General features: G+C 42.1%; 3 protein-coding genes across 4 annotated transcripts; all 3 read right to left on the reverse strand.

Annotated features, from left to right (window-relative positions):
* Positions 1 to 13,273: 13,273 nt before the first annotated feature.
* Positions 13,274 to 28,845, reverse strand: LOC308297356 (rho GTPase-activating protein 19-like; the record flags this gene model as incomplete). The annotated part of the gene is made up of 10 exons (XM_080740768.1): positions 28,779 to 28,845; positions 25,461 to 25,566; positions 24,024 to 24,168; positions 21,003 to 21,083; positions 19,593 to 19,802; positions 19,097 to 19,323; positions 18,155 to 18,241; positions 16,961 to 17,026; positions 15,993 to 16,202; positions 13,274 to 13,387 (listed from the first exon to the last, which is right to left on the reverse strand). The coding sequence occupies exons 1-10, from the start codon at positions 28,832 to 28,834 to the stop codon at positions 13,274 to 13,276; spliced, it is 1,302 nt and encodes a 433-aa protein (XP_080596894.1). The 5' UTR covers positions 28,835 to 28,845.
* Positions 28,846 to 30,182: 1,337 nt separating this feature from the next.
* On the reverse strand, positions 30,183 to 34,530 carry LOC308297357 (pyrokinin-1 receptor-like; the record flags this gene model as incomplete). The annotated part of the gene is made up of 6 exons (XM_080740769.1): positions 30,183 to 30,499; positions 31,010 to 31,187; positions 31,721 to 31,942; positions 32,560 to 32,765; positions 33,824 to 33,920; positions 34,372 to 34,530. 6 exons carry the CDS (start codon positions 34,528 to 34,530, stop codon positions 30,183 to 30,185), a joined length of 1,179 nt encoding a protein of 392 aa, XP_080596895.1.
* A 3,948-nt stretch (positions 34,531 to 38,478) lies between these two features.
* On the reverse strand, positions 38,479 to 92,184 carry abcc2 (ATP binding cassette subfamily C member 2). Of its 2 annotated transcripts, XM_080740981.1 has the most exons (33): positions 91,886 to 92,184; positions 91,641 to 91,781; positions 85,223 to 85,393; positions 84,201 to 84,347; positions 83,129 to 83,269; positions 82,679 to 82,804; positions 81,555 to 81,610; positions 80,504 to 80,750; positions 79,604 to 79,791; positions 77,796 to 77,973; positions 74,346 to 74,600; positions 73,881 to 73,946; positions 72,684 to 72,821; positions 71,567 to 71,713; positions 70,973 to 71,057; positions 70,282 to 70,348; positions 70,040 to 70,166; positions 68,580 to 68,756; positions 68,168 to 68,335; positions 67,523 to 67,706; positions 66,182 to 66,320; positions 65,497 to 65,596; positions 65,102 to 65,321; positions 64,329 to 64,483; positions 62,899 to 63,054; positions 61,262 to 61,461; positions 56,873 to 56,999; positions 56,200 to 56,301; positions 53,003 to 53,146; positions 52,300 to 52,458; positions 51,209 to 51,375; positions 42,035 to 42,229; positions 38,479 to 40,117 (listed from the first exon to the last, which is right to left on the reverse strand). In XM_080740981.1, the coding sequence occupies exons 2-33, from the start codon at positions 91,683 to 91,685 to the stop codon at positions 39,982 to 39,984; spliced, it is 4,713 nt and encodes a 1,570-aa protein (XP_080597107.1). In that variant the 5' UTR covers positions 91,686 to 91,781; positions 91,886 to 92,184; the 3' UTR covers positions 38,479 to 39,981. The 2 variants fall into 2 exon arrangements, with proteins under 2 accessions (XP_080597107.1, XP_080597108.1); XM_080740982.1 differs by having other exon boundaries at positions 66,182 to 66,315; positions 67,527 to 67,706; positions 91,641 to 92,184.
* Positions 92,185 to 108,832: the final 16,648 nt, after the last annotated feature.

The raw sequence follows: 108,832 nt of genomic DNA on the forward strand, positions 1-108,832 counted from the left end.
ACACACGCACACACCAATGTGAGAGACCTAAACCTGCATGCATGACACCGCATAACCTCAGCCTAAAGGGAGAAACTGTGGTGTGTGTGTGTGTGTGTGTGTGTGTGTGTGTGCGTGCGCGTGTGTGCGTGCATGGGCGCACACACGGGCGTGCACGCGAGGAAGGAGGCTCCGCTGGGAGGGAGCGGAATCAACACCTCGGTCCTCGGAGGCAAAAAGCTGGAATAAATAATGGCTGTGAGAGCAGCAGAGCGACGGCCACACAGAGTCACAGACGCTGTAGCGGGGAGATGGGGAGATGAGCCACACAAGTGGCATCCTCACAGTTCAGATCTAACCCAGGGAGGTGTGTGCAAATGCAACCAAGTGGACCCCGTGACGTTGCATTTGCACACTTGAGCTTTAAAGTTACATGTCGTCGTTGTCGGGTGAAAACCTTGTATGTCCGAAAGTTAAACGTTCGTTTTTTATTTATCATTTTAAAAATGATTTAAACTAGTGAAAACAGTGCGAGGCGTTGTGTGCTTGTAGATCGGCTGTTTTCACTACTTTTGTGCGACGGCCTTGTCTGATGAAGCAGGGCTTTACTTCACGAAAAAAACGTACAAATATGAAACTTGGAGATACGAGGTTTCTGCCCGACAGTGACGATATGGTTCCATTTGTTACAGTCCTCAGAATTACAGAACTTTTACAGGTCCATTTGGTTCCATGTGTACAATATCAGAGTTATTGTACAAATGGATTTTATGGTTACACAAGACAGCCAGCCAAAGGTTCAACAGCATCTCTGACAAACAGACTACCACAACGAGAAATATATGAATCAGGTTCGACCGTGGGAGGAAAACTAATCTAATGCTGCGGCACCAAGTGGAACTCGGTCTTCATGTTGGCCACAGCCTGTGACTGGGCAAGGTTTCAGCCCGATCAGAGCCCTATCGACTTCCATTTCCATATTAAAGGTAGATCTTTCATGAAGAATGAAACGTCGTTGGAGGTACTGGTACTAGTGAGCTAAAGAAATTTGACGCTGTGGTGTTTAGATTAGCTCCGTACACACACACAAAAACACACAGATATAGCCATCTTATAGACGGCGCTCCTGCATACTCACATTGTAATAAATATTTTAGTACACATGTACTGTACATAAACACACAAAAATGGCAGTGAGCAATGACAGCATCTAGCGAGCCATTAGAGCTCTATGATTTCATTGCACCTAAAATGATCAAGAGGCCAAGATCAATACCCAGATCAATCAAGTGCATGGTTCACGTGTCTTGATCACTCCATTCCAGAGAACATTCACTGCAAAAGTGTTTAACTCTGAGAGAAGTAAAAGAATCCCACCCAGTGGGGAGTGAGCGGTGCATGCCTTAGGCTGCTCAACAGCGGACAGACTCACACACTCGGTCAAATGTTGGAGCTGTAGGCCTACATTCTGTTGCTTTTCTCCCACTGCAATAAACAACAGTGTTCAGTGTGTGGAATCGCAGTTAAAGCTGCAATTTGGATCTTATTTAATGATAAATAAAATTGGTAGTTTACTTTAACCGCTGTGTGTGGGACAGAATGTTAATACAACATAACATGTGCAGTGGTTGGAGGTGGTCTCCCTACTCTTCCATTGAGACTTTTAGACCCTGGTGACCGGTAGGACATCTACTGGTTGACAAGTAGTACTGCCTGAAGCGACATCCTCCCCTGTGTCACACGCTGAGTGCCGCGCTATGAGCTTATGGTTCTGCTACTTTTGTGTGATGCTGTAGTGCAGGGGTCTTCAATGTTTTCAGGCCAAGGACCCCTTAGTTGAGAGAGAGATGAAGCAGGGACCCCCACAACCTTTTCATAGATTCCATATAGTTTCATCGTTTGACAGCACGATCATCAGTGTATTTTGGATTTCTCAATTTGTGTTTTCAGATATTTAACCACTTGAACTGTCAATACTTAATAAACTTCACCTTTCACACTGTACAGTACTTAGTATACTCTTTTCCCCCTCTACACCAAACCTCTTTGCCAAAAAATAGCAGATCTACAAGCTCACAACGCCTAGCAGCGCGAGGCGTTTTGAGCTTGTAGATCTGCTATTTTTGGCTTAAGTTCTCAGAATATGGACGCTATAGGGTTCAAGTGGTTAATATAAAAACATAGAAAAAAGGTTTCTATCACACAAAGATTTGGAGGACCCCCTGTAGTAAATCTGAGGACCCCCTAGGGCAGGGGTTTTCAAAGTGGGTGACGGGGCACCCTGGGGTGCCGCGACGGCAGTCCAGGGGTGCCGCGAGATCATTTGATAATATATGGAATTTATTTGGACACACAAAAATATTTAGTATTATTTTAAACTTTAAGTAAAAAGTTGTTTTCAGTCAGTTCTAACCAAAGTGGCTATTATCTCAACGTTTTCCTCGCAACATAATCACTAAAATATCGTCACTGTCAGGCAGAAACCTTGTATCTCCAAGTTTCAAAAGTGTACGTCTTTTGGTAAAGCAAAGCCCTGCTTCATCATACAAGACTGTCGCACAAAACTAGTGAAAACAGCCAATCTACAAGCACACGCTTGTAGATCTGCTGTTTTCACTAGTTTAGTACATTTTATAGATGATAAATACAAAACGAACAGTTTTGGACATACAACATTTCCACCCGACATCGACAATATGCTATAAATATAAGGTGCTGGGAGTGAAAATTATAATGTAGGGGTGCCTCGGATTAAAACAAATATTTATGGGGTGCCCTGAGACAAAAAAGTTTGGGAACCCCTGCCCTAGGGGTCCCGGACCCCCTGTTGAAGACCCCTGCTGTAGTGTATGACAGTAGGGCATGCATTTACGAAAAAACACAAAAGCTTAAAATGTGGAGAGATAAGAGGTTTCTGCCCGACAGCAACGATATAGGATTTAAGTTGTTAAATTAATAAGGACTCCACGGTGTGTGGATGGTGTGTGGATGTGTACTTATGTGCTAAGGCAGCGGTTCTTAACTTTTTCTGGCCGCAACCCCCAAAATAATCATATTTCAACTGGACACCCCCCCATTACATTTTGTATGACACAGTTCTATTGTGAAAATAGCAGATCTACATGCTCACAAGAACAGATCGGTGTGTAGATCGGCTATTTTCACAATTTCTGCCTCTATATTTGACAATTTGGCCAATATTTAATTTGTCATTTTAGATGTATTAAAACGTCCTTAAATTGTCACTTTAGAAATGTGCAGATACCCTCTATACACTTAAACTTTGTTGAGAGAGAAAACAATGTTGCACATTAAGTTAATCATCTGGGGACCCCACAAAATAATTTGGAGACCCCACTTGGGGCCCCGACCCCCAGTTTGAGAACCACTGTGCTAAGGCAAGGTAGCAATGGGAAACTTTTCCTTTCTCTTTGTATGTGTGTGTGTGTGTGTGCACTTTTATGAGTGGAGCTCTAGCTAGCAGCGTGCCATGTTCACAGTTCTATGCAAACAATGAAATAAACACCTCTGGTTTTATTCAGCCAGCAGCAGCAGGGCTGCACCGACTCCTTCTGGCTCCGGCCACGGGGTCTCCTGTCGGGGGACTCTGCAGCGGGGTGGACGCCTCCCAACATAAACACCACAGCACAATCACACAAGGACCCTGGAACCCCAATGTCTCTGGCTGCATGGATGAGGGAGAGAGAGAGAGAGAGAGAGAGAGAGAGAGAGAGAGGAGGGGAAATATAGTCTGTAAAGGAGAACAGAATTGGAATCCATTAACCCATTAAGACCTGAGGCCGATTCTACAAATTAATTACCTCCAAATCCTAACAGTTTTCTGAAAAATCCTATGTTGCTATATATCATTGTTGTCGGGCAGAAACCTCTTATCTCCATATTTTAACTCTAGAAAACAGGGAGTGCTGCACAAAGCAACCTGTTTGGAGCTTGTGGATCTACAACTTTTGCTACTTTTGACCTGAAAAGTAACAGTTTCGACCACCCTAAAAACCTTTAAGGTAGCTGCAGCTGCTACAGGAGGGGCTTATTTTAACTTGGGCAGCTTGTGACTATAACACAATCTATATGAATAACTAGTAAGACGCCTCAGGTCAACAAGCCCTGAGGTGTCTTGGCCATCTGGCCAGTGATGTACAGTATGTCGGACCAGTTACCCATATATGGAGACCCCTGGTATGAAGATCCATGTACTGTGTATGGGATATGTTGTGAGACCCCAAAGATGCTTACTCAGTTATTTGGTATGTGAATATCCTATGACGTCTATCACATCTGACATCATACATACAATCCCTTTTATGCCCATATATGGAGATCCCTATCTGAACCAGCCACACAGATACAGTATGGGCTGTATGGGCATTCCCATATGAAGTCCTGTTAGATATGGGCTTAATATCGATGACATGAGGGATCTCCATATGGGCATAAAAGTAAATACTGTTAGAGTGGTTCCCATGCCATCACAGTCATAGCGTGATGTCAGAGCGGCAAACCCATAGACCGTAAAAATGTGTACACGTCCAGACAGTGCCGTTTCACATGCTAAACTGTGACCTTTGGTCTCAATAATACAGTACATCTGAATTTAATTTCACAATTTATATTTTGTTTAGTAACTAAAATGATCAAACAACTCTAATGGAGTAAAAAATACAAATGCTTGCCTTCAAAGTAAAATGGAGTGGAACTATAAAGTAGCAGAAAATGTCATACAATTACTTGAGTATAAGCACCTCAGAACTGTACTCAAGTAAATGTATTTAGCTACTTTACAGCACTGAAGATACAAATGGACTACTGATCACTGAGGATTCTAATGCGTACAATTCAGAGACAAGAATGAGCATGTGTACTCTGTCCTTGTGCTGAGGCGTGCCCGGCTGTATCCAAAACATGCGCGCGTGCTCGCACGCACATGCTCACCGTAGGCGCCCGCGCATGCATGCGCGCACACAGACACCTACAGCACCTCAGCGAGAGCCCCATCTGGCCCTGTAAAAGTGTCAGTGTATTGTAGATCTTCCCTTCATGAATGGCTAATTAAAGAGGAGACAGTGGCGTTTAGTGGTAATAGGGGTGGTGGTGATGGCCCCTCCGCTCGCACAGAGCCGTGATAGGAATGCAACACGCAAAAATACACTGCAGGAATTATTCTGCCGCTGTCGAAAGATGTGGGAGGACATGTTAGCCAATTTATTACAATTAGTCTGGGAGGGGAGAGCTCGTTAAACAATAGGCCTTATTATAAGATGTCGTTGGATTTAGGAAGTAACCAGACTTGAGAATTCCTGCAGCCTAAAGAAGGTCTATCTCTGTGTGTGAGTGTGTCTATGTGAGTGTTCTCTTCCAAAGCGGGAGCAGGAAAGCAATCTTGAAATCCGTGGTGCTAATTTCTGAGATGTAAAAGCAGGAGCTACCAATGGAAGCTTTTGTGAAATTGTGCAGAGTAGGCTAGTGTGATATAGTGCAGTTCAGTGCCTTTCGGTGTAGAACAGTACAGTACAGTACAGTACAGTACAGTACAGTACAGTACAGTACAGTGTGGTGTGAACACAGTGTGGTTTGATTCAATGTACCCAAATCCCATTCATTGTATGCCAATGCTGAAGTTCAGAGCCAGCTATCTATATTAATAGTAAATAATTCCATTGGGAGATCTACTCTCAAAATCACCCTTGTATACAACATAAAAGGTTAAAAATAGGCACCTCCAGCTTGGACGTAGACAAATCAACATTTAAATGCTAAACCCCAAGATTATTTTCGACTCCCTAAAAACAAACTTAACTATATGAAGGAACTTTAGTCTTGAATGATGATTAAAAAAAGAACACACACACACACACACACACACACACACACACACACACACACACACACACACACACACACACACACACACACACACACACACACACACACACACACACACACACACACACAGAGGGCTATAGGTTCCTGCATGTATACTGACCGAGTATTTATGCTTGTGGCTTTGCAAGCGACCGAGATAATGCACAGTTGATTATAGTATGTCTGGGTCATTTCTACAGTCATAATGCCCCTTCTGGAGAAAGAATGCTAAATAAAAACCGCTTCGACTGGCGCGTTCGCCGGAGAACAATACTATTTCTATCAGGGTTAGCTGTCTGTTGGGTATTTAGAGAACAGGGAGAAAGAGCAGGACCCCGGCGGAGGTCTGTAACAGATGTGTACCAACATATACTTACAATACCAAGCATGCATTGACATGGACGACATAATGACACACTGGGACATTCTTGCTATTGTGGAGAACTTGCCCTCTTCTTTATTGACTCTAACTCTCTCTACCCACTCTCCCTATACGCGAATATGGCATGCTTTATTTGTGGCTTTTACTGTGAACATTGCAACATTCATTTAGCGTTTTCTTCATCCTCCACCTTTTGTGTGTGCTGTAGACCAGTGGTTCTCAACCTTTTTACACCAAGTACCACCTCAGAAAATATCTCTCTCCAAGTACCACCATTATAACTGATGTTAAAATATAGGTTCGTAGGCCTACCCCATCCTATTCAGCTATGCGCTGTGTGCACAGTTAACACAGGAGGCCAATTTATTCCTTGTTTTAGTTGCATTCCAAAGCCAATAATTCGATGAACTGGTCAGCGGACAGATTTAGCTACCACATTTGTGAACTTCTCTTGTAAACTGATGATATACTGATGTGATTGACCCATTCTTCATTCATGCTCATTTCAGCACGGCTGGAGAGCCAATTTCAATCAATTGCTTGTCAGAAGAACTGCCTGTAGTTTAATATACCGGTACATATTTCACTCACTCATTTTTGGGAAACTCCTCTTACCACCAGAGGGGGGGCCAATGTACCAGTATACGTACCACAGGTTGAGAACCACTGCTGTAGACCTTTGGCGGAACACAGAAATGTTTGTTATTTTTTTGTCATTGTGATTTCATTCATTTCAAAGAGGACCTTCACCCCATTTTCACCCCATCTTCATGCAATTGGTCCTCACTAATATGCTCATCCCGGGTCAAATCCGGCGACCTCAAAGCGGTCGCCAATCAGGTATTCCTAATCCTAAACGTAACCTCATAAAACTATGCCTAAACATAACCTAATTTCTAACCTACCTCACTAAAATTATGACTAAAACTAAACGTATTCCTAAACTTAACCCCAGTAGTAAAACTATGACCCTAAGCTTATTCCTAACCTCTATATGCCTACTTATACTCCAACCTTAACCTCTATAAAAAAAAACATATTCAATGCAAGAATAATAGTTTGCTTGGAATCCCCAGTGGTGATGTCATTGGTAGGCAGGTTTCTGTACATGTACTCAAGTAGGCTATGTAGGCCTACTTTCTTTTTTAGGTAGGCCTATTTTCTTTCTTCAGTATTTACAAATTTCAATACTTTTACCCCTTTACATCTCAGAGGAAAATATTGTAGGCCTACTTTTACTCCACTACAATTATATGAAAACTTTAGCTACTAGCCTACTTACTTTATTAGGCCTACAAAACATACATTAACCACTTCAGTCCTATACATTTCAGCCAAACAGCTGATGTGCTATACATTTTGACTTGCCTTGTTATTCTGCATGCAAATAGGTTTAATATTGTTTTACTTTAAGGTTGAATGTGACAGCCAGGCCCAGTTAGCTAACATTTTTAAAAGTCCTTCCTTTAAATCCACTGCTTGTAGCCCTCTAGGCCTAATGATTATATTATAATTGTTTTACATTACAAAACATTGTTCGTTTTCAGAACGATCTCTGTGCTCAGAGATGTCAGGCTACTACGTATTTGACTGTAACTACAAAGAGTAGACATGGACCAATGACACAGAAAATCTATGTTCCAATCGAATAATAGCCTATGTTGACACATATTTGAATGAAAATGTTAAATCACTTTAATTTAACACAAATGTGTCATCTCCTTTGTTTTACACAAGAGAGGTTGTTTTCGGGTTTTACAGATTCTTACCTTGAGACCAGGAAGACACTGATGTAGTGATGTTGGCTCGGTCACGGTCACTGGATGCAGGCAGGGGCGTAACCCATATAGGATGATATTGTAGTTCGTTTTCCACTTCAGGTTACTTGAACTACAGCAGGGTGAAAACATAGCAGGCTATACTCAGGCTGAAGGGCGTGGTCCTCAAGGGGGGGTCCGGGGACCCCCAGGGGTCCTTGAGAGAGTTCCAGGGGGTCCCCATATAAATGATAGTTAGTTAGGGACCAAATGGACCCTTATGTGTCTGTACACTCAGAGTTAAATTAATATTGATTTTACAATTCAATTAAAATGGTTGAAAGTCACTCTCAAGCCGTAAAACTTGAGGGTCCCTGACATATCTGTCCAAATGGGGGTCCGCGGGATAATAAGTGTCAATTTTGGGGTCCTTGACATGAAAACATTTGAACACTTATGGTAGGCCTAGCCCTAGGCAGTGATGTAAGAAACACAGCTGCAGCTAATCAAATTGATAATGGTTGCGAGGTGTGTCAAGTTGGTAATTTGTTTGGTGCAGCTGTGTTCTTACTGACATGTTTTTAATCTGCTGTAGTGTTTTAATGTGAACTGGAAAGCAAACTACAAAAGCTGCATCTGGCCCCAATATCAGTGATGGAAAGTAACTATAAGTAGGCTACATTTACTTACATAAGTACAACTTTGAGGTAGCCTACTTTTACTTTACTGAAGCGTTTCCAATTTTCTGTACTTTTACTTTTTTACATTTCAGAGGCAAATAGCCCATTATACTTTTAATCCATTACAATCATTTGAAAACGTTACTAGTTACTTTGCAAATATACATTATTAGATTATGAATTTGAAAATGGCAGATGACAAGCTCACAGCGCCTCGATTCAAAGCAGGACAATGGGGACTTGTCGCTGGCCATTTGCTTCTAGACAGAACCACCTTGTGGTGGTGAAAAAGAACTGCAGGCTCATGCTGCAAACGGCCAGACCACAGCAACCACAAACGAGGGCAAATTATGAATGAATTACATGTACAGACTTGGTCCTCCAGAATCCTTCGTTTTTTCCAGATAAGAATTCAGAATTTCATTTTTAAAAGACACACAGTTATTCTACTATAATTGCATGCATGCATGCTCTTATTCAGATACAATTACAACCACAAAGCCAGCTTCAGTCTTTTAATTAAAGGTATATTGCAGGGATTCACATTAACAACAGCCTACGTCAAGTGTAAATCTGGCAATGGTGCCTTTAACACATTTTTTTTATCAAATGTAACAGAAAGCTCATACTAAACCTCAACATGTTTTGTTAGAGCCAAAATAAAACTGCATCAATAAATAAGGTGCTTGGAGAGCTATTATTGTGCATGTGGGCATAATATCCGTATGCATGTGTACTGCACTCCTAATGGCACCTGATTTGACAGATAAGCCTTTTTTGTTGTTTTATAAATGTAACAGTGGTGTATTCTTTTCCCCTGCAATAAAAGACCAGCGTGAAATACCAACAGCAGATTAACCTTCCGTCACAGTTGACATTAAGAAAAAGAGAACAAGCCCAAGATATAGCACAATTAAATTAACTTCTTGGTCAATATTGCATAGCTGAGCATTTTGCTTAAAAATAAGCAATTAAACTGTTCATTAAAATGAAATGCATAGAAAGTATAAAAACAACACTATAAAAAAACACACAGTAGTTTAACAATCACATCACAGCATTGGATAAAGTGAGAGAAGAAAAACCTTAAACGAAAATGATCACCACTTGCACAAAGAGGGTATTACCAGTACTTTGTTCTCTTCAGTCTTCAACTCTTCAGTCTGTAATTTGAAATTTGACTAATTAGCTGATCTCAGAACTGCCTTAATGCCTTGTTTACGCTCCACCATACAATGGTGTTGTGCGCTAAAGATTGGCGTCCTAAGTCGCATCCGCAGTTGTGTGCTTGTATTATCCGCATAAGTCAGTCGCACAACTAAGTATAAATTGGGCTTAAGGCTACAGGTACACACTGTACTTATATACACAGATACACTATATAAAAGCAAAGTCAAGCTACATAAAAGGAGCTAAATACAGATGCCGCATTCAATATTATATAGTAATGAGGCATTTAAGGCACTTGAAATGACTGAATACACCGCCAATTCTATGGCAATAGTCTGTCAGTCTATCAGCAGTATGTCTCGCAGGAAATTAAACGGTCCATGTAAACTATGTTCATATAACAAAAGCCACTATAAAGCATTTCAACAAGCAAAACTCAATTAACTTATTATCTATATGACTGCAAAGTCTTTTTACCAGCTCATTAAATTAACTTTTCTATCAATACATTGCATGCATTAAGACTACAGAACTCTGAGCTCATGAGACAATGAATGCTTATAAAGCAAGTGTTCCACCCCTTTATACAGATTTCTTGTATCTCTTCATTTTGTTGAGGAGGATATCAAATCAAATCTGGGGATAAGTTATGCTTAATTTATACCCATACGACTGTGTCGCGTGCCGAATAAAGCCGATCTGCAAGCTCACGAGGCATCACACTGTGATGTGAGCTTGTAGATTGGCCGTTTCCAGCGTGCAACTCCTGTGTGCATTGAGGTATAAATCAGGCTTTACAGTAAAGTGGACATTGACATTATTTCTGCTCAAATATAAAACATCCTCTATGAATCAAATCTCCCATATAAAAGTAATCTCTGTAGGGAATTAAATTAGTATTAATTAATAATTAGTACTGAACTCAAACAGATTGTTGTTTTCTCGCAACAAGTAGATTCTAGTTTCAGAAATGCCTGACTTCTCTAGGAATCTCTAAATCGAGCACCAGTCTACCCAGTGGAAAACACATCTAAGTTTTTGTACAAACTCAGTCACACAGTAAACAAACAACAAACTCTGCTGAAAACAATGTTAAATTCACAGTGTGTGCTCTAGAAAAGAACAGCTAAATGTGTCTTCTTGCTGACCTAATAGTATATCACATTTAAAAACCCTTACGCTAAATGCTAGAAAGAAAATAAAGCAGTCCTTGGATGTTGAAAGGGACATCCTTTAAGACCAGAAGAATCCTATGGAAAATGGAAAGAAAGAAGAAAAATGTAATTAGTTGTTTGAGGTTAGAAATTAGAAGTTAAAATCGTATTGAGAACACAGTCTTTCACTTAACCCTAACCCTGTCTAACTGATGTATCCACTTGGCCGATACGTATCAGTCATTATTTGACTTTTTTCCAACATCAATATCTGCAATTATGTAAGCAATTTGTCCAGATCTCTAACCTTCACAGCGCGTAGGACAAAACCTTAGCCTCGGGTTGCCAGACTATCACACAATATACGCCGGCAGGGGGCAGATTCGTACAACGCGAGGCAAAAAAAACCTCACCAACTATTAAGTCCTGTGTTAGTCTAAACAAAAGCCAGCAATATCCTTTATCTAATAAATATTACGTTAAAATACAGTATATTATCTTTAGACTTGACCTTGTTTGTGTTTGTATTACATCCAGTATTAGTACTAGTAAGACGCCTCAGGGCGACAAGCGACCTCGCCCAGTGATGTGGAGATCAGGGATCTCCATATATGGGCATAAAAGGGATTTGACCGCCTGGCATCACAGGGATCTCCATATCTCCATATATGGGCATAAAAGGGATTTGTTCCCCCTGGCATCACAGGGATCTCTCTAACAAGGCATCAATACTATTGATGACATCAGGGAACTCCATATATGGGCATAAAAGGGATTCTGTTAGTGTGACATCACAGTGAAGCCGGAGCGTGATTTTAGAGCGGCAAACCCATTCTGGTAGAGTGGTTCCCCTGACATCACAGTGACATCAGAGCATGATATCCAAGCGGCAAACCCATAGACCGTAAACCGTAAAAATGTGTACACGTCCACACGGATGGACGCGGACAAGCTGTGACGTTTCTCGTATAGTTGTACATTCTTGTGGAACATGTCCCACCAACATTTCGCTGCTTGTACCTGTAGAAATGAGTGACAAATACGCCCTCTTGAACCTAACTGTCGGGTCGGTTTAATATTGTAAATTCAAATACAGCAACATGTTTAAAGGAGTAGTTCACCCCCAAAATGACTTTTTTTCTATTGATTACGCATGCCATGCAGACTTGAGTTCAATAATATTTTTTGTTTTTTGTCACATTCCTAAGACAATAATTTGATTACAATAAATGTACCCCCATTGATTCCGGATGGGGACCCAAATAGATTCGGGTCCCCATCCGGAATCAATGGGGGTAAATGTAATAAAATAAATGTTTTGTCTTAGGAATGCGACAAATACGAAAAACTATTATTGAACTCAAGTCTCCATGGCGTGAGTAATCAATAAAAAAAATGTTATTTTGGGGGTGAACTACTCCTTTAAGGTGTTGTGAAGATGTCATACTCACTCAGCTGTCAAAGCTGACATTCTCTTTTCCCTGGCTCTCCGGTGAACCATGGGGCCCAGGAAACACATCTCTGACATGTCTTTTGTCCACCGACGTCTGGCTTCCCAGCACTCTCCTCTGGCGTGCACACACACACACACACACACACACAGACAAACGTTGTTAGCTTGCAGATCAGCCATGTTCGCTATTCATCATAGGACACGTTGTTAGCTTGCAGATAACCTATGTTCACTATTCATCACAGGACAAAGTCTATAGGCCTCAGATTTAAACTTTTTGCAAAGGTTTCATGTCATGGACCTCTGGTTTAACTTTGATGGGACCGTGGACCCCCATTTCAAATGATTATGTCCTAGAGACCCTGTTAGGAAACAATAGTTGGGTTTAAATTATATATAATTGTCTAAATGTTATAATTGTGCATGAGAAAACGGCTCATAGTGATTACATTATTGAAAGAATAGTCCATCATACTTTTTTATTGCAATAATGTAACAAATTATGGTGGAATAAAATTGGATAAACTACTCGTTTGAGTGGAAAGCATGTGGTTTGAATATATATATATATATATATATATATATATATATATATATATATAAAGCAAACATTTTAACAAATCAAATCTTTGCTTCTGTGGGGTCCCTGGAACAAAATGTTTTCATGTGTGTGTCGGTGGTCAAATACATATAAATTTTGGGGGTTCTTGACATGAAAATATCTGAGAACCACCGATATAGCAACATTAGTTTATCAGAGAGAGAGAGAAAAAAAAAATTAGACGGCATTTTAGAATGGGGCTATGGTCTTAGTGGGTTCAAATGAGTCGAGTCACCTTCATAATTCCGCCGAAGGAGCGTGCGCGCCGATGGTTCCTGCTGAAGGGCGACTCAGGGTCAGGTACAGGTGTCCCGAAGCCCTGCTTTTCAAACTGCAAAATACAAAGACATGGAGGCAACCCTCAAACACACATTCAAGAAGGTTCATGTGTCTCTCTTATGTGCCGTGAGTGACATCTTGGTGTGACATCCCTGCAGACTGTAACATGAATATATATATAAACCAAATATATATAAAACAAAACGACATAAGAACGTAAAATATAGCTGCAGGCAAAAATAAAGTGGCCAAGCAGGAAAAAGCAAAAGAAAGAAGCAAGGAAAAAAGCAGGAAAAGCAGGGAAAAAGAAATCTAAGAAAAACTATAAGCAGTGCTCTTCTGAGCACAGGTCTCCGCCAGGTCAGGTAGGTTCTTGTGGCCTTCTGGTGGCGCTATAATAGGCCAATGTGAAAAGGGTGCCATGTGTTCTTAAAATCGGACGCTGCATGCATGATTTGAGGCATTTTGGTCCAAAGTTCAGGTATAAAAAGTCTGTGCACATTGCGCGGAAATATATGTACGGGGAATTCGTGATGTCTGATTGGCTGAAGGGTTACATGAGATGATGAGTAAAAACACTTCAATGGGAAAACCCTTTGAGAAAAAGGTTACATGAGATGATGAGTAAAAACGCCAAGAACAATAGTCTGGAACTTGGATTTGCATCTTATGGAGGTGAAAATATCCTCTAAAGTGGCAAATTGTTTAATCAAAACCTGAAACCTCTAAAAATATAAATATATTAAAAGGAACATAATTCAAAACATTCAAACCTCAAAACTAGGGAGAAGCACAAAAAGCAAGAACAGCCTAACTTATTAACCTGCTGTATTGCAGGCTATTATATTGGGTCTGCATGTTTTTACAGTGTGTGCAAGTCTGCACGTGTTGCGAACGTGCATGTTTATGTGTGTGTGCATGTCAATGTGTGTGCATGTGCGTTATGGGGTGCTCCCCCACTTCTAGAAGTAGCACTACACGTTAACAACAACTGATTGTAACGGTTACAATTGTTCTTTTCTGGGTGAATGAAGAAAAGATCGTCAGACGTAACAGATAGCTTGCGTTTACATTATGGTCACATGGGGTGTTCCATGGCCCGTGGGTCAGCAAAATAAGACAACAAAAAACCCTGGCACAGGCGGATGAATTAATGAATACCTGGCAGGCGATGTGTTAACACATTGGATGTCCACGACACGACCACACGTCAAACTCTTTGACGTCTCCCAGTGCCCACGACGCATTTGACGCGTCAGTTATCGTTTTATATTAAAACTGTAGCTTACTGCATGGGCCAGCCGCGGCTGAATAGAAACACTCCAATTCCCGAAACATTTCAGATTTTCTTTTGAAATCATAAAATAACTAGAAGCAGTGCTCTTCCGAGCACAGGTCTCCACCAGGCTGTGCATCCTGGTGGTGCTACTGTATAATAGGCCAATGTAAAAAGGGTGGCATATGTTCTTCACCTTAGATCTTTCATGGCAATCGGACGCTGCATGCATGATTTGAAGCATTGTGTTCCAAAAATGTGTTTTGCTAAAGTCTACCTGCTGGTGGCGCTATAACAGGCCAATGTGAAAAAGGTAGCATTTGTTCCTTGACCTAGTGGGAATATGTGTGGCAAATTTCACGGTAATCGCAAGCTGCGTTGATGATTTGAGGCATTTTGTTCAAAAACTGAGCAATCCTGCAAACTTTGGAAGCCAATATTAGCCAATCAGGATGGAATATGAAATATCAGACGGATCGTACTTGATCACATGACTATAGAGATACTGTGTACCGATTTGCATGATTTTTGGATAAAATCTCAAGGAATAATAGGAAAAATTGTGTTTTACTTAAGTCGGCCTCCTGGTGGCGCTATAAAAGTCTGATGTGAAAAATGCAGGGAAAGGGTTTTTCCTTGGCCTCTAGGGAATGCGCTTACAAAGTTTGAAACTGATCGATGGAGTTATAGGTAAAACCTCAAATCGGCCTGTTATAGCGCCACCATGAGGCTGCTTTCAAAAATTTTAAGTGGCATTTCTTCTTCGACCTAGTGGGAACGTGTGTGCGCGATTTCATGATAATTGCACTTTGCGTTTGGGATTTGAGGCATTTTGTTCCAAACGGCTCAATCCCACAAACTTTGGAAGCCAATCTTAGCCAATCAGGATGGAATATGAAAAATCGGACAGATCCGTGTCGATCACATGACTGTCGAGATACTGCCTACCGATTTGTAGGATTTTTGGACAAAATCTGTAAGAGTAGTGCACAGAAATGTGTCTTGCGAACATCGGCCACTAGGTGGCGCTAGAAAAAGCCCATTTGAAAGATTTAGGGCAGAGGTTCTAGATTGGGATCCAGGGAATGTGTGTGCTCACTTTGGCAGCGACCGGGCCAACGGCGACTGAGATTAGCTGCACACAAACTGCGAGGACACACGGACGGACACACGGACGGACGGACACACGGACGGACGCACGGACGGACGGACGGAGGGGAAAACATACTCTCCCTCAGCCTTCGGCTGGTGGAGACAATAAAGGTTGGTTTGAAAGGAAATAAAGAAAATGGAGTTATTCACTTGTGCATGGAAACGTGTCGACCCCAGTGCTGCTCTATGCTCTTCAGTTAATGACCTCACCCGTGCGAGCGTGACCCACCTGTCTGATGAGTTTCTTCTTCTTGGCAGACTCGGGCATGCTGCTGACCTGCTGGTACAGCTCCCTGAGGGCGGCGGCAGTGTGGTTCTGAGCCACAGCGCCTCCCGCTGACCCGACGGAGGTGGAGGAGGAGGCGGCGGCGCTCTCCGGCACCACGTCCTCAACAGACTGTGACCTGCCTCCGGTCCCAGTACACAGTGCCAGGTCGTCCTAGGAGGGCGACACCATGAGGAATACGTCACAAATAATTCATGGGTTGCATTTGTAGTCCTACACCAGCCATTTTGAGGACCAACACAGGTGTTTTGATTAACGTAGAACATTGGTTCTATGCCAATCAGACAAATTGAACACCTGTGTTGGTCCTCAATATGGCCGGCTTAGGACTACAAATGCAACCCATGAATAAAGGAGAGAAAGAAATCAAGTCCACTGTAAGAATCAAACCAGTTGAACATAATATCGCAGCTGTCAGGTGGAAACAAACTGTGCATGTCCAAATCAGTTACTTTCCAGGAAATGGAGGGAAAGAAACTGTTTTACACGTGTGGTTATTTAGTCATACTTTCGAAATGTTCAAGTGGGCCCCGATCCAGAATAAGGTTGAGAACCAAAGGTTCTGAGTGAAAGTGTTAGACTATCATGTTCAGTCATATCTGACAAAATTGCCCAGGGTGGTTTATTTCTGGAACGTGGTTCTTATATGATGTGATCTATGGTGTGATTTCCAATTCAAATTATCCTCTTTCAGATAGAGGGTCATTGCTTATCTTTTTGGTTGGTATAACACAGCTTGACCGTATCATATGTCATTGTGTCATTATCATATCAAATGAAACCACTTAGTAACACGCATAGTAACCTACACACAGTCACGCTAAGGAGACGGTGTGACCAACACTCAAAAACACGAGAGAGACACTAGGAGAAGCGAGAAAGAGAGAGCAAGGTAGGGGAGAGAGACTGACCTGTGACTGTTTGTTTCTGGACCCGGTGAAGACTAATTGGGAGTATTCTTTAATATAGACGGGTGCCTTTGAAAGAACAGAACAATCAAAAAAATATATCACTTTTAAAGGCTGAGCCATCTACACCCTACATCAGGCACAGGGGCCAACATTGGCACAAGGGAGGGTTATTACTGGCACAAACACTGACATGACACAGTTACAGAGAATTGTGAAGAGAGCTGCCAAAATCATTGGCACAGAATTACCACAGCTACACACAATCTATAACACACGCTGTAAGAAAAAGACAGAGAACATCTTAAAGGACAGCAGTCATCCCGCCCATTCCCTGTTCTATCTCCTCCCATCCAAAAAACGTTACCAGAGCATCTCATCGCACACCACCCGTCTCAGTAATAGTTTTTATGCTCAAGCAATCAGGTTGCTTAACGAAGAGATGAAAGCGAGACCTAGGTAGTCATGTGCACTGTACGCAGTTTTTAAACTGTACACTGTTACACAGTATGGTTTTTGTTGTTTTTGGGTTGTCTTGGGTGACTTGTTGTTGTGGGTTGATGTTTTTGTGTGTAATAAGGCTGAGAGTGCTCCTGGCACAAGCATTTCATTGTATGTCTGTACCTGTATGGATATGCATGTGACTAATAAACCTGAACCATTGAGTGTGAGAGAGTTTTTTTCTTTTAAAATAAATGTTTCAGTTTCCTCACATCTATATACAAATGACATCATGCAAATAATTCAAACTCCTAACTATAACTGGGGAGGTAGTCTGGGAGGCCTATGGACAATCTTAATCAGTTGGAAATTACATTTTGAGGTAGTGTCAAAATTATACTGACTATCTGACTATCAAAAAGGTTGTCGACCCCTGCCCTACATAAATAGAACAGATCTTTGTAATATGCATGTTATTGTTGCAATATGCATGTTATTGTTATGTTTACTTCCATCGTTCTTTTTTTCAAATGTCAATTAATTTAAACCATGCATTGTCATCTTTGTATGAAAGTAAGCCAAGGGAATATAACAAAGTATCTCTCTAACCCAGTGAATATTTAAAGAAAAAACTGCAAATGTCACCAATAAAACCGAGTGGGATATTAGATTCAATGTATAGTTAATCCGTCCAAAGTGCTGGGAATAAAAATTGTGATTGTGGCAGAGCAGTGAATAGGAGAGCAGAGCAATCACCCTGAAGAGTTTCTGGGAGTGTTTGATGAGGAAGGCTACGCCGTTATTCAGTCTCTGGATGTTTCCATGCAGGCTGCTGGCGGTCACCTGAAATGCAAGCACATGGATTAAAGCAAAAATTCAATCTCATGACTGAACAGTTTGCCAGGCAAAGTCCTAATCCTCTGTGTTACTCCAGGCTAAACTGTGAAATTGGAAGTGATGAAACAAAAACAAAAACTTGAGTTGTCTGGAACAATATAAAATTGAAGCCGAGTGACAATCTTTGTGCGGTTCCTCGTTTAGAATTCATATCCCAACCTGAAAATGTACTTTGTTTAATAAAGAGCTGTAGAGACAGGGAGACAGCTGTTACTGAACAAACTATTACACAAAACGCATCACTTGCACCCCTTTAAGTACGTATTCTAGCAGACAAGAGCTATAGCCTAAAACAGTGGTTCTCAACCTGTGGGTCAGGACCCCCAGGGGGGGTCACCAAATTATTTTGGTGGGTCCCCAGATGTTTAGCTTAATGTTTACAATGTTTAGATTACATATCACTCAACCGTTTTCTCACTCAAAAGTAAACATACAGTATAATAGGTGTATACAGGGTATCTACACATTTCTAAAGTGACAATTTAAGTAGCCTTGCGTTGCCAGACACGGTCAGTGTGATAGAGCATTTAAGGACTTTTAAGACCTTTTTAGTACCTCTGGTTAAACTGTCAAATAGAGGCAGAAATTGTGAAAATAGCAGATCTACATGCTCACAACGCCTCGCAACTGAGCATGTAGATCTGCCATTTTCACAATTGAACCGATCGAGTCAACCTAAATGTAATGCCAACGTCAGGGTGGGGGGGGGGGGGGGGGAGGGTCACGGCCTGAAAAGGATGAGAACCACTGGCCGAAAAAAAAAAAAAAAAAAAACGACGACCGTCCTCGGGAGGGACCTACGTTTTTGGGCCAGATGATGTGCGGGGCGAACATGGTGGCGAGGTTGATGGCGTTCATCTTGTTGACGTGCTGGTTGCGGGCGGTGTGGTAGAGCAGGTCCAGGAGGAGCTTCAGGAGGCTGCGGTTGGCGGCCGGCAGGAGCATGAAGAGCAGCTGGAAGGCTTCGATGCGACGCTCCTTGTCGGGGACGTCCGTCTTGTTGCCCTCGTCATCGAACCGAGTCAGCTCTGAACACACACACAGCAAGGGGTCAAAGTTAGGCTTTAACAACTTAAACCCCAGTGGAGCTGTCCTCCAAAAATATCGTTAACACTCTTTGAAACTAGCCATTGTAAATGTGAAATTAATCTATATGTCCTATTGCTTTTGTTGGACTGCAACAACTTTAAACTTCCCTATGCAGAAGGGGTGGACTTCGTCAAGATGACCAGCTACATTGAGGTGTTACGATATGCAGCAGAGAGTGAGTGTATGCATGCATGTGCAAATACAGTACCCCCGATCTTCAGATGGGCCTGGTAATGTCTGTGAGTGAGAAGGGGCTCAGGCATTTCTCCCAGGTAAGCTTTGAGCAATGTGGCCGCGTCGTTGGGGTGGAAGTCGCCCGTCTCCAGATCGATCTCCTCCCCGGTGTTTAGCATCTCCCTCAGGGCCGCCTGCCTCAAGCTGTGGCCGGGCACACGGAACAACCCCTCCACATGGAGGTCTGACAGGGTGAGAGGGAGGAGGAGAGCGAGACACAGAGAGGAAGATGTTTAGAGCCAGGACATGGACAGAGTAGAGGTGATACAGCTGTGTTTCACGTACGTTTTAACAGTGCCGGAGATCTATTCACAGACACACAGACGGACACAAGGACGGACACACAGACAAAAAAGTCACAGCCGAGCCTTTTGGCCTGGTGGAGACAATTAACCACTTACGCCCCAAGTAATAGTGAAAATAGCTGCTCTAGAAGCTGTGAGCTTGTATATCTGCCTTTTACACTATTTATGTTTTTCTTTTATTTCATGGAATATTTGTTTGAACTCCATTTTAATTTCTGAAGTTATTTTGAATTTTTCCCCCCTGAAAATCTTTTGAAGTTTTACAAAATGTAGGAAACTTTATCACTCATCTACAAATACCATTGTTCGGGAAGCACTGTTGCTCGACAAAAAATGACGCTAAAGTGTTATTTATACTTTGTCGTACGACAGATCTGGTGGCGACACCTTGTGAGCTTGCAGATCAGTTTCTGGCAAGGCACACCATCATACGGCCGAGTATAAAACAGGCTTTAAGAAGGGAGAGAGCGAGAACAAAGTGCTTTCAGATAAATTATTGACTCAAGCGTTGACTACCCGACTCCACTTTCAGCATGTGACATCATTCCTCTCCGTTTATAGAGCATGAGCTCATGCTCACTCGCGCCATCTCTCACCCTGTCATCCAAGTTCTTCATCCAATTCATTACAATAAGCCAAGTATATACAGTAGCTTCACAATAATTTTAACCACTTTATCCATTTATAGGTTGGCTATTCAAAAACAGATGATCTACAAGCTCACAGTGCATCACTTTGTGCCATGCTGCGAGGTTGTATATCTGCCATTTATTTATTTTTAGGGAAAAATATTCACAGGGCAAATATGACATACTATAACTTGATCCTAAATAGCTGATCTACAAGATCACAACGAGGTGCCTTGCAACGCGTTGTGAGCTTGTAACTTGTGGCCATTTTGGGAAATTATTATTTTAATGTATTCTTCTCTAAATGAACAAACTAGGGAAGCCAAGAGCGTTCACAATGTGGTGGAAATAACAATAATGAAAAAGTTATTGCATTTAGCTCTAATAATAGCGATCAGGCGATTATGTAACAATTGTGACAGGCCTAGCAGTGACACAAGTAGTACTTACTTTTACTCAGGTATTCAATGAGCTGATATATCTGTGCAATTCCTTCTTCGGTTAGCGGTGCACCAAAAACCACTCCTTTATCTGAAAGGCATCAAGTGGCACCTTGTAATTACAGACGGTAGCAGACAAGACAATTACACAATTCCTAATATTTTCACCTCGTCTCACCTACTTAATTTCCCACGCTTGTTCTACACAGGCTGCTGTGATGCTTTGGCACAAGCAGATCAGAAATAGACACATGGGAAATTCACATGCATGAACATTGATGACTAAATTGTTTTCCATTAAATTGAGTAACACTATAACAATAATTACTATCTGAATATAGAGCTCTTTATATGAAAATCATATAGCCATCTTCCAAGGCTGGCTATAATTAGATAATATTTTAATAATAAAATCTAACGAAGAATTAGTCGACAATGTAACATGAATAATACAGGTAGAATAAATTGTTAATATCTGGGGAGAAAGGTATTATGCAATTATAAAATAATTATGGTTAATAATGGTTGTTTTGTAGATCATGCTTTCCTGCTAAAACATGATGCTTTGGAAAGCTGTCACTTTACAAACTAATGTATTTTCAACTGGACAACAGTGTCAATGAAAACGTGTTGCAGAGAGATCTTGCATTGCAGACTGAGTGACACACTAACTGTGAGAGTGTATCCTAAGAGTAGGTAAGTGTGGTTCGGAGTGGCTTATTGTTGGGATCACCCAAGATTAAGGGTGTCTATCCCCTATCAATGCACCAGCCCTCTGCTCAGGTGGAGCCCAACACCTACGATCAGCTACCAGTACTTAAAGGGAAAACCACCCATTTTCAATATTGAACCATGTCATTAATATACCTTGGAGGAGTTGTGTGGAAATAAAAAAAGAATCCCCCCCACACTTCTGTGTTGCCTAGAACAGGAGGATTGATTTGGGAGTTTGTATTGTAAATCACACCGTGATGACATCACACCTGTGAGCCAACCCAGAACCTTGTGGCCCAAAGGCAAGTGGGTTACTGAGCTACCCAGACATAAAATGTAAGGTCACATGTGTACAAACAACACTAATGAGTTCCTCTAGTGGAATGTGCAATGTGCATGGAGCCCCTGATGCGGCCGTTGACTTCTACCAGAGCAGTGGTTCTCAACCTTTTCAGGCAGCGACCCCCAGAATAATCATATTTCAACTGGGAACCCCCCACCCTGACCAGCACCTGGGAATGTAGGAGTTGGCATTACATTAGTTTGACTCCATCTGTTCCATTGTTCTCTGTACTGTATATACTCAAGTGATCTACAAGCTCAGTGCGCTGCAAGCTCGTACATTTGCTATTTTTGAACATTTGTGAAAGATCTTGTAAGTGTTGAGTACTACTGATTTAGAAGGCCTTGTTGAATCAGGCTCAGGTCTTATTGGGCCCGATTCACCAACCTACTTACGAATGTTCTTACGAAGAAATTTCTTCTTAGACCCTTTTAAGAAGTTTTTTACGAAGATTTGGCATACACCAATGTTTTCTTAGCTGTGATTTGTTCTTATGTTAAGAAGAAATCTACGCATACTGTAGAGCACTCTTAGGGCAGCCTTTTAGTTCTTAAGTGTGACATGTTGTGCAAAAATAATTTATATTTTTAGAATTGTTTCTTCAATTCTACAGTTGTATAATAATATGATTTAAATCACCAAAACATTTGTATCATGTCTTTAGAGCAGTGGTTCTCAAAGTGTGGTTTGGGGACCCCCAGGGGTCCTTTAGGAAGTTCCAGGGGGTCAACTGTAAAACGAGGAAGAGTTTTACCATTTTAACCCAGTTTTAAACTTTGTTTGAAAATAGCCGATCTACAAGCTCACAAGGCATTACCATTACAGCCCATTTTGAGCTTGTAGATCGGATATTTTTTAAACAATGATAAATCTTGAAAAATCTTCTCAGGCAGAAAATATTTTCAGGTGGGGGTCTGCAGAATGTGGTGGTCCTTGACATAAAAATGTTTAGAACCACTGCTTTAGACTAGTTTTCAACAAGTCTGAAAATGCCCCCCCCCCCCCCCATATCCCAACAGCTGCCCATTTTCCTGTCCCCTTCCTACCTGAAAGCCCCCCTTGCACCATATCCCAACCACACCCCTACCCTACTTCACCCCATTACATACCAAGCAGCTGCTAACTTAAAGCCTCTCTATACCCACCCACCAGCTTTCAGTAATACAATGTTTTATATCCACTAATAATGCGATTTCCAAACATGAAATATGGATAACATTCTAATTTCAGCAAATTTACCTTGATGTCTATAGTGAAATAATAAAATATATTCATTCATTAAATACAAATAATTAGCTGTTCACTTCAGAAGTACCTCCACAGAAGTATTGATATACAGTATATCTTTTTAATGTTTGGAGTCTAGTGTTCCACCATCTTTACACTTTAGGGATTCTTGACTTCATTCTCTCAACTTTATGTGACTGATTTCTTGTGATTTCTGTGTACAGCAATCAAACACAGGTGTGACTGCAGAGAGTGTCATGAAGTCGTGCCTTATATGGGAATTTGTGGGTGGCTCCCTATGGTAATAGGGATGCAAATTGGGATATGTGGGGCGTCTACCTATGATAATTAGTATTAGCTGGCACACCCCTTCAAGTTACGAGGATTGGCATTCATCATGATAAGAAAATAGTTAAGAACAATTTTGCCTTCCTAAGAACGTTTCATGAATCGGACTCAACTTCACTTAGGAATTCACTTAGGAAGAAATTTAAGAACAGGTTAAGAAGAAAGTTAAGAACTTATTGGTGAATGAGGCCCATTGTTCCTGCTGTTCTACATACTGCCAACCAGGTGAAATCACAGACTGAGGCATCCGAGACTATTAAGCTCTGAGAGCTTGTAGGCCATTTTTTCTGAGCTACATGATTCCATAGAAGACATGATGGCTTCTATGAAATCAAAATGACTGAAATCAGCCGTGGTGATTGAGAACTTTGATCCGTGAGTGTGGTTAGTTAGCCAAACCTTTCCGTTTGAGGAAGTTGAAGGAGCGTAGGAAGCCAGTGTGGGAGGGCAGCCTGGGAGCAGCTTCCCCTGTGAGCTGAGCAAACTCTTCCCCTGGGAGGTCGATGAGCCGCGTGATGTTACTGAGCACCAGGTCAGTGAAGGCCTGCGGACAGGGTTGTCACCGTCATCAAATTGTACAACAGGGGTTTTCAACAGGGGGTCCGGGACCCCTAGGGGGTCCTCAGAGTTACTACAGGGGGTTCTCCAAATCTCTGTGTGATAGAAACTTTTTTTCTTCTTTTTATATTAACCACTTGAACCCTAGTGTCTTTATTCTGAGAACATTAGCCAGAAATAGCAGCTCTACAAGCTCACAAGGCGTTGTGAGCTTGTAGATCGGCTATTTTCGTCAAAGCGCTTTGGTGTAGAGGGGGAAAAGAGCAGACAGTGAAAGGTCAAGTTTATTAAGTATTGACAGTTCGAGTGGTTAAATATCTGAAAACACAAATTGACATGAATCCAAAATACACTGATGATCGATCGTGCTGTCAAACAATTAAACCATGTGGAATCTATGAAAAGGTTGTGGGGGTCCCTGCTTTATCTCTCTCAGCTAAGCGGTCCTTGGCCTGAAAATGTTGAAGATCCATGTTGTACAAATAATTACTATTGACAAGTTTATTGTGGGTTTCAAAATTACATTTGTTTTTGTCTTTTAGGCTTTGTAAACAAAAGAAAATCCAATCAAAATGTACAATGTAATATGGCTAAAACAGACCATATTTAATAAATGTATGCTTGGAATTTTGTATTTTTGAAAATGTAGGAACAATTTCTCAACAGATACTATTAAAAAGATATTATGACGAGTATGCAAAAAATAGTTGTGATTATCTCTAATAATTGCAACAGGCCGGTGTACCTGGCAGGGTTCCCACCCATTTTTACCAATTAATTTCCAAAACTTTTCCAGAATATTTAACCCAATTTCCTGGACTATATAACAATAATTCAGCTCATTAACAAGTCGCTTACTCCAATGCGCAATGCCCAAAGACAGGTAGTGTATGCCAGTAGTTCTCAACCTCAGGTCGTGACCCCCAAAATAATCATATTTGAACTGGGGACGCTGACGAGCACTACGAGTTGAGGAATTTTGTATAACACAGTTCTATTATGAAAATAGCAGATCTACATTGCTCACAACACCTAGATAGGTGCATAGATGCATTTGTAGATGCATGTAGATCTGCCTCTAATATTTGACAATTTGGCCAATGTTTAATTTGTCATTTCAGAGGTATTAACAAAATCAATAACCAAAGACAATGCATAGCTATTTTTTCCAGGACCTTCCAGGACCCTTGATCAATTCCAAAACGTTTCCAGTACTGGAAAAATATTTTTCTAATTTCAAAATATTTCCAGGAATTTCATGACTGTGGGAACCCTGACCTGGGGATGATCGTGTCTCAAGCGCTCCACAAAGAACTCTGGGTTGAAGATCACGGGCTTCTTGGGGGATCCTACAGGCTTGTGGCTGACGATGCACACTGTGCTGCTGTTAACATAGACAGTAGAATGATTGGGTAGAAAAGAGAAGGGTGGAGACAAGAAAGAGAGCAATGGAGAGAAGTGGGATGAGTAGGGCTGTCACGATTATGACATTTTACATGACAATTAACTGTCACTCAAATAATTGCGATTAACGGTTTAATTGTGTTTTTGTCGTTGACAATTACATTTCTGTTTGCCTTTCAGGCTTTGAAGTTGCACATGGCAGATATGACACATAACCTAAATATACAAAGAAATTAAGGATATATTTCACAACTTAACACTTTAAAAAGAACATTGATAGCAGAAATAGCCGATCTACAGGCTCACAACGCTTCGCGACGCATTGTGAGCTTGTAGATCTGCTATTTCCACTATTTTTTTTAAATGTTTGAACATGTATAAACATCTTTCAACATGTAAACAATTATCACAAAATAATTGCGATTATGTCAAATAATTGCGATTATGTCAAATAATTGCGATTATGTCAAATAATTGTGACAGCCCTAGGGATGAGTGAGAGCTGGTCACTTTCAAGGCATTTAGCAGATGCTCTCATCCAGACAAATAATGACTATATCGTTGCTGTCGGGCAGAAACCTCATATCACCATATTCTAACTCTTTATTGTAAATCAATGCCCTACAGAAGTCATTGATGTGTCCATACACAGCAGGGTTTCCTGCAGCACTTTACAGGCCAGGCGCCCCGCCTGGCCAGAAAACCCCCCCGCCCCCCCAAGGGTATAAAAAAAAAAAAATCTTTTTTTTTTTTTTTTTTTTTTCAAAAAAACTTTTTGGACCTCCAACAATGTACTAGGCATGATCGCGATCGCGAAATTGCATGTTTAACCCCCATACCAACCCTATCTTTCAAACATGGCAGCCATGTTTGTTTACATTTGAAGAAAACATAAGGGCTGGTATCTCCTGAATGCCTGAACGGATTTCCAAGCGAATTTTTTTGTTTGAAAGCTGTGAAAAGCGTGTACATGCATAGTGCATCATCTGTGCACGAATTCGTACACCAGCGTGCACACTATTTTTTTAACCCTTTGGTGGCGAACCGGCAATATAAGTTATTCAATGTTGAATAAATGTGGATGATAGCATGTAGTTGTGTTTTCCGTCATCATGGGCACATTCATGTGTTTTTTTATAGGGCAAAAATAAGAATTAATATTAAAAATTAAGTGAATTAATTACTCGAATTAATTAATTAATTATCAAAAATTTTCGGCGCACCCGCTTCGCCCGTGCGCCATGAGATCCCCCCCTGGTCAAGACTTTTTCCTGCAGGAAACCCTGCACAGACAAATGTTTGTGTTTTTTTCAAGGACAAGCATAACACCAAATACAGCGTCACACAAAAGCATCAAAAGTAGCAGATCTACAAGCTTCAAATATAGCTTGTACATCTGATACTTTTACATTTGAGTCCTGAAAGGTAACAGTCGAGGACATATCACATGAGGTTTGTTTTTTTCCCTGACAGAGACAATTTAGGCATTTAGGCACTTAATCCAGAGCTACATACCGTAAGCAAGGTATGATGATTATAAAATAAATAGAAAGTCATCTGGGACTGGGACCATAGGATCACATTAAAGTGCTACAAATGACCTGGATACCAGGTGAAAAATCAAACCTACCAATATTGTCATAGGTTCTCAAACATGTCAAACTCAAGTCATGTAATTTGTTTATTTTTGATTAAATGTAGTACAAAATTCTACACTGTAGGTGGCGAGATAACAGTAGAGATAGCTCTGGTCCATAGCGTTAGTGGAGAGAGAACTCAGTATGGACCAGAGCTATGGAGAGTGGTAACATTATCTTTATACATGATTCTCTCATTGGGATAACTTCTAACCACCCCTAGGTACCCCAGACCCACTACCACTTGTCTTGTGGCTTATTAAGCAACATGCCATTTAAATATATTTTTTTGCATTTGTGGTCAAGCAAACCGTATAATATCACATTCACATAACATAATATACATAAGTTGTACGGCATAGAGTTATAGTGTTCTCAACCAGTGGTCCGGGGACGTTGGACCAGCAGTGGTCCTTGAGGGCGTTCCAGGTGGTCCCAAGCTAAATGATGCAGAGTTGGTAACCAAATTGACCCTTATAAATCTTTAACTTGTGAGAGTATAAAATCTTACACACTCAAGAGTTAAATATATGTTATGCATTACTTAATTTACAATTAGAGAATGCAGAAGAATTGTTAATTTGATCAACGTTTGCCTGTTATCTCTCTATGGAATGTCACCAACAGGACAACGTCTTTACTCAACGATGACAGAATATTTTACGTTTTGAAAAGCTTTTTTGAGGTGTTGATCTTTTTAGTTGACCTTGTACCACTGTACCAGTGAAATGTCATGTCATGAACTGTACCTTTTCCTATGAAAACTTCTAAAAGTTTTCAATCAATCAATCAAACCAGGGATAAAATTGTGTTAGCTCTTCAGCAGTGGTGGAAATAGAACTCAGATATTTTACTTGCGTAAAAGTATCAATAATGCAAGTATAAAAATACTCTGTTACAAGTACAAGTCCGGAATTCAAAATGTACTTGAGTAAAAGTATGAAATTGTCGGCATCAAACTTTACTTAAAAGTACCAAAAGCAACAGTACAAAATGCTTGAAAATAGCAGATCTACAATATCACAATGCTTCGCATCACGACACGTTTTGAGCTTGTATATCTGCTATTTTCAAATAGCTAAGGTATAAAATAGGGCGAAAGTGGTTTATGTATGCTTTATAACATTGTAATACATCAAATGGTTTATGTATGCTTTATAACATTGTAATTTACATCAAAGTAACTAGTAACTAAAGTTTTCAAATGAATGTTGTGGAGTAAAAGTAAAATATTTGGATCAGAGATCGAGATGTAGTGGAGTAGAAGTAAAAGCACCACTGCTCTTCAGGATAACTAACGATAGCTGCAATGGTAGCCCCTCTCGAGACCCAATAACACCTGTTTACCTTTTTTGTATTGGTGAAGATACCGTCTTCTTCCTCAAAAAAGGTAGGTAAGAGGGGCTAGCAGCTAGCTGTAATGGCTAAAACAGCTGTTACGTTACGTCAGGTAGTTTTTCTCTCTCGTGCATGCTCATGTGGTTTCATTTCATTAGCCGGTAAATTATAAGACACGTTCTAAACCTAAACAATGAACGTTAATGGTCTCCTGTACCTTTGATTTTGTATTGTTTTCTTGTCTTTGTGCTGCTGGATGTTTTGAGCCGCCATGTTCTTTTTGAATGTTCCGCTGTTTTTCTCGTTAGTCCCGCCCCTAGGACAGGATTGGCTCACACCTTCTTATCTTTTTTTTGGGAGGTTTGTTTTATGGCCGTTGGTTGGTTGTTCAAAGGCTCTGGGCAACGGCATATCCGTTGTTGATGCATTACCGCCATCTGCTGGATAGTGATAGTCATGACAGAGCAACTGTAAGCTTCCACCATAATGAAAAGACAATGAAATTAATAAAAATACACAATTAATTAAATAAATAAATGATTATTTATTTGATATGAAAAAGGCTGAAAACCACTGCTGTTACAGACAGAACATACACAAATGTGCCCCCAGTTAAAAGTTCTTATACATAATACCACTCATTATACATTTACTTTTTTATGAGAGAAATTTCTGCTCCAAAGGCTGCTCCATAGAGAAGTGATACTAATAATGATGAAACATTTTATTTATATTGCACTTTACATTTGAAACAAATCGCACAGTACCACAGTACAGTTAATTGTATGCTATCACATACAAATCAAATGTCTTCACATTTCTGAGACGCACTTCAGAAGACTCACAGACACGACACAGAAATGGTCGGGCAAGACTGCAACATTCACAAGGCAGAGCAAGGAGATCAAACAGAGGCAGAGATCAGGTGGAGAATCATAGTCCTGGGAATCAGGCACAGGTCAGATTAACCAGGTGATCATCATTCAGATAAAGTTAAGTACCAGCATGGATCGATGACTGCAGGGGAGATCGGGAAGGATTAATCACAGCACAATCATTTTTTCTATGCTGTGAGGATCTTCAGTCTATCTCATTTCTGTGAGCAAACTAAGGCTTGACACACCTGTCATTATGAAAATGCATATAGTAAATGTATGTGGTCCTTCACCTGTGATTTTATACAAACTGCATCTCATAGTAAATGTACATGTGGTCCTTCACCTATGCTTCTATACAAACTTCTTCTCATAGTAAATGTATGTGGTGTTTCTCATGTCACAGTAAAACAGAAAACAAAGAAGATGATAACTACAAAGAGGAAAAAGGGAACGAATAAAACTGGTTTTGTGCATGGCTTTCAATCGTAGCCTTTCAGAGAGAGACGGGCGGAGGAGGAGGGAGGGGTGGCGGGCGGCGATCAAAAGCACTTCAAAGCACCTGGAGGTCGACCTCATCTTGAAAGCGTCTTTCATTGCTGTCGCCATCCTCCTCGGCAGCTCTGTTGGAAGCTGCAGCCGCCCCTGACCTTTCAGCAGCAGCACACTCAAAGTGGTATAAGGGATGACAACGGTGATAACAGACCCCTATTAAGTGATGATAATGTAGGCATCAGGTGCAGCCTTCAGCATTGTGCTCGCTCCTCCACATGAGCATCTCTGACGCAACAGTGCCAGCCCCGCGAGGCGGTACTTCCCTTAAAGCAGCGAGGCCGCAGCCTGTCGAGAGTCCTCTTGCAGGCCCTCCTGAAGGTATGCGAGCAGATGCAGAAGAGGAGGGGGTCCAGGGTGCTGTTGATGTACCACAGTGGCAGCGAGAGGTAGGCCTTCAGGACGTTGTAGACGGAGAGGACGGTGTCGGTCCACGCCGCCACGTACACTTGCATCAGGGATGAGGCAATGTCAGGGAAGTTGCACACGAAGAAGGCCACCACCACTGCACCTGTAGAAGGAAAAAAGTAAACACCTGATTTAATGACTTTCAACCCGATATCCCTATTTTGGGCGTGTCATAATAGTCAAAACGTTTAAATATTCTCAAAATGTATAATAAAATGTTATAAAAAGAAACAAAAACTGCAGATCTACCATCACAATGCCGTGTGAGCTTGTGGATTGGCTGTTTTCTATATTAATTGTACAACAAAGTATAAGGGCTGAAATTGTTAACCACAAAACAGTTTTTTGTTAATATTTCCATATTAACGGAAGATGTGGTGATGTGTTTCCAGTGTTTGGTTAGCCCCCCGAGCAGCTGTGATGTATATGTGTTGATGTTCTGTCTAAGGATTTATCAGGAAGGCCATAAAGTACAGGAGGCTACTGTGCATGTGTAGACCATAACATAAATTAAAATGCTTCATAAAACCTATTGACAAATCTAAAGGTCAGAATGGGTGTTCTTCTTTTAAATGTCGACAAAAGAGGCCTATTCTGCGTGTGACTATCTTACCCATAAGCTTCAGGGCTCTCTTCTCGTTTAAAAGCAGGCTCCCGTTCTGACGACGCAGGACAACCCTCCTACTGCCTGACTCTGACAGAGCGAGGCCCATATGTCTTCTCCGAATGCTATTCCTTCTCATGTGGATCAGGATGAGCAGGTACAGGGTAAAGATGGATACCAGCGGCATCTGGAATTGGAGAGTGCTTGTTCACCACTGTACCAGGGCTAATGCAATAGACAGTACTAAGACTAAAACTAAAAGTGGAAGAATAAGCCAAAGCTTGTTAAAAACATCTTTCCTCTTCCACCCCGGATTTGAACCCCCGGTTTCCTGCGCAAGTGCTTTTTACCATTGAGCTAATAGAGCTGGCCTGCTTGCTCAGAGGATAAATTGAATCTTGACCATCAGGTCAAAATTCATGTCAGATCCTGTGTCCAGGTGAGACATGACCTTTGACACAATCTAAATGTCTCAATAGAAGAGCAGGGAGACAAAATACAACCACCCCAATTGTATACAAGCCAAATTGTATTAACATAGGCCTACTCTACCATACAGATTGGACAAAATTACATTTTATTCATCCAAACAAGTTACATAATGATGCCTATCCAACAGACTACTTAAAGTAAAAATGTGAATTGAGGACTTTTACGTGTAACCGGGTATATTCTACAGTGTGGTATTGATACTCTTAATCAAGTATCTTCAACTCTTACCAGAAAGAAGAAGCTTGCTCTCAGCAGTAAGGCTCCTTTGTAGATGTGAGCAGGGTCAGGCTCGGTCATCTCACACATGGTGGAAACAAGGAAGGTGTCCTCTGGTCGGGTGGCGCTGTAGTCCCATATGCACACACGAACCTGCCCATACACCAGGGCGAAGGGCACTGCCGAGGCCAGAGAAATGACCCACACACACAGGAGGCATGACCGCCGAGACTTCTGGTGACAAAGAAGAGACATAAGGGAGAATTTACATTTGTAAACAGTTGATGTCGAGTTGAAACCTTTTTGTGTTTTCCATAAATGAATGCCCTAAATGGTCATACTACACTACTACCGTTGTGGAGCTTGTGGATGTGCTATTTTTTGTTCTCTTTAGAAGGGAAAATAATAAAAAGCAGAAGCACAATAATCACGAAAGAGTGAAAGTCTGTCACACATATACGTATAGTGAATTAATATCTCTATCCCAGTTAGAGGCTGACACATATATACCTTCACAGGGACGTGCAGAGAATGTTAGAGATGCAGGGGCTGACATTTCTAAAAGGAACTTTTGGTGAAAATAAGCTAATAACTTGTGAGCTTGGAGGTCCGCTATATTTTTGATGCTTGATTTCTACCCAGAGAGGGCAATTCTTTCAACATGAGATTCAAGTTCAGGAGAGTTTGGACAAGGCAATTCTCTTGAATGCTGCCTTCACGTATGGCATGGAAAAGGGGCATTTGCATTTCTTTCACCAGAGTAAAAACCACATTCATGATCTTGAGAGGGTACTTTTAACAGATGGATAAGGGCAGGGGCTCAAGCCCCCTTTGTGTGCACGTGCCTGTACCTTCAGAGCGGAGAGAGGCCACAGCGTGTGGCAGATGGCGGCGTAGCGTTCGGCGGTGAATGCCAGGATCACCCAGCTGGTGGTGGCGCAGTAGATCTGCCGTACCATGAAGTAGGCCTTGCATAGCGCCTGGCCCAGGCGCCAGGGGTAGCTCTCCCAGTAGTAACGATACAGAGTCACTGGTATGGTCAACAGCTGCAGAACGTCTAAAGAGCCAGAGAAAGACTTTGGAGACACCATCCACGAAGCACATCTCTATAATGCACCATAAACATACATAATCAATGCATTATAATCTGCTTATGATACTGTACAATTATAACATGTTATAAAGTGTTTAATTGCGACTGTAGGTCGCATTTACTATGAAAGCCTGGTGCGTCGGACAGACAGTAAGTCAGTCAGTTTCTCAGTCACGCCTCATGTCACGCTCCATATACTGTATGGAGCATATGGCAACCACGCTTGCAAATTACCTTGTCCCTTTTATGTCCATATATGGAGATCCCTGATCAATATTAAGCCCATATCTGGGAATGCCCATATGGACATATTGTGTCAGTCTCATGATAACCAGTGTGGTTATTGCGACGGGAGTCACACTTGCAAATTAATTCCATCCTTGTCCCTTTTATGCCCATATATGGAGATCCCTGATGTCATCAATATTAAGCCCATATCTGGGAATGCACATACTGTATATGGATGGACATATTGTGTCAGTCTCTGTTGTTTCAGCGCTTCTCGCCCTTAGGGCGTCTTACTGGTATTACTTATAAGGTTGAGTATGCTTGCAGATCAGATGGGTGGGCCGTGTGCATTTTCAGAGCATGTTTATTTTAACGATCAATCAATTGATTGTGTTCCACCTTGGATCGATGACACCCACGTTATTTATTGGCGTCACTTTTTAGTATTAATGTTATATAATCATTAAAGTCCTAGTGCTTTGCCAATTATCTGGGGGCCACACGTGGAACCCGGCCCACAGGTTGTGAATCAGGGAAGTAGTGCAGTGGTTCCCAAACTTTTTTATCTTGTGACCCAAAGGAGAAAGTAGACAGGGACCCAAACTAGTGAAAATAGCAGAGCTACAAGCTCACAACGCATCGCTTCATGCCGCGGTGTGACATTGTAGATCTGCCATTTTCACTACTTCTTAAACATTTTCTAATGAATGTGATTTCATGGGACCCATAAAAATGTGTCCGTGACCCACTAATGGGTCCCGACCCAGTGTTTGTGAACCAGTGCAGTAGAGTACCTGATGCGACCAGGCTGAGGAGGTAGAGGCGGATAGCACTGGCTCTCATGTGAGCATCCACCATGAGTGTCACCATGCTCACACCGTTGAACAAGACCTGTAGGACACAACCACATTACACCTTATATAATATAGAGGGTATGCACATGCATAAAGTGAATGGCAAATCGAGTGGCAAAGTGAGTGACAAAGTGAGTTTAACGTTGTTTAGCATTGTTTAATGCAATCAGATGGGACTTTTCTGTTTGGATGTATGGGCTGTCAAGGCCAGAAAGTAGTTGTTTGCCACTCAGTAGGCGTTCCCACATAACTTCCGGGTATGATGATGATGCCACGTGCATATCCTCTATTATAACCTCATGAACCCAATTTTGTCGAGTCCCAATGTGTACGATTAGAGTTGTTATTAGTAGCTAATAGTCCATGATTTGATGCTCCCATGTGTTCAATACTAAACCTAAATATTTGCAGCGAACACTGCAGGGTGGGTTAAACGTTGAATCTTTTGCAATGTTTTTCACAGGATTAAAGCCATTGCACAATCATACCCCAAGCAAGAAGATGACACTGTAGAAGATGGTCATGGGGACAGCGACGCTGAGCGGCTCACGCTTGGAGATGCTGATGTTGAGCTTGGGCACCGGGTTGGCACATGGGGAGCTGGCGTTACAGGAGAACACCAAGTGGGGTTCCGCCGTCCCGTTCATGCCTTGTCAGCCTGGAAAAAATAAAATAAAATAAAAGTATAGTTTGGGTGGCGTTTACAGCACTGGTTCTAAAAGGCATGTCCGGGAAGCACCAAGGGGTCCCAATGGACCCTTACGGGTCTGTAACTCTTGAGAGTGTACACATGGAACCTTACGGGTCTGCAACTCTGAGAATGAGCAAATGGAATTTACGGTCTGTATCTGTGAGTGTACACATGGAACCAAATGGACCCACACAGGTCCATTTGGTTCCATGTGTACAGTCTCAGAGCCAGAGGTAAACGAACACAACATAAATATAGAATGTTTTCAGGTTTTGTGAACAGTAGAGCTGTGAGTCATCCAATTCCTTTGACGGCCAAGGCAATTCCCTATTGCCCTTTAATGGCAATATTGAGGACTTCATCTCCCTGCATGGGCACAGAGAAGCAGAGGCTGGAAAAAAATAAATGTACTTCTTAAAATAAATTCATCATGTCTGTTACTAAGGTATGGCAACATGACTGGTGTCTTAGCTTTCTCTGAACTGATGCCACTGCAGAGAAGGTGTCTATTTATTGTCATTATACACTAGAACTTCACCCATCTTACTTGTATAGTGCAATAAATATTGATTCTGATTATGTTGCCCTGCTTAACAACTTCAGCCTTATGTCATATCATGCCTCCAGGCCTGAGGCAGGAGTGCAGGAAAGCAGAGTGAGAATGGAAAATAGAACTGGCATGTCCTCCTGCGACCGACCTATGACCTGACTGAACATCGACAACAGGGACGGACGGAATATTATACTCACACATCTCTGGGCTCAAGGGAAATAAGTCGCCTTTTCACCTGTATTTTATTTGTAGAATGGAAAAAGGAGTAACCCTTCACACCTTTCAGAGGATGTGTCTGAAAAAGCATGACATTCTTAACCTGACTCTGCCAGATGGTGGCGCATTGAGTTCCTAATACATTCCTATTAGGAACTCACTCAACCTCCCCTGTGTTGGCTGGTGACTGTGAAGAGACTCCACAGATATACTTCAGCCCGCAACGGCACTGCATGCCCGAGAACAGCTGATATACAAGAGCTGATATGACGATGTCTAATAGATACTAACATTGAGGGGCATTATTATTAGGTAGCCTATAAACATGTTTTTGACCTCAGTTAAGCCATCTGCAACTGAAAGATTCAAAAAACAATATTTAATTCCAAAAATACTCTGTCTTTTAGAAGAGAAAGAGAGTCCATCAAATTGGCAAAAAGCAAATGATAAGGTGCTCTTTGGTACCAATGGGTGACAAAGTTAAAAGGCAAAAAAAAAAAAAGCTTATCCGGAATCAGGTCGCAGGGGTTCAATGTGCTCTATAGAAACCCTCAAGCAAAAGAAACACAATAATTTAATTGGGATACAATTCAGTGTCTGAGTCATACCCACCCACCTCCATAACTGTGGACAGCAGACCACGACCATAATGCACCATAAGAAACAAAAGAAAGACATTAGCTCATCGTTACCATCCTCCCAGATGGAGAGGGCCTGTCATCTGTCCCCGGAAACTGGAACAACAGCTACAGTACCTCCTCCTGCTTCCATTATTGATGGCATGAATGGAAGTAGGTATAAATGAGAATGTGTACATGTCTCTAGTTGCAGGGGCCTCAAACTGTTGACCGGAAGGTGAGTTACAGCAGTGTTTCTCAAATGGGGGTACGTGTACCCCTAGGGGTACGCAGAGGTACTACAGGGGGTACTTGAGAGAAAATGGAAAATGGAAACATCTATTTTACTGTTATGTTTAATGATAAACATTGACTAATGTATGTAAAAGTGCTGCTCCATAAAGCTTTAAACCAAATTAAGTACACATTTTACTGCTACCGAATAGAAAACAGTCTTTAGTTTTATTTTCAACATATTGACATAAAAACTGGACTTTTGATGTCAGTGTTTTCTAGTCAAAAGGTTATTGTGGATTAAAAGGGGTACTTGGATTCAGCAATCAGGAAAGGTGGGTACTGAAGCCCAAAATGTTTGAGAACCACTGAGTTACAGTACATTCAGGATTTAGGGGATACGAGCCGTCTGACTGCTCTAATAGATGTGTGTTTTAGAGTTTTTATTATCTGCTGTTGCATAAATTGCCCAGTTTGGGACAATAAAAACTAAAACAAAAAAACATTTATTTTATACAGTGGCTATTTGAAAATAGCCGATCTACAAGCTTGTAGATCTGCTATTTTCAAACATTTTGTATTTTAACTTTTGGTATTTTAAGTACATTTTGATGCCAACACTTTCTTAAATGAGGACTTCACCACTTTTCAACCTATCTTCATATAATTGGTCCTCACTAAAAAATAGCTTTTTTCTTTTTTATTTTTTTCTCAGAGGAGAGTTGTGGGCAGGTCAGAGTCAGAAACCCATCGTCTTGTGACATCATCGATTGGGAATCCAAGCTAATAGAAAATGCAGGCTTTCTACTCCTGAAAAGCCATTGTTCTCGCGATAATAAAAATCTAAATATCTTTTTCAAAAATATCGATTAATTCTTTTTTTTTTTTAAATGATGATGTCACAAGACGATGGAGTTCTGAACTTCCCACAGCTTTCCTAAGAGACTTTGACCGAGTAGAAAAAAATTGTGTTATTTTATTATGAACATTAGTGAGGACCTATTATATGAAGATAGGTTGAAAAGTGGTGAAGTCCTCCTTTAAGTAACTTACTTAAGTAAGACATTTTGGTACTTTTTCCACCACTGCCGCTGGTAAGAAATCTTCAACCCCCCCTGACCATTACACTGAGCTACATGAACACAAATAAGAATAAATGAATACAGCTATAACCTCAGTCTGGGGACAGTGTATGTGCAAACCTGTTACTTTTTCATTTTAATATAGAGTAGCCAATATATACTGTATATATTGGCTACTCTCTCTCTCTCTCTCTCTCTCTCTCTCTCTATACCATTAATGTAGTCATACTAGTGATTATGCCAATTGATTCCTCCCCCACACATGCTGGTCTATACAGTATTGCCTCACTCACCTGCCATTAAGGCAACCTGTTACTTGATTAGCAGAAGCAAAACCCAAATAACAAATGCAAAAGATACAGAACATACCAGAGGTTCTTATGTTAAAACCCATTATTGAACAATTGACAGTTAAATCTGTATTATATTAACAACATAAAGGATCAAATGCGGCAGAGACTTACCTTCTTGAGATGGAGAGTTGGAACAGCGGACCTCTCTAGCTCTGTGTGGCTGCAGAATCCACACTCTTATCTTCAATCTATCTCTCTCTCTCTCTCTCTCTCTCTCTCTCTCTCTCTCTCTCTCTCTCTCTCTCAACCCCCACCAATAACACGATGCACTTTATGAGCCTCTGTGTGTCACCAGTCCTTCTATTCTGTTGTTTTACAACACCAAAATGAGAGGACTATTTAGTCTCTGAACCCTTTACAGCCTATGCTCTGAACAGAATATAATGACCAGAATGAATGGTTTGAGACTCTTCAACTTGGGTGTGCAATAGTTAACCAGACAAATCGATTTAATCAATTATAGAAATAATAATAATTAATAAAATAATGTATTTTGGGGGAAAAGATTTGGGTGATATAGTATAGCCTATACAGTATGGTCAAATTCTTAGGAGCAACTTAAAATCATAAACCAATAACAAAACAGGAGCTTTAGCCACAAGAACCGTAGCACGCTTCTTCTTGTCAAATATTCAGCCAAAATATCTGATCTACAAGCTCACAATGTATCGCAAATACGACACGTGTTCACATTTGCGACGCGTTATGAGCTTGTAGACCTGTGCAGTAGAGCAACTTAACAGGAGAAACCAAGTACAGACTCCTGTCAATGAAGTACGGTATATAGGGTTAAATGGGCGAAGAATGCAGCCATGGATCTGTTTCATTTAAATATCTAGAACAGATCAGTTTTACTTTTAGATCTCATATTTATTTCAGCCAGCAAGTGTTTAATGCCGGTACAGTTTAACAAACAAAATCAACCAGAATTGAGGAGGAGCACTTAATATTATTTACATACAAAACCAAATAGGATTTAATAAATCCAAGTTACATTACATTACAGATCACATTTACACCACATGTGTGTGTTCTCAATGAGGAATTACAGTTCTCCAGTGGTTCTCAAAGTGGGGTCTGGGTACTCCAAGGGGTCCTTGCGGGGGGTCCACGCCGGTCCCCAACAAAATGAGTTATTAGTATCAGAATCACTTTAACCTGTTTAACCCATTAAGACCTGTGGCCAATTCTACAAAATGCCTTTTAAATCAGTGGTTCTCAAACTTTTTTGTGCCAAGGCCCCCCGAATTGATATGGTTGCGGACTCCCCCCCCCCCCCCCCCCGTCTGAAAATGCTTTTTGCCAGCACCGGGACCCACAATATTCTAAATTATTCAAACACTTTGTTCACTTATGTTAGAGCACGGCACGAGCTTGAGGCTGTGAGCTTGTAGATCTCCTATTTTTGAATAGACAACGCTAAAATAATAATAAAAAAAACTAAACATAGATGCTTTAACCCTGCTCAATACTTCGGCTATTCAAAAATAGCCGATGTACAAGCTCACAACCACGTTGAAAAGTCTTGCCAAAAATGTGAACTGAATAATTTTGATTGTTTTTAACACAGATCCAGATGCTCTTGGTCTCTGATGCAACATCTTCTCAGATGGGGGTCCATGGCCAATTACAAATCAATTTGGATCCTTGACATGTTCTGCTCTTCAGGGTCCTTGACATGAAAATAGAGAGTTTAAGCAAGCACGGTTTTCAGGACGGCTCCGCCAGGCAGAAGTATATCTAGGACGCGATCGCTGTAGCAGTCAAAATCGTTAAGCAAACAGCCGTTGGCAACCGGTTCCCACCACTTTTACTGAACTCTCTGGTTCCCATGGTGACTTGTCTATGCAGCAGACATTGTAGACGCTACGTGGAAAGGTAGCTTCTGCTGTAGTACGAAGGGCTGTGGCGGCAAGCAGTTTTATCTATCGAGCACTGAAAAAGGTAGCTGTTAAATCGCAGTCAAAATCGTTAAGAAAACAGCCATCGGCGACTGGTTTCCACCCCTTTCACTGAACTATCTGGTTCCCATGGTGACGCGTCTCCGTCTATGCAGCAGACGTTGTAGACGCTACGTGGAAAGGTAGCTTCTGCTGTAGTAGGAATGGCTGCGACGGCAAGCAGGTTTATCTAACGAGCACTGATCCATTTACAGTTACCGTAGCGGACTGCCGTCGCCGTGCTTGCTTAAAGTCCCTAATGTTTGAGAACTGCCACTCCACAGAATACCATTCATACAGTACACTATACATACACTGTCACCTGCTGTACAAATGAACACCCCCACCCCCACCCCCTCACAAGCATCATTTAGTCCTTACAACATAGAGTATAATTGGCCTAGGCGTACGATTAGAGCACTGTGACTGTGACATCTACTCCGGATATCCCAGCATCTCTTGCCATGGCATAGAAGTGTCCTTTTTTCTCAAACAGGTTACTGGGAGAGTCAAACTCCACGATTTGACCAGCGTCCAGCACCATCACTCTGTCAGAGAGAGAGAGAGAAAGAGGAGGGAGATATTATCGTCTTCGTCTCTGTCGGGTGGAAAGCTCATTAAAGCTGTTACAGGATCCAAATTCAAAACAGCCACAGCAGAAGATCCACAAGCTCTAAACGCGCCACGTTGCGTTTCATGCCGTGTTTCGAGCTTGCAGATCTGCTACTTTTGATACTTTCGTGCCGGAGGGGGAGTTCGGAAGGGTCTGAATGTCCCTCCACTTTGGGGGGCACGACAATATTGCGATTGACTGGTCTATTTCTTTATTTCATTTCCCTGACCGAAGTAACTAACCCTCTCCAAAGAGCACCTGTTATCAGTTTGCCACATGCACTCACAGACCCACGCGGCACTTCTTCATCTTTTATCTGTTTATTTTATTTTATTTTATTTTTTAAGACCTGGAATCACTTTGACCATTATTTTATGCTTTAACTACCGGTATTATAAAATATCTACAAGCTCACAGCGCGGCACCAAGTGCAGCGCTGCAAGCTTGTAGATCTGCTATGTTTTTTAAATCCTTATATATCTTTTGCAAATCTTTGAATTTATCTTTTTAAAAGCGAACATTTCTAACTCAAATATTTGCCTCAGCCAAATATATGTAATTTTGGGGGTCCTTGACATGAAAATGTTTGAGAACCACTGATTTAGAAGAAGGACTTATGTATCTGTTATTTTTCAACAGCTAAAGCATTAAAATAATGGTTTAAGTAATAATGTGTTTCAAAGTGCAATATCCCCTAACCTTTCTCCTATATGCTGCTGAAGAATCCTGTTTGTGCAATATTGTTTTTTCTCCATGAACTGACTGATTATATTTGTGGTGTTTTTAGGTTTTTAGTTTTTAGTATTTTATAGAGATGCACGATCATGGAATTATGGCCGATATACGATATTTTACAGGCTCATATCTGTCGATAACAATTCCGATACCGATATGTATTACATTATTATAATATAATGCAATATATATGTTACAGTCAGTTTGGGTAACTCAGTCAGATCGTGGTAAGAGCGCTTGTTTTGTCGTTCACCACACACCAATCCAGCAATCACCACCAGATGGCGACAACAGCCATTCACTAGTGTAGGCGCTGACGTCACTCGTTTGCGACTCTCTTTCGTTTATTTACTAGCCTAGCTCGGCATTGTTTAGCCATTAGCTTACTATGCCTTACTCTAACCCTAACCCTAACCTTAACCTCAGTAAAACTATGCCTAACCCTAACCCTAACCTCCGTGGGGTGAGGCGCTATCATTCCTGCCGACGCTACGTTGTTGTGGCAAAAAGCGACCGCTTGTTCCGCCCCGTGCCGCACGACGAGCGATCCGTTTCTCGATCTGACTGTTTCTCTATCTAACCGTGACATATATTATCAGAATCGGTAATGATAGATATGACACAAATAATATCTAAATTTAATCTTTTCATTTAAAAAAATCCAAGTGGAAAAGCTTTCCCAGAAAACAAAGGGCTTTTTCAGCTTCACATTCTAATGTGAATATTATAAAACAAAATATCGGCTAAACCGATCAGTTATTTTGATATCGGTTCGATATGGGTTTATGGCCGATATTGCCGATACCGATATGATGGCCCGATTAATCGTGCATCCCTAGTATTTTATACAAGTGGTAGTGAATTGACTGGTATTTTAACATTCTTTTTAAACTAGGAGTATCAAAGTAAGCCAGTGAAACAACGTTTTGTTCACTTTATATGCATCTCATGTGTATGTTGAATGACAATAAAGCTATCTATCTATCTATCTATCTATCTATCTATCTATCGATAGCTTGAGAGAGAGGAAGACCCCTGTTATTGAAAGAAATCAAGCTTTACGGAAAGATTTATGAAAATAAAAAATCTGGTCTAAATTATTATATTTCTTTGGTACCTGGAGCTGTCCATGATGGTGTGCAGGCGGTGGGCGATGGTGAGCACGGTGCAGTGGGAGAACTCCTTGCGGATGGTGGCCTGGATGAGGTCGTCCGTCTCCAGGTCCACGGCAGCCGTGGCCTCGTCCAGGATGAGGATGCGGGACTTCCTCAGCAGAGCCCTGGCCAGGCACAGCAGCTGCCTCTGGCCGATGCTGAGGAGCAATGAATGGGACTGAGTTACTAGGGCCCAAGGTGGAGGGGCCTTAACAGGGACATGCTGGGCCCCTGATTCAGCCCGGGAAAAAGAGTTGGAGAGAGGCCCTCATTGTGCTACTTTGCAATTTCAGTGACAAGCCAGTGTGCCAATTACATGAGTTGAATTTTGTCGTTGTCGGGTGGAAACCTTGTATGTCCAAAACCGTTTGTTTTGTATTTATCATTTTAAAAATGATTTAAACTAGTGAAAACAGCCGATCTAGTGCGAGGCGTTGTGTGCTTGTAGATCTGCTGTTTTCACTACTTTTGTGCGACGGCCTAGTATGATGAAGCAGGGCTTTACTTTGCGAAAGAACGTACACATTTTAAACTTGGAGATACGAGGTTTCCACCCGACAACGACGATATACAAGCTCAAATCATCATAACCCTAACCCTAACCCAAACGTGTGCACAGTTGATGTTAAATGATATTTATTGTCACTAAGGTCCTATGCTTTAGCATACAAAATCAATAATGTAACTTAAAACAGTATGGCCCAAATACAGAAATGCAGTTGAAAACTGTTTGCCTCCAGCCATCAGCAACACCTGCTGCTTGATTGAGACCCATTAAATACCTTGGCAACTTGGCCTTGAACATGCCCTGCTGTGACATCATCAATTAACATGATGAGAAGTCAGGATGGCTCTTACACCAGCCCCTAATTGCTACTGGTAAATCAAGAGCAGAGCAATTAAACCCAAATTTACAAAGAGCCATTAAAACAAAAATACAAAAAACCTTTTTGGTAACTCAAGACAATATTCAATATTCATTCATGCAAAAACAAATACAAAAACCTTTTAACTCAGACAATATTCATTAACGCAAAATCCAATTAAATCTATTTCTTCACAGTTCAGTTCAGTGTTCAGTTTGTTGTTCAGAACAGCACCGTAGGCTACCTACAGGCAGAAGATAATAATGCCACTTTTTGCCAGCCTGTGTATGGCCACAAGTTGATGATGAAATGGAACTCAGATTATATTTTTAGCAGTTTGTCGGTACCATCTCCAATTCTCCATGCAAGGCTCCCCACTTCTTTCCTCTCCATATGTAAAAAACTTTCTGTGATGCTTACAAGCAATGCGCCACATGCGCCTGTCACAGTTCTAGTTTGGTGCCCTATACACAAGCAACCAAAAACACAGGACTCTCCCGGACCCCAATAGAAAGCCCTCTTCTCGGTGTGCACACACACAGTAGAAACAGCTGAACAGGATGAAGTAGGGATTCTTGTAGGAGCTGGTCTCTAGAGATTGACGTTGGTCAGAGTAGATGATGATCCGTCGGGTCCAGTCCAATACCAAACTCTGGTGGCTGCTACTGATATGTTCTCCGAGTCCGGTCCAATACCGAACTCTGATGGCTGCTGTTGATGTGCTCGCTAAGCGCCTGGAGCTCCAATAGCTCCGGGTTGTTAGCCTGGTGTTGCTAATTCCTCACTGCGCACCACTACCAACAGGGGGTGGTGTTGTGCAGTCTGGTTTATTAACCAGGCTACCGGGTTGTAACATCGATTAGGCTACATTAGAAAATGTCTTGCTTGCAGAACACTGAACAGCCGACTCCAGCAGCAACAAGCACACACCAAGCCCCGCTGTTGGATTTCTTTCCCAATACGAATCAACTCCGTTGAAACGAGGCAGTTTTCAACTTAAATGTAGTGCCCAAGTCCAATACTTGGAGCACTACCGGATACTGGATGTGACGGCCAAGATGGTGTTTAATGTGTGATCAAACAAAACTGAAGTCCAAACGTGTGCACGGTTGATGTTAAATTATATTTATTGTTACTAAGGTCCTATACTTTAGCATACAAAATAAATAAAACATCTAACTTAAAACAGTACGGCCCAAATACAGACCACAGTATGAAACACAGTAGAAAACTGTTTGCCTCCCTCCAGCCATCAGCAACACCTGCTGCTTGATTGAGACCCATTAAATACCTTGGCAACTTGGCCTTGAACATGCCCTGCTGTGACATCATCAATTAACATGATGAGAAGTCAGGATGGCTCTTACACCAGCCCCTAATTGCTACTGGTAAATCAAGAGCAGAGCAATTAAACCCAAATTTACAAAGAGCCATTAAAACAAAAATACAAAAAACCTTTTTGGTAACTCAAGACAATATTCAATATTCATTCATGCAAAAACAAATACAAAAACCTTTTAACTCAGACAATATTCATTAACGCAAAATCCAATTAAATCTATTTCTTCACAGTTCAGTTCAGTGTTCAGTTTGTTGCTGACTGTTCAGAACAGCACCGTAGGCTACCTACAGGCAGAAGATAATAATGCCACTTTTTGCCAGCCTGTGTATGGCCACAAGTTGATGATGAAATGGAACTCAGATTATATTTTTAGCAGTTTGTCGGTACCATCTCCAATTCTCCATGCAAGGCTCCCCACTTCTTTCCTCTCCATATGTAAAAAACTTTCTGTGATGCTTACAAGCAATGCGCCACATGCGCCTGTCACAGTTCTAGTTTGGTGCCCTATACACAAGCAACCAAAAACACAGGACTCTCCCGGACCCCAATAGAAAGCCCTCTTCTCGGTGTGCACACACACAGTAGAAACAGCTGAACAGGATGAAGTAGGGATTCTTGTAGGAGCTGGTCTCTAGAGATTGACGTTGGTCAGAGTAGATGATGATCCGTCGGGTCCAGTCCAATACCAAACTCTGGTGGCTGCTACTGATATGTTCTCCGAGTCCGGTCCAATACCGAACTCTGATGGCTGCTGTTGATGTGCTCGCTAAGCGCCTGGAGCTCCAATTGCTCCGGGTTGTAACATCGATTAGGCTACATTAGAAAATGTCTTGCTTGCAGAACACTGAACAGTCGACTCCACCAGCAACAAGCACACACCAAGCCCCGAACAAGCCCCGCTGTTGGATTTGTTTCCCAATACGAATCAACTCCGTTGAAACGATCGAGGCAGTTTTCAATTTAAATGTAGTGCCCAAGTCCAATACTTGGAGCACTACTGGATGTGACGGCCAAGATGGTGTGAAATGTGTGATCAAAACAAAACTGAAGTCCAAACGTGTACGTGTGCATAGTTGATGTTAAATGATATTTATTGTTACTAAGGTCCTATACTTTAGCATACAAAATAAATACAAAATCTAACTTAAAACAGTACGGCCCAAATACAGACCACAGTATGAAACACAGTAGAAAACTGTTTGCCTCCCTCCAGCCGTCAGCAACACCTGCTGCTTGATTGAGACCCATTAAATACCTTGGCAACTTGGCCTTGAACATGCCCTGCTGTGACATCATCAATTAACATGATGAGAAGTCAGATATGGCTCTTACAATATATATATATATATATATATATACATATATATATTTTTTAAAACACTCAATACGTTATCATATTACTCACATCACGGTCAAGTAACAATCACAAAATATCAAAATCAAAAAGCTACTAAAGACTAAGCTCCCACCTGGGGCCCATGACGCACGTTTCTCCCACACATTTTGCTAGCCTAAGATGGCTCAGCGTTGAGGACAGCATTTAAACAACAAAAAATGGGATTGACTTTCAAAATAGTCAATGCAAATTTGCCCTCAATCCCCTCAGTACCCACTTATCCAAAAAGCTAGCGAGCACCCACAACGATCTGATAATACAAACCTGCAAGACAAATATGGGTAAATTCTCCTTCAACAACACTGCCACCCATGCAGGTATGGAATTCCTTGACAACTTCCCTTAAAATATGTAGCTTGCTGGCCTCCTTCAAAACTGCCCTGAAAACTCACCTTTCAGGAGGCCAGAGGCAGAGGTAGTTATCACTTCTCCCATAGACAGGCGAGAAGTGAGCACCCCCTTGTTTCCCCTACCCTGTACATATAGTGTTTTTATAACTGCGATGATTTTTGAATGTTTTTTTTTTTTTTTTGCTTGCTACAGTATTTGTTATGTCCATGAATTGAATACCAAGGACTTCCGACGTAAACAAGACCGTAAAAGGACTTATTTGGGATGTTCCTTTTGGGCAAGGTGTTTAACCGTACTTGTACTGTACTACATGTTTTATTGTATTGACTATAATTGTACTTGAACATTTTCAATCAATCAATCAAACAAGCTCACAATGCATTGTAATGCGACACATTGTGAGCTTGTAGATCTAGTATTTGCAAATGACCGAAATGTATATAGGACTTAAGTGGTTAATGTATATATTAATAATAAATTAGTAATAATCAAAATCTACAAAGTAACTAGTAACTAAAGTTTTCAAATAATTATAGGGGAGTAAAAGTACAATATTTGCCTCTGAGTTGTAGTGGAGTATAAGTAAAAGTACTGAAAACTGGAAATATTCAAGTAAAGTACAAAATGTCTCAAAAGTGTACGTAAAGTAAATGTACTTACTTTACACTACTGCAGAGTCGTGCAGTGTTGATTTTGTCAACAGAAACTGACTGAGGCGTTGTGAGCTTGTAGATCTGCTATTTTTGGCTACAGTTTTCAGAATTTGGACACTAAGGTTTAAGTTGTTAATACAAAAAGGATTGGAAGATTTGGAGGACCCCCTGTAGTAACTCTGAGGACCCCCTAGCCCTAGGGGGTCACTAAACCATCACTAAACCATCATTTTTATGGGCTGTTTTTAGCCCAATGAATGTTTTTTGTGCAAAACAAATGCTTGCAATGGATTCAGAATAATTAAAAACACCTAGTTAGACCCCTCACATCCCACTTGAAGCATATTTTTTGGGAGTCATTTTTTCCCTTATAGTATAGTGTATATGTATAGTAAGTGAATGAGACCCAGAATTACCGGTACCCTTGCTGTCAAAGATTCTCCTAGGGATGTTGAATTTCAATCTTTGTTAGATATGTTACTAGACACCTTTACGAAAACATTGGTGAAGAAATCGTTTGGTAAGGAATTTATTCCCAGGTTTTTATTAATATTCCCTAACTATGTGCCAAAACAACTCTTAAACCTTTTCAGAGAGTGCGGATGTTTCTTTTCATTCAGTATACTGTCAACAGTTTGCAGCCAGTTTGACCTCAAGTCTGACTGCGCTTTGTGTTGAGCGTGCCACGTTAATATTCCCTAACTATGTGCCAAAACAACTCTTAAACCTTTTCAGAGAGTGCGGATGTTTCTTTTCATTCAGTATACTGTCAACAGTTTGCAGCCAGTTTGACCTCAAGTCTGACTGCGCTTTGTGTTGAGCGTGCCATGGCTTTGGAGTTGCATTGAGCTTTACAAAAACTACCTTGCTGGTACCGTGGCTGTTGTGTGCATTAGAACGTATGGACGCACTTACTGCGGGAGATTCTATGTGAGCAAGTCTTTGAATATCTTTGACCCGATCTTTGACCTGACTTCTAAATCCTTCCTCTAAAATCAGTGGTTCTCAAACCTTTTCATGTCAAGGACCCCCAAAATTAGATTTATTTGGCCGCAGAGCAGACCCACATCTCAAAATATGTTGTTCCAGGGACCCCCCAGAAGCAGAGATTTCAGTTACAAAAGTTTGCTTTGAAAAATATATATTAAAAAATGTGCCCATATCTTCAAGTTTTTTTTCAAAAATAGCAGATCTACAAGCTCGCAGGCTGCGAGCTTGTAGATCTGCTATTTTTCAATAGTTAAAGCATAAAATAATTCTAGGCCTAAATGGCTTAAAGGGAAGTTTCACTTTCAAACATGTTTGCTGTCATTTTAACGTCTACTCTGGCCTTTGTGAGCACCCCAGACAGTTTTTAAGTTGCTTGACACTTTTTTTTTTTTTTTAATTGCATATTTTTCATTTCCCCCTAAGATAATATATATAAAAAAAGAAAACAGTTAGTGAATGTGAAATATCCGTGTTTCTATGCCAACAATTTAGAATAAAGTTAAGAGTCCTCCAGGGCCAACCCCGGGAGGGAGGCCTAAAGCTTCCAATCTTACTATTGGGCAGCTCAATCACAAGCAGTGATTGAGGTTTGCCTGCAATGGGAGGCCTCCCACTTTGTTACAAATGGAACAGCATGATCTCGAATCCATATCCCTCACTTCAGTCCCCTACATACCCTCATCCAGACAGTTATAGTTACTAACAGGGAACCCTTTCATAAAACCTACATATAAATGATGGTTGGAAAGACTGGAAATATGCAACCAATTTACGACCTTACTCCCTTCCATGCTAACTGTTAGGTATTTTGTTGTGGTTTATATCGTCTTTTTATCAATTCATATTGATGACCAACTGACCCTAAGGCACAGCTCGTGACTACCCACAAGGTCTCTGTCTGGTAGAAATGAGGCCTTATCTACTGCCATGGAGCCTGTACCTAAAACAATGAGAATTGTTTTGGTTTATAAGGTTCAGCCTGGGACATCTGGTGTCATCCAGACACCAGCAAGGACATCTCTTCCCCCAGGAACCTATTGTATATGGACTCTTTGTCTTGTCATTTGTGGACAAGAAACATCCTATGAACTGTTGAAACGTCATCCATTGACTGACCAAATGACCATACTTAAGGGCTGTTTATAGTTACGTATGCGTGATTTTGTGTACGTTTTTGGGTGAGAGAGTATGTACGGTAGATCCGTCGACATGCATAGTTCCTCTCTCCGTTATTTACGTGCCGACCCGCTCTCCGCTCCAATTCTGCTCCCGTTTGGGCCGTGCGCCACATGGAGGTGTTTTTTTAGCCAAAATATGTAGAACCACAGAATTTCCTGACCCGACGACCGACGTGATGTTTGCTGTTGGCAACGTTATCGCGGTAAATGCAACTCCGCGAGGGACCGAGGTACAGATTAACCACCCGGACTGAGTAATTATAACAAAACACAGAGCACTGCACCTGTCTCTCTGACTCTGTTTAGTTGGAGGACAGGCGGTGTGAGCTGTGAGTGTGTGCGCGCGCACGTTTGTGTGTATGTTTTCTCATGTCAATAAAGCCGTTTTTTGGCTGTGACTGTGAGGCTGTGACTGTGAGGAGTCCAGACGTCCTCCTCAGTGATTGCAATGACGTTCCTTTTTTCACGTTTCTTGCTAAATTATATTTGTTGTTGGGACACATAGTTTCAGAACAGCTGTGATAAGTAATTGTCCTCACTACTGCCACGGTTGACAAAAGTTCGCCACGGGTAGTTCAAGCGTACGTACGTCTTTATCGGTTTTAATCCATCGGATTGAGTGTTGTCCGTAAGGTTACGGACAGAGTCAATTATGTACGGAGCTACGGAGCAACCGGATTAAATCACTCTCCCCCTCCGTTTCTTGTGTATTCCTGCGGTCCTTATGTACTACTATGCGTGGTACTTTATACTCATGTCAAAACATCATCTGTCAGAGAGAGCACGAACCATTGAACAATTGATTATTCTGTTGTACCTTTGTCTTGAATACTCTCTCTCCAGTAAACATTCCATTCTCACTCTGAATCACTCTCCTGTCTTATTTCTTGGTGATGGATTATTGTATCTCATAGTATAGGGGAATAAAAAGGTGTTGTTGTTTAAAAATAATATTTCTATCACTAACCCTTTGTTGTCTGAAGCCTTTAGAGATAACTCAAATTTGGTTTAGGAAGGGTATTACTGTAACACATTTGGGGATCTATACAATGAGGGGGTCTTAACACCATTTGAAGATCTTAAAGCTAAATATATAGACACTTTTTATTCTGTGCTTAATAAACACACCATAAGACAAAAAGTGTTTCTATGCTGAAAAACAATTAAAAATATCCCTCTTGGACAATAAAGTCTAATCTAATGCATTAAGTTGGAGGCCTTAGTGGTGTGCAGAAGCACTTAGAGCGAGAGTGCTTTGCTAGCCTAATTATATATTCAAAAACACAAATACCAGTGTTTCTGCTGAAACACAATCAGTCTGTAGACTGCTAAAACGCAAGGCCCTATAAAAAATATAAATAACTGTAATTATCTTGTCTTTCATCAAACATAGATGGTGAGTGGCTCTGATGCAATCTCTCAGTTATGGCAGAAACATGTTACTTTTCACACGGCTCAAAATACTGTTTGAAGTGGACAGCACAGTTCTCAATTATGATGTCACTCCTGGTGAGGTCCATGAAGCTATTCTGAAGTTAGGTGAAAATAAGGCCAGTGCTGAAGAGGCCTTATATAACAGCTGAACAAAGTCAACAGTAAAAAACTGTGTCCTGTAATTATGTTTTGTTCATACCTGATTCAATGCTCTCTGTTGTCCATTCATCAAAGACAAAGTAGGTAAGCTAAACAGCTCAGATAATTTTAGGCATGAAGGCTTGTCCAAAATTAAAGAGACAATTATACTGAGCAAATTGGAGAAGTACATCTTGTCTACCGATAACCAATTTGGCTTCAAACGGAAGCATGGCACTGTAACGTGTATACGTTATTTTTGCACTTAAAGACATTTTAGATAAATATAATTCTCCAATTCTACAATGTTTATGTGCTTTATTGATGCGTCACAAGCGTTTGACTGCATTAATCATGAGAAATTCATGTTTTAAATAGTCACAAAGAGGGACCTACGTCACCTACCTAGCTCAGCGTCTTGGTGCTCTGTTATGCTCACCAGACGATGAGAGTGAAATGGGGGAAGTCAACCATTGCTCATTTGTGCACTCTCACAGTTATGGGGTTCCTTGAAAATAAAAGTTTTAGAACCACTGTCCTAGCGGACACCTACGGTAATGTGCCATAGACGTCGTCGTAAATCAGTGTCATACATATTCTGAGGAAAGCCTGGAGACTGACACTCAGTAATTGGGTCTTATGATCAAAATAGGAGCATTATAATGCTGTGTAAAAAATAAAATAAAACTTTTGCCACGGACAAGACCAAGCCATGGACACATTTGTCCGTGTACGAACATATTGGTGACCCCTGCTTACTCAGGGGACTGTTGTGTTGAATGGACCCACCTGAGGTTCTCTCCGCCCTCTGCCACCTCATGGTGTAATCCTTCCTGTAAGCCTCCCACGTAATCCTTCAGATGGGAGAGCTCCAGCACGCGCCAGATGTCCTCGTCTGTGAACTTCTCAAACGGATCCAGGTTCATCCTCAGCGTCCCGGAGAACAACACGGGGTCCTGCAATCCACACATAAGTGTAAGCCTGGACGATATCGTTGCTGTCGTGGTTAGAAACTTTGTATGTCCACGAAAAAAAATATCCTTTTTTTATTATTAGAAACGCTATTAGCCGATCAGGGCACGCCAGGTGGCGATGCGTTGTGAGATCAGTTATTTTCACTACTTTCGTGTAATACTCTTGTATGATGAACTAGTTTGTTAATTTATGGAAAACAAAAGGAAATGTTGAAATATGGAGATACAAGGTTTCTGTCCGACAGCTGTTTTTACCAAATACGTTGATATCGATATTATAACGATAATATTTCCCCATACATTTTCCAAAATACCAAAATGTATCTACAAGCTCACAACACATTGCACCGCGACGCATTGATAGCGCGTAGATCTGCTATTTTTGCTGTTTGTGAACATACAGTATTTGAAAGAAGGACTTAAGGGCCTGATAATGCGTATCAAAATTTCTATCAATATAAACAAGCAACATCAATGTTGTCAATGTCTTCTTATCTTACTTGCCTATTTCCAGATAAGATAAGCCTAGTTCTAGATATTTATCTTCCCCCATCTAGCTTACTGCTGCCAAGTACAGTAGCCGTCTAATGTTTCTCAAACTTTTTTCATGCTAACCTCCCACCTGAAAATGTTTTGAGCCAGGGACCCCCAAAAGAGAAGATTATGTAAAAATTAAATTCAAATTTACACATTTTCTTCTTTTTCAAATATTTTCAAAAATAGCAGACGTACAAGCTTGTGAGCTTGTAGATCTGTCATTTTAGATTGGAACCACTTTAACCATTATTTTATACTTTGGCTGAGTTTGAGCACCACTGACATAGACACACATGTTTTTAATAAAACTGTTTAGGATTTAGGAGACATGTGTAGACTTGTCTCTCAGGTCTTTAATAATGTGTTGACCTGTGGTATGATAGTGAGCCGGCTCCTCAGGTCATGAAGGCCTATGGAGGAGATGTCCGTGCCGTCGATGAGGATGGCGCCCTCGGCCGCCTCGATGATCCTGAACAAACAGTTGGTCAGACTCGACTTCCCTGCTCCAGTGCGGCCCACTATGCCAATCTGAATACACACACACGCACGCACGCACGCACGCACGCACGCACGCACACGCACACACACGCACACACACAAGAGAGAGAGACAGAGAGAGAGAGGGGGTGAGAGGGAGAGAGAGAGAAAGTCACATGGTATAGGCAGGTAAAGTTTCATTTTTCATATACTGTAGTTCGTGAGACCAGCATTGATTACAATATTGTTTGTCGGCACTGTTGTCTGTCGTTTTCACAACTGAATTGAATTCATGATTAACCAAACATTTCTCTCATAATTATGTGCCCACAATAGGGACTGCTACAGCCTGCTACAGAAAGCTCTGACAGTTGTTTTCCATTTCTCTCAGTCATTTGTGTGCTACAACTAATCTGTGAATTAAATAGAGAAACACATTTTGCCACACTTGCTCCTCGCAAGATCTATTTCCCAATATTCTACTAATTTGTACAGACATCTGGTTGCCACAAGTATAGTAAGAACACAGACACACACACACACACACACACACACACACACACACACACGCACACGCACACGCACACACACACACCTTCTCAGCGCTGTGGATGTCGCAGGTAACTCCATGTAGCACCAGGTCTAGCTCCGGTCTGTAGCGGACCTTGAAGTTTTCAAAGCGCAGCCTGCCTTCCGCGGGCCATTTCTCTGGGGGACGCGTGTCAGTTATCCACTTGGCCTGTGGAAGCACAGCACAGCACAGCGTGGCTGCTGAGTGGAAGGTGCACTCAGTGGCCACTGTCTGTCTCGTCTATGAATTGTCACTGTCTGGTGGAAACCTTGTACTGTATGTCCCAAACCGCTCCATTTCAGAAAATGGACAAATGATCCTGTGTTCGGCTGGATCCAATGCTATCTGCATTGGATCCAGCCGAACACAGGTTGTTAAAACACTTCGCCAGCCGAAATAGAATGGCTTGTTGGTAGATTAGCCGTGAAATTTCTATTATTATATAATGATCTGAACCGCATTCATTTTACAAGACCTTTATCACATAGTCTTCATCCCCCATAACCATACCGCGATCCCCCTTGTATACTCACCACAGTCCCCAGCGAAATTCTTCAATCTGCATTGGCTAAAGGGGAGCACACACTGGACGCGAACGGCTGTGCAGCGTCGCGTCGCGGTATCGACGCACATGAAGTGCCGCACGGTACCCCAACTGGATGCGGCGCGCTGCCACACAGCACATCCATTTCCCCAGTGGGGAGAACCATGGGAGAACATGTTCAACGCGCGGCAACGCTGGAAAAATAGAACAGCGGCGTATCGGTGCGGCAGGCGAGGCGGCAGAGCCGCGACTGCGCGCGTCTGACGCCGCCGGTGTGGGTTAGTTCATTGAAAATAATGGGGCCGTATGTTTTGACACGGCGCTTCCGCGCCGCCTCCGCGTCCAGTGTGTGTTCCCCTTTAGAGTGGCGGTTTCGGCCGACGCATCTTCTCCCCGTGCGTTTCGCGTGCGCGATCCGTTCACGTAAATGTCGGCTCAAATAATCCAAGTATGACTCTAGAGTAGATATGAACATTTTCGCTAGCTTAGCCCCCAGCACTCCAGCTATTCTAGCACTAACGTCTAAACAGAAAATGGCTGGGAGCTGGGAAGGTTTCCAGGGAAAGGACTCGACGTCACTTCTGCTTCATGTCAGAGGAGCCATGCGCTATCGATGGTCGAGTGGTGACTAGGGAAGGTTAGACGATTTTCGGATAAAAATCTTTTGTTTCGTTTTTAATGACCCAGTACGGTAAATTACGGCGCGGCTGCGACATCCTTGCTCAGATGTCCGGAATAAAACGGTTTTAATATGGGCATCTCCATACGGCTGTCAAAGTGTTGTTAATACCTTTCATTGGTTGAATATTTATAAAACCCACTTTCATGTCCACAAAAAGTATAATAAAAAATAGCAAGAATAGAAACGTGTGAAAACGTGTACTTTGTAAAGTATCTCCACTTATCAACGAGCCAACACGGACGACTTTCCGACCGGGCGAGGGGCCCTGAATGACTGCTGGACTGAATATATCAAAACTTCCTTTGGGAAGCACAAACGTACGCCGGGCACACAATCACGCAGGTGGTGTGACTGATTAGTCACCCCACGTCAATCACAAGCACCTGTCAATTGTGTGCCCTTCGTCCATGTTGGCTCGTGGATAAGTGGAGATATTTTACAAAGTACATGTTTTCAGCCAGAACTTTCAAATGGATATGACACTACAGGACAATATCTTTCTCCCAGGCTGAGGAATAAATTATTGGGTGAGTAGGCTACACAAGTAACGCGCAACACTTTAGTGCCGTGCAGATAAGCTGCTAACCGCCACGGATACTGACCGTTCTATGGCTGTGATCTGAAAGATCACAGACATTCTAGGGCTATGTCAAATTTAGAATTGGATCCCCGAAGGGAATACCTAATTCTCTCCAACTTAATAAACGTATACTAGTAAGACACCTGAGGGTGGAATGCGACCTCAGGGTGACATTGCTATGCGATGTATTGTGAACTTGCAGATCAGCTATTTTCACAACTTTTGCACAACACTTGTAAGACAAAATTGGGAATTAAATTATCTTTTAACAAGATAGTTTCTGTATTCAAAATCTAGAAGTTGGCTGAATCATCTCTTTCTATAAATCATTGGTTTAACAACACTAGTAGATAAATGTCTATATAGAAATACTAGAAGACTAGAACTACCAAGGGCCATAATTAATGGTACAAAACTACAAGAAAGAGACCACAAGAAAGAAAGTAGACTGCGCTATAATAATATTAATATAATATTATCATATTAATGTGTAAATATTATATTACAGACGAAACTGGCATTTTTTGTGGCACTAACAGAGGTTGATTGTGTGGTGCGATGTCACGCAATCAAAGCCTCATCAAAGATGTAAATACATCATGAAGTATGCATATGCATGCTTATCCGGTGTCTATGCTCGTCTTTGATGAGACTTTGATTATGTGACTCTTCTGAGAAGCGTATCAAATATACATTTTAATTGCATTTGTGTGACACTGTAGTTTGATCACGTAGGGCATTGCTGTAATTCACTGAAGATTAGGAAGATAAGAGGTTTCTGCCCGCCAGTGACGATTAAAGGAGGACTTTGCCACTTTTCAACCCATCTTCATATAATAGGTCCTCACTAATGTTCATAATAAAATAGCATAATTCTTTCTACTCGGTCCAAGTCTCTTGGGAGAGCTGTGGGAAGTTCAGAAATCCATCGTCTTGTGACATCATCATTTTCCAAAAAATAAATTAATCAATATTTTTGAAAATAAATATTTCGATTTTTATTATCGCGAGAACAATGGCTTCCACTTTAACATTGCAACTTTTCAGGAGTAGAAAGCCTGCATTTTCTATTAGCTTGGATTCCCAATCGATGATGTCACAAGACGATGGGTTTCTGACCTGCCCACAACCCTCCAATGAGAAAAAAAAAAAGAAAAAAAGAAAAGCTATTTTTTAGTGAGGACCAATTATATGGAGATAGGTTGAAAAGTGGTGAAGTACTCCTTTAAGCAAAGTGCACGAAACCACCAGTGCATTTTAAAACACGTTTTAAAACACACTAATAACCACACACAAAAAAAAGCATGATTTTCTGGGTATTTATAAACAGATATATTAACATAGAGTCATAGTTGTCACAGGGTTGCCACGTGGCTTTGAGGGTGCAGAGGAACATCCTCAGATCTTCAACATACCTCGTTCTCAATCTGGGAGTATTCACACACCCTCTCCACGGCCACGATGTTGGTCTCCAATTCTGAAGTCATCCTCACCAGCCAGTTGAGGGTCTGGGTGACCTTCAAGGTCAAATCATAGTGCTCGTTTTATTTACAAAGCTGCCTTTCACATGCTCAAAAAGCTTAAAAAAAAGTCAAAATTTGTCCAATACAAAGTCACAATGCGCTGCACCGCAACGCACTGTGAGTTTGTAGATTGTCTATGTTCTCTATTCGTCATACGGCAAAGTATATTGGTTAAAAACAAGTCAGTCAATATTGACAAAGTGGACAACATCAATGCCATCATTGTGAGTGGTGCATGCATGTGAGTGGTACATGCGCGCAAATGGTACAGTACATGCGTGCATGTACAGTAGGGTGCATGTACAGTAGGGCTGTCACGATATGACATTTTACATGACGATTAATTGTCACACGTTGTGAGCTTGTAGATCTGCTATTTCCACAATTTCTGATTTTTTTTGAAAATGTATGAACATTTTTCAACGTTCACGATTATGACAAAGTAATTGCGATTATGTCAAGTAATTGCGATTATGTCAAATAATTGCGATTAGACGATTGTGTAATAATTGTGACAGGCCTAATGTACAGTAAGGATTGGAGTGTGTGCGAGGTGAGGACTGACGTTGAGGGCGTAGGAAATGGACAGGCCGACCAGGCCACTATCCAGGCTGTCTCTGGATATGACGGCGAACAGAGCAGAGAAGAACACCACCAGCGTACCCAAGAACTCCAAGCGGATGGCCAGCCATCTGCGACAAATACACGCACGCACACACACACACACACGCACACGCACACACACACACACACACACACACACACACACACACACACACACACACGCACACACACTCTGAGAGTGAGGGACATGACAGGTTTCGTGTTCCTACCTCATCACCCACTTCCCCTCAAAGTATATCCATATGATTGCAGTGCAGACATCCCACGGTTCCCAACTATTCACCTTCACACTGAACAATCAACACTGACCGCAGCTGTTATTAGAGGCAAACCTGCCACCTCCTGGAACTCTGCCCATATGCCATATTTGGTCACCTAGCAACTGGAGGTTTTATGTCAGTCTCATAGACTCTAGAAACACATAATTGCGACCGAAGGTCGCATATACTCTGAAAAACCTGGATCCGACTTTAAGTCGACGCACAGGATTCCAGAAGTGTAGCGCTTATTCGCTCTTGTATCAAACTGGTACTCGAAACGTTCTTAGAATTTAATATATATTTTCTAAAGTAAATATGGGGGCGGCTGTGAAAAAAAGAGAAGAATAAAAAAGAAAAAAAGGAGGAGGAGGATAAAGATACCAAAAGGAGAGAGAAGAAAGGGTGGATGAGGTACAATGTGCGGTATCCTCCTTGTCATGCTCGACGTTGGGCATTTGGACCTATACATGGAGAAATGGAGCGAACCTGTTTGGCCTAAACATGGAGATGTGGTACAGAATGACTCATATATGGGCATAAAAAGTATGTCATGTGACATCACTTCCTGTACAGACAGTCAGACAGACAGCCATTGACTCCGGCCTAACAATGGCTACTGTCTATGACGGTAGTCCCATATGACATGATGGACTGGATTATCTCCATATATAGTGTTCTCCACATCTCCATGTTTAGGCCCTATCGCTCACACCCTAGGTGGGGTTGGCGATAGGGCCTTTCTGTGTGGAGTTTGCATGTTCTCCCCGTGTCTCAATTGGTTGATACCCTCACAAAAACATGAACAAACTCCCCCCAGAATGACAACAACTAGAATCGTCAGAGAAACGCTGTGGTTGGCCAAGATGGTCAAGAATTGGCGCGACCTCGCCCCTTTAGAGCGAGGTCGCATGTCACCCTGAGGTCGCATTCCACCCTCAGGTGTCTTACTAGTATACTTAGTTTATTAAGTTGGAGAGAATTAGGTATTCCCTTCGGGGATCCAATTCTAAATTTGACATAGCCCGAGAATGTCTGTGATCTTTCAGATCACAGCCATAGAACGGTCAGTATCCGTGGCGGTTAGCAGCTTATCTGCACGGCACTAAAGTGTTGCGCGTTACTTGTGTAGCCTACTCACCCAATAATTTATTCCTCAGCCTGGGAGAAAGATATTGTCCTGTAGTGTCATATCCATTTGAAAGTTCTCGCTGAAAACATGTACTTTGTAAAATATCTCCACTTATCCACGAGCCAACATGGACGAAGGGCACACAATTGACAGGTGCTTGTGATTGATGTGGGGTGACTAATCAGTCACACCACCTGCGTGATTGTGTGCCCGGCGTACGTTTGTGCTTCCCAAAGGAAGTTTTGATATATTCAGTCCAGCAGTCATTCAGGGCCCCTCGCCCGGTCGGAAAGTCGTCCGTGTTGGCTCGTTGATAAGTGGAGATACTTTACAAAGTACACATTTTCAGCCAGAACTTTCAAATGGATATGACACTACAGGACAATGTCTTTCTCCCAGGCTGAGGAATAAATTATTGGGTGAGTACACAAGTAACGCGCAGCACTTTAGTGCCACGCAGATAAGCTGCTAACCGCTGCGGATAGGGACCGTTCTATGGCTGTGATCTGAAAGATCACAGACATTCTAGGGCTAAATTTGACATAGCCTGGCAACCTTTCCTGTCATTTATAGAGAGCATGGAGGCAGAAACTTGTAGCTGCAATTTTATTTATTCTGTAAGTTTTTATTTATTTATTTTATTTTCCTTTCTTTTCCTTACTGTGTACTGTTTTTTCTTTTTCTTTCTTTTTTTTCTTCTTCCTGTTACAGGTCTGAGGAGTGGGTAGGCGGGGATTTGTTGTTTGCATAAAGGAAAAATAATAATAAAAACCTTTCTTTTACATTAACCGATAGCTATCCATCCACCCAAACAGCGCTTGTTTATGTTGGCACAATCGGTGTAAGAAAATAAGTACGACATGATTACGAGTTCCTTGCAGTGACATTTAAAATAAAAAGAGTTTCCAATACAAGTAAAAAGTGTTCTCCAGAGTTTTCAAGTGGGTTTTTCTGCGGCTCGGTCCCTACACAAAGGGAGAGTGTTTTTAGCCTTCTATATTTTGTAGATTTGATTCCTTCTGGAACAAGAAGAACTCATACAAGAGAAAACAATCTCCGTCCCGGTGAATGGAAAGGTGCTTACTGCCTATTTGAGTTCCCTTTGGAACTGTTTAAAGTTGGACTGAGCAGCTTCTAACAATAAACATCCGCACCATTGTCCAAGTTCCTCTGCTGTTAGCCCCCCATTTATTTGTTTGACTTTGTTTGTTTGTGTATTCATTTTTAACTTACAAAGAAGTATCTGAAATCCATCATTGATAAGAACAGCTGACAATGGATTTCCAAGCTAATTCAGGCAGGGCAGAGGGCTAAACAAGCTAACTCCACCTCCTCCGGTGGAGTTAACTGGTTTAGCAGACAGTTTGAGGATCCAGTCTGGTTTTTAATACTTTTCATTGGTTCAATCTTTTTTTTAACCAACACAGACGTAAAGGGTGTTCAGCACTGATTTATGAAATAAAAGGGAAAAAAAGGAGTTAGCTGATTTCTGCCTGGCAGTGATGATATGCAACACATACTGTATGTTTATCATAATGTGACATATCATTGGAAATTGGCCGCCTTAATTGCTGCCCTCATTTGTCAGAGTGGTGCAGGCCAAATAATGAGCATACAGCAAGATGTGTGTGTACTGTGTAGTCGGACATGGACATGAAGGCATCAAGGTGGCTGGAGGAAACAATTTAGATTATACCAGGGAAATGAAAACGCAGAGAGCTGAATATAGAAATGGAAAAACGATACTCTCATATGAGCTTATAACAGACCATAGAGCCAGTGTTCAGCCCCCTGCCTAACCAGATATTGAGGCACCCTATAAAACGTGTGAATGTCTCCGTCATTTCACTTAGAAATAGAGGTGATTCCATTGCAGAGTTCCCCTGAGGCGGCCAACCCATTCACTAGATTACTGAAGGAGGCTTTCTGTGTGTGTGTGTGTGTGTGTGTGTGTGTGTGTGTGTGTGTGTGTGTGTGTGTGTGTGTGTGTGTGTGTGTGTGTGTGTGTGTGTGTGTGAGAGACAACAGCTATAGGTTTAAGACAACGTGCACCAGTTTTAAGGATGGTGTACAGGTACTCTCTCCTGTATCGTAATATTCAATGTATGGCTTTCATATCACCATCCCTACATGATGGACTGGCCTTTGCTTTGGTTCGGCAATGCTGTAATATTTTGTCTCTGTCGGGTGGAAACCGACAGTCCAAAACTGTTACTTTTCAGGATTCAAAATAGCAAAAGTATCAGATCGACAAGCTCAAAAACACGATGCTTCGCACCACATTTCCAGATTGTTGATCTGACACATGTAGTACTTCTGTGAGGGGCTTTGTGTAGGCCGTTAATTTAAGAAAAAACAAAAAACGTAAAATATCTGCACATAGTTTCCACACAGATTTAGCCCCAATGTCAAGATGTCACCAGATATATCAGAAGAACGAGATCTCTCAGAATCAGCTTTAATGTCACATCACAGGTTTACAGAAGTAAAAAAAAGTGGCTGAAATTCGTTGTTGTGCAAGTTCTATCGTTTTTGTTATTCCATAGAAAAAGAGAATCAAACAAACACATGGTCTATACCATACATGGGCAACTGGCGGCCCGGGGGCTGCAAAAAGGGGCTTCAAAAGAAGCAAAAATAGCCGATCTTCAAGCTCAAAACGCATCGCAGCGCGATGCGTTTTGAGCTTGTAGATCTGCTATTTTGGCTTCTTTTGTACTAGAATGGCAAAGTAGGACATAGCAATATGCAATGTGGCCCTCTGGAGTGAAAGTGGAAATATAGTGGCCCTCGCCATCATCAAAGTTGCCCACCCCTGGTCTATACATATTATTTACACATAGTACCTGAGGTACGGTTATAAAGGTGAGTATGTATACTGGTACGTCTCTCTGATCGGCCATGTGAGACCAAATGCATGTGGATGTTCGCAAACCCTGACCTGTTTGAGACTATCCACGGGTAGACGCTCTTCAGGTTCTCGTCGATGCAGTGTTCGTTGTGTTTCAGGAAGCGCTCCTGGTGCCCGTAGGCCCTGATCACAGAGAGGCCGGACACGGTCTCGCCAAAGTGAGAGTAGATGGGAGAGCGCGACACCGAGTCCAGACGTCGCAGCTGCCTGGAGGTGGCCACGTAGAAACGCTGGGGACAGAGAAACAAGCGTAATGTCACTGTTGTATTATATCAAGTACTGTACTTCATCAGAAAGAGAGAGAAACCAGGTGCTCGTCAGAGGATATAATAGTAAAACAGAGTATAATGGTGCTCTTGGATCGACGGGATCAAGTCATCAAAAAAAGAAAAAGGTGATCCAGGCACTCAGGTTTAAAAAGGAGGAACAGCTTTATTTCATAGTGTTAAAAACCGACATGTTTCGACCATGAACTGGTCATCATCAGGGCGTGTAGTACTGACTCGCCCCTACTACACGCCCTGATGATGACCAGTTCATGGTCGAAACATGTCGGTTTTTAACACTATGAAATAAAGCTGTTCCTCCTTTTTAAACCTGAGTGCCTGGATCACTTTTTTCTCTTTTTTTACTGTACTTCATCACTTAAACCCCAGTATCGCTAATGTGGGGAAAGCTTTGGCAGAAAATAACAGCGGAAGATTGCAGCGATGCGACGCATTGTGAGCTTTTCCCACAATAACAGATAACAGAAAAGACACTATAGAGCAACGAGGAACTCAGGGTCAACCATAATAGGGTTTAAGTGGTTTAACCACAATTTGGAGGTACTTCAATACCCACCCATTTTCTATCTTCATATGACTACTTCTTCCACCACTGACTGACATTTGAATGACAAGAGAAGGCTGTTAAGATGATGACGCCTCACTCCGACTCCAACCCTGCTTTCAACTTGCTCTCAGTTAAACCATGGATATAAAAACCTAGATATTTCATTCGCTGCAGCAGTTCATTGGAGCGACCTGTAAAAAAGGGAGGCGGAAGTGCGGCAGGCACGCTGCCACTCAAAGTGACTACTGGCCAATCACAGCGCGTCTTTTACGGGACTTCAATTCAAAGGAGCAGCATGAGGAGACAAATGTTTGCATTGCCAAAGCAAGTGCCTCTGAAAGAGGGAGTCCCGCCTCTGATTGGCCTACCGAACGTCCCCTTCTGTGACCCACACGGAAGCGTGCTTCAGAATTACGTAAGCTTGCCTTCCCTTTTTTACAGACGCCCCAGAGCCGGAGGAGGCTCTGGACTGATTTCCTGAGCGCCGCCATGTGGAGATTGCCGCCATGACTGCGGTTTCAACTCTACGTACGACCAGGGAAATCAATACAAAACATACATGGCTTCCCGAGGCTGCATGCTAACATTAGGAGTGAGTAGCGAACTAAAAGTTTCCAAAACCTACTGTGCTGTTCTTTGTGGTCCTTTAGGTTGATATTTTTTATCCACTTCTGGCGAACATCTTTGTAACTCCTCGTCCAGCGTATCAACAGACTAGAGTTGCGCCGCAGCCATGGCTGACTGCGCCCTCAACAGGGGAGTGCTCAGGAAAACCGTCTATACCTTTCTATGTCTATGATTTCAACAAGGTACAATAGAGTTCCTGAACTCACCTGAACAAAGTAGTAGATCACAGCCAAGGGGATGATCACCACGGTGAACCAGGGCGTGGCCAGACAGATGACAAACAGTGTTCCCAGCACGCCCATCAAACACATGATCCACGCCCGGAAGGAGTATGGGATGGCCTCGTCCACTGTGAATATGTCCTTCAACACATAGTGTAGTACAGTAGGTCATTTGGGATTTGGAGAGCGCCTTACATCCATTATTACACTGGCCAGGGGCGCAGTTCGAAGACAGAGAAAAGAAAGAGACAAGACAAAGACTACGACAACAAGATCTGTCACACTGTCAGTCTGTCACAACAGGATGGAGTAGAGGCTAAACACAAAAAAACTAGTGAACCTAGGAGTCCTCTACAGCGAAAAGGTGGGTCTTAAGCATGTTTTAAAAGTCCCAAGGGTGGGGGGAAGCTATGATCCTAAAAGGGATTTTTCCACCACAGCTTCGGTGCCAACACAGCAATGTTGCGGTCGCCCGTCCTTACTGTGCTAGACTTCATACTCAACTGACGGTCAGATCTGAGTGACCTGGAGCTGGGAGATCGGTCTAAAAGTTATAATAAACAATAATAGGGAGGTGCAAGACGTAATATGTTGGCTGATACATCGGTCAGGCCGAATTATACAGTATCTGTTAATTAAAGCGTGATGTTATTTATAGACAGACTACATTTTTCAAAAATAGGTCTGGCCAAAACATCAGCCATTATTTGACTTTTTGATACCTCCGTGAAGTTGGCACCCCATATGTTGAAAACATATATAAAAATGGTGTCATTATTTAGTGCTGGATTTGTGCTGAATTGTGCCGTAAATTTTATAATTTGTGCTGCTATTATTATTGAGATATTGATATTCTTAAGTTATAGTTTTGCTGAGGCTTGCACCCCCCAATTTTTTGGCTCCAAATCGGGGAAAAATGGGCTCAATCTTTAGTGCTGGATGTGCTCTAATTTGTGCCATTGAAATCATCAATTGTGCTTTTATATATATTTATATATATACATATTTATATGGTTGAATTAGCAGATTTAGCAGCAGTATACTGATTGACCTACAGAGGGCGGTGTAGAGCAGCAGTGTTTCATGGTAGAAGATAGGAGCAGAACAGTGGTGTTTTGTAGAATATCTCAATAATGATAGCAGCACAAATTATAAAATTTACGGCACAATTCAGCACAAATCCAGCACTAAATAATGACACCATTTTTATATATGTTTTCAACATATGGGGTGCCAACTTCACGGAGGTCTTTTTGATTAATTCTGCATCGGTCAGTTCTATGTTGTGTACACCCATGTAGTGGAAGACACGCTGCTACTGTTGGTGTGAACTCTCAGAGTATGACCAACCTTCCAGATCTCACTCTAAGATCTTAGTCCAACGCAACATGGACAGACAAAACAATTGCTCCCACCTTTGCAAAGCGGTTGACCACCCTGCCAGTGGGTGTGGTGTCAAAAAACATCATGGGAACACGCAAGATGTTGTGAAGCAACGCGGTGTGGAGAACACGGGATGCGTTGATGGATGCATTTACAAGGAGCAGCGTGCCAAAGAACACAAAGAGGCCTGAAAAAGAAATGCAGACAGAGAGAGAAAACGTTTACATTTTTACAGTTTTTTAATACAAAATATCAAAAAATAAACTAGAAATACTGGTCCTACGAAACAGTGTGGGCTTGCATGTAACACCATGTATGGGCATAAAGATACCCTTTGGTTGCACCTCATCTTTTATACTGTCTTTTGTACTGTACTTAACTGCCTTTGTACTGTTGAGGAGAATAGGCTACGTCATTTTTGAGGAGAACCTGACTGATAAATTACGTTATTTTTGAGGAGAACTTAATATTTATATAAATAATGAAGATAACATAGTGTTATCGCTTTCAGCGAGCCCACAATTACAAATAAAATGAAATAGAACCAGCTCCGGAATCAGGATGTCCAAAACTGTTTACTTTTCAGTGTTCAAATTCAAGTAGGAGATAACAAGCTAAAAAACACATCGCACCACGTTTCTCCGTGTGACGCTGTAGCGAGACGAAGTAGGGCATTCATTTACGAGAAAAAAGAAACGATTAAAACATGGAGATAAGATGTTTCTGCCCAACAACAGCAACGTCATGTATATTTATTTTGAGGAAACGCGTGAACCAGATAAACGTCAGCGCATCCTTCCTATACCCTGTGCCACGCCCAGGACTCCGAACACCCCGACTCTGGTGTCCCTCTTCCAGGCGGGGTAGGTCATGTTGTAGTAGTCCACCGCGTCGTTGGTCCAGTCGCTCAGCCAGAGGTTCTGGCCGATGAAAGCAAAGTTCTGGATCAGGTACATCACGATGATCATGACGGTGTAGCCCCAGCCCAGAGCACGCAGGTACTCGATGAACACAGACCACTTCACCTGAAGATAAACACACACAAGACAAGAAAGCAGTGTTGATTTTGTCGACTAAAACTATGACTACCTTTCTTCACTGACGATCAACTAAATAAGAACCAATGTACACATATATGGCTAAAGTGGTTAAACTGATTTTAATGCTGTATTAACTTATTAACTCCAACTGAAGGCTCACCTGTCCCGTCTCCATGGTTTCCTTCTCTATCAGTCGCTGGCCTTTCTTTGATTCATCATCAACTGCTTTTTTAATGGAACTTGTCTTCTTTAGTCTGACACTGAGAGAGAGAGAGAGAGAGAGAGAGAGAGAGAGAGAGAGAGAGAGAGAGAGAGAGAGAGAGAGAGAGAGAGAGAGAGAGTCAAGTTTGGAATTAAAAACTTAAAGGAGTAGTTCACCCCCAAAATGTAATTGTTTTACTATTGATTACTCACGCCATGGAGACTTGAGTTCAATAATGTTTTTTTTTGTATTTGTCGCATTCCTAAAACAATGATTTGATTCAATTGATTGCAATAAATGTACCCCCATTGATTCCAGATGGGCCCCAAATGCATTTGCGAACCCGAACCCAAATCCAACTGGAAACATTTTGTCATCATTCATTGTCCTACTAATCAATGAGGGGCCAAAATCCATCCAACCTCTTTGATCTCTCATCGACTTTTCTAGGGAGACCCACTATGATCGGCCAGTACTGTAGTCGCGATGATTGACAGTAGCATTGGTGTAACTCTGCCTAAACCTAACCTTAACCCTAACCCTAAAACCTCACAATAAATATACCTAAACCAAAACCTTAACTATAACCCTAATCTCAGCAAAACTACTCCACCAACGTTGGTGGAATGTCGCCGACACGTACCTGCCCTTGCGCTGGCTGCGGCGGATGCTGCTCTCTCTCCTCAGCGTGCTGGTCACCACATCCTCTGGAGCGCAGTCCGCCTGAGGCTCCTGCGAGTCAGGGATGAATTCCACCTCCTCGCCCTCCTGCTCGTCCTGGTCTGACCACAGCATGGAGAGGAGGAGAGGGAGAGGCATTTTGAGAAAGAAATACAGTCCTCCGGGAGATAAGCGACCGTCGCATGTATACACAATAATGTTGTCTGCAAAAGCAACCTCATGGTGGTGCTAGAAGAGGGGCATGTGAGAAATCAGGGGCGGAGGTTGTGGTTTGCCAGCCATGGAGTGTGTGTGAAAAGTTTGGCATGGATAGGGGCAACAGTGCCGGAGATAAGCGTAGGCCTAGGGCCAAAAGTGTGGTGTGACGTGACGGACAGACAGACAGACAGACTGACGGAGGGACAGAGAGCCGGTGAAGCTTTTCATAGTAACTTGCGACCTAACGGTCGCAATATTAACTCATTCCCTGCCAGGCCCGATAGTCCCGAGATTATTCCAATGTCTTTCCCCGCCAGGCCCGATAGTCCCGAGAATAAAAAAAAAAAAAAAAAAAAAGAATTCAAAAAAAATGGAGTAGGCATGATAGCAATCGCGAAATTGCATGTTTAACCCCCATAGCAACCCCATCTTTCAAGCATGGCAGCCATTTTGGCAGCCATCTTTGTTAAACATAGTGGCTGTTATCTCATGAATGCCTGAACGGATTTCCATTCGGATTTTTTTGTTTGAAAGCTGTGAGCAATGTGGACACACGTGGTGCATTATCTAGGCATGGGTGTGCATGATCCGTGCACACCCAATTACATGGAAGTCTATGGAGACGAATGGCAGGTGGGAGTACGGAGGTATGTTAAAATGGCGGTCAATGTGTTAAGTAGGCCTGTCACGATCTTACTTGCAGTTGAATTGTCGCTCTTTTGCGATTAACAACATTTCTGTTTGGGTTTTTAGGCTTTGTGAGCAAAAGGTGCAAAGGGTAGATGGGACAAATAACTTACATAATGTAATAACTATACTATACATAAAAACATGAATAGTGGAAATAGCCGATCTGCAAGTTCAAAACAACCAATAAATATAGTTATAGCTTGCAGCTGTTTAATTTTAGGGATGGGTTTTGTGAGGTTTAACTGATTTATTTTAGTTAATGACCTGGAGAGAACATTCACGCACAGTGCAGTTTAATTCACCAATGCTGTGTCTGACAGCTGAATATCCATTGCTTAAAGTTCTAATCTCTATCATTATGTATTTTCAAACATACGTTATACAGTATAATGCACTTCAACCCAGATGCACTAACCTGCCTGCTTCTGGCTCTTATTGTTTTCTTCTTTGGCATACGTGTCGAGGAACTCGGAGAACGCCCCCTTGCTGGCACGGAGGCTTTGGTAGGATCCCACTTCTGACACCACCCCGTCCACCAGCACCACGATCTCATCCACATGAGGCAGGAAGCTCACTCCATGAGTCACCAAGATACGAGTCTGCGCACGCACACGCGCGCACACACACACACACACACACACACACACACACACACACACACACACACACACACACACACACACACACACACACACTGTGACCACCATATTGTTGCTGTGGGGCAACCTCTATATTTTAACTTTTTGTGTTTATTCAGAAACGAACGCCCACCTTTATCATACAGTGTCACACAGAAGCATCAAAAGTAGCAGATCCACACGCTCAAAACATGCAAGCGACACAATTTTAGCTTGTGGATCTGCTACTTTTGCAACTTTTGAATTTGAAACCTAAAACATTTTGGATATGAGGTTTCCAGTTCCACCCAACAGAGAGGAAGTTCACAGGGATGGTGGCCATTTTGCTCTTACTTTGCTCCCTTCCCGCCCCATCACAGTATGTTTTGGCATGGCTACAAAATGGCAACAAAGTGGCCACTTTGTTCTTAGCACTGACTGACCTTGCCTTTTAGAAGCCCATTGGGTCCAATCACTCTCTCGAAGAGGTGTTTGCCTACGTGAGAATCCACAGCAGACAAAGGGTCATCCAGCAAATAAATATCAGCCTCGCTATAAGCTGCTCTGGCCAGGCTCACACGCTGCTTCTGACCCCCAGACAGGTTGATTCCCTGTAAGAGAAGATAGAATAGAATACATTATTTGGCAGACAATTAAAAGCAACCTATCACCATAAAGGTTTACCTTGCTAAATACCAACTGTAGTAAAAGCGCAAAAATATTATAAAATCACAGAAAAGCTGGAGCTTGTTTGCACTGTGGACCATTACGCTATTGTCTTCAGAGAGAGAAGAGAAGAGAAGAGAAGAGAAGAGAAGAGAAGAGAAGAAAAATAGCATGACTCATCTCTTATACCTTCTCCCCGATCTCAGTGAGGTCTCCCCCAGGCAGCAGCTCCAGATCGGGGCCCAGGGCACAAGCATCCAGCACCTCTGCAAACTTCTTGTCCTCATGGGGAGAGCCAAACAATATATTGTCTCTCACAGTGGCATTTTGTATCCAGGCCTGCTGGGGAACATAGGCCACTGAACCCTAGAGAGAAACATAATACAGTTGAAAGGCAAGACTGAAAGGAAATGGTAGAGTTCTTCTGTCCATCCTAACAGGTGCGTGCACAGTAGACATCAAAAGGGGCTTGAGCCCCTGCCCTTTTACCCATCTGTAAAAAGTGCCCTCTCCAGACCATGAATGCAGTTTTTACTATGGTGAAAGAATTGAAAATGCCCTCTTTCCATGAAGGCAACATTCAATAGAATGTGCCTTGTCCTGAACTTGAATGCAGCATTTTATGTTGAAAGAATTGCCCTCTCTGTGTAGAAATTCATGCTGTTACACCACATCTCAAGTATTGACTTGATTATGCTTAGTTCAGTGTGGTATCACACACCGAAAATAGACAACCTCCAAGCTCACAACGTGTTGCAGCGCGCCGCGTTGTGAGCTTGGAGGTCGGCTATTTTTGAAATTTCCACCAAAAGCCCCTTTAGCCCTGCCTCTCTAATATTCTCTGCACGTCCCTCGGTCCCTGCATCCTAATGAATCTTTCTCCTCATTGGGTTGGCCAATCAATGTGAAATTGCATGTGGGCGGTCAATGCCCAATAACTGACATTATTCTGGTACGGAAGACGCAGCTTTTCCCAGGAATACTTTGGAAAAGGTTTGGCAGATGCTATAAGTGTGTGTGTTTGCCAAGTGCTACATTTTGGCAAGACTCACAAATGGGCCTTTGAACCACCCGATCTGTAACAGTGTGGATGGTAATTTTTAACGCGGTGTTAATGTGTGCTAAAAAGTGTTTTCCTTTTCTTTGATGACATTTGAAGAGGGTTTGTAGTCATGGAGTAAAGTAGGAATTGAATTAAAATACAGATGGATAGAACTTTGTTTTCATGTATCTCTCATAGGACTGTACTTATTATACTTATAATGCACTATACTCTACTGATAACGCTGTATTATATGTATAGTTATGCACTCATATATAGGCTACTCAATGCTTTATCATAAAACATAACAGCATTATACTGACTGAATGATTATATCATCAATGTCGGGCAGAAACCTCGTATCTCCAAGTTTCAAATTTGTATGTTTTTCGCAGAAGTAAAGCCCCGCTTCTTCATACAAGGCCGTCGCACAAAAGTAGTGAAAACAGTTTAGTTAATTTTTAAAATGATAAATACAAAACGAACGCTTTTGGATATACAAGGTTCCCACCCGACAACAACGATATGAAGCTATAAGTAAATTATAATGCATGATATGTATGCATTACATACATGGGCTTCATAGCAAGTGTTGACAAAAGTTCACCTGGATGTTGACAAAGCCTTTGACACTGTGCATCTCCCCCATCAGGGCCGACATCAGAGAAGACTTTCCGGACCCCACCGGTCCCACTACAGCTACCAGCCGTCCTGGCATTATGTCCAAAGACACACTGACAAACAGGGATAGCAGCAATGTTTTACATACAAACTTTTGTGAAATTAAGCTCTTAAAACACGTCTAAACGTGTGTAAGTATGTAACGTCGCCTCAGAGCAGCACACTTACTTCTTAAGCATGGGGTCGGCTTGCCTCTCCCAGGCAAAGGAACCGTCACACACACTCACAGCAGTGTCTGAGAGGCAAAGAACATGCACGCAACGCACGTACGCGCACGCACCACGCATGTACGCGCACGCACACACACACACACACACACACACACACACACACACACACACACACACACACACACACACACTCTCTCTCTTTGAACTTAACAGCTATTGAAAATATAACTTATACAGCCGTATGATGTTTTTTCTTTTCTTTTTTTTACGGGCGTCCTTCCACCTCTTCAGAAGATGAAAGTCTACCTTGAGAGGCGCAGAACCATCTCCAAGGTCCCTTGTTAAACCAGAACCCTTGTGAAACTGGTTTCTAGGCAACTCTAGTGCTGTGTGTGGATTGGAATATAAATGGCATGGCACTTCCCTGTGCATATGGTACTTCAATATACTTCAGAATAAAATGACAGAAAAAGCCATTTCAGTAGGACTTTAAGATCGGTCTTATGATCATTTGGGTGGTTATCGAGATGTGTGATGGACAGATACACATGCAAACTGAGATTTGACTTTCCATAATACTAAATATGAAGATGACTGATGTCATAGTGCTGACAAACAAATCTAACCAAAGAAATACTGTACAGCAACGATAGCAATAAGTTGTATATAGAAGCTTAGGGTGGACTTACTGAAGCCGGAGTCGTGGCGTACAATGTCGTCGGCGAGGTCATCACCTCCCAAAAACTTCTCCAGACGCTTTTTGGACACTGTTGTCTAAAAGACAAAAATAAAATTATATACATAAAAATATGGGGTCTAATAATGATGTGGCTCCCATTTAGATCTCAAACTTCATGTGGTCAGTCTATGACATATCTATGACCTATATGACTTCATACTGTGTATGGTCAAGATTCCAGCCCGAGCCAACCCCTGTTGACTTCTGTTAAAAAATGTAAATGAAATATTTCAAATACAAAAAGAAATGTGTTGGCGGTTTGGCCCACTGACAGCATTTGCAAGATTAGCCCCAGACAACAAACAAACAGACTGACAAACCCATTAGCAGATGTCTATTATCCTATTGAGCCACGCGGTACAAACACATTTTGGTTGAAAAGCTTTTTGATGAGGGAAAAGGTAAACAAAGTATAATGTGTTTTTTTTTTTTTTTTTTTTTTTTTATCAATTATGAAAAGTACAATTTACAGACATAGGCTATCTATGTGCACTGTGCAGAGCCGTCAATGACAATAGCTCATTATGGTGTCTCCGATCCCTACCTGAACCATTGCAGCGATGAGCATGGGCAGCATGGCCAGGGGAAATCGAAGGATGTTGAAAAGAGAGATGGAAGTGAACGCTTTCTCAGCGTTCAGTATGTTGTTTGGGCTCACTCCCACAAAGACCGCAAAGCTGGCCAGAGACACCTGCATGTAGACACCGGTTAGTACAGAGAGAAATAAGGCTCCTGGAACCAGGACATAATATGTCATGTTATGTCATTTCATCTCATCTAATCAATCTCATTGATCAATCTCATTTCATTCCATCCCATGCCATTTCCTGTCACATGAAATCATGTCATGTCATCTCACGTCACGTCACGTCACGTCACGTCACGTCACGTCACGTCACGTCACGTCACGTCGCACCATGTCACGTTGCGTCACAACATCTCATCTCATCTCATGTTATGTCATGTCATTGCATTCTCATGCCATAATTTCCAGAGCCGTTTATTGGAGATTATACAACAGGTATAGTCGGGCTCTCAATGGAAAACAGGCTCTCCAACCGTGCATATATTGAGCACTACTGCACTGTCTCTCATCAAATAAAGAAATCAGCTGCGTTTGTCACGAAAGAGAGCAAGCGCGCCTCTCTCCCCACACTATGCTAGGCGGCTAGGCTAGCGGTTTTCATGGACATAGTCGCTAAATGAGACATTAAAAAATGACAAATTCCTATCGAATATCTTAATTACAATGAAATGAAGTTGATGTGTTTTTTTTAAGGGCAACGGTTGTATAATCGCAATATTACACGAGAGGGTCTGCCTTATCGCGGTTATTTGGCCCGACAGCCTTGCTGCAGGAACGAGCCGAAGGCGAGTTCCGTAGGCAGGGCTGAAGGGATAATGCACACCCTCTCGTGTAATATTGCTTAATTACGCCGCCTCTGTTCACTTCATCAGGCCAGGTCTTCTCCATAGACTTCTATTGGCGAATAGTGACAAAGCTGTATCGGAGTCTATCGGCATTTGTCACTATTTTCGAGTTACATGAACCACGTGACCGACACTGTTTTCGGCCCAACTCTCACAACTCTCATTTCCTTTGTCCCTTTGCGTCCCTCTGCCACTTCCTCTCACACTCACATAGGAGTCTCTGCACTCACCAGAGCTGGAGCGCAGGAGAAAATGAACGTAGAGACAGAGTTGAGGTAGGAGAACTTCTTCATGACCTTCAACTCCTCCTCCCTAATTCCCTCCACCTGTGCCTGGAAGGACGGCTCCCAGGCGTACAGCTTCAGGATCTGGGGGGGTGGTGGCATTGAGAGGCGAGCAGGCAGCGTGAGCATGCGGAAAGGGAAGGGTGTCTCATAACATCACGAGGAACAAAGGACCGCACTTTCTAGCAAAAGCCAATAATCAAGCCCCAGGTGGTGGGTGCAGGATAATGAAGGTCTGCGCCTGACATTTCTAGTTGTGAGTGTGTTCATTGTGTGCGTGTGTGTGTGTGTGTGTGTGTGTGTGTGTGTGTGTGTGTGTGTGTGTGTGTGTGTGTGTGTGTGTGTGTGTGTGTGTGTGTGTGTGTGTGTGTGTGTGTGTGTGTGTTGTTTGTTTTGGAAAGACTTCAAGAAAGCTTCACCATCCTCCTCCACCCATCCTGCTTACCCATACAGACAACAAGCTTTTAGAAACCTATTATCTCCCTATTTTAACTTTTTGTGTATACTTTTTTCATAAATGAATGCCCTACTTGATCATACTACACCGCTACAGCGTCACTCAAAATCATCAAAAGTGGCAGTAACAAACATTTATTTTGTATTTTTATTTTTTTTATTTATTTGTCAGGGACAAAGCACATTGATCAACATGTCAGTTTTTTAACATCAATGTAAATGAGCCAGATTTAGCCATGAGCTAATTTTCATCTGTAGTCCCTGGGCAGGCTGTACAAAAGTGATGGCAAGGCTATCCTTACAAAACATACAATACATACAATACAGTACAAAACAAAACAGTACAGTACAACATTAAGGGGACATACTTATAGCAAGTTGAGTGACTCCAGTGACAGATGAAGCCGATAGTTACCCATGATTGTAAGTTTGACTTGCTCTAAGCCACCTCTTACGGCCGGAGCCGACAACAGTAAAATTTTAGTAAATAGTAATAGTAAATGTAATAGTAAATAGTAATAGTAAATAGTAATAGTAAAATAGTAAATTGTAAAGGGGACTAATACTAGCCAATTATGAGCAACTCCAGTAACAGATAGGTCGGCTCATTTCTCATGGACTGCACCCAAACACCAAGAATGATTTGTTTGCACGGTTTTATTGATTTGATGTGAAAAGGGCACTCACCTTGATGCCATTCAGTATCTCATTCATTATTTTCAGCCTCTTGTCCTTAAATTTCATGTTCGCCACCTGAAAAGGGAAAGAGGGAAACAAAAGGGGGAATTCATGCTTTATAAAAAATACATTAAAACATATTGAACAACAGCAATATCTGTCTGTAGTTATCAAAAATCAAGCAGAGTATTGGAATAAAGCTTGTAGATCGGCTATTTTCACTACTTCTTAAAAATGTATGGAATTTCTTTGGTTTTTCCTTTTACTTCTTCATGAAATTCATAAGCTATTTTGCTTTTTTTGGGAACATTATTTGAAAAGGTTTTGAAACAACAATAATCAAAAACAAAATGTAGGCACAAAGGGACCCATAAAAATGTGTCTGCGACCCACAAACGGGTCCTCCGACCCAGCCTCTGGGAACCAGTGCGTTCGATTTCTATGGAAGAAGTGTTACGGATATATATTATTAACCTGGATGGTTCTGGACTTGGCGGCCAGCAGGCCATTGACGGGCGCCATCAGCACCATGACGGCCAGGCCGGCCAGGACCGAAGGCCCCAGCTCCACCCACAGGAAGAGGATGGAGAGCGCTATCTGCAGCGGGCACGACCACAGCAGGTGGATGAAGTTGGTGACGTCGTTGAATCGCTGGGCGTCGGCCGACATCAGGTTCACCGTCTCCCCGACGGTGGACTCCTTGCGGACGTCGTTGGACACCACCAGGGCCTGAGGGAGGAGGAGGAGGAATAGTTATTGATTCACCTTATAGGGGAGATGCTTTTTAGGCCTAGAATTATTGAATGCTTTAACCAGTGATAAATAGCAGATATACAAGTTCACAGCGCGGCACCGAGTGCCGTGCTGCGAGCTTGTAGATCTGTTTGAAAAATTGTGAAAATGAGAATTTTGACCCGAAGTGTCTTTTTAATCCTTCTAACGTTTTTTGAAAACCCTATGTTTCTATGTCAGCAATCTGGCTAGCCATTGTCAAAGAAAAGGTCCTTTTCACTTAACTGGAGCTCAGTTAGTCTGCTCTTGAGAGACTACGATGTCAGTGGTTCTCAAACTTTTTCATGTGAAGGACCCCTAAAATTATATTTATTTGGCCACGGACCCCCATCTCAAAATATTTAGTTCCAGGGACCCCCCAGAAGCAAAATTTTAGTTACAAACGTTTGCTTTGAAAATGCATATATTCAAAGATATGCACACATTTTCACGACTTTAAAAAAAATAGCAGATCTACAAGCTCGCAGCGCGGCACTCTGTGCCGCGCTGTGAGCTTGTATATCTGCTATTTTTCACTGGTTAAAGCATTCAATAATTCTAGGCCTACATGGGTTAACAGTGTTGTCATGTCTGTTTTGCGTCCGTAGGTCGCAGTTTGGTATGTGAACGTCACCGCTTGTCCCTATCGATGTCTCTAACGCCCGACACTGTGGTTCTATGGGTTTGTCGCTCTGACATCTGCTCTGACGTCACTGTGATCTCAGGGGAACCACTCTTGACAGGATGGGTTTGCCGCTCTGACATCACGCTCTGGCTTCACACTGTGATGTCACACTAACAGAATCTCTTTTATGCCCATATATGGAGTTCCCTGATGTCATCAATATTAAGCCCATATCAAACAGGACTTCATATGGGAATGCCCATATATGGAGGCCACATCGGCCCGGCCACATACCACACTAACGGCCAGTTCTACATGACAGGGATCTCCATGTATGGGCATAAAAGGGTATGATGTCAGATGTCATAGACATCATAGGACTTTCACATAACGAATGACTGAGTAAGCATGCTTGGGCTCTCACAGCATATCTCCATATGGATCTCCATATATGGGTACCAGGGGTTTCCATGGGTAACTGGTCCGATATACATCACTGGCCAGATGGCCAAGAATTGACACGACCTCGCCCTAAAGGGCGCTCTGAGGCGTCTTACTAGTATTAAAAGATAGATGTGAAAAATGCAGGGCAGAGATTTCATGCCGATCAGTCAAGTTAAAGGTAAAAATGCTAATCGCGGTGTTATAGGGCCACCATGAGGCCGATTTGTGGCATGTAGGGTGGCATTTCTTTCTTGGCCTAGTAGTGGGAATGTGCATAAAAGGTTTCATGGCAATCGCACGCTGTAGTCATTATTTGAGGCATTTTGTTGGAAGCCAATCTTAGGCAATCAGGATGCAATATGAAAAATCGGACAGACCCATGTGGTGTAATGACTATAGAGATACTGAGCACCGTGATTTGTGTGATTGTTCGGACAAAATAGCTTTAACAGGCCCATGTGAAACAATTGGGGCAGAGGTTCTGTTCTGGCATCCGAGGAGGGGAGGCTCTCTCCATTCCGACATGTCGCCACTCCGAAATTGACTTCTTATTGTCGGAGTGGCGACACTCCCATGGGCCTAAGGTTTAGGGTTAGGGTTAGAGATAGGGTTAGTGTCGGAATGGAGACATGTCGGAAAGGAGACATGTCGGAGTGGAGAGATGCACTCCCGAGGAGTGTGTGCACTATTTCACGTTGATCGGGCCAACGGTTAGCTCTGTCCACAGACGAATGGACACGCACACACACAAACGCACACGCACGGTGTCTCCCCAGGTTTGACAATGAACCAGCACACAGAGAAAAACTCAATGGATCCGCCCAGGAGAAGAATAAGGTGAATATTGGACGGAAAATCCAGCATGAGATGAATGGAACACACATGATGCACAATAGGCTATACGTTATATATTTATTTGTTAGACATCGTCACTGTCGGGCAGAAACCTTGTATCTCCAAGTTTCACATTTGTTAGTTTTCTTTCGTAAAGTGAAGCCCTGCTTCATCACACAAGACTGTCGCACAAAACTAGTGAAAATAGCATATCTACAAGCACCCAACGCCTCGCGATGCGAGGCGTTGTGTGCTTGTAGATCGTCTATTTTCACTACTTTAACTACTTTATGAAATAACAATTAAAAAAGGAATGGTTTTGGACATACAAGGTTTCCACCCGACAACAGCGATTTACTGGTCATTGATGGGAGAGAGCAGTAAGTGGGGGGTTATTATCTTTAAGTAACAGGAATTGATCCAGTCCTATAGGAGCAAGTTAAAAATGGCAACTCTGGGAGGTCAATCGATGAGGGCAAACTGAATCAGTCTTTGAGATTGTGAACAGAGAATAGTAGGCCTATAGTCCAACACACACACCAGGATGCCGACTGCAGATGGACACACTATTTACTAAACGGGCGTGAAACCCATGGCTGATGTTGTAGTTTGTTCTCCAGTTCAGGTAAAGAACTACAGTACAGTAGGGCTGCAGACTAGAAGGGCATGGTCACCCATACTGTATGTGCCAGAAGCAGTGTTGCCAGAAATAAGAAACCAGGTCTATGAAAACAAGCCCAACAGAAGCGAGGCCAACATGAGCACTTAGTTCAAACTACTGCTAGTTCAATTGCCTTGTTGTTGAAATAACATTTCATTGCCTTGCCTAGCCTACACACCAATAACAGGGACATTGGCATGTGAAGCCTCAGTGTGCGCCGGCTAAAATGCCTTCTGACATGCAGGTGTGACTGTGCCGTTAGGCTGACCTTATAGTACACCGCAATGTAAGCAACACAGCTTCAGCTAATAAAATTAATAATGGGTGTGTTAAGATTGAGGCGAGCAAATGTGCAAGCATAGACAGTACTGTTGACTATTGTCCATGCCTGACATTGGTGAACTTTGACCAGACGTGAACCAAAAGGAAAGCAGCGCCATGGATCTGACTCTGAGGACTCTGAGTCTTAGTGCTCGTCAGGGTGGAGGGGGTCTCCCGTTAAAATATGATTATTTTGGGGGTCTCGGCCTGAAAAGGTTGAGAACCACTGCTCTACAGTCTAGGCCGTCGGCTAAGGACTGACGTTTACCTTCTTGTAGACGGCGGCCATGATGGCCGTGCGGACCTTCATTCCCAGGACGTAGCACAGCTGGAAGTACTGCTGCAGCAGCAGAGACTGCAGGATGGCCGCCAGGAGCAGCAGCACGGCGTACAGGTAGCCCTCCCACGCGTGCGCAGACGTGTCCTGAGTGAACGTAATCATCAGCCTGGACCAAACAGAAACACTGTTATTGAAGTCTCCATGGCGTGAGTAATCAATAGAAAAACAAAAATATACATATTCAAAGATTTTCAAATATTTTCACGATTAAAAAAAAAAGTAGCAGATCTACAAGCTTGCAGCGTGGCATAGATTGTAGCTCTATAGGTGTAACTTTGTCAGAATCCATGTTTTTGTTTGGATATTGGATATTGTTTATTGCGAGCACAACCGAAGGAGTGGGAGAAGTAAAACCGATTATTTTCCCAGTTGGGAATACGTTTGCAGTGAACGCTGCACTGTGAAAAAACAACAACTTCTGGGGAAATTCACACAGTCCCACCTTTTTAAACACTCTCTAGGCTGGATTTTGATTGTCTTAAGTACCAGCTCTTATGGATTAACTTAAAGGCCTGTCCATACTGTCTCCGACCGCCAAACTTTTCGTTGGAGAGTTATGACTTTCCGACGTGCATCTTTCCGAACTCTAATTCGGGGTAATGCTTTTCAGAAGATGTGAGTGACGTCATTTCCGGACCTTTCTGTCGCAACGTTCAGTGGTCAGAGACAGTATGGACAGGCCTTGAAGTTAAGGCATATAAGAGCTGGTACGTAAGACAATCATCTGCCTCATATCGCGCCATTGCTTTTCTCTTGGCAGACGAGTAAGCCTGGCAACGCGAGGTTAGCTTGGGAGCCAGAATGGATTGTCCCTGAGGTTTTAGAGAAGGTTCTGCCAGCCTCCCTGTGTTAGACAATGGGCTCTATTTTGATTGTCTTAAGTACCAGCTCTTATGCCTTAACTTAAAAGGCCTGTCCATACTGTCTCCAACCACCAAACTTTTCGTCAGAGGTCCGGTTCAACTACAAAATGACGTCACTCGCATCTTCTGAAAAGCATAACCCCGATTTATAGGGGGTCAGTTCTCCATTCCTAAACGTGCCATTCCTACCCACTGCCATTCCTACTGAGGTTAGGGTTTGGGTTAGGTAGTCACTGCCTCCGTAGGAATGGCAGTGCGTAGGAATGAGTTTGGAAAGCTGCTCGTCAGAATGTCAGAACTTTCCGGCAAAAGGTTTGGTGGTTGGAGACAGTATGGACAGGCCTTTAAGTTAAGGCATAAGAGCTGGTACTTAAGACAATCACAATACAGCCCTCTGAATGAGTGGGAGGGGTTGTAGCGCTAACAAACTATAAAATCGCCCTAGAGTTTCACGTCTGTCTAAATCTTCAGTTTAGTCAGAGAGAGGCCAGATGTGATACGATGAGCGAAGACAATAGGGGCCTATAAGATAAGACGAAACAAACACATGACGTTGTGCTTTCACTCATAGGTTGGCCATTGATGGGTTTTATGTGGCTAACTTCACCTCAGTCATACACCACACTTCAATTATTACCTCCAGTGAGCTTGTAAGCCCTGAGCCAATGGCTGTTGAAAATGATGTCACGTTGAAGATAGAGGTAAAAGTCCAGTGAATGACTGTGAGTCAGAAAGAAAGTGTGTGTGTGTGTGTGTGTGTGTGTGTGTGTGTGTGTGTGTGTGTGTGTGTGTGTGTGTGTGTGTGTGTGTGTGTGTGTGTGTGTGTGTGTGTGTGTGTATACGTGTGCGAGTGCGAGTGCGCATGTTGTTTACTTAAGGATCTGAGGACTAATAAAAGTCAGCAGGTCTTGTAGAAGTTTGTAGAAGGCTGATTTGAGCAGAACCCAATTGAAGGTCTTGAAAAGGGAGGGGATGAGCCATGACCGAGGGTAATCTTTATCTTCCTCTTCTTTCTTTGTCTCTTTCTCCTTCTTCTTGTCTTCCTTCTTTCCCTTTTCCTCCTGGGAGAAAGAACGGAAGAAAGGACATCAAGCGTTGTGACTGCCAAGCGCAAACTGAGCTTTTACAGAAAAATAAGTAAAAGACAAAAAAACAGCTATCAGTTAATATAGCGTGACAATATTTGTAACCTTGTAACCACTTTAAAGCGATAATTCACCCTCAATTTTTTTTCTATCGATTACTCTAATTACTTCTAATTACTTTTAGTTTACTTTCTTTTTTACTTTTTATATTTTTTGTTTTCGTCGCATTCCTAAGCCAAAACCTTTTGTGCGTCCATATAGGGAACAAAGCAGGCTCTTTGTGTCTCTATAGGGAACCACTTGCTGGTCACCAATTATTGGCTTAGGAATGCAACACAAAAAGCGTGCACGCTTGTGGATCTACTATTTTGTGGAAGAATTGAGAAAAGCCTTTTGGTGAAAATATCGAACATAACAGACCTCCAAGCTCACAACGGTGAGCTTGGTGCTTGATACCACACTGAACTAAGAGGGCAATTCTTTCAACATAAGATGCTTAAGATAATGTCCAAGTTCAGGAGAGTTTGGACAAGGCAATTCCCCTGAATGCTGCCTTCAGCTATGGCATGGACAGAGGGGCAGGGGCATTTGCATTGATCTCACCTTAGTAAAAACTGCATTCATGGTCTGGAGAGGACACTTCTCACAGACAGATAAAAGGGCTATGCATGTGCCAGCATACACTCACCATCATCAGCACATCCTGACTGACACCCTTCCCGAGCCCATTGGAGAGGCCGTTCTGGAGGACCTCCGTCTCTCGGAGCCCGTCCTGCCGCTTCCCCTCCCTCCTCTGGAACTGGAGCCTGGCGGCCGCCAGCTGGCCCAGCATCACCTTGCGGAAGCGCTGGCTGAGGTAGTCCGTGGTCTCTGCCTCGTTCAGGTCGAACATGTCCTCCTGCACCAGCGGCTGCTTGAAGCCCCTCGTCACCATGCTGGGAGAGGACAGGAAGGAGCGCGGTCAAAACGATATTTGAAACCCACACCAAAAGGGCCAATTCTTAAATATCATTAAAGGTAGGGTAAGTGATCTTCTTTGGTTGAAATAAGTGTTAACTAGCTCTATATTCTGATAGTACACATTGCTATAGACTTTATTGATCGTTTGTTTAGTAGCAGGAGTCTCCAATTGTCTCTTAAGCTCTTTGTTAAACAGAAAATGCATTTTGCAACATTTTTATCCAATCAGGATCGAGAACAGAGTAGATGAAAACAAGCCCAAACATGAAAGGTGGTTGCACACTGCTGCGTTTTTCGTTGCGAAATGCGTTTTTCAGGGCAAGGAGAGAGAGAGAGATAGAGAGAGCAAGGGACCGAATGGTGCGCGAAACGGGCGGCAGTGTGCAAACGGGCTCCGAAATTCACTCCGATATTCGGCCCGAAAAACGCAGCAGTGTGCAACCAGCTGAACTCCACGACAGGGGTCAGGAAACACAAAGTCGCCAGTGGCTCAGGGGTAGAGTGGCTGCTTGGAAACCGGAAGGTTCTCAGTTCCATCCTGGGCTCCCCCAGAGTTACTGTTGATCACTGTTGAAGTATCCTTGAGCAAGAAGCTGAACCCCTAATTGCTCCTGCTGAGCATGTTAGTATAGTAGGCTACAGTACCTTGCAAGGTTTCCTTTGCCATCTGTGTGTGAATGGGTGAACGTAATGCACAATCTCTGTGTCTTGGATAAAGGTACTATATAAATGCACCATTTATTCTCTGCGATAAGCCATATCTTGCAATCCAAATGTACCTGTTGAGCCAGTTGAAAGTGATTCTGCTCAGAAATGGGGCCCCGGCCTCTGGATTCTATGGTACAAACAAAATGCACAGATCAATGATCAATGAAGATCACAGGGCCTACAGATCATGCTGGAAATATTCAAATAAAAGAACAGTAACTATTTTGGCATTCTAGTAAACAATAAATATGTTATACAAATGTTGGAAATCAGTGTTTGAACAGCTACAGTACGTTCGCCAACACATTACTCAAGGCTGTCATGTCAGGAGTGGAGCAAAATCTATCCGTGTAAACTCAAACTCCATAAAACTAATACAAGGATATCATCAACCCATTTAGACCTGAGGCCGATTCTACAGTTTTTCCTCAAAAACTCATTTTGCTATATCAGTGGTGCTCAAGTGTTTTCATGTCAAGGACCCTCGAAATTATATGTTGGCCAGTTGGTCGCATGATCTTCGTGCCACGCTATGAGCTTGTACATAGATGCTTTCCTGGTTTCAATGGATTAATACACATTTGATTTCATGGTTAACCAAGCATTGTAAATACAATAATACCGTACATGTATAGGCCAACACTGTATGTACTGTCAATAGAGCATGTACTAGCAATCCTCTACTATGGATGTCATTACGGTGCAATTTCCTTCTGCTAACTGCACTCACCGTTTCAGAACTTCTCCTTTTAAAGTAGTAGTTCACCCCAAAAATGACTTATTTTCTATCAATTACACACCTTGAATTCATGGAGATATTTCTGTTTTTGTCACATTATTGAGCCAATAATTCAATGATCAGGTGGCTGAGCCTCCTTGATGGTAATCAGCTAGTTAACCTGGTGAAAATACTATGCCTAAACCTAACCCTAATCCTAACCTCAGTAAAACTATGCCTAAACCTAACCCTAAAACCTAACCCTAACCAAATCAGGACTAATGAGATGTAGGACTAATGAGATGCAGGACTTATGGGCAGTCCCCGAACTATGCTCCTTTAAGTCATTTCCATGCCATTATATGAACATTATCATTCTAGTACGTAAATATCTGAAGTGTTACTTTTATCTGTTGCCATACATTTAAAGGAGGTTAAATAAATGTGGGTCATTTGGAAGAGACTTTGCTCGGTTACCTTCTTGATGAGTTCCTCTGCTTCCAAGGGGATGTCAGCGAATGAAGAGAGGGCCAGGCCTACGAGCTCCAGCCCAAAAGCTATGTAGAAAAGGCAGAACCGCGGGACATCTTGGACCGCCCCGCCCTGGAGATAAACCCAGGGTTATTATGAGAGTTGAATGAGTTGAATAGGAGGAGATGGCTGTGGAAAGTCAGACCTCAGTCTCAAGCTTAATTCATATGCCAAAAATCTGTGGTCGAAAGTACTCAATAATTACAATTACTGGAGAGTAAAAAAAAATATCAACTCCACTACCTCTTAGAGACTAATATTGTAAATTTTATTCCACTACAATTACTTTAAAGTTTTATTTACTAGTTACTTTGCAGATTTGGATTAAGACAAAACATACATTAACCAACGAAACCCTACCGGTATATTCACTTTAATAATAACGCTACTCCATACCTGTCTCCATGCCTCTCTCAGAAGGGTCTGGAATGGGAAGACCTCACACACCACCAGCAGCAGCCAGAAATTAAACAGGGTGGCTGAATCGACGGCTCCGTCTCGACGGCGCACTCCTTCTTGGCACAACATGAGCAGGAGCTAGAAAAGAACGATAATAACAAGAACGTTACAATTCTGAGATATTGCAAGTACGGTTGCACTGACGCGAGTCGTGAGAAATCCACTGGGAAATGAATGAACCATTTGTATTATACAGTATATTGTGACGTCAAGTAAAGCAGGACCAATCCTGTCTAATTGGAGATTATATTGTCCAAGAGATGACTTCAGTTAAAGGAATTATATGTAATTGTAAGACTATTAAAAACATGTATATGTAATGTATATACATTTTTAGCAATCATTTCCCTTCATCAGTAACTATATTATAGTGCTGGGGTGTTTCCTTGCAGAAAGACACATCCCCTGGCTGTATTTCTGTTCTGTTCCACTCTTTATGTTGACATTAAATGTCAACAGAAACAGTGGAGGGACGTTTTTGTCAGGGGGAGCTCAGCCAGAGCTCTTAATTGCTCCCTTTAGTTTGAACTTAATTCAAAGGGGTTGTGCACTAAGGTAATTGATTGGGCCATAAAAGTGTCCAGTCCTCGTTAGTGATCTGTTTAATCAATGAAAGCATCAAAGACAACTACCTGTTTGATGCCTCTCAAAGAGGGGAGGGGGAAGGGGGAATGTTTTTGTGTACACACAAGCTTGCATATTTTTCCTTTAACTATTTTCAAAAAAGGTTAACAAAAACAGGTTTACTTTAGCTGGCATAAAATTATCTGACCTAGAACAATAGTGTGTTGTCTATAGCAACCACGCTAATAAACTTGAAAGAAAACACTTAATGAATGTCATGTTGTCATACAGCATAAAATTCAGGCAGCCTTTGATTAGACATTGGTCTGTTATTGAGCATTATCCAGAAATAACACGCTTCTGAATTCAGCGGTTGACCAATCAGAATCAAGCACTCAAGCAAGCCGTGTAATAATAACGGGTAGTAAAATTTGCCTCTACTTACCCATGAAACAGCGAACAGGACAGGGTTGAAATAAAACACGGCCGCATGCCTCCCGGTCGCACTTGCATCGGTCCCTGGGCCATAATCCTCTCCTAATGTCACTGCCAGGCCTGCGATGGCCGTCAGGAACAGCAGTGCTGCGATAAGCTGAAGGGGTGAGCGAGGAGAAGTGTGAGCGTGGAAAAGGCGAGCAAGACAAAAAGACACTGATGAGATATACACCAAATACGTTAAAAAGATCAAAAAATAATTAAATAGGAATAAACATGGCCAATTTTTTTCCAGACCAAAGCGCCTTTCAGACGGGAGGCCGTTGACGCGCCCTTGTAATTCATTTTCAATGGGAAGCGGGCGTTGATTTGGGACACAGCGAGAAAGCCTGCGGGCCCCGTCTGTAAGGCGTTTTAGGCCAAAACAAGCCATTTCTTTCTGCCTAAGCCATTATACTAAAAGGGGTGGGAACAGCAGGATCCTTTTCATTTAGGAGATAGGCGATTTTACCAGAGGTAGCCAGTGTCATGAGAAGCTGACTTAGGCAAAAATAAGATTTTCCTAATTTTTTTTTACATAGGCCGTTATTTTAAGAAGGTGACCATACATGCGTACTACAGTATGTGGTATAGCCAATGGTTCTCAACCTGTGGGTCGGGACCCCAAGGGGGGTCCCCAGATGATTAACATAATATGAAACATTGTTTTCTCACTCAACAGTAAACAAACCAAAGTTTAAGTGTAATACCTTTGTAATACCTGTAAAATGACAAATTAAACATGTCAAATATTGGAGGCAGAAATTGTGAAAATAGCAGATCTACATGCTCACAACGCCTCATGTTGCGAGGCGTCGTGAGCATGTAGATCTGCTATTTTCACAATAGAACCATGTTATACAAAATGTAATGCCTCAACTCTTAGTGTTCATCAGGTGTGGGGGGGGGGGGGGGGGGGTCCCCTGTTAAAATATGATTATTTTGGGGGTCGCGGCCTGAAAAGGTTGGGAACCACTGCTATAGACGCGTTACCTGTTTGCAGACATAGAGCCTGGACAGATGTTTTGGTCCTGTGCTCCTGAACAGAGAGACGAGGTGCCAGGGCCCACACAGCCACAGGAAGCCCAGAGGGATCCACACCAACAGGGTCTGCTCCACACACACTGGGAGGTCTGGGTCTGCTCTGTCCAAGTACGAGGAGTTCTGATAACAGACACACACACACGCACGCACGCACGCAAGTACGCACGTACACACACACACACACACACACACAATGTTAGTCACATTATGCAATTTTTTCTTGCTGATTAATTGCCGTGCAGATAATTAAAATGTTACTGCGTTCCTGTCTTTTCACACCAAAATATTCACAATATAAGACAATATAGTGTGCGCACGCACAGACGCGCACGCACGCACGCACGCACGCACGCACGCACGCACGCACGCACACACACACACACACACACACACACACACACACACACACACACACACACACACACACACACACACACACACACACACACACACACACACACACACACACACACACCGTCTAGACAGCTTGCCTTGCCCCCTAGGTGCCATGATGTAAAAACAAAACATTAAGTAAAAATATACTGCTCCTCATATAAAACCGTAAAAAATGACGACATTAAATCAAACATTAAAGACAATATACTGCCACTGACTTCAGCCCTGGACACTATCACTATATTACACCACAGCTGACTGTTTGTCTCCCTGATTAGAAATGTAATCAAGGGTGATGGGTGATGGAAATACAAATCCATGCTCATTACAGCATGTGTTCCAGGTGCAGAGAGAGAGAGAGAGAGAGACAGACAGAGAGAGAGAGAGAGAGACAGAGAGAGAGAGAGAGAGAGAGAGAGAGAGAGAGAGAGAGAGAGAGAGAGAGAGAGAGAGAGAGACAGAGACAGAGAGACAGACAGACAGACAGACAGACAGACAGACAGACAGACAGACAGACAGACAGATTATATCCAAATCCACCCAACAACAATTGAATCAACAATAAAGTCCACCTGGCACAAGTGTACACACAAACTTCACGCAACAATCTCAATCATCAGCAGATGCAAATTGGACAGAAATTGGCAGTACTTGAATCAATCAACAATCAAATATAATCAAAATCCCCTCAGTCATCCAGTTACAAAGAAAGATTTACAGAAGAAGACAGCTTTAAAAGGTTGAAATCTGACAAAGCAAGCAGGTCCCGACGACCTTGCAGAGATGCTGGAACACAGCAGCCCTGCACGAACCCAATCTCATCCTTCAGTCAAGTTACTTTTCTTTGGCTGAGGGCCTACAGGTATATGTCCTCGATGGAGATAAATGGGACCTGAACAACTACCGAGGGAATAACTGTGGTGAGCAGTACACCTGAATGTTGGCCTTCCTTATACGGAACACAATGTCCTAGGTAAAAAAAAAAGAAAAAAATACAAAAATCCCCCCACTACTGACACCCTTTACACTCTAGAGTGCAGCAGCTTATGTTTTCTTTGTTGTTTTCTTCTCCTTCTTGAGGGATGTGTTCTTTTCGCACTCACATACTTCCACTTTAAGACATGCAATAACTATATGAGGTTGTGTTCCTCTGCACAAAGCTAATAGCTTTCAGACACGAAGGCTTGCCGTTGAACTGAAAAAAGTCGTCTCTCCAAAGACCATTGAATAGCAGACCTTTATCAACAAGCTTTCTTTTCATGGACGGCACTTTGAATCACAGCAGCAGTGTCTCATCTCCTCAGCGTTCAGGTGAACAGTGTGATGATACTTCACTTTGCCTACCCGAGCATCTCTATTCATGCTGTGAATGACATATAGTAAGTAAGTGATGCAATGGTGGTGGTGGTGGTGGTGGTGGTGGTGGGGGGGGGGGGTGTTAATTGCCTCTGTTGTTGGACCAAGAAACAAGTAGCGAGAGGGAGTAGCGGGGGTTAGAACTTTTAAGAAAAGTTATTAAAAAAATCATGTCATAGGGTGATTTGATTCTATCAGTCATTTGACTGTCTGTCACACAACAAGGGCTGCAGCAGCACCTTGTCCTGCTGGAGCAGTGATGTAGTGTCAGGACTTCACAAAACAAGACCAGTTAGAATTTTGATTGAGGAGGGTATTGTAGAAGGTCATTTTTGGGAGATTGAGTAGGCTATGAAAAATCTAAGATCTAATGCGCTCTAGCAAAAACAAATGCATTGTTAAAAACGGGGGCACAGTGGTTTAGTCATTAGCGCTGCCGCCTCACAGCTAGAGAGTCCTGGGTTTTATTCCCGCCGGGGGACACTGTGGGTGTGTGGGCTCTCCTCCGCGTCAGCAGCGCCCACACCCTACGTGGGGTTGGTGAAATGGCCTTTCTGTGTGGAGTTTGCATGTTCTCCCCGTCTCTCCAAGGGTAGGTACCCTCACAAAAACATACAGTAATCCTGGTCTCTATAATGCCTCCCCCTGGCCTCCCCCTGGCCAGCTCTATCTGCCAGGTTGGCAGATAGAGCAGCGCCCAGGATTACAGCTCAAGCAATTGGCACTGGGTGAAAAATGGGTTCCAAAAATTAAAAAAAAGAAAAAAGTGTGTTGATTTGCAGTGGCCCTTCCCTCTAAGCCGGGGACAAGTGGACACAAACCATGCCAGTTAAAAGCATAAAAGAGCCACAGGACCCACTCACCGCGGTGGGTCAAGCACTTATGTCTGTTCTCTTTGTGTGCACCACCCATGCACTCACCTACTTTTGGTGAATGTGGTGAAAGATGACTCATCTGACCGCACTTCTTTCCCATCTCCGCTGACCAGAGCGGCAGAGCCTATGCTTTTTGGACCACTCTCATTTGTCGTTGATTCCACTATAACAGGGATCTTCAACAGGGGATCCAGGACCCCTAGGGGGTCCTCAGGCTCAGAGTTACTACAGGGGGTCCTTCAAATCTTAGTTTTTTATATTAACCATTGAACCATAATGTCCATATTCTGAGAATTTTAGCCAAAAATTGCAGATCTACAAGCTCACAGGGGAAGAAAGAGCACACTAAGTACAGAGTGAAATGTCAAGTTTATTAAGTATTGACGGTTCAAGTGGTTAAATATCTGAAGATGCTTCTGAACATATTGCTTGTTTGACCACTTCAAATGCTCTGGTCTTAAAATAATTACAGAAAATAGCCGATCTACAACTTGAGTTTGGCTATTTCCACTGAACAACTTGCTTCCATAGAAGAGACACTGCTGGCTTCTTGTTCAAAATCGAACCCACCACACTAGTTACGTGCACAGATTTTCGCTCCACTTCAATACGATACGAGTCACTGCTGTCTAAAAACGGTATTAACAGGAAAAGAGTGCAGAGATGAAGACTGCTGGAGCAGTGTGGGTGGCGCATCAAGGCCACTGTGGCCTCAGGGCATATCCTTTTTTGAACAGAATACAGTCAAACTGGGGGCACAGCCTTCATGGCCTCAATGAAATTCCCTGCCCTGAGTCATACACACATTCACACACTGACGGCGGAGGGAACCATTCATGACAGCAACCTGCTCATCGGGAGCGGTTATGGGTTCAGTGTCTTGCTCAAGGACACTTTGACACAACTTTCCCATTCCACAAGCGGCCGCTCTACATCCTGAGCTGCTGCCAATCCAGCTTTGAGTGTGTCAATGAGCGTGCCGAGTGTCACTTCAAGGGCGACTCTGCGGCATAGCTGACCACAACGTGGGTCGTTTTGGCACTTTTGTCGCTGCTAGTGTGAACACAGCATTATAGAGGGTATGCGCAATTGCGCATGCATAAAGTGAATGGCAAATCGAGTGGCAAATCGAGTGGCAAAGTGAGTGGCAAAGTGAGTTTACGTCGTTTAACGTTTAATGCAATCAGATGGGACTCTGACTTTCTGTTTGGATGTATGGGCTGTCAAGGCCAGAAAGTAGTTTTTTTGCCACTCAGTAGGTGTTCCTGCATAACTTCTGGGTATGATGATGATGTCACGCGCATACCCTCAATTCAACAGAATATAACTGAAGCCTACACACATCAGCATGAGAATATTAATTATTTGGTACTGTCAAAAAGGTCAAAGATTATTAATATTTCAGCCTCTCATATCAGTGCTTTGTCTATATACAGTAGCTACAGTATAGTACAAACACAAAAGAAGAACACACACAATTAAACTGAGCTCTTCAATATGAACAAATCTCCTATTGCTTAGTCATGAAAATGTACTACACCCACCCAGCATCTATAGGGGCTGTACAGCAATCAAGGTTACCATCGTGTCTTGATGAATTGACGTAATTTATGTTGAGCTGAAATCTGCTGTATACTGTAGAAATAAACTCGCATTCAGTCACACATTGGAGGGGAAATCATAAATCATCATAAATAAGTAGGTGGAAAGAGTACTGAAAAATCCTACTCAAAGTAAGAGTACTGTTACTTTTTTAGTAAGAGAAAGAGTAAGAGTAAGAGTAAAAGTACTTGTCCGGAAAGTACTTTTTATTTTTTTACTTTATTTTTTTTAAACATTTAATTACATGTTACACGTTAATGGTTACCTAAGCTGTCCCAATGAGATGTCATTAACCAGGAAGAGAAAAACATTAATCAGAAAACCACTTTTAATAACATTTTTAAGAAAATATATTATGTAAACTGTATGTAAACAATACACACAAGCGCTGCAAATGTTGGAAACAAAGGACATATCTTAGGTCAGTGGTTCTCAACCTTTTCAGGCTGCGACCCCCAAAAAAATAATATTTCAACTGTGGACCTCCACCCTGACAAGCACTTGGAAACCTTTTGACTACATCTGTTTCATTGTGAAATTAGCAGATCTACATGTTCACAATGCCATATTGGCGTTGTGTGAGCATGTAGATCTGCTATTTTCTCAATTTTGGCCTCTATTGCTTTCAGAGTATGTCAAAAACCTGAATTTTACTTTACTTATTTACTGAATTTAAACTACTCTTACTCATTGTCCAAATGAAAAGTAACGAGTACAAGTATTTACTTTTTAAATTACTCAAGAGTAAAAATAGAGCATTTAAAAATTACTTTAAAAGTACAGAGTACTCTTCCACCTCTATAAATAAGTAACGTCCTGGTTGTACACATCACAGCAGGCTTGATTTGATGGTGACATTCAATAGCTGACCATACCAAAACAGTGACACCCCCCTCCTCAACACACGCACGCACACACACACACACACGCACGCACGCACGCACGCACGCACGCACGCAACACACACACACACACACACACACACACACACACACACACACACACACACACACACACACACACACACACACACACACACACACACACACACACACACACACACACACACACACACACACACAACCACCACCACCACCAACACCAAACCTAAAGGCTTAAAGTTGAAACCCAACAGTGTCACTTCCTTAATAAACTCTACATTATCATGGCATTCAGTGTAGTGAAGAACCTCTCATGAATGCAGAGCTGTCAGACATGCCGAGTCATGTCAGAAATGCTGAGTCAAGTCAGAAATGCTGAGTCAAGTCAGAAATGCTGAGTCATATCCGATAGTTTACAAACTATGTCAACTATGAATAATGGATGGTACGGTAAAGAAATCATCATGTGACAGATCAGAAAGTGATTATAGAAATCAAAATCTACATTTTCTTTACTCTTTTTTTACTTTTCAACGCCAGGTTGAGAGCTGTTTAAAGGCTATTAATAGTATTAATATTAATAGCTTTGGTCAGAGATCTTTGACAAAGCACTTTTCCGTCTCATGCATTGCGGGCTGAGCTCAGTCAAAAGCTCAAAGGAAGGATTCTACAGTACTTGGGTCACCTGCTGCAGTAAACAGTGTCAGGGGCGTCACACCAAATTCTGGGCCCTGGGTACAAGGATTCACTGTGGGCCCCCCATGAATGTTAACTATTGAAAAATAGCAGATATACAAGCTCACAGCTTGTAGATCTGCTATTTTTGAAAAATTGTGAAAATGTGTGCAAGAAACCTATGTTTCCATGTCAAACATTTTCATGTGAAGGACCCCCAAAATTATATGTATTTGGCCACGGACCCCCATCTCAAAATATTTAGTTCCAGGGACACCCCAGAAGCAAAATTTGAGTTACAAATGTTCGCTTAAAAAATACATATATTCAAAGATTTGCACACATTTTCACGACTTTTCAAAAATAGCAGATCTACAAGCTCGCAGCGCGGCACTCGGTGCCGCGCTGTGAGCTTGTATATCTGCTATTTTTCAATAGCTAAAGTTACTAGGGCCCCTCCAACTTGGGCCCTAGTAACTCTGTCCCACTTTCCTATACCCCTTGTGACGCCCCTGAACAGTGTTCCACTGATCTCCCACAGCGAGGGCCCCGGTCACATCACATGCCCACTCACCCACTCACCCAGAAGACTGAACCACAGAACTCCTCCAGGGCTTCAGCAGGCATGGTCCCAGATGAACGGCTTCACTGTCTCGCCGATGACCGTACAACCAGTCGCCTTCACTGTCCTCCGGCTTCAGACAGCTGCCCACACGCTCACTCCTGACCCCGCGCACACACACACACTCCACAATAAATCAGAGCACTCCCGAAGGACTTTGAGCCATGGAGCATTTTTAAACAGAAAGCAGACCTCCAAACCTCACCATAATAAGACAATAAGAGAAACAGAGATGTCTGAAGAGCAGTGTTAATGCTTAACCTCTATCCTGGTTCTTCTTTCTACTCTTAAGAGTGGTATTCTGGCTATGATAAAGCAATTCCCTGCCTCACTGGCCCACTCTCTGCCTCACCAGCATGCACAGACTTGCACAAACACACACACATCTACCGACAGATGTAATAAATCTTCTCCCCGTCTCTGCCAGAATGACTGGATGAATCTGCTGGAACTCCGAACTGAGGGAGTATACAGTAAAGCCTGTCTAAAGTCCAGCCGACTACTAGGCCAGAGACCCTTGTGTGTTTGTGTGAGAGAGGAGAGTGACACTAAGGGAAAGGGAAAGAGGAGGACTTTGAACGAGTTCAAAGCCCTCCCTCCAGACTGGTGTTGTGTGTGTGTGTGTGTGTGTGTGTGTGTGTGTGTGTGTGTGTGTGTGTGTGTGTGTGTGTGTGTGTGTGTGTGTGTGTGTGGATTGTTCACCAAAAGAGGAAATGGGGTTGGGAGGACTGTAGCTGGAGGGGCCTCCTTTCCTGTGCAGCAGCAGCTGCTGCTCCTACATTCTCAGCCTCATAAGATCTGACTTCCCAATCAGGTCACGAAGCATCGACACTGTTCAAATCCTGAGCGTTAACTTAACTCAGAGAGTGTTCCGATGGAGCCAAGTGGAAGATTAGGGGTCTCTAGCTCTGAGAGGGTACAAATGGAACCAAATTAAACAAAATAGTTCATTTCATTATTTGTTTGAACGAGAACATACTAACATAGGACAAGTAGCCATTAGTTTTTGGTTTAAAAAGAGGAAGAAAAAGACAAATTTAAAAAAGGTATGTTAACACAGTGCCATTTTGCCACTGTCAATCTACTCGCCCCCATCCCCCTCTCCATTTATATTTCACGTGTCAAATAATATTCACTTCTAGGTAATCATTCATCCTTGGCCTTATGAAATCATCCATGGCCTTATATACTGTATCCTTATGATATAGTCAAGACAAGGCAGGCATGGTATTTGAATTGTTTTGAGTACACCTTAGCTTTATGACACCAGCTCCTCTCTTATCTTTGCATATGTTGTATATCTCTGTTTACAACTACGCTACGGCCAATCCCTGTGTTCTCCAGAGAACTAATACTTGACCACTGACCTATATTAGTGATCTATTGTACTTACTCCCATGAGCTCATGTAATAAAATATAATTCTATATTTTAAAACAAAGTGACCCGGAATTCCTCGACACATGTCACACAGACCATTCCTTTGGCCGCAATCAGACATACGCGTGAGACATCTTCTCCGTATCGTTTGAGAATGAGGGGGGGAGGGGTAGTCCAATGCATTTTCTATCTAAGTCGTGATTTCATGTCGTTGCTGTGTCTCTTGCTCAACCGAAGGCTGTCTTTTGGTCAAGAGACACGGCAACGACAAAAAACCATGTGACCTTCATTGACCATCCGCCCCTCATTCTGAGACGATACGGACACGATAGCTCTCGCTCTCGCAACTGTCTGTAGCGCGCCTAGGAAATCAGTGGATTCCACAACCATTTCAAAAGACTTTCACCTGAGAAGGCCTTGAATATAAAGTGAAGTTGTAGACTACCTGGTACGTACACGTCCATTTGCCTATGACCTTTTTTTTTTAAACTGCAGGCAAAAGAAATTGGTTTCTCAAATCTGATCTTATAGGACTGATTGCCAACACTGTTATTTGCAAGTGATCAGATCAGATTTGTGCATTTAGACATAATCAATCTGACCCCGTCATGACTCGAAACCTAAAAGCTTGGCAATAAAGTTGAAACTCAACATCGTTACTTCCTTAATAAACGATACACTTTCGTGACATTCAGTGTAACCTCTCATTTACAGAGCTGTCGGAAATCATGTGAGAGTCATGTGAGTCAATAATGAATAGTCATGTTAGTAAAACCTGTCCGAGCTTATCGAATAATGGATGGTACAGTAAGAAATCATGATGTGGCAGATCAAAATGTGATTACATGAAAGATTTTGTTTTGTAAAAAAATAAAATAATAAAGATTAAAACTTCACCTGCTTTAACCACTTACACCCTATTTTATACTTTAAACACATTTTCAAAAATAGCCGATCTACAGGCTCACCAAGTTGCTCCAAAGAATTGTATCACCAAAAGTATACAAATGTAGATTACATAAAAGTAAAATGGACACTGAGAATCTTACTGTATGAAGTATGAATTAAGATACAAATATACTTAGGCTAAAGCACAAAGTGTAATCATGCTAAATGGTCCAATTAAGAATAATGATATCATATAGTTATTGATTAATTAATGTGTAGTTAATTTGGTTGCATTTACAAACTCTCAGAGCTAAACGAACATTGAGGATTTGACTGTATTTGGGACACATTGTGTCGGTCACTGTGACAGTGCTGTGGTGTAGATTCCCCTCTCCCTGCAGATAGTGTCACATGGCTAATCATTACATCGTGTTTGATAACACCACGTCACGTGGCGTGTGTAATCTGGCTGAGTCACGTGTGTGCCGTCGACCCAAGGCCAACCCGGTGTGACGCTGCACCTCGTGCATCATCGTAAAAGGCTATCTGTGCAATGTGACCAGGGGTCATGTAAAACACTGGTTCTCTACCTGGGGGGGCGGGATGATTGGGGGGGGTCCCCACTCCCCAGATCATGACAGTAAAGTGACAAATACCTCAAAATACAATAATGCTCATTATCATTTATCACCCTACCCCAAACACGGGCCAATTGTGCTCGTGCAGCACTCAACAAAGACGGGTGCCCCACAGTGTACATACATACTGTACATACATACATTTTCTCTTTTTTATTAATGTTGTGTTTTCATACAAATCTTTGTGTTTTGCTTGCCTTACATTAAGACGCATTCTGCCGAGACTTTCGCCTTGTGACGTTGGGGCGACGGCAGAAGCGTCTTACTGACTTGTCAGACAGGTCGGGGGCATGGTCGGCAAAACTGCAATTGCGGCTCCACACATGCACAAATGCGAAACATAGCTTCCGGAGATGTTCTGCAAGATGTATGCGACTTGTCCGGAAGCCTTGTTTAATGTATTAGTCCGTATTTTTAAATAAAATTAGTTTTTACCAAGTGTACTGCTTTTCCTCATTTGCTACAATGTTAGCTGCAACAGCGCCCGTTGCTGGCTGGAAGCATTATTGTGCATTCTTCCATACCTCATGTCCTTGTATGAGCGAATGGGGGAATGGATGAACGTCACGTGATAAGTGCAGCCATGTTTAACCAAACCAAACAAACACTTTGTAAAAACTAATTTTATTTAAAAATACGGACTTAAACATTAAACAAGGCTTCCTGACGCATACATCTTGCAGAACTTGTCCGGTGTGCTATATTTCGCATTTGTGCATGTGTAGAGCCGCAATAGCAGTTTTGCAGACCATGCCCCCGACCTGTCTGACTAGTCGGTAAGACGCATCTGCCGTCGCCCCAACGTCACAATGCGAAAGTCTCGGCAGAACGCGTCTTAATGTAAGGCTAGTGTTTTGCCAAATATTTGGGGACCCACTTGCAAAACCCTCGCGGCCCACCAGAGGTCCCTGGCCACGTTTGCAGGATTGGTCCGTTTTGAACAAAATGCCTCAAATCATGAAAGCAGCGCGCAATTTCAGTTTCACGTTATTCCAACCAGTTCCTTTCCCCTCCATCAGGCTCCCCAGCTGGCCAGGGGGAGGCAGTATAGAGACCAGTATTACTGCATGTTTTTGTGAGGGTACCTACCCTAGGGGACACAGGGGGAACATGCAAACTCCACAAAGAAAGGCCAATAATCCCCAGATGTGTATTGGCACTAGAGGAGAGAACATGCCCACAGCATCCCCAGCAGGAATCAAACCCAGACCTTCTAGCTGTGAGGCGACAGCGCTAGTGCGCTACGGACTGCATGCGCCATCGCACCCACTGCTGCACTTTAAACAAACCTACACCTTAAACCTTTTTTTCACCCTGAGTCTTCATGATATGTGTCTCTTCAGATTTGATGTTTTACTTAATCTATGTTCACAAACTATACAAGTAGTCAAGGGTTTTTCACCTGAGCGCTCATGTGTGCCTTAAATATTGAAGTTGTACAGAATCTTTGTTCACAAACTGTACAAGTAAATTGTCACAAAGTAATGTTTTGAACACAGATGCAGACACAGAGGCAGATGAGTTGCAGTTTAAATGTCAATTTATTCACAATACTGTTTGGAGTGTAGCTGAATGCATGGGATCCGGTAGGCACAGACAATAGGCAGAGCTCAGCAGAGGTTGACGAGGGAGGCCAAGGAGGTTCCAGGGTTCAGGTGGTCACTGCAACAAAGGAGAGAAATATAAGTACTTGGAATAACAAACTGAGAATAATTAGCCCGGGTGGAACATGACTGACTGGAGCAACAGAGACTGAAGAGCTGGCAGCACAGGAAGCGTTGACTCAGGCTTTATAGACTTCCTTGATTGGCTGTCTCCACCTCCTGGCTGCCCCGCCTCCTAGCTCGTACCCCTGTCTCCAATCCTGCAATTAGAGAGAGAGCTAGAGAACTAGAAAGATGGAGAGACAGGTGGGCTGGGTGTGTCAGACGTGACAAATGGTTTTTCACTGGAAACTTTTGTCATATGGACACGTTGAACTATGAAAAATACATATTCATTACATACATATCATAAAAGATTTTATACATTTTTCACACCTTAAATGTCAGGCCCTGTCACAGGCATGTCACTGATTGTATCTAACATGGTTCTATAATTCCTTTAAGAAATATAATCAACATTATGTAGCAGTAGATGACCAAAAGCCTACAAATCCCCAATTCAAGGAAGATTTCCCATTTAGGCTAGTGGTTAAGATGTTGGATTTCATTGGTGTAGGTGTAGGACATGTAATGTTTTGTATTCTTTCCTCTATTCTAGTCCAGTCAGGACAGATAATGTACGTGTCTGGTAGAATGTCCCAGAGAGCAGGGCAGGAGGATCAGAGAAATATCTCCATCTAAGAAAAGTAAGAATTTGTTGTCATTTAATTATGTTATGCTGCCCTCTACAGGTGAGAGAGTGGTACATCAAGAAACTCTCTACCTGCAGGCCTACAGGGCAGGAGCACCATGCTTCCTGTCAATCAATGCAGTGTAATACAGCTGTATTTGTCCTGTACCCTCAAATAGATAGATACCTTTATTATCCAAAGGGGGGAAATCAGTCGCCCAGAGGCAGCAAAGCAGTATAAGGTTACAAAGTTACAGAGAAGTATGAAAAGAAAAAAGTATACTGTTGTGTACAGTGAAAAGAGCAAGGAATATATAGGCCTACATAAAGTGTCGAGAAGCAGTCAACGCTCAGTGTCACATCAATACTTAAAGCACAACTTATCAATGCATTGCCAAACAAAAAAGTAGGCTATCTAAACAGTCGATGCTATAGTGCTACACAAGAATCTCACGACCACCATGTCAAACATAAGCAATAATACTCAATACTACCAATCAACCCAATATTGCAGAGCCAAACAAAGGTTTGGTCAGTGCAAAAAAAACTAAAAACACGAAAAGTGACACAGCAAAACACACGCAAGATGAGAGTAAAAGGGGGTGGGTGGGGGATGTTTGCTGGTTAAAATGTGAACCTCAGCGAATCATCTAGGGAATTAACACAGGTCACCTGTGTTAATTCCCTAGATGATTCGCATAACAGCTTAACTGACACCTGGCTGTTCCACTGGATATTATTGCCTGAAGCAGCAATGTATGCAAATGTACGTTAAGCTGACTTCCAACGTACAGACAGACATTTAAGGTTCCAGAGTAGGTGCACGTTTAGGTGAGGATAGAAAGGACAGTGGGTTTTAGAATAGTGTAAATGTATTTAGTCCTGTCTGAAATAATGTGTTTATTTATTGTACATCATTCATTGTTCATGTCTGTCATGTTATGAGATGTATTTGATATGTGTATGATGATGACGACCATGTATGAGGAGGACTTTATTGTCATATCCTCAAATAGTTTTAACTTTTGTTATGACTTTTCAGATAAACTAAACTATGAAACTAAACTAAACTAGAGGAGCCTGGGAGAATATCAATGGTCCAGGTAAATTAACTGTTAGTAGGTTGCTGCTAACACATCAGTAAAATGAGTGTGGGAACAGCTGCCACGAGACAAATGTGTTTTGAAAGGGATTTTTTTTTGTCTATTCATCAACAATATGGTGATGCATGGTGAAATGGACAAACCACAAATCATTTGACTACATATTGCTTACTGATAGTGAACTGAGAAAAAAATAAAGAAGGAAGTGAAATCTTATCCATGGCAGGCGTCTACATGAAACTGGATCATGTGCGATCACCAGTATTGTAAATAACTGATTTTGGCATATATAACACTTTATTTCCTTCAGAATCTGCCTTGCTTTTATTATTATCGTTAAACGATTGACTTGTTCAGTTTGCCTTGTTTGAATTACCGTCCTATAATAAAATGTAAAGGTGGTGGTAATTTCCAGTCTAGTCTAGTGCATTGGTTCTCAAAGTGGAGTCTAGGGACCCCCAGGGGTCCGTGAGGGGGTTCCAGGGGGTTCCCATTTAGCATCAAAATCAGTTTCACCACTTGAACCCGGCTATTTTAAAATAGCTGATTCATGAGCTCACAGATCTTGTGAGCTTGTAGATCTGTTGATTTGTCGATTGATAGTCATGACTATCATTAACAAATCAACAGATCTACAAGTCCATCCATCTTTCATCTTTTTTTTTTCTTTTTCTGCTACTCCTCCCACAGTTTATGGTGGCATGAACTTGGGCCGGGTGCATCTCTCCATTCCGACACGTCTCCTTTCCGACATGTCTCCATTCCGACACTAACCCTATCTCTTACCCTAACCCTAACCTTAACCTCTATGGAAGTGTTGCCACTCCGACAATAAGAAGTCACTGTCGGGGTGGCGACATGTCGGAATGGAGAGAGCCCCCCACTTGGGCCATATGTAAAATTTACCAGCTTCATTGGGACACGTAGGGGTGCATTTTGCTGACAGATACGTTACATAAGTTTAATTTATATACATTTATTCGTGAATTAATGTTCTCCATTGACTTTAATTAAAATGTTAACTTTTCCCAAATATGGAGATGACTGATATCATAGATGTCTGACATCATAGACCACATGAGACTGACACAGTACGTCTTTATATGGGCATTCCAAGATATGGCTTAATATTGATGACATCAGGGATCTCCATATGGGCATAAATGGGAAAAGGACGGACAGAGTTCTCCATATATGGCCATTAATTTATAAGTGAATTAATTTTCCCCATTGACTTGAATGGGGAAAATTCAAATGGTAAAATGTTATTAATTTGCAAGTGTGAGTCGTTTTAAGGCAACCACACTTGTAATTTCCAATTGCATCTTTCCAGTTTAACTTATATGTTTGTTTCTCAATCAGTTTCTTTATTATCACACAAAGTTCCTCCTTAAGTCATCGGCTTATAGTGTGTGTGCGTGCGTGCATATCACAGTGACACAGGAGAATCAATTGTCATGGCCCAACCTTGGCACTTGATTGTTGGAACCCTGTTTTACTGGTGTCTGATCTGATCTATTCCATCACAATAGCCTACTTCAATCAGGAAAGCAAGGATTTTGAGTGTGTTTGCGTTCACCGTCCCCCAGCATACCAGTTGCCTCCGAATTTGACACAAATATACAAATATCACTCACCGGTCTGGCCTTTGTCCAATCTACTTTTACCCTTTAAAATGTTCACACAATTATTTGTACACTTTGCATAAACAGTAAACAGACATAAACAGATTATGACCAGTAGGGAGCCAGCATTACTGCGTGCAATGCATGCACCATCTACAGTACTATTTCCCAAGCAGTGGGTGGGGCGGACCAATTTGTATGGTTCACAAGTAAAAATATCCCCTTTTTGTGTAAAAAAAAAAAAAAAGAAAAAAGAAAAATACTTTTTTCCCCCATCTCACTCACGTCACTTTGTCTCACTCAACAACTAAAATAAACAGAAAATAAACAAAAAATTAAAATAAAACAATTCACAGGAGGCAAGCAGTGATTCTCTGTGGGGGTGGGAGCACATACTCCATTCACATCAACAGGGCTGCAGTGGAAAGATAGAAACTAGTAGGAACAGGGTCAGGTAGCAGTACATAAGATGGAGGGTATGGGGGATTTCAGGTATAGGAACTGCTGGCTAAGATGGGAATATATCTGGGTGTAGGGGCGTGGGTATAAAGGCAGGTACTGTATGAAGGGGTGGCATGGCTCAGGGGTAGAGTTGAACACAAAGGGTTCCCGAAGGGTTCCCAGTTCGATCCCGGGCTACCATAGAGTTGGTGTCGAACAGTCCTTGTGCAAGACTCTGAACGTGAATGTGTTTGTGTGAATGGGTGAATGTAATGCACAATCTATGTAAAGCACCATGGATAAAGGCGTGATATAAATGTACTGAGCTTGCCAATATGAGAAGATGTGGTATCTGGGTGTAGGGGCATGGGTACGAGGGCTTTCAGGTAGGAAAAATGTCTGTTCAAAAGTAAAGTAGGCTATATGATCGTTGTCAAAGTTAAGAATCTATACTATTACATTTTGCTACTTTTACTCAAGTAAAAATACAAATACATCCGAGTACTTCTTCCACCAAGACAAAATGTCCAGCCTCAATGTACAGAACTGGGCCCATTATTGGCCTCATCAGCACACATCCTGCACATACCCTCAATTAAAGATTTAACCACATGAACCCTATAGTGTCCCAATTCTGGGATTATGTCATAACAGGCAAACACTTTTTATAATTTGGAAGAAAATTTAAATAAAATTCAATTTAATATTTAAAAAGTAGTTGAAGAACACACGCCAGTGACGCCACCCTCACATATTAAAAGGACAACAATGTCAGTCACTGGATCCAAGGACAATTATTGTGTTTTCAGTGAATCTGGAACATGATATTGGTTCGACCTCTGTAAAATAGGATAGGGTTGTTGACTAGGGTTCAGGGCTGGTAAGGGGGGTTTGCTTCACCATGAGTGCTTCAGTTAGAAAGCAATGAAGAGGAGGAGGTTTCCATTGAGTTTTTTATTCTATAAAGACAGAAATAATCACATTTAATACATACATTTCAACATCATAAACAAACAACATTTCAGCAATAAATACACTAATAAGGTAGATATTCTTACTCTGCTTAATTCCCAAGAAGACTAGTGACTATGTACACGCTTAGTTCAAGGCAGGATTATGCATTTCTCAACCACCAACAAAAGGCAATATTTATCACAACAACCAATAAAAGGGCAATACATGCATTCAGGTACAACTCACTCGGTATACACATAACAGGATTTGACAGGCTTGGGTGCCTCCAGGACAGAGCTTGTGGGGTGTTGGTACCTCTGCTTCTACTGCCAAACTGCACTGAAAGTCAGTATTTATGGGCTAGGCTACTGATGAGGTGAGTGTGAGCAGGTGTGTGATTAAGTGGAGCAGGTGAGGGGTGGAGCCAGACCAGGGGGAGAGTTGTGTCTATCTAGCATGACCCTTTTGTACAACCTCATCTAACCTGATTAAAATGGAGTTACAATGGGTTTGTATAATGTATGACAGGGGCCTGTCTGATAAAATTCATATATCTAAATACTGAATCAAGCGACTTAACATTTTGTCTGGGGATGCTCACAAAATCCAGATTCTACCACTTTTTCTAGTCACATGTTCAAATACTGGATTCTGATTGGCTAAATTCCGGAGGTTATGGCAGAACAACCGCCGCAGTTGTGTGAGGACGAGATCAATGCGCCTCAGTGTACATCCGGGGACTTCAGGAGGTAGTCGGAACACCTTTCCCCCAACCAACATATGACGGTCGTAGCGGTCCTATGTTTACTAACGTGCGTACGACGTCGCCGATTTATTTGGATCCAATGCAATCCGCCAACTTTAAAGCCCCTTTTCTCTGAACCTATGCCTTTCTGGAAGCGAACAGCCTCTATTTACGGCCGGAACGGTCCTTCTAACTGACGTTAGCTTAGCTGTATGCTAGACATCTTTCTCTGCATGGAGTTGGCGTCATCTGGTGGTGAGTAGAAGATGTTGTTTGTGGAACTATTTGCTGTCGTCGCGGAAGTTTTATAGGCAATAATGATTGTAACTTAATATCCTTGCAAGTTACAACTATGTGTTTTCTTTCATGTATACAGAAAAAAGTGGTAGAAAAGCTATTTACCACTCGGGGTCGGACATTATGCTCTGATAATGTCCTGTGTGAGGGTGTTATCGGACTCGGCTTCGCCTCGTCCAATCACCCCCTCACACAGGACATTATCAGAGCATAATGTCCTCTCACTCGGGGTAAATTGCTTACGTAGACGTTGAAATGTTTAAACTGTTTAGACTTGTTTTAATGGGGACCCCCTGGAACCCCCTCAAGGACCCCCTGTCTGTCTCCAGACCCCACTTTGAGAACAACTATTCCAGGTAACCGATACAGTAGGCCTGACATACCTGTTTGCTCGGATGGTCTGATTCTCACAGTACCTCTGAGGTAGGTGTAGTCCTGGGCAGAGTGCCATGCATATTCCTGTTTTTCTTCATCTGCTTTACTTTACTTTCTCTTTCTCTCCGTATCTGCAGAGAGGTTGAGGATTTTATCTGTAGGGTTGACAGAGGGCCATCTCTAGGCTACTAGATACAGTGCAGTTGAGTGAGCTCAACTGGTCCGTCTTTGACATGGGGCCTGGGAAGGTGTTACTGATTATGGGTAAGTCTATCCATGGTGGAACTAAGTAACTATACGTACATTTACTCAAGTAATGTACTTCAGAGCTATTTCAAAGTACTTTTGCTTTACTTGAGTATTTATGTGTTTTAATACATTATGCTTTTAATCCATTACATCTCAGAAGCAAATAATCAGTGGTGTAAAATAACTAAGTACATATAGAGTATACTTTTGAGGTATTTTTTCTTTACTGGAGTATTTACAATTTTCAGTACTTTTACTTCTACTGCACTAGATCTCAGAGGCAAATATTGTATTTTTACTCCACTACAATTATTTGAAAACTTTAGTTACTTTGTAGATTATTACAAAACACATATTACCGGTAACCACATTACACCTTATATTTTTTGGCTATTTGAAAATAGCAGATCTAAATCTCATAATGCAACGCTTGTAAATTGTCTATTTTCAAAATGTTTAGACATTTTATACGTTTGAAAAATTTAAATATGACATTCTGCATAATGAATTTTGGTACTTTTGGTTACCATTAGGTTTGTACCTTTAATCAAGTCAATTTTGAATTCCAGACTTGTAACAGAGTATTTCTACCGTGCAGTATTGACACTTTTACTTAAGTAAAAAATATGTTGTACTTTTCCCACCACTGCAAATAATATTGTTGTCTACTTTTTACCCCACTACAATTATTTGAAAACAAAACCTGATCATTATTAAGCCTATTGAGGGTTAAAAGGCGGGGTGATAACTAAAGCTACCAAAGCAAAGACGAGTTGTGACTTGCAACCTGCAACAGCATTATATCCATCCAGGCACAGAGCCATGACTGACTGCCATGTCCAGAGTAACGGCATTGCCAGATAACCAGCGGTATTGTCAGATAAACAGCATGCGTGCCTGCATGTGTGTGTGTCATGACTCATGAGAATCTGCCAACATGACACATGTTTTCGCCCCCGTCTCTCTTTAACACAGCATTTCATATTTTGGAGCGGTGCTCCAGGAACAGGAGCTATAGCTCCTACATCTGGCTTTGTCCGGTCAAGAACCAAAGGGAAAAACATGTTCAAAAATGGCAGAGTCTTACAAAAATGTCCAGGGCTTAAGTAACCTGAAGCGTGGCCTAATACATCTGGTCTAGATATGGCCTACAACTTGGCACAAACAGCTAAATGTTTGTTGTACGCCCTGGGTGCCATTGGCCTAGCCTGATAAATCAGTCCGCACATCACCACCCCCTGTTGGTGGGTGGTGTGTAGTGTGGACTGAACCCGGAGATATTTTATTTTATTTCAAGCTCGTCCGAGGAGCGGGCGAATTGAATGGGCCAATCGGGGCTGTAGACTTGAGGCACGTGGTAGGCTGGTCCGGTCCCAGCCCCCCCCCCCCCCAGCCCCCTCCCTTCGGAGCTGTTCTGCCTACGTGAGAGTCCCTAGTGGACTCTGATTGGTGCTCTTCTGCCCACGTGAGCCTCTAGTGGACTCTGATTGGTCCGTGAAAACTGTCATGGCGGAGTCAGACTCGACTCGAATTATTTTAATAAACTATACAATAGTGCCGTTTCATTACGTTTTAATACCATTTTGCACTAACGTAAACATGCAGTCATATTATATGTTATGAGAAATAACATATTTTTGCAATGTCACGCCACGTCGCCGTCGGGGGCTCTAAGCGTGTGTGTGTGTGTGTGTGTGTGTATGTGTGTGTGTGTGACGTCAATAGGCTTCAGCCCGCCCCCGCTGAAGTAGAATCTCTGTCCGAAGGATCAGACTCTAATCCCAAAACGAAGTGTGTGATAGAGTCTGACGCTTGCAGTCAGGCTACCATTGGCTATGCTTCGCAGGGCGCGCTGTGTTTGGCTAGCAGGACGCCCAGCGGGCGTGTGCGCCCTTGTAAAAAATCTGTTTTTTAATTAATTTTATAATCGGTTTAATTCTGTTTTTTATTAATATAAATAGGCCTAATTGCAGAATTGTCATGCAATGTAGCACATCAAATAGCCTAACATAACTTAGGATTGGACAAATACCCCCAAATAACTAAGCATAGGTAGATGTTGGCATATCAGCTATGCCAAGGCGATGATTTGAAACATACCAGTAAGACTCCCTAATCGGGAGATAAGCGACCGTCAGGTCGCAGCGTGATTTTAGGGGAAAATGTGTAGGAGCAGTGTCCAAAAATGTGTTTGAAAAAATCAGCCTGACGGTGGCGGTATATGGGACAGATCCATGTTGATGAGATGAGTGTAGACATACTGTGTACCGATTTGCGTGATTTTAGGGCAAAATCTGTAGGAGCAGTGTGCAAAAATGTGTTTGAAAAAAAAAAAAAAACGGCCTGATGGTGGCGCTATATGGGACAGATCCATGTTGATGACATGAGTGTAGACATACTGTGTAGCGATTTGCGTGATTTTAGGGCCAAATCTGTAGGAGTAGTGTCCAAAAATGTGTTTTAAAAAATCGGTCTGAAGGTGGCGCTAAATGGGACTGATCCATGTTGATGAGATGAGTGTAGACATACTGTGTAGCGATTTGCATGATTTTAGGGCCAAATCTGTAGGAGTAGTGTCCAAAAATGTGTTTTAAAAAATCGGCCTGAAGGTGGCGCTAAATGGGACAGATCCATGTTGATGAGATGAGTGTAGACATACTGTGTACCGATTTGCATGATTTTAGGGCAAAGATTGTAGGAGCAGTGTCCAAAAATGTGTTTTGCAAGAATGGGCCTCATGGTGGCGCTAGAAGAGGGCCATGTGAGTATTGATGGGTGAAGGTTGTGGTTTGGCAGGCAAGGAGTGTGTGTGCAAAATTTGGCATGGATGGGGGCAACGGTTGCGGAGATATGAGCAGGGCAAATGTGAGACGTGTGACGTGTGACGGACAGACTGACAGACAGACAGACAGACAGACAGACAGACAGACAGCTGGTCAAGGTTTTGATAGTAACTGCGACCTGACGGTCGCAATTATACACATATACAACAGTGGCACACTGGCAAAGCAGCGGCGGGCAGCGGTGGCAAGTCAGAACACAAGAATTCAGCAGAAATAATATTAGGTCCTAAACATAAAACCACCACTAGGGGGTACTCTGCAGCACCTACATGTATTCTTCCCACGGCTATGAGGACGCTTGATGAAATTAACTCATAAATAACACAGCTCACTTCACACTATTGTGATTTGTGCGGTGCTCCTCGAACAGGAGCTAAGCTCCAACATCTGGCTTTGTCCGGTTCCCAAAAAATGTCCGGTCCCAAAAGCTGTCCGGGCTCTGAAGCGTGGCCTACATCCAAATGGCTGTACATGTGGCCTTGATGGTTTGTACATACAGTATGTCCCACATGTGGCTTTGCCTGTTTGTAGTGGGGTTGTTAGGGTTACTTTTAAAAAGGAATCCCCTACAGTTACAAGTTACTTTGCAAAAAAGTGTAGTCAGTAACGTAATCCGATTACCACAATTTAAAAAGTAACTACTGGTTACTTTCAGTTACTTTTGGATTACTTTTAAGCAAAACTCGATTTATTATGACTGATAACAGTATTATCATAAAATATCTAATTTTGAAGATTTGCATACTGGATAACACCACTTGTACACATACTGTAATTCACACAAAATACTGCATGTTCAGAAAATAGGTTGGATCAGGCTCTCAACCTTATTTTTTTACCAGTACCACTCAAGACAATATTTTTCTCTCCAAGTACCACCATATGATGTTAAAATACAGTAGTGTACACCTTCCCCATCCTATTCATAGGCATGCAGGCACAGTACACACAGAAGGCAAAAGTATACCTACAAACAAAATAAAGAAAAACGACTTAATAGCTTTATATGCAAATGACTGGTACTCTCTTTCTAAGCAATGGCCAAATGTTTAATGTCCATATATACTGTATACTGTACATAGAGTAGGCATATATAAGAAATATGTATATTAAGGTGCTGTACTGTTAATTTCCAATTCCAAGCATTCACTTGTGACGTCGGCCGCCTCTCAATGCAAACAACCAACCTCTGTCACTGACATACTCTTGCTGAGAACGACCAGCATCCGTTCTCCCATCAAAAAAAATAAAAAATAAAATCATGTTTTACTCATAACAATCCATAGCCAGCCTCGATACAAGACTGACCTATGACTGTCTTGATCCAAGGCTAAACAAGCGAAGCTTAAACCAGCGCCCACCAAGTTCACCACTTTTTCATGTCAAGGACCCCCAAATGGACACTTATTAGCCAATGGACCCCCATTTATTCTATCTCTGACCCCAATTTATATTGTAAAATCAATGTTAATTTTAACTCTCACTGTACACAGTGAGAGTTACAGACCCATGGTCCATTTGTTTCCAAACTAGCATTTAGCTGGGGGTGCATTTAAATTGTGTACACTCTACAGACCCATAAGGGTCCATTTGGTTCCTAACTATCAATTAGCTGGGGACTCCCTGGGCTGGAACTCCCTCAAGGACCCATGTAGGTCCCCGGACCCCACTTTGAGAACCAATGGCTTAAACAAGCCACCTTTAGCCTGAAGCTAACACTAGCCAGATGCTATGGGAAACTTTATAAGGACAGCCTTTCGCTTACCGTTGTAGAAACAGCATGTGTAAGCCTTCATCGATCATATCAGTATCTCCTTCTGTCTTGTGTGCAGTTTTCCTTTCAGATGGATTGTTGTAAATATTCCATAAATCGTCCCTGAACCTATTTGTTAGTGTTAAACTTATCAGTGCTGCCATTGTAATTAAAGGCAGAAACAGCGTTCCAAAATAAGATTATTAGCTTTTATTTCCCAACAGAAAACGAATAAGGGTGGGTGACGTGACGTAACGTTTTCGCTGTCCTCGGTGTCAAACATGTATAAATAAAAAATATATTTGTCAAAAACCTTCTGAATATTGTGCAGGACATTAAGCTTTATGTGAACTTACTCAAGATTAAAACATTTCATTCCTCATTTCTTCAGAATTTTCAACCAAACATGGCAAAACTCATATGGTGTGACTGTCCTGACCTTGTTTCTCAAAGTGGGAACTTGAATAAAACTAAGAAAAATAATTGCTAAAAATCATTTGAAAATGAATTTAGGCTAAAGAAATGTCTATTTGTGAGCCTATATCTTTTCAAAGTCAAAGCATAATGTTTTCAGTCATTTCTGATCAAAAACATTTTGTCCCCCAAACCAAAATCATTTGGTGTGACACTAGTTTGGACAAATTAAACAGGCAATTATTTGGACACCTATTGGCTAGAGAGGTCCTTCTTCTGTAAGGCTATTCAGCACTCCCAGCACAACTGCAAGACAGGTGTCTGAGGTGAGTTATGATTTTAACATTTTCATGAAATGCCATCTTGTTGAAACTTTGACAAACTCACCACTTTGGATGTCTGTTGGTGTGACACCTTTTCATTAAAAAAAGCTTAAGTTATTTGAAGTTTTGGTCATATTTCCATGTAGATCTAGGTTGCTTTGTTATAGCTAGCATGCTGTTAGCATGCTAATGTGTACATAGTAGCCTCAAGGTAAACCTAAATGCAGAAAACGTAATATGGTGTGACACTTAATCATAATGGTGTGACATGTCTGCTTGTCACACCATATGACTTGATTGTCACACCATATGATTTATACTGTATTTAACTACAGATATAACAATAAATAACAAAGTTCCATGTTTCTTTTGTACATTTAAACATTTGTTTTAAACATTTTTACATAAAATGTAATTTAGCTTCATTCAGTGATACTTCAAATTCATCAGACAGAGCAGAAACCCCTTCACAGAAACCTTAACATATTGTTTCAATCTAAACAATATTTTCTCTTTGTCTTAAATTATACATTCCATTTTCTTTTGTCAGCTGGAAAATGACAAGTGCTGAGAGAACGAGAAAGTACAGGGAGAAACTAAACAATGACCCAGCAAGGAGAGAGGAGCCAAAGGGGCGAGACTGCATTTTCTACGAAGAGCAGGAGGTTGTCTGTGGCATAGCAGAACCGCAACAAGGCAGCCGGTTTGCTACCCTCACCAAATACGACTGGCTGATGTACAATACAGTCTAAATGTATAATCTAATCTGATCTAATACTTTTGTACTTTCA

Source organism: Nannobrachium achirus (assembly GCF_963921795.1).
Source record: "Nannobrachium achirus genome assembly, chromosome: 13".
Classification (NCBI taxonomy): Eukaryota; Metazoa; Chordata; class Actinopteri; order Myctophiformes; family Myctophidae; genus Nannobrachium; species Nannobrachium achirus.

Excerpts from the sequence above, each read along its gene's own strand:
- abcc2 (XM_080740981.1), bottom strand. The coding sequence starts at position 91,685 with ATGCCTGCTGAAGCCCTGGAGGAGTTCTGTGGTTCAGTCTTCTGG. Across the intron at positions 74,601-77,795 it reads TGGCCGCCGTCTACAAGAAG|GCCCTGGTGGTGTCCAACGA; the intron begins GTAAACGTCAGT and ends CTCCTCCCTCAG. Across the intron at positions 53,147-56,199 it reads ACTCCCAGATTGAGAACGAG|GCCAAGTGGATAACTGACAC; the intron begins GTATGTTGAAGA and ends GTGCTTCCACAG.